General features: G+C 37.8%; 13 protein-coding genes and 1 long non-coding RNA gene across 19 annotated transcripts; 7 read left to right on the top strand and 7 right to left on the bottom strand.

Moving 5' to 3' along the window:
• Positions 1–22,619: 22,619 nt before the first annotated feature.
• LOC108047627 (probable serine/threonine-protein kinase irlF) lies at positions 22,620–24,305 on the bottom strand. The gene is made up of 3 exons (XM_044461213.1): positions 24,139–24,305; positions 23,533–23,668; positions 22,620–23,500 (listed from the first exon to the last, which is right to left on the bottom strand). Exons 2-3 carry the CDS (start codon positions 23,662–23,664, stop codon positions 22,952–22,954), a joined length of 681 nt encoding a protein of 226 aa, XP_044317148.1. The 5' UTR covers positions 23,665–23,668; positions 24,139–24,305; the 3' UTR covers positions 22,620–22,951.
• A 14,352-nt stretch (positions 24,306–38,657) lies between these two features.
• Positions 38,658–39,293, top strand: LOC108047630. The gene has a single exon (XM_017127894.1). The coding sequence runs from the start codon at positions 38,758–38,760 to the stop codon at positions 39,058–39,060; it is 303 nt and encodes a 100-aa protein (XP_016983383.1). The 5' UTR covers positions 38,658–38,757; the 3' UTR covers positions 39,061–39,293.
• Positions 39,294–46,935: 7,642 nt separating this feature from the next.
• LOC108047659 (sarcoplasmic calcium-binding protein) lies at positions 46,936–53,116 on the bottom strand. Its single transcript, XM_017127946.2, has 4 exons — positions 52,608–53,116; positions 49,524–49,745; positions 48,537–48,845; positions 46,936–48,116 (listed from the first exon to the last, which is right to left on the bottom strand). The coding sequence occupies exons 1-4, from the start codon at positions 52,746–52,748 to the stop codon at positions 47,883–47,885; spliced, it is 906 nt and encodes a 301-aa protein (XP_016983435.2). The 5' UTR covers positions 52,749–53,116; the 3' UTR covers positions 46,936–47,882.
• On the bottom strand, positions 47,106–47,705 carry LOC123037947. The gene has a single exon (XM_044460825.1). The coding sequence runs from the start codon at positions 47,703–47,705 to the stop codon at positions 47,106–47,108; it is 600 nt and encodes a 199-aa protein (XP_044316760.1).
• Positions 53,117–55,434: 2,318 nt separating the features above from the next.
• Positions 55,435–59,951, top strand: LOC108047628. The gene is made up of 3 exons (XR_001769444.1): positions 55,435–55,762; positions 58,654–59,000; positions 59,534–59,951. It is a non-coding gene; the product is annotated as an uncharacterized LOC108047628 (long non-coding RNA).
• A 1,024-nt stretch (positions 59,952–60,975) lies between these two features.
• Positions 60,976–62,155, top strand: LOC108047646 (antigen 5 like allergen Cul n 1). The gene is made up of 3 exons (XM_017127930.1): positions 60,976–61,109; positions 61,384–61,805; positions 61,860–62,155. Exons 1-3 carry the CDS (start codon positions 60,993–60,995, stop codon positions 62,074–62,076), a joined length of 756 nt encoding a protein of 251 aa, XP_016983419.1. The 5' UTR covers positions 60,976–60,992; the 3' UTR covers positions 62,077–62,155.
• Positions 62,156–62,280: 125 nt separating this feature from the next.
• LOC108047644 (malonate--CoA ligase ACSF3, mitochondrial) lies at positions 62,281–64,898 on the bottom strand. Its single transcript, XM_017127925.2, has 3 exons — positions 64,690–64,898; positions 64,439–64,628; positions 62,281–63,964 (listed from the first exon to the last, which is right to left on the bottom strand). The coding sequence occupies exons 1-3, from the start codon at positions 64,765–64,767 to the stop codon at positions 62,421–62,423; spliced, it is 1,812 nt and encodes a 603-aa protein (XP_016983414.1). The 5' UTR covers positions 64,768–64,898; the 3' UTR covers positions 62,281–62,420.
• Positions 64,899–64,981: 83 nt separating this feature from the next.
• On the bottom strand, positions 64,982–72,504 carry LOC108047642. 2 transcript variants are annotated; one of them, XM_017127923.2, is made up of 3 exons: positions 72,069–72,504; positions 70,352–70,669; positions 64,982–67,891 (listed from the first exon to the last, which is right to left on the bottom strand). In XM_017127923.2, exons 1-3 carry the CDS (start codon positions 72,150–72,152, stop codon positions 66,413–66,415), a joined length of 1,881 nt encoding a protein of 626 aa, XP_016983412.1. In that variant the 5' UTR covers positions 72,153–72,504; the 3' UTR covers positions 64,982–66,412. The 2 variants fall into 2 exon arrangements, with proteins under 2 accessions (XP_016983412.1, XP_016983413.1); XM_017127924.2 differs by having other exon boundaries at positions 64,982–67,888.
• LOC108047645 (actin-binding protein IPP-like) lies at positions 67,995–69,812 on the top strand. Of its 3 annotated transcripts, XM_017127927.2 has the most exons (4): positions 67,996–68,678; positions 68,733–69,185; positions 69,263–69,471; positions 69,535–69,812. In XM_017127927.2, the coding sequence occupies exons 1-4, from the start codon at positions 68,319–68,321 to the stop codon at positions 69,770–69,772; spliced, it is 1,260 nt and encodes a 419-aa protein (XP_016983416.1). In that variant the 5' UTR covers positions 67,996–68,318; the 3' UTR covers positions 69,773–69,812. The 3 variants fall into 3 exon arrangements, with proteins under 3 accessions (XP_016983417.1, XP_016983416.1, XP_016983415.1); XM_017127926.1 differs by having other exon boundaries at positions 67,996–69,185; XM_017127928.1 differs by lacking the exon at positions 69,535–69,812 and having other exon boundaries at positions 67,995–69,205; positions 69,263–69,373.
• Positions 72,505–73,173: 669 nt separating the features above from the next.
• On the top strand, positions 73,174–85,649 carry LOC108047663 (autophagy protein 5). The gene is made up of 6 exons (XM_017127950.2): positions 73,174–73,415; positions 73,480–73,579; positions 73,645–73,750; positions 74,725–74,950; positions 75,038–75,143; positions 84,955–85,649. The coding sequence occupies exons 1-6, from the start codon at positions 73,263–73,265 to the stop codon at positions 85,071–85,073; spliced, it is 810 nt and encodes a 269-aa protein (XP_016983439.1). The 5' UTR covers positions 73,174–73,262; the 3' UTR covers positions 85,074–85,649.
• Positions 85,650–90,525: 4,876 nt separating this feature from the next.
• LOC108047665 (probable basic-leucine zipper transcription factor R) lies at positions 90,526–93,754 on the bottom strand. The gene has a single exon (XM_017127953.2). It carries the CDS (start codon positions 93,300–93,302, stop codon positions 91,185–91,187), a length of 2,118 nt encoding a protein of 705 aa, XP_016983442.1. The 5' UTR covers positions 93,303–93,754; the 3' UTR covers positions 90,526–91,184.
• Positions 93,755–115,408: 21,654 nt separating this feature from the next.
• Positions 115,409–118,925, top strand: LOC108047661 (protein unc-119 homolog). Of its 2 annotated transcripts, XM_017127948.2 has the most exons (5): positions 115,409–115,882; positions 115,978–116,101; positions 116,589–117,224; positions 117,290–117,462; positions 118,074–118,925. In XM_017127948.2, exons 3-5 carry the CDS (start codon positions 116,713–116,715, stop codon positions 118,190–118,192), a joined length of 804 nt encoding a protein of 267 aa, XP_016983437.1. In that variant the 5' UTR covers positions 115,409–115,882; positions 115,978–116,101; positions 116,589–116,712; the 3' UTR covers positions 118,193–118,925. The 2 variants fall into 2 exon arrangements, with proteins under 2 accessions (XP_016983437.1, XP_016983438.1); XM_017127949.2 differs by lacking the exon at positions 115,978–116,101.
• Positions 118,926–119,085: 160 nt separating this feature from the next.
• On the bottom strand, positions 119,086–121,433 carry LOC108047660 (protein ABHD11). The gene is made up of 5 exons (XM_017127947.2): positions 120,999–121,433; positions 120,767–120,940; positions 119,965–120,194; positions 119,768–119,905; positions 119,086–119,698 (listed from the first exon to the last, which is right to left on the bottom strand). Exons 1-5 carry the CDS (start codon positions 121,254–121,256, stop codon positions 119,560–119,562), a joined length of 939 nt encoding a protein of 312 aa, XP_016983436.1. The 5' UTR covers positions 121,257–121,433; the 3' UTR covers positions 119,086–119,559.
• Positions 121,434–121,863: 430 nt separating this feature from the next.
• On the top strand, positions 121,864–127,737 carry LOC108047649 (zinc finger CCCH domain-containing protein 18). 2 transcript variants are annotated; one of them, XM_017127934.1, is made up of 6 exons: positions 121,864–122,177; positions 123,428–124,233; positions 124,585–126,157; positions 126,232–126,384; positions 126,451–126,588; positions 127,075–127,737. In XM_017127934.1, the coding sequence occupies exons 2-6, from the start codon at positions 123,472–123,474 to the stop codon at positions 127,383–127,385; spliced, it is 2,937 nt and encodes a 978-aa protein (XP_016983423.1). In that variant the 5' UTR covers positions 121,864–122,177; positions 123,428–123,471; the 3' UTR covers positions 127,386–127,737. The 2 variants fall into 2 exon arrangements, with proteins under 2 accessions (XP_016983423.1, XP_016983424.1); XM_017127935.1 differs by lacking the exon at positions 121,864–122,177 and adding an exon at positions 122,281–122,654.
• Positions 127,738–141,987: the final 14,250 nt, after the last annotated feature.

The raw sequence follows: 141,987 nt of genomic DNA, 5'->3' as shown, positions 1-141,987 counted from the left end.
TGGACACTTTTCAGCAAAGTCATTTTTCGGAAATTTGGAAATCGAAACCAAATTTCAAATCAAGATTTAAACGCAGATTTTTAGAAAATTAAACCACAATAATTTAAAAGATTGCCTCTTTGATATCGGATGTCTGTTTAAAAAGTTATTGGCTTAGTTTTCTTTTTTTTATTGAGTAATTCCTATATATCGAAGAAGAACCTTTTATAGTTCCTATTTTATTTTACTGAATATAAAAAAGTTAAAACTGTTCTCAAATTCTTAATTGGTGGATCTCTACCCAATTGTATGAAATTCCAACACTGCCGTCAATCGAAATCCCATTCCACTTCTTCAGCAACAATCAATCCTCTGGCTGCTCAACTTTTCCGTTGAAATTCTGGAAATATTTTATGCCAACTAATCTCTTAACACTCTATTGAGACATGTAAACTTTTAATAGCATTTGCTCCTCCACTCCGCCAAAGTCTGATGGGCAAAAGAGCCAAAAGGAATGGGAAATATCGGAGGTCTGGAGACCTTGTTTTATGGCCTGCAGCAGTTTTCGTGTTTGAACATCAAAAGTAATAAATTCATCGAACCATCACAGGCCAGAAATTCAGCGGCTAAGGATTTTGTTGTTTTAGGTCGTTGCTCAATAACTTTCCACAGGCTTTTGCCGCTTTTCCCTCGTTTTCCCAACTCCCGAAAATTCACCAGTCTTGCCGTTAATTTCCCGCGTTGTTTGCCGTTGTTTTTGCCGTGTTTTCCACCGATTTTCCTCCTTTTCCACTGCTGCTGCCAAGTTATTTAGGTAACTGTCTTGACTTGTTTCTTTTGGCCTGGCCCCCTGCATTGATTGCCCCGTGGTATTCCGAAGTTGGAGTGAAAGTTTCGTTGGGGTCACCATAAATATCCCAGTTCCCAAACAAGCCAGAAGTTAAGTGTCTCTGAAAGTTTGCTGCAAATAATTCAGGCTTATTTATTGGTTTCTAATCTAAAGGCAAGTTAGCCAGTAACTAGTTAGTCGCACTTTATGAGTAGTTAGTTGTAGAGCAAAACTACAATTATTTTGTTGGATCGTTAATTTGAAAATTGTATTTGATTTTTAGTTTAGCATATAAATTTGACTGCAATCAAACATTTTACACTTCTTTTGATTGTTATTGAGTAACTCCGAATATTTATTTAATTAAAGCAATGCGAGCAATAATTACACAATGACTGCTTCACAATTTTTGCTTAAATGAGAGTCACGTGACAAAATACACAGGACATCATTTCAATAAAAAAATACACACCGAGAAAATAAAAACAAAATACTCAAAGAATTTCCAGCGGCGTTGGGTTCATAAAGACAACCCGTTGTGTGTGGGAGAGAGATGGACTCAAGGAGTGAGGGAGATGGGAAGACAGAAGTGTGCTAAAAGAATTGCAGTGAAATTAAAATAAAATAAAATTTACGTTGAATTAAAAGGAAGCCAGCAACAACAACAATAGTAGAAGGAGAACTCTGAAGAATGTAAAGGGATTTTCTAAAAGCCTAACGAATAGTTAAGTTCCCATCGATTTGGCTTTGATTACTAGATTAATAACAAATAACAAATCAGGTGTATTAATATAATAGAAATAAGTAGTAATACAAATACTTGTTCAAAGGAATTTAAGTCAATCGATTCTTTGATTAATTAATTACAAATAAAAATATTTATTTAAGTTTAATACGAAACTAGGAATGTATTTTTAAGTTCTTTGAATTTGCTGGGCCTTTAGTACATACATTTTTGTAGATTAATTGCAAGCCTGCTCCTTTCCCTAATTAAAATCATACAGGGTATCTGATAAGCAAAAAAAGCGCAAAAACAAAGGCGAAATAACGAAACTGACTAAAGTGGGAGGACGAGTCGTGACTTCATTTGCTTGACACTTGGAAAAGGGCTTTGGAAAATGGGTGAAAATGGGGGAAAGCTGTGGCATCAAGTGTGTGCCATAAAGGATGGGGAAAAACAGAGAGGGTGCGAAAAGAAAAGGCTGCAAACGATTCCTAATTGAAAACTATTAAATTCTTTTTTTCCCTTTGCCCGCTGCTACTTAATTTCTCCTTGGCACCCAATCTTTCCCCATTTTCCGCGCTATTTTCCACACCCCCCCTGCCCCACCCCCCTTTTTTTCGCCTGGCGGGTCCAAATTGGAACTTGAATTTCATTTCGAATGACATTCGCTCCATCACGCGTCAACTGCAGCCAACTCATGGCACGTAGCTGGGATGGTTTAAAAAAAAAAGGAAAAGCGGAAAAACTCTGGACAGGGGAGAGCGAAAAAAAAAATAAGAAAGAAAAGCGGACATTTTCATTTGAGCATATTTAATTAGATGCAATTATTTATGGTATTAAATAGATGAGGCAGTAAATGTGCTGTACACTGCGTTGACTTCTCCAACTCCCCGAACCCAAGGAAAATTGAAATAAAATGCTAAAGAATTGCGTCGTTGTCTGTCGCCAAAGCAAAGAAGGCGAACAAAAAAATTGTATAGACCCGCCAGAGAAGTGGGAAAAATACTGGTGAGGAAAATAAAAAAAAAAAGGCGAAGAGGAATATTCAATTCTTGGCTCACTCAAAAAGGCACAATTCTGCAGCGAAATGCCACGATGCCCAGTCTTCAGCCCCCAACCCCCCTTGCGCATCATTTGCCAGCCAAACCATAACAATGGGGCCAGGAAAACCCCCTGGAAAATCCCTCGGACGAAGGAGTGCATTTAAATGGCAGGAAATTTGAAAAAAATTGAAATTTAAGTCTTTGATATATTGAAACCGATTTATTAGCCGCCCCTTTTCTTTTCTCCCTAGCCACACCCATTGTTAGTCATTTTCCTCTTTTAGAAAGAAAAAAAAAGAAAAACTTATCTTCGGTTTGCCCATCTTCTCCGCTTCTCCTTATTTATTGTCTGTATAAAACAGAGATGAGCTTTGAATGAGGACCTACTGAACAGAAATACTGACCAAAACTAATGGTCATCATTTCAATATTGATTACATCATATCCCTAACAACGCTATAAGCTCCCTAACAAAAATCCTATTCAAGTCGAAAGTTCAAGTTTTAGATAGAATACAATTTAAATTTCACATTGATTAATATATGTCTGACTTTTTATTCACAAAATACTACACCTTTTTAAGCATCTTCTGTAAATAATAAATGAGGGATGTCCAAATGAGTAAAACATTAAATTAAAACCCGATTAAAATTTAGAATAACAATGTTTTTATTAAAGAAATCAAATGTATGACCTATTATTCACTAATATTTTAAAATCCTTTAGGAATGTTCAGAATAATCTCTTTCATATCGTAAGCAACATTTAAAGGACATATATAAAATAATAAGATTGATAAATATCGCAGGTTGATGGGGCATTATCATCATCATGAGTAAAACATTACATTAAAAACCGATTAAAACTTTGAATAGCATGTGATTGGACAATATTTAAACAATATGTGTTTTTCTTCCAAAAATATTAAAAATTGACTAAGATACGGCAATCTCCGGCGGCGCCTCGAAGAAAAGACGTTTTGCGGTGTACACGATAACCGGTCACAGAATCATCCGAAATGAAAAAATCCAATTACATTAGTTAAGGAACAAGATTCCCCAGGTAACCCTGTCGAGTTTTTATTTTTTTTATTTTTTTTCGATTTTTTAAGGCACTTGAAAGTCAAAAACACCGATTTTCGCCTAAAACATCGAGATATTTGTTGCTCAAAATATAATACATTTTCAAAAAAAAAAAAAAACTGGACAGCGTTACCTGAGGAATTTAGTTGAGAACAACTGTGCAAAATTTCAAAACGATCCGTTTATTGATAAACATCGCAGATGAAAGGGGCATTATCATCATTCCACAACTCCACATCATTGAACACCGCCACAAATCCACACCTCGGACATCCAACCTCCCCCCTTTGACATTTATTGGAGTTAATAGCGCGTGACCATGGACAGTCAACCCCTTTCGCACCTTTGGCCTGGCGGACAAGACAAATCACACAAATTGACAAACGTTTAACATAATTTACACAGCAAAGTCGAAGCGACTTACACTTGACCACAACCCCCATTTCCATATCCATTCCCAGCCCCATCCCCATCGCCACCCAATATTGACCCTTTCGCCTTTCGTCCCTGGAAAACCCTTGTCAACATTGCGTAACCGAAACTATTAAAAAGATCAGCCGGACACTTGACTGCATACCGGGGGGGAAAAAAAAAAGAATAAAACAAGAAATGGCAAGAAAAAAAGGGGCCAAAAAATGGGGAAATAAAATTGAAGAGGATGACCCACCGTTTGCCCCGGAATTTTCGGTCATTTTTCACACGCTCCGGACTAAAGAGGACATATGTTCATGGTCAAATCGATTAAATAAATCATTAGCATCTTTTGTGGCCAATTCCCGTGTCCCTTGTGTCCTTTTTTTTCTGACGCGTGTCGCAAGTTTTCTCATGTGTTTTCTTTACTTTATTTTTTTTTGGAAGCAAATTGTTTTTTAATACAAGGCGAAGAAAAGGCGACAGCCCACTCCCCCTTCTTTCGTTGTGAAAGTGAGAATTTGTTCATTTTTTTTTTTTTATTTGTCCTGGACCCCTTGTCGTTTGACATTTAATTTGTTGAGGCAAAGGAGTTCCAAAGAATGAAGGCTAATTTATTGCAGTACACTTTGAGAAGAGCAGGAGCTCGAATTTAATGAACGTCCTGTGATAGAGGGTCTTTTAAGCGGGTTTTAATGCTTTACTTGGAAGTGACACAATTTCTTTTGCATATTACGATTAAAAGGTGATAATTTCGTTGTTAGATCATATAAAAAGAGAATTTTTAAATTAAATTTTAAAAAATGTTTTTCAAAGAACCTAATTGGCAATGAATATACGTTGTGAATTTAGCTGAATAAAGGGACATAAATTTGTATTATTTTTATCTTTAGTTATATTTATTAAACATATACAAAAAAACACCCAATTATTCAGGATGTGTTTCACGAAGCATATCATTTTCTTTCTTTTCAACTTCAGCATCCTTTTCAGACTTTCTCCAATTTGGTTCACCCCTCATCCATCTCTTTGGTTGCGTTTTTTTTTTTAGAAAGGATATGGCATTGCTTTTTGTGTTTATTTTCTATAAATATAAATTAAATGGGTGGCGTGCGACTGTCCAATAAATTTGGCTATTTTTATATATTTCTAGACACCTTTTTCGGCTTCGGTTTCGGTTTCTTACCATTCGTGTTTCTGATTTATTTTTTGCGCCTTGTTTGTCAGACGTGCCATTGTGGTGGTCCTTTTGTGCGGCATCTCATTCCGGCCAAAAACTCCGGCTCCACGGATCCAGAATCCAGAATCCTGGATCCTGGATCCTGCTCCGGTGTCGAACCCTTTTCATTGTGCACCGCCCGACGGGGCGTGGCAGGCTACAAAATATTGCCCGAGTCGGTCCAAATCATGTGACAATAGTTGCTTTATCCACGGTTATTCAGCGGACCTTTCTTTTTTCCCTCACATTTTTTTTGGCTAATAAAATGCAATTTGTTTTATGAAAGAAGCAACAGGGTTAAGGAATATTTTTATTTTGTGGGGAGGAGACTTATTTAACACAGTGTGTGCACACTTTTCGCTGTTCAATTCGCTAAGTTCATTGCCATTGCAAAAATATACACACGAATATCTTTGCTGGTAAATGGATATAAAAATAAACACACCATAAGAAAAAGGTTGATGGCAAGAAACCAATGCTAATTCATACTTGCATACTTGGAGTATTAAATAATAAAAATATATGTGTATTCATAACACAATAATTTGCCTTACTAAATCAGAACAAAAAAAAAACAACATTTTGTAGATATAACAATTTTTCATTTTATTTGTATTGTCTTCTTCGTTTCGAACAGTTCAATTAAATAGAAATTTTTGTAAATATTTTCACATTATCACATTTAAAATTTAATTTTGTTTTTGTATTTCATGGTAGATAAATTTCCAATCGTATGGTGTACCTGTGTCCTCTGTGTATATATAAAAATATAGGCGGGTATATATAAAAATCATAACGCGGTCTTTTGTTTTAGTCCAACTCTGCCCCCGAATCTTTGGTGAGGCGGGCAGAGGCGAAAAAAAAGCAAACAATTTCTTGTAATTAAAATCCATGGCCTTTTCAGTCCCCAGCCCACTTAGGGGGGAGGGGGTCGGTGGGTGGTTGGACGCGAGTGGGCGGGGCCGGGTGGTTCAGTCAGGTGCTCAGCTGCGCCAATCAGTCACAGACCAGTCAACCACCGAAGCTACCAGGTCCGGCTGTACTTGTCACTGCAGGTGGAAAAGGAAAGCGGCGGAAAATGGGAAGTGGGTAATGGGAAATGGGAAAACGGTGGGAGGTGGGAGGATGGTGATGGTGGGTGGCAGCCCAAAGGCAGACAGCGACCGACCTTTGCCAAGAGATCTCTCCCATCTTTCTCCATTTCTCCTTTTTTTTTGCCTTATTTTTTTTGTTCAAGAATTACTGATTATTAATTCATTTTGAACCGGTGAGGCATTCATATTTCTGCTGCAGCCCAGAGTGGGTCGTCCTTCGACACGCACACTGTGGTGCAGGCATTGCACGATAAAAAAATTTGGATTTTTTGATTCAAAAAATGTGAAGTCAAGGATAAAGTTTTCCGTTGTCAAATTGGACATTGTATAATTTTTTATTTCTCAAATTACAAAAAAAAATTTATCATTAAATTTATTTATCCTATTTTACACAAGTAGTTCCCGTACATTTTAATAACAGGTTAATTGCTAAACCTTTTTTTTATGCTTAAACTATTTACAAATTAAATGAAATCGTTTACTTAAGTTCCAACCAAAACTTTTGAGCTTAAAATAATGTTGTAAATTTTTTGAAAAACTGCATAAACTCATAAACAGTTGCCAAATTTCTTGGTTTAAAACATTTCCGTTTTTTTCTGAGTGCACAACTGACTGGCAGCATCATCCTTTCGGTCCTTCATGTTGTCTGTCAATGTTTTGCTTTCATTTTTTTATTCTTTGACTTGCATATATTTGTATAGCTTGCTGGCTTGCTTTTCCCGGCTGCTCCGATGTCCTGAAGCCCCGAAGCTCCGATGTACTGATGCTCTGATGCTCGGATGTTCTGGGTGCGTCTCGCGATGGCTGGCTGCATTCATTGTTAAATCATTGAGTTTTTACTGCAGTTTGGCGAACGGCATTCGACGCTGCCAACCTCATATCAACCTCAATTTTCCGTCTGCCTTCGCCGGGCGCCACAGCCTCAGTTTTCTGCATCTGCCTCTTGACTGTCCATGTAAATAAAGTCAGCGCGGTAAGAAAACAAAATGTGAACTGTGACCGGGCCTGCACCTGGACAACGGAAAAGAACGGATCACAGGGAGAAATATTTGGGGTCCGCAATAAATTGTGCAATTTTACTCATTTAATTATCAATGGAGCAACACTGGTAGGCTAACCAAGTTTAATTTACAGATTAATAAATTACAAAGACTCCACCACTGATTAATGGAAAATATGTTAATTAGACAAAAATGAAATGAGTAACACTGATTTCTAATGAAAGGTTAGTTTTTATATTATTCTCTAGGTAACACTGGCTTCTGCCATATAAACAATTAAACAATCAGTGTGATATTACTGCTTTCTAAGCATAAAGTTGCATTAAAAATATTAAATTAAAAGGTTAATACAAACACTATTATCATAAACAAATTTATTTTAAAACATTCTTCAGTGAAAAAAACATTTTTTTTTTAACCACTCAAATAAATTGGGAAAAACCGCATATCAGAGGTATATTTAAGAGAATTCGGAGGGTAACACTATTTTTATGAAAAGGGCCACACTTTCTGCACTAATTAATTTAATATTTTTAATAGAGTTCCCACTTTTTCTTTCTCTTATAACCCTTTATTTATTAATAGTTGCCCTTTTTTGTTCGCGGTGCAAGGACAGCACGGGACATCTGCTATGAAATGCAAGCCTGGGACTCAGAGTCGGGCTTGTTAGTCTGATTGGGTGGCTGATTGGTTGGAACGGCTCGCGCTGGATCTCTGAATCTCAGCTGAGAGCTGTGACAGTTGTCCGCCCCGGATCCCGAGATCCGGCACCCAAAAGCTGGGAACTGAAAACTGGGTGCTGAGAACTGGGCACTGAGAACCGAGTACCGAGACCCGGACCCGGGTTCCAACAATGAAGCGGAAACAATGTTTACAATTTTCTTTCTTCACCCCGCCAACTTCCCCATCCTCGTTCGGTTCCAAAACAGACAGCATATATATGTATGTATATGCCGACGATTTCTTTTTTCTTTACGAGTATTTCTGCTTCTTCGCTTGGTTCATATTTTGTGTTTGCCTTGTTATGCTTTGTGTGTTGTATACACATTGTACCTGACCACCTGTGCCCCAACTCTCCAGAATCTTCTAGCTGTGCCATGTTTGACTGTATTCAGCCAGCGGTCATAAAGTTAATTTGTACAAATGTTGCAAATAATTCAAACAGTTTTGCTACGCTTTCTCTCTCCCTTGTATCTGTTTTGATGAGTGTATTTCTTATATTGCACTGGCCGAATGGCAAAAGGAGGCTTTAATTAGACGTAGGGTAACACTGACAGTAAAATAGTAATCAATACAGCTCTATACTTTATGTTTTAATATGATATTTGAGTGGGTTAATAGGCCCAAGCTGAATAATAGGAAATATAATAGTGGGGCTGAAAAAACGAATTAGAAATCTACATAAATTTCATAACAAAAAAAGTAATAAAACTTTACAAAGCAGCAATTAAAAAACACTTTTCAACTCGCTATATATCTCGATAGGGCCACACTGTCCGCCGATTAGTGTGGCCACCTGCCACATGACACCAAATGGCGCCCAAAGCCATTAGCAGGTGCCACATAAAATTTCTAATTAACCAAAAAGCCTATTAGCAGCGACACAACGAACACTATTTTATTATTAGCCAAAAGCAGATGCAGCACCAACGGTAGTCGACAACAAAAAATACCCGAAAACATTCAACACCTTTTAAGGTGGGCCTAATGAAAGTCCCGCACATCCGAGGCGGGAAACATAATTTTACTTATTACAATTTTATATACATATATATATATATAAATGATGGGTAAAAGGGGCGGGGTGTGTCCCGCAGCAAAACATATTCCCAAAAATTACCAATTTTGTTGCTTACGATTATTACCTTGGCAATGGTTTGGTGATGTTGCTGATGTGCCGATGGTGTTGCACGTTCCACTTGCCACGTTAGGCTTTTGCGGCACTCTGGAGATGACTTAACACGTAGCACATCATTAAAAATTTTGTGCCATTAATGCATAACGCACACACAAACAGAGGGAGGAAGAGCAGGAGTGCGTCCGTCTACAATTGAGGTCAAAATAACAGTCATAAGTAAGCCCAAAGTGTTAAAGGAAACGATTGTTTTATATTTAATTATAATATTTATTTGTAAAATATTTTTATATCTGCCATTAAATATGCGCAAATTAATTGTATATATATTAAACAAAACATACTGTTTAATTCTTCCAAATTTTTTTTATAGGAATACAAAATATCTTCATTATTTAAAAAGTAAAGTGATTTGGAATCTATTAGGTAATTAAATAGTACCTATTAAAAACTCTAAGTAAAACCCGATTTTTTAATTGTAGTTTTATACAATGTGCATTTCTTAGCTCTGTTGCCATAATTGTGACCTCGACTGTGGCGGGCATGGCTTGATCAAATTGCCAATATGTCACAAGGCGCATCCTTTGGAAGGGTTGTGTGTGTGCGAAACTAATACCAAAGCGCACATCATCATCTTATTTACGTCTTTTTAACACCTTTGCACCACCCATTTTGGGAAGCACCACCGTATAGCGTTGAACAATTAACAAAAGGTAATGTAAAATTATAATTATCACACAAAAGCACATTTGTTAATTTAAGCTAAAACAAACACGGCCAAAGAGCTAAAGTGGGTGGTGCAGGGTGGTTGGGTGGTTGGGTGGTGCTGGGCCGTACATCTTCCAAGACATTGTCATCGGTGGGTGAGAGAAGGGGTGGGTGGTGTTTTTAGCTGGTTTTGTCGGTGTGTTGGCAAACGACCGATGCGTAACAATGAAAAGTCCCCAATGTAATAAATATAAAAACAGCCGAAAAATATGCTATAAAATTATTTCGCAGCCAAGACGCTCGAAGAAGAAACTGAAACTTCATTTTCGGGCAACACCTCCACCCCCTCCGCCCAAAAAACACAAACACATTGATACTCTCTTCGTCCTTGGCGCTCTCATCTGGTTTGGCTGTCGTTGATTTTTGGTCCTTTTTTTGCGGCCCATAAATTTAATGGCTCTTCCTAACCCAAACACACACACACACACACACTGAACCCTTTCTTGGGATGGATTCTATTTGTGTTTGAGCTCCAGCTCATTAATGCTCCGGCCTGATAATGTATTATCATTTCTGTTGAGGCGTGGGTGCGTTTTTAGAGGTCCAGGGTAGCACTTTCATTATTAGTCCCTAAATGGGTAAGTATTTTTTTGAAAGGTTTCCTCATTTCCTTCTATTAATCAGTCCTATACATTTTATTGAATATTTATTTCTTATAAAAATATATATTTATAAATTAATTTTTCAATGGTAGATATATGCAAAAATTTGATAAACCCTTTTAAGCACTTGTGAAAAGACTGTATGGTAGTCTTTAGTCCAGCTTTTTTATCCCTTCGCTTTAGAATTTCCTATTTATGCATGCCATCAACTCTTTCGCACACACTCTCCGTGTGTTATTAATTTTTTTTTTAAGGTTTTTCCCCGTTTATTTTGACTGTGCCCCTTAATTTATGGCCTGCTACATAGTAGCAAACACATTGGCATTTTAATGGACCTTTATGGGCTATAGAGGAAGGTAGTTGCGTTGGGCTTGGTGTCTAGATGGTTGGAGGCACGAATGTAGGAGGTCTGCAAAAAGACATTAAAATTATTGAAGCCGACAAAGGGCCATTAATTCGTTGCGCTTAGCTCGCAATAACGGGGCACATAATTGTTTATTAATGAAGTTTAAGTATTTTTATTGGCACATTTGCGTAGATTCTGGGACAACGAGTGCAAATGAAAGATATTTTTGGTAGGAAGTGGCTTTGGATAGGAGATGGGATTTGGTAACTATTTTTTATTCAAAAGTGCCTTATTCTTTGTTGAAATTTCGATTTAACTAAATAACTATTTAGTCTTTGTAAAGTGGATATTCGAAGGTTGAAACTGTCCTCTGCTATATTTGTAGCTCAAATATTATGGAAATTCCCTTGGAACTTGGTTAATCATATTAAGGCTTAAATTGGATATTTCCTGTCTGAAAAGGTTTTATTTTTAACCTGGTGCTATAAATAGTACAGAAATTGTTAAATCTAAAAGTACACAAAAATATATTTTGAGTCCGGAATATTTTCCATTGTTATATTACGAAAGTCGTTATTCTTTTTTGCATTGATTTCTTATAAACACCTTTAAAACCATAGTGATTTCTTAATATTTTTGCATTAATCGAAAATTTATGTCATATTGGAATTGTAATGCTTTGGATATAAAATGTGTCTAAAACTTCACAGCAATATATTTAGAGTCCGGAAGTCCCATCGATACATTACGTTAAGTGTTGCATACTTTTCAACACCTTTAAAATTGATTTCAAAACCATAATAATTTCTATAAATCGGAAACTATTGTCTTGAAATCCTATTTGAATTGTAATGATTCGGACCAAGGACGATTCCACTCAATATCCTTGTCCTTACCCTTCTATACGCATGCACTCAACGCCACCCACGCCAAAGGGTTGAAGTTGAATGAGTGCAGTTCTGATTTTCACCCCCCATATGTATTCGGATATGGGGATATGGATATAGAGACGCGTGCGCGAGTCTCCTCCGCATCGAAACCTATTGAATACGCATCAGATATCAATCGCCACACACACACGTATATGGGGAATGTGAGAGAGATGGCGAATGGGCGGAAGAAAGAGACGGGCTGTGAGGTCCTGTCTTCGATTTCGGATCCACGAGTGCGAGGACAGCCAATCGTGCGACTGCAGGCAGCTGATTGGACGCATTTTCCGTTTTTGGTAAAGAGGAAAATGGAAAATTCCCTCCCCCCCCCACACACACTCACAGAAGATGGAGGAAAAAAAACATAATGGAAAACCCAAGAAAAAAAGATGAAGGAACAGAATACAAAAAAAAAAAAAATGGTCAGTTGGGTCGGTGGAGAAATGTGAAAAATTACATAATATGCGCTGAAAAATGTGCGTACATTTTTCCTATCCGAAAAGCTGACCAAGTATAGTCATTTCAGTCGCCCCCACACTCTATCCATATATTTCTTGTTTTATGCAAAACTTTTGCGTTTTACAATTCATTGCATATTCAATTTGGTTGGGTTCGGGTTCGAGTTTTTCGGGTTCTTTGCAGGACATCAACGAGCGACGCCACAAAGGTCCAAGGCATATTAATAAGGATTTCATTAGTTTTATATGCTCCGCTCTCTACATTCCACTTCTTTTTTTTCATTTTCTATTTTGTATATGCCCTCTAATGGGTCGATACTTTTGTTTCCTTTTTTTTATTATCCTCAGGGGTCGGGGAAGCCCCTAATAAATGGCTAAACGTTTGGACAAATGTCTGTTATTTTGTATTATCGCTGTTGTTTGATATGAAAAGTTGTCCGGTCGAAAATCTGCTGGGAGCTTTCGCCACTCAAGCGGTCAGTTGGGTAATCTCGGACGTAATGCCGGGGGAATCCCCAGCTCGTTATGGATGGAAACTCGGGAGATCCGATTTTGAGCCCGTTGGAATATAAATTTGAGTTTTATTTATACTTTGAACCAGATTTTTGTTGCTGAAATCCAATAGTAATCGAATTGGAAAATATATATATATATAGGAATGGGATTTTCTTTAATTTTAACATACATAATTCAAGATGGAAATATAGTGTTTGATTTTTAAAACCTAAAAAAAAATCAATAACTTATACTCGTTGTATTAAAATTGTGCAATACTGAAAGAAACCAACAAAATGTAAATTTAAGTGATAAGCCTTAAAATTTTTTAAATTATTAATCCTTGTAAATTGGAAGTATGAATTCCCATTTGTCGACTGTGAGAGTCGCTTTTTCAGGCAACCTACAAAAATACTAGGCCTACAGGGCGAAGTATATATACATATGTCTCCGTCCACAAAATTTTTTTTTTTTCAATGCCCACCCCAAAAAACCCATTTTATTCGCTTACGTTTACCAACTCGAGGCTCGTTTGTGTGCGAAGGCTTTTTGTCTCTATTAAATTAATCGACGCTCATTTTTCCAACTTAACAAACGCAGAAATAAAAAGTATAAGCGATAAAACATTTGCTGGCCACTGCCACCCCACAAAAAAAAAAAAAAAAAATACAACAAAAAATACAAAATAAAATAAAACCCACCCCACAGCCACTTTTCATTTCTTCGTCGGATGTTTCTGTTTCACTTTTCACTTTTAAGTAGCACTATTTTTTAAGGATTCTGTTTTTGGGCGTCCATCAGTCCGGTCCATATCCCACCCCCTCCCCCTCTGAAACAATTTTGTGTTTTTTGTGCATTTTTTCATGCTTATCAAATACAAAACAAACGCACACGAGACGAGGATTTCAGTGTTTTCCTTTTTTCTCTTCCAGTTTTTACGGGTTGCGGTTCCCCTTTGCCTCCCCTTTTTCCACGCTCCTCAATCCTTGTGACATTTATGTTTCATTTGGCATTTTTGATGCGTTTTCCTTTCAATTTTTTTCTTCTTACTGTTTAAGCGACAGCGGCAGCGCATTTAGTGTGACATTTCAATCAATCAGCTGCTTCGGTCGGGCGATTTGATTAAACACCAGATTTATGGCCATGTCAGGACCTTTAGATGGCTGAAAAAATGCTAATGGGATGGCTGAATCTGCGGGGAGTGTGAGTTAAATTCAAGAAAAAAATTAAGAGAATTGTAAATGGGGGGAAGAAGCTAAGCATATTTTTGGAACGCGATTTTAAGGGTACAAATGTGGTTTATCAGTTAATTTCTTTAAACTATTTCAGTATATTTTAACTAAAGAAATGGAAAATTATACGCAGATTATGTATTATATAAAATATTAAAAGGAAAAGGTAAATATAGATATTTCTTTGCTAAGATTTTACATATATTTTACAGCCCAGGAATTAGATTTTTTCTTAAATTAAAAGACATAAGTTTTTCAGATTTTCAATACTCACACTATTGCCATGATTAACTTATTAATAATATACTTATTATCTTGAGAAAATCTTTTTAGCTCAGTCAAACTGAGTTCTATATATGCCATATAATTTGATTCCTTCACAATCCCTTTGAGGCCATAAAAAAGATATGCCCGCCTTCGTTGGCTACTAAAAAATCGTAAAAATTTTTCAAAACAATGGGATGTAAAGGAAAAGCTGAGAAAGCCAACGATTTCCGTGGTCGTGTGAAATGTTTCTGCAAATCAGTAATATCATGGGCAGCAAAGTCGGCATAAATAAACACATCAACACAAAAGGCAAAAGTTTTACAGCCTGCCGGCAACATCAACTCCCCCTTAACCCTCTAAAAACCCCACTTGCCAACCTTAACCCCTTCCGAAGAAGCTCACATGTGATATTTCTGGCGTCTTTGTTGTTGGGCGACTGACGATGTCGTCTCCAGTTAAAAACGGAAGTCAGAAACAAAAAAGCTCTCACAAAAAAAAAAAAGAAAAAAACATTTTTTTAATTGCCTCAGATAAGAAGTACACATAACTTGCTGCCACCCAACATTTAATCCTGCCACGCCCCCCCGCCCCTTGGCAGGAAGGCGGCAATTTTACAATTCAGCGCACATTTCTGATGAGCTTCATAATTTTTTGCTGCTCATTGATGTTCTCACTCATATCACATTGAATAGAATAATTGAGAGGAATTCACATTTTATTCGGAAGAATGTGGCCAAAAAATACACTAAATTGGTTAATGGATATAGAAATTAAAATAAATATGGGAAGATTAATTAATTAGGATACATTTAATTATTATAAAATAAATTAAATCAATTTTTAAACAAATTTACAGTTTTTATAAATTGTTAGACAGTTTACAACCAATTTATATCAGATTTTACAGAAATACAATTTTAATAATGCTCTTAAATGAAAGAAAATGGTTATATATATAAATATATGTTTTTAAAAAATACTGTCTCACACAAAAAAAAAAAATCCTTTGTAGAGTATTTAAAAACTCAAGACTGAAACAAGCTAACCGAGACTGACTTCTTAACTTATCCAACTCTTCGCTGCTGCTCTTTCCATTCATTTCACATATATGTCACACAATTATCAAAGCTGTATCTATGCATCACCGCCCACCAAAAAATAAAATAAAATAAAATAGAAGACAAAAAAGGAGCAGCCAACGTCGAGAGCGTTTTGTTTACACGAATTACTTGCATTTTACGCAACATAAACGAGATTAGTGCTCGCATTTTAGACGAAAAAGAAACGGCAAGCCAACTAGAGATGTGCTCGTGAAGAAATAATTCTAAGCATTAGTTTACTAAACTTAAAATATTTAATATATTACATTTTTTTTGAAATAAATGTAAGCGTTTTTTAATGTTTTTAATTGGTAAAGGTAATTTTTTAAATCTTCCTTTAATCTTTATAATCTTTTTAGCTTAGTCACTCAATTATATATTTAATTATATTTAAAGGCTTAACCCTTGAGCATATAATTTTGGTAAAAGTGCTTCAATATATAACTATAGAATGAGAAATTATTATCTATATATATATATAAATAGTGTGAAAAATGTATGATTACTCAACTGGCTAGAACGTTTTTTAGTTGCCAAAAGTAGATTTTAGCGAAAAAAATATTTGGGAAAACTTTTGTGGACGAAATAGAGATTTTATTTTGTGATTTTATTTTGTGATTTTTTTGTCGTGTCACGAATTTTTCCTAAGAAAATACACAGTTTTTTATCATCCACATCCACTCTCCTCAATCCAGTCTTTTTCGCAGCCCACCCCCAGTATTTTTACTATACAAGAAGACTTGACTAAGATACGACTGAAAAACATGGCAAAAGCGAAGGAGTTGGGCGTCAATTGCTTTTGTTTTTTACTTGCCTTGAACTTTTCCCAACCCACCACCTCCCACCACCCACATCCATTCCTCTGCCCGTGTGATGTGTAATTGTTGTGGGGGCAAGGTTATACTCATATATGTATGTGTATATGTTTGCATTGTTAACAAGCGCAGAAATTTTTCTCATCTTTCTGTTAGACACAAAAATTTCTATAGACAATGTCGACGTTTTTCAAGTGTCCTACGTTCCAGCTCCGAATATATAGGAATATATAGCATCTGTGTGCGCACATTCTTATATCTATATTTTTTATGACTTTCTGTTGATCTTCTCGAAAGGGTTAGTGGGTGTGGCCGGGCTATGTTTATGTTCCACAATCCCCATCAGTTGTTCCATAAGCGGATGCATCCTATTGTTTAAGACGGCGAAAAGTTGGCGGAACAACTTTTCGAGATTGGTGGATATATCTTATACTTGGCCATAAAAAGAATTTTCTTTATTGTGTGCTTAACTGCAATCGCGAATGTGTGATTTGGGGTATGGCTACCTATTTGTAGGATTTTACAAAATGTTAAATAACTTGTATTATAAATGACGTATTACAAAATTATTTCTTGTTTTTCAGAAATTTCTGCCAAAAATGGCCAAAATAAAAAGGGTTGTATTTAGACCAAAGTGGACCATTTGAGGGTTTTCAAAATTTTCGATTTCGGCAAAAGTTATTAAGTTATCAATTATTTTTTAAAATCTGCCATAAATGCAAAGCTAAATTTGTATTCTAATTAAACTGCAATGTGTGGTAAAATTAAAGATAAAAAGTATTCCTTTAAAATCCCCAGCTATGTACTTGCAAAATGTTTTATTTTTGCAAATTCTCCGAAATTCTGAGGTCTTCCACATGCAAAAATCGACAGCAGGAGGGAAAGGACGACAGCTGGAGCCAACTATGGAAAAAGAAAGGACGAAAAGTTTGGGGGGCAGGGGGGAAAGCTGGGGCCAAAGTGGAAAATCTCAAATCAAAATGCCATTAAAGCGTGTACCGCTTGACTATAACGGTGAAGTGGAAGTAAATATTGTCATTACTCAAGCTTAAAATTAAAATTACCCACCTGAATGGTTAGGGCAGTGGGGGAGGGGTGAGGGGGAGGGGGGGAGGGGAGGGGGATAATGGGGCGCGCTGCAAAAATGATAAACTGCATAAGGCAAAAACGGCAGCACAACAGCAGACGAACGAACCAACGAATTTCAAATGCAAAACTTTCTTTTTTCGCCCGTGTGTTAAGGCCCCGCCCCCCATTTTCCCAGCCGCCTCTTTTCCATAAATGCCGCAGCGGCAGCAAAGAGCAAAGTAATTTTCATAACGACAACAACAAAGTCGCCGAACTTGGCAAAAGGTGCGCACAGCAAAATCTCCTGATGAGCTGCAACCCAGTCCACAGAAAAGAAAAAAAAAAAAAAAAAAAACCCATCCCCCCACCCCCAAAAATAATTTCCTCCCACTTTTTCGGAATGTGCCACGTTAAGCACATCTGTTTTTTATTGCTTTTAATTTGCCATTAATAAACCATTCCAAGGCGACCGTCGGTCGTCCAAAAATGCTAATTTATATATAGATAGATGTACTCTCCCGTTTATATAGTAATAAGTAATACATATTTCTGTGTATATATGCTTTCGGGGAATCCAATTTGAATTTAGCCTAACTCTGCCAATTTATTTTGGGGGTACAGCCCAGCTAATGCCTCATAAGTCAATGAGTTTCTGGCATTTTTATGGCTTATGAACAGACACCGAAGTGGCAAAGTGGCGGGGGGATGGGGTCAGGTGGAGTTCCACAGCTGTTGGGCGGAAAAACTCTCCTTAACTTGGCGAAAAGTTTCCCAGACGGAGTAATTTCCATTTCCAAAACATTGCCTTGCGTTCAAATTGCTCAGAAATATTAAAAACAAAAACCATCGCTTAGATATTATATTTCATTTTTAATATTATTTAAATTATTTTGAAAGTATTGAGCAGGCTTATGTTTGCCTTTTGTTTTTCCAATAGATTTTAAAGGTACATTTTTCCATAAACAATATAAAATGTTATTCAAAACAAGTATATTAATATAAAATAGCTTTATTTTTGTCCAGAATATATTTTTTATCTTAAAAGCGTAGCCAAAAAATGTAACCAATAAAATTCCCAATGACTTCTTAGACAAGTCTGAAAGTGTAAATGATTTTGCTGCTACAAAAGAGCCTAGTCCAGAATTACCCACACTATTTCACCTGTATTTCAGTTGGGGTGGGTGCTTAATTCCCCCACTTTTTGTTGGAGACAAAGAATCGCTGCTTTTGAGACAGGACAGAGCAACATCAAAGATTCTGTCGAGCGGCCTAAACAAGAGAATTCTCAGTTCTCGAGGCTTTCCACCGGCCCTCGGGCATTGGCAAAAGCCATGCGAAATTAGCCAAAAGTAATCCTTTAAGTTTAGTGCCCAAAAATTGCACACAATTGTCAGAGTCTCGGTGTCCTTCTTGCGTTTCCCAGCCACATCCCAAAGAAGACCCCACATCCCCAGTCCACATCCAACATTGTCAGCCACCGTTGATGACATTGTGTAAAATTTTGTTGCTGCTGTCGTCGCTTCGTGTTGGCGTTGTCGTTGATGTTGCTGCTGCTGCTGCTGCACTTGGCAAAAATATCCTTACAGTTCTTAAATATATATTAAATAAATATTTAAATTTATAGGCAAAAGCCAGTCATTTATTTCACCCAAAAAGAACGATCAAAATGGTCCCTTAAACGATACAATAAGCATGTGCTGAAGAATTCGCGTTTTGCCATTTATTCCATTTAATTGTGACAATATTTTTTAATATTATTTAAAGTTAAGGCAATTTAAAAATAAATACATTATTTAACAATTTTGAAAGTTAATTATTATTATTTCTTTTAGTGTCTACTAGCCGCGACTGCCTCCACTGGCTGGCTATAAAACTTTTATAGTAAAAAGTAAATGCCACAAATGAGCAATCGAAAATTTCGCATTATAATGCAAACTGTGTGCATTTTTCGGGGTTATTGTAGTCGGCTTTCGGGCGAAAAGACAAACGCATACCGGCGGCAAGGAACATGGAACAGGGAGCCAAATACAAGGACCAAAAATCCAAAGCCAAGGCAGTCGTCATGGTCGCCTCGCTTTCGTCTCGCTCTCTCTCGCCTCTATTAATAATAATAGAATTTTTGGAAAATTTTCAGCACAGAGGAAAAAGGAAAAGGAAGCGCCGCCTTTCGGCTCGCGATTTTTGCATTTGACAACGAAAAGCGAAATGAACGAGTTGGGTTTTTGCCCACCATTCCATCGCGAAAATGAAAATGATAAACCCATTTCCCACCGGACTGCATTGCATAATTCAGCGAAGTCTGGGGCTCTCCATTCTCCGTCCTGCCTGACAATAATGCTAATAATGATAATGATTATAATGCATGAACAAAATATTCCCGGAGATGCCGTCCTTTGTCTATCGAACCATGGACTCCGTGGAGCTCCACTTCCCCGCTGTTTTGGCATCTAATGAACTTCTTTATGGCTGCATCATTCGCATAGCTAATGCGGAGTGTCTATGGCGCCCAGTTTTCCCGTTTTCCCGTTTTCCCATTTGCCCCGTTTCCACGAAAATTTAACAAGCTCGTTTCAAAAATGCCAACGCAATTGGACTAAATTCAATACAAGAATTTAAAAAGTTGCAGTTCTGAACATTAAAATAAAATCAAATAAAATAAATACAGATATAAGGTTGGTTTATTTAGTTTTATTTTGCATAAGCAGTTTTTAATTTTAAATACATTTTTTTAAGATCAAATTTTTTTTGATTCTACTCATTGCTCGTGTAATTTTTTATTTGAAATTTTAGCTCCCAATAAAATAAAACATTTAGATGATTTTTGAAGACTAGGAATTTATATTTAAAGTTACTAACTTTGGAGACTAGTTAGCCCATCTAATTTTTGTGTATTACGGATGTACTTGAGGAACTTTTTCAACGATTATGTAATTATATAGTCATTATTATTTATATTTTGATATTTCTGTGATACCGGGAATAAATGAAATTTGCTTTAGTTGTTGCTCGTTCAAAGTCTCAGTATAAAATGCCATATATCAGGATGTTATAGTTTCAATAAAATTAAATTTTAATATAACTGCCGTGATAATCCAATCTCTTAGTGCCCAAATGTATCCCGGCGATACATTATCGATAACGAAGTGGTGCTATGAGATGGCAAACACCTTCGCTACGCCCATTAATTTTTACTGCTTTTGGGTTTTCAATTTTCCCAAGCTCGCGGAAAAGCCACGTGGACCAGAATGCCATTTAACGCTGCATAGAAAATCAAACGCGAAAGGTCAAAGACAACGGCGGTGGGTGATGGGTGGTGGGGGGTGCTGTCTATGGGGTTATGGGTTTGGTGGGTGGGTTGCTTTTAGGTTATCACCTTGTGATATATGCCAAAAATAGAGAATCTCCCTGTGTGTCTGCAGCATCATCTTGTGCCATCCCCCGCCGCCCGAAAATCCGAATCCAGTGAACCACCGAAAATGGACAGAGGACCAGTAACCCTTCATCGAGTTGGTTGTTCGTTGGGGGGGGCGGGGGGTAGGGCGTTTTTTGGGGGGCAAAAACCGGCAGTGTTGATTTAGGGTTGCAAACAGAAATTATGATAATGCCTGTGAAAACAACGGGCACGGGAGATAGAAACAAGGAGTCGCCGAGTCGCCGAAAGCAAAGGAAAATATATTAAATGTTATTGAGAGGAACTAATTTTCATTAAAAGGATTAAAAAGCATTTGGCGAAAAGATGGAGTCTGCATAGGGCGGCGATGGGCGGGTGTGGTGGACTGGCAACCGCGACGTCGTCGCTGGTTATGAATTAACATAAAAATCATAAAAATATGACACTATGAAAAGGCAACGCCACCATGGCTATCAGCATTAACATTTTTCACAGGGGCTGCGGGGAAAAGGGGTAAGATTTGTGAAACTTCAAAAAAAATTAAAACAAAATTTTGGGTTACAAAAAAATTATAAAAATTTAAACAGCCAGCAATGTTTAAATTTTTATAATATTTTTTTGCATTTTTAGTCTAAGCCAAATATTTACTTTAACAACTTAATTTAATTTTTTTTTAATTTTTTTACAACATATTACGTTTTATTATCAATGTTTCACATGCATAAAACAACCAAATTGCTTTTCACTTAGTAAATTTAAAGTAATTTCTTCTATAATGTTTTGGAACACTACTTACTATTAATATTATAACTTTAGTTTCCAGTGCACTTTTCTAATAATAATTGTAGTATTACATACTAGTTTTAATTTAATAAAATAAATAAATATTAATATTAATATTTTCTTATCCATTTTTATTCAAACGTATGATTATTAAACTATATGGCATCTCGTTTATTCGGATTGAGATATATTTATCATTATTAAATGATGTAAATTATTTCGTTAGCACATATACTATTTTTGGAAATTTTAGTTTGCTTATATTTAATGATTTTACTTTTTCTCTTAGATGGAAAGAAATAATATCGTTTGTAAGGTTAAACTATTTTCGGTCCGTAAGAGTTCCTCTGAGGAACCCCTTTTCCTTTTGAGAGCCACTGACCATTATTATCATCGTCATCATGATGAACGCATGATGCTCATTAGAAGGGGGTACTACGAGAAGGGGCGAGGGGAATCCAGTGGAGGAGGCTGGAAGGGGTGGCCATTGATGGCAACGCGCGACAATCAACACGAGGCAGCGGTGGGTGGTTTGGTTGGATTCCGGGTGAATTCCGGGTGGTTCGGGTGCGAAGTTACTTGGATTTGGGTTCGGTTCCGTTGGGCTGGAGGATTAGTAATGGCCAGGACTGTGTGGGCTAAAGGTGGGCAGAGGAGCAGCGGAGCAGCGGAGCAGCTCGTGCTTGGCATCATTTTGATGATACCAAATGCTGATGACGATACCATCCCACCCACCATTCCACCTCAACCCAATCCAAATAGCATTTCCTTTTGGCATGGGACGTTGTTTGCTTTTTTGTGGGCGTCGCTGCTGCCACTTAGTAACTCACCCGCAGTTTATTATTTTCAAAATATTTAAATTTTTTGGTAATAAGCGAAAAATGGTTTTAATATAACCGAATGGGCGTACCGAAGCGGACGTGCCTGATGACGATGATGATGATGATTCTGATGATTCTGCTGATGTTTCGTAGGTAATCCACCTGGTGGAGCGTTTTTGGAATAGGATGAGTTTCGGGGACATTACGGGGATGATTGGCTTACCCAGCACAAACGGATTATCCCGGACATAAAGTCACCCAAATTGATACGGTATTTATCTGCAATGAAATAATTACAACCACAAGCTCCTGTTCTACATACATGATCTATGTGTATTTTATTATTAACTCCACTTGCCATTTCAAAAAAAAAAAAACCGTATTAATATCCCTAAAATTATTTGATTCGATTTACATGATTGATTTGCAAAAATAAAATTGTGACATGCGTTAAATCACATGTTTTGCATTTAACATCTGAACGAATTAAACAAATGTCAATTGTGACGGAATCGGAATCGGAATTCTGGGATCGCTTGAACTATTTCGACTCCGCTTGACTGGGGGATATATTTAAATAGAATTGATGGGTTTCTGGTTCGATTGGCATATTAGGTGGCTAATTTTGAGTTTGAATTGTTAATCCTTGGGATTATTGATTCTGCCCCAATAATTTTGCTGTTGCTGGTATTTCAATTGTTGCTGTTGCTGCTGTTGCTGTTGCTGCTGTTGGTTTTGCTGCTGCTGTTGCTGCTGCTGTTGCTGCTGTTTCTGTTGCTGCTGTTCCTGTTTCTGTTGCATGTGCATCAGATGCAAGTGTTGCTGGCGATTGCGAGCGGGATCAGCACCACCACCCTCCTGCCCCGTGGCCGTGACCCTACTGCGTTTGTAGCTCTTCACCGATTCCTCCCAATCGCGACCCATCATCTCGCGGGAAATCTCATCGGGACTGCGCATGAATTGCTTTCGCAGCGAAGTCGGCTCGGTTTGGCGGAAATTGGGGCGATAGGCCAGGGGATCGCGGGGATTCAGCCACTTTGTATCGATATAGCTGCGATCGCGCCACATATTATCCTCCCTATTGATGCGACGCTCCAGAGCCCCTCGATTGGCACCGCGCGAATAGGAGGCCGCATCGCTCATCACCGTCGATGTGGCACTTGCCCGCGGAGGTCCGCTCTTGGGCATCTTGTACCCGCCGCCGCCCTCGCCGCTGCCACGCCCCCTTCATCCTGGCCCCACGAACCGGAAGCATAGGTCCTTCGAGAACTGCGCCCACTGCCGTCAATCATCCCGATGAATCCCGGACGCACAATGTGCCAGGCAATTAGTGGGTAAGTCGAACGCTGCATATCTCTATAAACAAACCACAATGGGTATATTATTATTAAATATATAAATATAAATTAAAATTTGCAAAGTAACATAATTATATACTCTTGAACTAGAAATGTGAACTAATGTATATTATGTTATACCGATTGTTAGCAATATCAGGAAACTTGTTAAATTTTTAAATAAAAATATACTATTTAATAAAAAAACAAAATATATATTTTGAATAAACCGAACAGTATTTCCTGAAAAGTAGGCTTCGATTTCAGTGTTACCTAAATAATTTAAATATATATTTTTCACAAAAAAAACAGCAGACCCCTTTTTTATTAACACCCTGCGCGGAAAACTTTACCATCCTTCTGCATTTCTAAAAACAAATCCTGTAAGCACCGACAATTCGCTAATATTCAATGACTTCATTTCAAATTTGGACCACGTTTCAATATAAAATACACATTCACCGAAAAATCACACAAAAAAAAACGTACCTTTTAAAATAAACTTTTGATTTGCTTTACAAAATCTGCTGCGACAAGGTTTCACCATATGCTTGATAAATTTGGAATTTTTGGTAAAAATTTTACTATAAGATTTCGGCTCTGGTGTTGCCTGTTGAAATTTCTAAGGTTAAATGAGAAAAATCCAGAGCCCCAACCGAACGACGCAAAGGGCAAAGTTACACTAGCATCAAAGCCAGCTTGAGCCAACGAATTTAGAGTATTTAGAGTGAAAACAATCTCAAATCCTACTAGATTCACAATTTTTACTTTCGATTTGGCTTAGTCCATATTTTATAGTTAAATCAATTTTACGTTGAACCCAATTTTGCGTAATAAATGTATTTGTATAGTATAAGAAACTCTTAATATTTATCAACTGTCTTCGATTATAGAAAGTAGTTATTTGTAGATACAACTTTTACTTTTGAAAAAAGCTTCATAAACGATTTTAGATAAACATGGACTAAGGATATATAAATTTATCTTCAGGATACCTGGAATGTCATAAATTAACTTTTAGTACTTACAATTTACTCGTACTCACTATTTTATTCTTATGGCAATTCTTGTGCAAAACAATTTTATTAAATGTTCCTTGGTTTTTAAGGCCTTTCTATTTTCACAACAATGCAATGATTATTCCTATGCCTTTTGCCTTGTATGTGAGTATAATTATAGGGACCAGGTCTTGAAGAAATTGCAATTTTGTGGCGGTACATCCGCCTGGGGAAATCCAACTGAATCCGGGGCCCCACTGGCGACCATTAACTGCCTGAGTCGGTACTTTGGACTTCTTCGACTTAAACGTTGACACTTGAACTCTTTTTGATTTCGCATATGTGCGTGGGCGCTGAACAATGGCACAATTATGTTAAATATCGACAAGTGGCCATCCAACCGCAGCTTTTGTTGTGGGGAAATATTAAACACTCGTGGCGGCCACCAACAATCGAAATTCTCGGAGCAAAAAAAATGAAAAATTAAAAGAGCAAAATGTTCAGAAAAAAAGAGGTTGAGGACCTCGCATGTGCAAAGTTACAATTGTACAAGAAAAAGTTGTATTTCATTCAATTGAGAATGAAATGTTTTCATGGACTTTTCCCAGAGATATTAATGTAATGATAGAAAAGCTTGTCAAATGCGTTGAAAACGAAATAGACTCAAGATCTTTATACTGTATTTTTTGCATGTAATCAACATATTAAAATAAATTTTGCTTTAAAATTATTTAAACGTTATTTACCTAATAAATGACTGCATATTAGTAATCTTATATAACATAATTTTTGTACATACCAACCCTTTCTGGAACTTCCATTGATCTTCGACCTGGCATTTCAAAAGGGACCATTTTCTTGGTGAATATAACTTAATTATGCAATCTAAATGCATTGAATCACCTCAACCAAATGACAATAATCATAATGACAGTGGGCGGGGTGAGGAAAATTGTTATCCACCAAAAATGTTAACTCATTTGTTGTCCTTTTTCAGTTGGCTCGCTGACAACCAAGAAAACCACACAGAAGGGCAGGTGGAAATCGAGGGGGTTTTCCTTAGCGAAAATAAGAGAGAACGACAAATCTTTGCAATTTATTTACGTGCCATTTCGTAGCGAACATTTTCGTTAGATTTTCCCCATTCGCCTGGCGGAATTCCAAGACGACTTCAGTCAGGAGGTCCAAGTACCTCTGCCATTTCCCAATTTTTCAGTACCCCCTCCTTCCTTCTGCCTTCTTTGGTTTTTTGGCGACGACAAAAGTCATGACGCGCTGATGACGTTGCCAGTGGAAGGATTTAATGGCACATTAAGAATTTTATTACCGACCAACAACAACAACGTGGTAAGGTGCTAAAGAAGGGGTACGAAGGGGAATGGGGGGGAGGGTTTTAAGAAAGAAGCACCTTGGCAGAAAAATTTTTCGCGCGCGTACACACAAAATTTTTGACAACCATTTGCCATGAAAATCTTTCGGTGTCAACAGAAAATTTTCATTTTCATTTTGGTTCATTTTCATTGGTTTTAGCGCGTTTATTTTTTTTTTTCTTTTTGTGTTACTTCATTTTTGCGTGGAAATTTGGTCCTTGTCAGCGAAAGGGTGTGGCTTTTAAGGGGGTTAAGGGGGGCTTTGTAGAGCTCCATCTTCACCGCCTTATCCCGGAGTTTCCATCGTCTCGTTGGCTAAGACGATTGTCATTATTACAAGTTTTGCATAAATGAATGAATGACATTTATGTATTTCATTTAGCCAGAGCCGAGGACTCGAGTTAAGAAGCTGAAGTGGTGACTCTGGAGTGGATAAGGGAAACGTAGGGTGCTACGAAATGGTACCAGAGATGGCAAAAATGAACCTGTTCTAAAAAAAAGCATTTGCTTTAAGTACCTGATCCTAAAGAATTCACGGTTTTAAGCACTTAAAAGTTTCATTTTTTGGTTTGGCTTACCTTATAATTGTTTAAAATCATTAAAAAGAAGTTATCTCTTGAAGTAAATTCAACTGATCAGCTTAAAAATATAGTGTTGCATACTTTTAGTCACCTTCATTGGTGATTTAAAAATGTTAGTGATTTCTTTGGCAACGAAATAAAACTGAAATCATGTGGGATTTTCGAATACAGCAATAAATAGCTTAATATTAAATTTTCAATAGCTGAATGGGCTTGAAAGTGCCATCACTGGTTGGTAAGGAGGTGGTAAGGTCGCCAAAGGGGGCAGGTAAGGTGGTAATGAGGGGTTGGAGGCCATTTGGTGGCCTGAAATGATGCGCGAGTTTTTCAAATCTTTATGCCCTTTGTTTGATCAACTTTTGCCGGAGCTCCTCTGAGATTTTTGGACAAATGAGTGAGGATGAGCTACCGCCAAGGATGAGGTCAGGTGAATTCGTCGTGCCATTAACCCATTATGTGTCAGCGAAAATTTCAATCCAACCACAATTTCATCTTGACATTTGTGCATAATTGAATTAATTCCAAAATGGAATTCAGACATTTTTCGGTGGCGTGGCTGGGATTTGAAATGGCAGGAATGGGCTTTGAAAGGATTTCGGATAGACATAAAGATTTTTAATTATAAATGCTTTAAATTTAAGGTAGATAAAGGAAAGAACTGCTTAGTTTTAAAATTAACAAAAATAGGCCGTTAAATATGATAAATAGGTAAGCGATTTTCTATTCATTAAATAATTATTATAACTAAAGCAATATGGCAAATTTGAAGTGTATTGAACTGTCCCAAATATAAATGACAACACCACCCAACCAATTAGAAAGGTATGTGACCTTAAATAGCAGCTGCCATATTATCCCAGAACACAATCCCCAACCCAACAATTTAACGTCGATCCGTGGAACATCTGGAATGGAATGCGCAGGATAATAGAAGTTTTTTTTTCCCCTGTTATTTATATGCATTTTGGCCATCTTCTGCTCCCCTTTTTCTTAGGTTTTTGTTTGTGCAACCCTTTCGAGGGCTAACCTCCACTCTCTGCTTAATTTGAATGCATTTAAAAATGTTAAAATATGGGAATTGCCACGGCAAGGAATAAAAAAACCAGGCCGAATTTATCTGCAGAGACACGCACTTTGAACGTTAACTTAAGCGAGGGAGATGGCCATATAGTTCGGGCAGGCCTCGGTACACAAAAGATTTGTACGTGTTCCCACTTGATGAGGCCAAAACCCCCTCCCCCAAACCCAACTTTATCAAGCCCACACCCCTGACAAATACTACGCGCAAAAATTCAGTCAAAAAAAGAACTCACACAGCAAAGGAAAAAGAGTTAGCCAAGGATAAGGGCAATGGAAAGGAAATGGAGAAGGCGGTACACTGAAAAAATATCACCATTATTAATTTTTAATTAATTAATTTAAATTAATGTACCTTAAGGTAATAAAGATTTTAATAAAATTTTTTGGGTACTTAAAAATGTGCCATTACTAGATATTTTAAAACATTGCTTTGATGATAAATATTTCACGACATATTTAGAATTTCTACTCTTTACCATAGTTTTATACAGCTTATAAAGAATATGTTAAGAATTTTTAAGATTAATTTTTCTATAATACATCAATATGTTGATAAAGAAACATATGATTATGACTATTATGACTTCAACCGTATAGATATTGATTTTAGTTTTTTCCGGTGCAAACATAGGCATTATAATAAAAAAGAAATGAAGGGGCGGCGAGGGAAAGGAGTGGCGCATTACACGCCTCTCCACCCCCCCTTCCAACCCCCCTTGCCAGTGGCTCACGTTACGCCGAAAAAGAGATAATTTTATTTCATTAATCCTTTTTTGGGACAAATTCGCCGTCGTTTTTTTTTGTTTGTCGGACTCGCGTTTTGTTTGTTGCCATCCCATTCCTCTTCTGCTTTTTCAGGCTTCAGCTTCTGTTTTTTCTTGTATTCCGGCTCGGATATTCTGGGGCGTGGCTCGAACGTAATATTAGCTTAAAATTGTGTAAATAAAAATTACATTCGTAAGAAGGTTCCAGTGGCAGCAGCTGCTTAAGCCCCCATCCTCGGCCATTATGCGTATATCCTTTTTTTTTTGTTGGATCCCGGATCGGAATGGGGGTCACATGAATCAGTGACCGCAAGTTCTGGGTTCTTTTCGGGTGTGGGATAGTACTTTTGTTGTTTTTTTTACCCTGTCGTCGCCGTTTTAAGTACAGTGATGCTCGCCGTTAACTAGTTGGGATATAAACTTTAGAAGAAATTGGAAATTCTTATATCTCTACATTTTAAGATGTGTGTAAAGTATGTCTAGCAACTTAATATCTATAAAAATCATTGAGGGCGACACAAAAATAACTAGGGCTTTGAAATCGTTCATAAAGTTGTCTAATTTTGGATCTGGAAGATATATGTTTGATAGATTCATTCCAAAACGGGACGTTCTCTTTTTCCCCGCCTACTATTAGATTCCTTTTATATTTAATTTCAAGTTATTTAAGTCACTAATAATAATAAAACTATTATAATAATATCAAAAATTATATTATATTGCTTGAAATTTATTATTATTTTTTATTATTCAGAAATCACTAGACTTTTTGATATCACTTATAAAAGTGTCTAAAAGCTTTCAACAATATATTTTGAATAAGGAAGCCTGATGGATTCATTATAACTAATAACTACATGTTAAATATTATCTATATAACTAATTTTAAAAGCCGAGTGATTCTGTAGCACCCCCATATATTAAATTTCGGTTTCTCATAATATATATATATATATATATATACATTTTTTGGAAGGTAATTTGTGTGGTATTTTTTAAAGAATAACCAAAGTTTGTAAGTCTTCTAAGGCCAAACACTTATAAGGGGCTTGAAACGAACCTCAAGTCGTGATCAATATTAACACCTTGGCGAGTCATTTGTCTGGCAATTTACAGCACTTTTTCGGCCAATATAATTTGCGCTTAATGGCCTCTCAGCAGACTCTTTGGCTATAACTGGAAAACTGGCAAACTGGCAAACCCTTTGGCACGCATAATTCAAACGGCACAAAGTTCAGAAAACGTCGACCCAAACCCCTCGCTCGTTTGCAAATTAATGTTACATTTTATTTGAAGAAGAGAAAATATAAATATTTTCGCAGCGCTACAAATAAATTTTCGAGGCACAGGAGTGCGAGCCGCCGCCGTGTGCTTCCATTTCGTAAAAATTATAAACAGTCGGGTGTCCCCGGGTGTCCTTGCCGCCAGTTACGACTCCTGGTTCCTGGTTCCTGGTTGGGTATATAACTCCGCTCATTAGTTGCCCTACACGCAATTAAGCACAAATGGCTTTCGAGGCGGGCACACGTAGTCCTCTGGATCTGGAGACCCTCCACAACTCCATCTCCTGCCCGTTTGCCTATGGATGTGCTGCTGCGTCTCTATGACAACTCGGTTTTAGCCAGCTCCAGGTCCTTTCTCCCACTCGCCCAACTATAAATCCTTGGGCAAAAGTTATTCGCAGCGGAAACATTGTCATTGCTTGCTGGCGTTGTCGTTGCCAGCGCCGTGGAAACTTTGACTTTTCATATTTCTTTGGAAAAGCCAAAGACAAGGCAGCCAACTCAAAAACACCAAATGGGCGCAACTGTACCTGTGTTCCAAAGTGGTGATCTCTAGGTCCAAAAAGGCCTTAAATAGTCTATAGACTTATATTGTGAAGATAACAACATAGAAAATACAAAAATTTGGATACCTCAAATAATAATAAGATAAGAGCCTTCAAGTTGGGGTCACCATTCACCAAATTTTGTAAAAATCCGCATAAAGCTGTGTAATTATTATCTGAGCTTTTTAATATAAATGCATTCTAAAGATAGAGACAAGTTTTCTTAGTCTGGGATTTTTTAAGGTCACCATTAACCATTTCATAATTTTGAGGTGAGCCAAACTAATAATTATTATTAAGAGATCTCCTTCAAATTTTTAACCTATTAAAAGATTTCATACCAATCTTTATGATCTTTCGAGGTCACCATAGTAAATTGTTCAATAATGTTAAATCACGTAAAAATAAAAATATCATTAAATTTGTAAGCCTAAAATATTTGATGTTTGATTTGATATTTATTACTATTTAAGATGTTTTTGGATAAATTGAAATGCCTTTTTTCTCTAGGCTTTTTCAACAATTAAAAAGTATTAGATCGCTAAACTCCCCAATGGATTCGAACTCTAACTCTATTTAAGTTATTTTAAAGTTAATCAAAAACCTTGATTTTTTTTTGTCGAGGTCACCATTCGACATTTAATTTTGCCCCTCGAGCGGAGCCGCATTAAAAATTGTCGTTTGTAACTTTGGCGGACGTTCGCATCCGTTGTTACGTCTGGGACTATCCTTCCCCTATATCCTTTTCCCCCCGAAACGCCCGCCAATTTTCGTTGTAACATTCTGGGCAAAGCCAAAAAATTTATTACACGTAAAATTTCACCTGCGCAAGACTTTGCTTTGCCCATTTTAACGCTTAAATAAACTTTTGGCCTCCATTCCCCTCAGCTCCTATTTTTTATTTTGTGTATTGCTGGCATAAATATACATAAGCGCGAAGAGGATAAGAGAAGAGCAGGCAGACACACACAAAGGATTCATAAATTTGGTAATTGTGAAATGTGCATTTTAATGTGCTCGCAAATGAGTTGAAGACAAATTTTTAAATTATTTGCAAAATTTTGTTGATTTATTGAAATTACCCTACTCTGCCATCCAAAACTGTGGGCATTATCCTGTCTGGACTGCTTACTCAAGTAGCCAACTGTTTGTTGATCACTGGAAAACACTGAAGTTGGGGACTTAATACCAATTTTCAAACTGTTGCGCCGGAGAAGTCTAAAAATGTAACTAAAAGTAAAATGAAATGAATTTCAGAATTCAAAATCCTATTTTTCTTTGTCTTTTTTTGTTAATTAAATTCGGGTATATCTATTTAGAAGATGTTTTGATTTTCTTTTAATAAATACATACATTTTTCAATTAAATATAATATTAAAAGAACCAATATGTTTATTTCTTTTATCACCGAAAAATCACCCAAAGTTTCTAAATTGTATTTCTTATTTATTTAATTATTAATGTTTATTACTTAAATCACTCAATTCAGATGTTTTATTTTACAGTTCATAATTTGAATAAATATTAAATATTTTTATTTTTTATTGCTTTTGGGATAAATGAATTTTGATAGTTTTAAGGAGGAGTTTGAATTTATTTTGCTATGTCCAGGACATCCGAAGGTCGATCCGTAATATCCTTAGTCGGCTGTGGCGAAAATTCAGCCATGTGCATGATTCGTTTATGCCTTTGTCAGGTTCGTCAGTGAGCAGAAGTGAAAGCAGTTGGCGAAAGCGGGAGAAATGTGGTAGCGGCAGTTTGCTGCACCTGTCCGTCCGACCAAGTAGCCACCACCCATACCACCCATCCCACCCACTCGCACCACCCACCAGAAACCCCCACTCAGTCCGTCCGTCGAGTCAGTTGTTTGATTTTACAGTTGTAGTCCAATTACGATTTTGAGCGCATACCAACCGCACGGATTTCTGCCTTCAGCTATGTGTGTACCTTCGCAGTTGAGGCCAACATAATAGTATTCAAAATATTTAAAATTAAAAAACATAAATTATTAAATCTAATATATGCAGGAATATCTTTCGTATTGGTGTCAGTTTCAAATTAAAACAAATGAATTAATTATTAATATCCACGTCCGACGGTGCAGACGTGTAAAACTATTTGCCCTAAAGACGGTTGCCGAAGTGCAACCGAAATATATTGGAAAAAATAAAAAAATAAAATTTAAAAATTTTTGCTTAAAAAATGTTTTAATTGTTGACCTCGAGCCGGAAAAACTCAAAAATCAAATTAATTGTTTATAAGAGTATCACTTTCAAAATCCTTAACATTATCATTGGCTAAAATGGTACCCAAAGTCAAGAAATAAAAATAGTTTTAAAACAATATACAAGAAATATATACGCTATATACGCTATTTAGAGACTTGGCTAGTTTCATTCTAAAAACAAAAATAAAATGTAGAACTTTAAAAATCTCAAGATAAAAATTCTTTGTAATTGAAAATTAATGATTTAATTTGTATTTTCTCATAGAAAGAAATGTTTTAAACTAATAAAATTTCAAGGGTTATGCCTAATAGAACTATTAATCTGAGCACATGTGTTTCCGTATTTGAAACTGTCTGTCAGGGCTGCAACAACGTCCTTTTCGTCCTGGTTTCTCGTCCTCAGTCGGTCATGCTCCTTCCGAACGGTTTGCACGCGGTTTTCGGACAGCTCACCACCTGGATTCTAGATGGGTTCGTCCTGGCCTGCTGGTCCTGCTAAATTACATTTTAGCAAGTTAATTGAAATGGAAATTAGTTGAAATTGTAAAACGAATTGAATTGTATGTGATTAGCTGCAGCATTTTCGAATTGGTTAAACAGCAGAACGAGGAGGAAGGCTTGATTTCCACTTGACGGAATTTTGGCCAAGACATTCGTTAATATTCCCAGACACAACTATGAAACATTCCAGTCCCGGTTTATTGCAATTTTATGGTTATTTGATTTTAAATTAATTGCTGAGGTTTTTTTTTAAATAAATATGACCAAACTAACAACACATTCAAAGTATTTTTGTTTCATTATTAAACACTTAAACCAAAAATTTCTTAGGGCAAACCTTTTCAAATCCAAATACCTTCTCGTTATAAAAATAGTTATACCGTATTTTAAAGAAGTCTGTCATAATAAGTTAAATATCTGGTGGTGATAAAAAAAATAAGCCCTGAATTTTTCGGCTTGCCGAAAATTTGTAATTTTAATCTTAATGGATTTTTTGACCCATGTTCATTCTCAGTTATATTTAAGTTTCCTATGAATTGGGAAAAGGTGACCCAAAATCGGACTTCTAGAGTCTATGACTTTACCATATTTAAGCCGATTTCAAAGTGAAGAGTAGCCTTTTTGGAAGGGAATTACTATCTATTTGCATACTTCTTACCGACATTCCACTTATCTTCCTCTGAAAATGCTCATCCTGTTCCGCAAAAGACCGCAGACAGACGTCGCGTAGCGCTCGCGTATATTTAACCATAAGTAATATTAATACCCATTTTTGTTAACCGAAAAAAAAGTGAGGAGTATACTTTATGTGTGGGTTGGTCAGTGGGTGGTGTGTGTAAAATTATTATCCTTCACGCTTAATATGCACAAGCGGAAGCCGTCATTTGTACGCCACCGAGAGAGATGACGATGACCAAAACCCAGGGCCGCTGGCCATTTAGCATACGCAACTGGGTGTGAGTGTGTCCTGGTGCTCCTTTTTTTTTAGACCGGCTCTTTTTATGTCATCGTCCTAGTCGACGTCTACTTATGTGCCACATGCTTCGCTTTGCACTCGGAAAAAGTAAAGGGTATAAAATCTATGGTGTGCCTCAAAACTGCACCTTCTATAATCCAAAACCTTTTCTTAATAATCTGCGTTCAAGCTTTTGCCCTAGAAGTTCGATTATTTAATAAAATAAGACATCTACATCCCTTAATTTGACCAATTTTTTTTAGGTCCCAAAGTAGCATTTTACATTTTTCGTGGTTAAATAACCTTATAATCTGAAATAAAATCTTTATTGTTACTTACAGTTTACTTTTTGGTTATATAATTATTGACCAATAAATCAAATAATTGTTTATTTAGTTTTTAATGACAGTTTATAACATGTGATTATTCATCTAGTTTAAAGCAAGCTAAGATGTGCAGAAAAAACATGTTTAAGCTTAGTAGAAAGGTGTCCCAAAACTGCGTAAAATATTTTTTTCCCTACCATTTCATCCTTTAATTTTTCACAGTGCACCCTGCTTTCTCCGGCTTGCTACGTGAGTTGTCCGATGTCCGTCCAAGGGAGCGCGTGTCCTTACAAAATTAGTGCTCTTTTACATTCATATGCGACGAGCTATATATGCATGCACACATGCATCTATCCCAGATATATACGATTTTTTTCACAATACTCGTACATTATTTTCGGTTGTACATTTAGCATGGGCTAAAAGAAAAAATTTTAAATAAAATGAGAGGGTGAAGCGGACAACCGGACAGCAATCGCAACGCTGATATATAATATCATATTTTTTTTTGGCTACTGTTTGTGCCACTTTGGCGGAAGTATCGCAGCGACATCAGCACGAATAGACCCCCGCCTTAACCCCTGGTTGCCCCCAACTCCCGTTGCACAGGACACTCTTGAGCATTATGCGTTTTTTGTGTGTTTAGCAAAGCATAGAAAAGTGAGCGTATAAAAAATTGAAACCATTTTCTCATATTAAATGTGTGCCGACCGAAAAGAAGGCGGGTTGGTGGGCGTGGCACCGGCAGTTAATAATGAGTGTAGCGCCCCCCAACGGCCAGCGCTGGCATCTAGACGCAAGCAGTCAAGGACTCTAGTGCAAGCAGTACCAGGAAAACTATATAAAGCAGTTGATTAAAGAAACTATATAATTTTAAACAATGTTAATTAATCATTTATATACTTTTTAAGAATTGAGAATATATATTTTCTTATTGCTAAGAAAATTCAAAATAATATTATTTTGTTATTATTGTTATTGGTCATCTTATTGTAAGACTACAATATTGATTCCAAATAATAATAGTAAGCAGTGATATTTAGGTAATTTGTAGAGCTACGTTTATTTTCCATATATCCTTGAGTAATTATCTAAAGTAGGGGTTTATGAAAACCAGCCTGTGGCTTCTTGTATGTCGCATTCCTTCTTTATTTTTCCACCCCTTTATGCAAATTTTCGCTTCCTGTTTTGCAGTGAACGTAATGCTGATCTCTTCGTTTTATTCTTCTGGTACTCTGGTATTCTTTTCCCCCATTTACTCCCATTTTACACTATGTCCCCATGGTTGGCGGTACGTGTCGCCTTGTCACTGAGATATATATCCCATATATATCCGACTCTGAGACACTGGGACCCGACTGCTGATTATTATTCCGCTGACCGTTTCGTATTTATTTGAAAGGCATTTGCCGCCAGTCACCAACACACATGCAGGCGCGCAGGACCACATCTATGTGGTTTTGTTCTTTTTGTTTTTATTTGTTGTCCCGGAGGCGAGGAACAAAACGACATATTCGTCCTGCATAAATGATGTAATTACAGCGCAAGATTTTTGCTATGAGCCATTTTTATTTTAATTTCTTCCCCCGGTTTTTTTCTCCATTACCCCACTCATTTATTTCCCTCGTTTCTTTCTCTTTTCCTTTTTTTATTTTGTCCTATATGTACCATCTGATATGTAAGTACGTATGCCATATAGCACTTGGTGTCACACAAGACTGCCAGCTTGTGAAATATTTTGCATCCTTTTATCATCATTTTAATTAAATGCGCAAATTACTATAATATTTATATATTCATATATGCTTGGATGCGTTTTTTTATCCTTTGACTTGGATGTACTGAAACTTGATAAAGATTGATAATGGTGGTTGTGCAATTCTCCCTAATTTTCTTTAGATTTACCCGAATTTAACGCAGGTTCTACACAAAATGTATGGAGATTATATAAATATCTTTATATATCTTTAGAATGCAATATATTAAACAGTTCAAATCATTGTTTCCCATTTAACCATGTTTAAATAACTATCATTACAGCTTAGGTCTACATTTATTACCCCGCTTAAAATTTGACTTCCTGCCATTTATTTTAACCAGTCAAAGTCTCGAATAATATCAACAAACAAGCGCCTATTTTTCCAACCTCTTTTTTTTTTGGGGAAAACCCTTTTTTTAAATGGAACGCTGATGTTTTACGGTCCAAAAGAAAATCAACCCACCTGCCAAACAGACTCTAATGCATTTCTAACATGGGTTAAAGGTAAGATGGGGGCGGGGCCGAACAAGGGGGCGGTTGCGATTTGTTGACACAGCCAACGCCGCAAAAACATTGGCGGGCGTGTTAAATGAAATGAAAAGCCAAACGCGCGACCGCGAAAATCAAACAACAATAAAAAATAAAGGGGAAAACCGCAGAAAGGTAGCAACAACAACAACAACCAAACTGGACCAGGGAAATTGCGATGGCAGCAGAAAAAAAAACAACAACAACACACTCGCACATACACAAACAAAAACGAGAGAAAAAATAGTAGTTAAACCCAATTTGTAATTTGTTTGGCAAATCGCGCAAATGGCGGTAACAGAACAGAAACACGAAGAAAAAAGAATTTTGTATTTTATAAAAATTGTATATTTGTTAAACAAAGCGAAAACATCATTTTGTCTATTATTTAATATAAATAATAGTATATAGCTAAAAAATCTAAAGATCCTTTAGAAATTATTGATAAGTAACTCTCAATTTCGAAATATTATTAACAAGCTTTTCTCTAATAATAATATAGTGTATAAAAACAAATATATTTTTGCATTAATATTTCATCGGTTGTGATATACAATAATCAATTTAAATAATTAAATATTTGGATAGTATCTTCATAACATGAATAAAGTGATTGAAAGTAATCTCTTCAAAATGTTTCAACTTTCTTTAGGATAAATATAAATATAAATATTCAATTTTCTCTCAGTGCCCCGATACAGCAACAGCAACAAGAAAAGCCACAAAGCTAAAAACAGCTAACGGGTAAACGGTAAACCAGCGAGCGCCTGAATCCTGAATCCTTTCCCCCTGCTTTTTGGGTGTGTGAGTGTGTATCTGTGTGTGTTGTCGCGATGAGAAACGTGCCGATGCATAATCATTGAGGCCATTATCATTTATTTCACTCAAAGGTGTCGTTGCTGTTTCGCTTCCGTTTTGCCGTTTGCCGTGAACCACCTGCAAAAATCAAAAACACACGCACCGCCAACAAAATGGAACTAAAAGAAACTCAACCTTAGCTAATGCCAGCAGACTTTTGGCCCAAAATGCACGATCCAACTTGAAAAATATTGGAATATGCAACAGTTTTTCGAATAAAAATACAAAGTGTTGTGATAATAAATAAAAGGATTTATTTAAGTATGTTTACAACTGCCAAAAGGTGTTTAAAACTATGCTATAATATTTTTTTAAACACAAAGTCAACAAAAAACATCCGTAAAACGCCGTTTAGTATTTTACAACTTAGTTTTAGACACCTTTTTTCAAATTCAATTAATTTAAAATCTCTAGAGTAGTTGGACTTTAAATATTCTTAGGACCATATTTAAATTAATGGAACATCTAAGGAAATGTTTAAAACATAATATATTTTAAGTTGTTTTTTGGAAAACAATACAAATTATTTCCTTACTTAGCTTGAATATTTTTCAAAATTTTCAAAGTAAAATCGTCAACCGAAATCTTTTCCCATTTAACCATTCAAATCGTTTAGTGCAAAGCGACCACAAAATCCGCCAACGATTAGCAAATAACCCAACAACAACGGCGCTGCGATTTTATTACCGCATCCACAGCAAACAGCGGACAAACAACGTCCTGTGCTGACAATTTATGAACCCGAAAGCCATGCTAACCCACTCAACCAAACCCGCAGCCCACCGTCCTTTTGTTTGTATGATTTTCACGCTGTTGGCCTATTTGTTTAGGTCAAAACTATAAAAATCTAACAAACTATAGCGTAATGAAATCAAAATAAAACAGGACCCACATTTTGCATGCATAAGTCAACACGAAAATAGGCAAAAATGGCAGGAACCATACAATAATCTAGCATTGTATTGTTTTGATGAGGACAATGGATGAATTTTATTCCAGACAATAAAAAGTTGTTTAGATACAGAAAGCATCAGGAAAAAAAACAAGGTCCTTTCTATGCGATTCTCAAACTTTCTAAGACCCTAATCTATCCGATTCTTAATCTTTCGTTTAAAAGTTTTAAGTATTCGGAATAAACATAGAACCCATAGCGATTGACGTAAGTTAACTGTCAAATAGACGTTCGTGATAGACTTTCGAATAAAGTTCAGTTACACCTGGCTCGGCAAATGATAAGCAACCAACGAAAAATTTCTTTATATATATTTTCTTCAATCAAATTTTCAAATAACGCCGTCCATAGAAATTACGGAGAGTCCTTATAAAAGATATCATGGCGTTGAAGATGAACCACAACCAGAACCAGATCAATACAAACTTCGCCCAGAAGTACGTGGGCAGGATGGTCGAACCCATTTCCCCGGTGCCGCACATGTCGTCGGCAACTCTACGAGTTCGTCGGGCTGTCGTCGAATCCTATCGAGGTCCTCAAATCGCTCCCGATGATGCCATGCTGCCGATGCCGCCGCACAACAAGGATCAGAACATGGGTGAGATTCTGCAGGATCTTCGAAAAAGACTGACGGTTCCGAAGTTCTGGCAACGAGCCTTGCGCCTGCTGAAGAAACGGGTCTAGTTTAGTTATATATTTAATCGTATATATATCAACTATGCTAGACTGGTAGATCCAAGTCATATCTATACTCCGCCTTATCCTCTCGCTCAATCGCTAAATCCCTATACATAAGTTTTAATTGTATTCGATTTTAGGTTCCACAAATGATTGTAATTGCAAAAAAATCGATCACAAATGTACGTACTCTTTGCTCCTAAGTTATTTTAAATATAAACTCTGAAATGGCTCATTAATTTAATTTCATTTTAAATATAAGAAATAAAATATGGATTGGAAAATCTCGATTTTCATGTTCTGGTTATAACCACTCCATTTTGTTACATAACATCCAACACTGAGGCGTTACATTTACCAAGGCTTTGGACACCACACGGCGAGCAATTTAAATGTATTAAGAGTGGAGTAGGGACATCTGGCCAGGCCCAAATCGCAAAAGGCCGACGCTGCAAACTGGAACAACAACAATGGCGAAAAGCGCAACAAAAAAATTAAATTCCAACATTAAAATAAGTTTTTAAAACTAAGCAGCGCGGCTTATGTCACAGAGAGAGGGACAAAACAAAGGGGCTAAAAAGCCCGGCAGAACCACAGGACAGACGGCATTTAGAATATAAATTTAGTTAAACAAATCTCGGACGAGGCGACCTCCCCAAGGTACGAATGCAGCCAGAGTTGTCACCGTCATGTATGAGTTTTCTGGCTGGGTATACTGCGCTGCACCAAAATAGAGCAGCTGTTGCAATTTACCAATGTTTACAGAGATAACTTGAACCAAAAGTTAAAAGTTTTAATTCAAAATCAATAGCTGCTCACGAATTTTGAGTTTATAAATATCTAAATGCGCATTTTTTTAAGGTTGTCGAAACGAAGATACATTATTAGTTTTCAAAATATTACAACTTCTGACGGTCTTGTTAAAATTTTTTTCTTTTTTGTATAATTTTTTAAATATATATATTTTTTATTTAATGAATATGTAACGTATATTTTCATATTTCACAATTTATCGATTTGAACAAAGTTGTTTTAATGTTCCTTGCTAAACTGAAAGTCTCACGAATTCCCGCCTGTAGGGCATTTCGCACAGCTTTCGACCCCCAGACCCCCAAAGTGCATTTCGTTCGTTTTAGGGTTAGGGTTAACCCACCACTGCCCTTGTGACCCCAAACCCCTTCTCCTGCTGCATTTTCTTGTTCTGCTTCTTTATCTTTTTGCCATGTAGGCTTCTCTGGCTCGCATTTCCCCACCGCCAACCGCTGACAAACGTCAAAATATAATTTTTGCGTGGATTTGCGTTGGCCCAACAACAGTAATAAATGTCAGGGGGCCTGAAACCCCCCACCAAAAAAAAAAGAGAAGAAAAAAGCGAAACAATTTTTGCAACTGCTGCCTGCTCCTTATCTCAGGCACGTTAATGTGGCCTATGTGGCTATATGGCTATATGGCTATGTGGCTATATGGCGATGTGGGGAAGGGTTGCCAGCATTGCATGTCCTACTGTGAGACATAATTTTTAATAATCTACAACACAGCCGGGCCACAAAAAAAGGGAGGGGGGGCGCCCAAAAATACGCGCATGCAAATGGCTTAATTTAATATATAATTATACCCTGACAACGCAGGAAGGCACCCACAGAATATAGGGCTATATGAGGGGCTGTAATTCAAATAAATAATAAAGTTTATTTTAAATTGTATGCAAAGATCTTGACTAAATGCATATGCATCTTGCAAAGTTTTTTATATTTTTTGTAGTATTTAAGGAAACGGGTTTCCTTAAGTGTATTTTAAAGGCAATTTTCTATTTTACAATAAGTACTCATTTTTACAGGTTTCTTCTAAGCGATTTTAAAACAGTTTAACAGTTTAAATGGTTCGTTTTTTATGTATATATTTTATTTTTTACCAAATTTTTTTGAGCTTATTAAGAACTTCCCCGACGAATTCCATTTAATTCTTTGTAGGCTAAGGTGGTCCCAATTTGTATTAAATATTTTAGGGGTCTATTATTACCTGCACATACTATGCTCTTGGTACAAATACCGCACACCATAAAGAATTTGTTGGAAAAAAAATCGTTTTAGGCATGTGCTATGACTTTAAAGTATATCACTCATACGTACTGTTGTCCTTCAATCAATTCTTCCTTCAATAATTCTGTCATACGTGTCGTATGAGTAATTTCTTTAAAGTAAAAGCTTTCAATAATTAAGGAAGTCATAGGACTTAAAATAACCTTTTTTTTAGTTTTCTTGTACATTTCATCTATCATTTTGAACTGTGAGATTTTTTTTACATATATACCATCTCTAGATATCTATCCTAAACTAGAGCATTCCTTAGTCATCCAATGTTAATTCCTTGACGCCCACTTCGGGAGTGATTTCCTCGGTTTCGGTTGTACACCTTGCCGCTGTTCCGCTTTTATCTTACTCCAAAGGTTGGCCAAAAGGTGTTAAGACGAAGATGCCACATATACACATGTGGAAGATTGTGTTGTCTAAGCTCCAGATTGATGCCGCCTTTGCCGCAAAACCCAATCCCAGGGCTGTAATTAAATTATCATGCCAACAGCATAACGCAGCCTTAACCCCTCGCTGGTGTGTGGGGGTGTTGTAATTCAAACAGGAGCCAACGCAACGGGTTAACATTAGCGCACTTTTATGGCCTTCGCCGGATAAGTATATGTCCCCTTAGCTCCCCCTTCCCCTTGAGTCTCTTTTTTCTATGATTAGCTGCGAAATTTATGCCAGCCGCAAAGGAATTTTGCGGCAAGCACTTAAAACAGCTATAACTGCAATGCCTATTTATCTGCCAAATAGAATTATGCCAGGATTAACTTTGTTGGTTAAACGTTACCTGTATTAAAAAGCATACACAGATAAATCAGATTTACAGATGATCAAATATAGATTAATATTCTATAAATTTTTATTTCTTTCAGTTTACTTTAGTTACCCAACCTTATGACCTTATTTCTAAGTTTTCAATGAGTTGCCCAAAGGTGACCCACAATTGGACTTCTAGATTCCATAACTTTACCAAATGTAATCCGATTCCAAAGTGGCATACCTCTAAAGACTTGTGGTTCGATTCTCTGAAAATCTGCATTCAAAATTTTCATTTTAGCGTTGACCGATTTTTTGACCCATCTTCATGTTGGTTTTTTCTAAGTTTCCAATGAGTTTCCCAAAGGTGACCCACAATTGAACTTCTACATTCCATAACTTTTCCAAATGTAATCCGATTTCAAAGTGGCATACCTCTAAAGACTTGTGGTAGAATTCTCAAAAAATCTGCATTCAAAATTTTCATTTTAGCGTTCACCGATTTTTTGACCCATCTTCATGTTGGTTTTTTCTAAGTTTCCAATGAGTTGCCCAAAGGTGACCCACAATTGGACTTCTAGATTCCACAACTTTTCCAAATGTAATCCGATTCCAAAGTAGCATACCTCTAAAGACTTGTGGTTCGATTCTCTGAAAATCTGCATTCAAAATTTTCGTTTTAGCGTTGACCGATTTTTTGACCCATTTTCATGTTGGTTTTTTCTAAGTTTTCGATGAGTTACCCAAAGGTGACCCACAATTGGACTTCTAGATTCCATAACTTTTCCAAATGTAATCCGATTCCAAAGTGGCATACCTCTAAAGACTTGTGGTAGAATTTTCAAAAAATCTGCATTCAAAATTTTCATTTTAGCGTTCACCGATTTTTTGACCCATCTTCATGTTGGTTTTTTCTAAGTTTCCAATGAGTTGCCCAAAGGTGACCCACAATTGGACTTATAGATTCCATAACTTTTCCAAATGTAATCCGATTTCAAAGTGGCATACCTCTAAAGACTTGTGGTAGAATTCTCAAAAAATCTGCATTCAAAATTTTCATTTTAGCGTTGACCGATTTTTTGACCCATCTTCATGTTGGTTTTTTCTAAGTTTCCAATAAGTTGCCCAAAGGTGACCCACAATTGGACTTCTAGATTCCATAACTTTACCAAATATAATCCGATTTCAAAGTGGCATACCTCTAAAGACTTGTGGTTCGATTCTCTGAAAATCTGCATTCAAAATTTTCATTTTAGCGTTGACCGATTTTTTGACCCATCCTCATGTTGGTTTTTTCTAAGTTTCCAATGAGTTGCCCAAAGGTGACCCACAATTGGACTTATAGATTCCATAACTTTTCCAAATGTAATCCGATTTCAAAGTGGCATACCTCTAAAGACTTGTGGTAGAATTCTCAAAAAATCTGCATTCAAAATTTTCATTTTAGCGTTGACCGATTTTTTGACCCATCTTCATGTTGGTTTTTTCTAAGTTTCCAATGAGTTGCCCAAAGGTGACCCACAATTGGACTTCTAGATTCCATAACTTTTCCAAATGTAATCCGATTCCAAAGTGGCATACCTCTAAAGACTTGTGGTTCGATTCTCTAAAAATCTGCATTCAAAATTTTCATTTTAGCGTTGACCGAATTTTTGACCCATCCTCATGTTGGTTTTTTCTAAGTTTCCAATGAGTTGCCCAAAGGTGACCCACAATTGGACTTCTAGATTCCATAACTTTTCCAAATGTAATCCGATTCCAAAGTGCCATACCTCTAAAGACTTGTGGTTCGATTCTCTAAAAATTTGCATTCAAAATTTTCATTTTAGCGTTGACCGATTTTTTTACCCATCCTCATGTTGGTTTTTTCTAAGTTTCCAATGAGTTGCCCAAAGGTGACCCACAATTGGACTTCTAGATTCCATAACTTTTCCAAGTGTAATCCGATTTCAAAGTGGCATACCTCTAAAGACTTGTGGTAGAATTCTCAAAAAATCTGCATTCAAAATTTTCATTTTAACGTTGATTAAATTGATGACCCATTTTCATGTTAGTTATTTCAACGATTATGACAACTTGTAAAAAGGTCACCCACATCTGGACTTCCAGAGTCCATAACTTTACCAAACTTAAGTCGATTTTAAAGTGGCATACCTCTTAAGGCTTATGGTTCAATTCTCTGAAAATCTGCTATCAAATTATTATACCCATGCAGAGGGTATTATAATTTTGGTCAAAAGTGTGCAACGCAGTGAAGGAGACATCTCTGACCCTATAAAGCATATAAATTCTTGATGAGGATCGCGTCCTGAGTTGATATAACCTTGTCCGTCTGTCTGTCCGTCTGTCTGTTTCTACGCGAACTAATCTCTTAGTTTTAAAGATATCAAATTTAAACTTTGCATCCTATAGCCGCCATATAACTGATTGATAGGAAATGCCATAACTGTGATGTTCGCTAAGTTAGGAAGTTGGGATTTTCTATGGGTTTTATTTATGGCCAATCAATCCGACCTTTCATAAGGATCGGCCGACTATATCCTATAGCTGCCATATAACTGAACGATTGGAAATGCTGTAACTTTGGTGTTTTTATACCCTTGCAGAGGGTATTATAATTTTGTTCAAAATTTTGCAAAGCAGTGAAAGAGACATCTCCGACCCTATAAAGTATATATATTCTTTATCAGTATCACCAGCAGAGTCGATCAAGCCATGTCCGTCTGTCGATCTTCATAATTCCAAAATATATACGAGTATAGATAAAATCCAGCTTCAGTGCAGTGTTATTCAAATGGAAATCCAGTGGAAAAAAGAGAGAGACACTGAGGAAGGGAAAGCGTGGATGGCTTTTCCATCTTGAACAGCAGCTGTTGACCAAATGTGGACTTAGGACGTGCTTTTAATTTTTAAAAACTGCTCTTAAAACGCGATAAAACACGTTGAAATGGCAAAAAGTGGACTGAGTGGGTGGCACCATAAAAAAATCAAGCGAAGAAGAGTAAAAGATGAAAATTAGTGGAGGAGACGAGGCGAAGGCGAGTTACATATGTACTTAACCAGTTTCATGTGTGTGTGGGGGATATATATTTTATTCATATAGACACACAAACCCACACACTGGCAAATCCCAAGTTGGCAAATAAAAAATATGCTAAAAAAATGGGGTTTGGGGGTGGGGGGTTGCCAGAGTGGACAGTGCATAGGAAAAAATTGTGTAAAGCGTGCATTTACATAATGAAAGATGTAGCAGAGCAAGTGTGTGTGATTTTTTTTAGAGTATATGTGAGGCAAAAGGATTAGCGATGGTCGTCATGTGCGTGGCACAACCAAAAAAAAATATTAAAAAAATGGGGGGAAGGAAAAAAATTTAAATTATAAAATATTGAAGCGAGTAAGAAATGCGCAAAAGGGACAGAAAGACGACGGCTCTGCTTGCACACACAGACTTACCCGCAAATGCACTGCGAAAAATACTTAACTTCAGTAACATTTTGAAACCGTTTTAGTTACTTGAAGTATTGTAAACAAAAATGTAATTTTATCAGGGTCTAATACAACCTATTAATTTGGAAGGGAAAAATATTATTTTAATTATAAATATAGAAAATTAATATTTATTTATCTGTAAAAACTCTCTATACAATTCTCTAGAATAAGTTTTGTTTGCCAAATGACTTAAATTAAAAAAAAACTTTAAAGAAATACTAACATTTTTGGGTTAACACATTTTTTTTTTGTTGTGCAACCAAAATTAATGTCCTTTTAGATACAAATGCAATTTATAAGCGCCGAGCTCGTGTGTGTGAGGGGTCCCGAAAAATGCTTTCACATGGCTTCCATCACCCACTCAACCCACTCCCCCATTTTTCTACCGCTTCTTTTTTTTGCAACATAATTTTGAATAGCATTAAAATTATTAGCTACAAATGAATAAAAAACGAGCAGAGGAGCGGGGAAAATGAGGCTGCGGGGCTGGAAAAAAATGTTTGAGAAGGACTAGAAGTAGAGGAAAGAAATGGGCGTAGCATCCTTAGCCCCCTATTTTTTTTTCCAGCCCAGCAACAAATGCGCATAATGAGCTCTGGTCAGCCAGCCTAGACGACCGTGGGAGGTTGCCATCACAGAGATTTACGCGCGACAAGTTTTTCTTGCCCTTTTCCACAACGTAATTCTTTTTCATGCCCTATCCATGGAGTTTCGGAGCTTGGTAACCTGCAAAATACACATTGCTATCTAAATTAAACGGTTCCTCTAGCGAAAATTAATTTTGGATAATATATAATTATCATAAATTATTTTTCTTAACCCTTTCGAATATAAAACTTTAATTTTATTGTCAAGTTTGGTTTATATCATCTAAACAAATATATTTTCCCTTATTATCATGTGTGTATATTGCAAGATTTAATTAATTACTTCCCAGATATCTTGCCTCATTTATGTCTCCCTTCATTTACAAATTTTTTAAATAATAAAAATCATTTTTCAAATAGTATTTTTTAATATTTAAAAAAAGTATTTGTAAGTTAATTGTTTGGTAAAAATGTAATAATATTTAAGAGCATTAGAAACTTTGCTTGACCCATCTCCCATTTTAGGTACCATTTTTTTGTAGGGTCGTAACATCCAGCTAAACACTTTTCAGTTGATATCGCAAATCCTTTTCGCTGGCGCTTACATAATGATATGTGGCCGCAGATGCCAAGTGAGGGAAAAAATTAAGAAAAAAGAACTCTAAAAAAAATGGGAGGAAGTACCGTCTGCTTGCCTTTTTGCATTTGCATGCAATTTGCGAAAAATGTGGAGACGGGTTTCCTGCGATCGGGGAAAATGAAAACGGGGGCTGTGTAATTCTATTACATTTGCAGTACACAATCATGTCCTTCGGAAATTATTGGAAACAATAATGTCAATAACTGAATATTACAAATATATAGTTAAATCACATCAAAGAACAATTAAAGAATTCAATTCATATACAAGATATATAATGATATAATTTCAAAGACCTCTTACTCCCAAAGAATTAAAAACTCTGTTCGTATTATTAATCGTACATTTTAAAATCAGTTTTATTCCGTTATATCATGCTTGCTGTATTGTGTAATATATCAGTTAAACGTAACTCTTAACTAGGCAAAAAAATAATCGATTATGTATATGGTAAATAGGGTTGCGCATGTGTAGTATGTAGTAGCTCCGCTTTCCGAGTGTTTAGAGGTGCATTTGATTCTCGGTCAGCTGTTGTTGTTTGGGCCTTCGCTTCCGGCGCTTTCTGGCCTTTCGCCGTAAACGATCGAATTTCCGGATCCGGTCGCAAATAAAGTGCTTGAGGTCATCGCCCTCGGCGGCCGACTGACGACTGCACGACATGGTGAATAAAATTAGCGAATTAAGGTAGAAAAAGAATCTTATATCGTAGTCATCCATCGATGGTCTGCCCCTGGATCGGTGATCTTTATGTTTATGCTGTTTTTCCCTCTCCCTTTCACGTTCCCTCTCCCGTTCCTTTTGGTAATTGCTAAAGTTGTGCTTTCGCAATTTGGAGGCGGGACAATTGGACGATGGATGGGGTTCAAAGGTCGAGCGCTGGCGCTTCGATCCGCACAAATGTTGGCGTAAATAGTCGTAAATGCTCATGTTCCTTATAACGATCGTGGTGGTGGTGTTGGTCATCATGGTTCTCATTGGTCCCGATTTATGCGGCGCCACATGCTGTAGATTTAGCCAACTGCCGCCTGCCGCCTGCACGCGAGTTGGCAACGAATGGGCCATTATCTTTATATCGTTATCATCATTGTTATTATTGGCCATCTTCGTTGTCGATTTTAATGTATTTAGCATTGGCTTTATGGTGTTATTGCTGCCGATGTTGTGGCATCGGACGTTTTCTTGGTTATGCAATCGTTGATTTGGATAGTCTAGATTGTAGAACGGATTTTCTGGTATTATTGTGATTGTATTGTGATCTACAGCAGTGACTGCAACCCGTCAATGATCGGCCACCAGCGGTCCCCAGAACATTTTCGATATCTTTGAGTCGTCCTCGGTTAAAAAGAACTGGCGGCCCAAATGCACAAACTCCTTGAGCGACAATTGGCCATCGCCGTTCTTGTCTATCACAGCGAATGAAACGGCAGCGTCGTCTTCGGTCAGTCCCAGACAGCGGAAGAAGAGCTTGTATTGTTCGAGATCCAAATGGCCAGTGTGATCAAAGTCCACAGCCTGCAAACGAGCGAAAAAGCAATGAAAATTAGCTACTAATTGCTTGAAACACGGTGTTTTACGAATGAGATTTGAATATACAATGATGAAGAATTCGCGTTTAGACACAAAACATTTATATTTATAATAATGAAATCAAAGGTGTGAGACACATTAATTAATCCATTAATTTGAAATAATAATTGTAAATAATTCGCATTTAAAACTGATTGGTTTGTGGTATTCATAAAAGAATTCTTCTATATGAAAAATAGATAGGGTTCTAGTTAAACTTTAATCGTTACATAAATCAATTGATATGGAATTTTTCAGGTTAAATGTTTCAGATATGTCTTAAAAGTCAAATGATATCGCCAATTTTCCAAAAAAAAAAGCATTTAATGGTTTAATTAAGCTCTTTGGGTATGAGAGCATACCAACCTTAAACAAATAGGGCAGGAAGCGACCAATGCGCTTGGCCATCTTCTTGTCGTTGAGACGATGGTGCAGATCGGTGAGAAACTGCTCGGCAGTCACCAGATTGTAGGGGGTAATCTCCCCGAACTGCTCCTCCCACGTATGTTTGATCACATCGTTGAATTCGGCGGCGACCTCTGGGGTCAAATGGCCCAGATCGTTGAAGCGTTTGGCCAGCAAACTAAAGTCGTCAAAGGATACGACGCCGTCGTGGTTGACGTCCAAAATGCGGTGCAGAGTACGCATCTTGCGGCGCCAGAAGGCAGAGTCGCCCTAAAAATATGAAACAGAAATCGAAATTAATTTATTTTACTATTTTTAACTGTAAGTATGTAGAATATGATTGATTTAAAATAGACCAATATCCTTAAAAGCTTTTTTATTAAAACTTAAAACTGCTTTCTTTATTTTTGTAAACTGCTTAAAAAGGACTAAGGACTTAGAGCTTTAAAGCTTGTTGTTTCCTTGAACTGCTTTTATGAAATGCTTTTTAAGCCGCAGGACACGGTTATACTGCTTGTGTTATTTTCCAAAAAGCTCCTTCAAAGAACACAACAATATACTGCTTTACTTGTCGTGAACTGCTTAAGGTCCTAAAATACTGCTTGTTTACGTGTAGAATTTTGAAAAAAAATAATTTTGAGATTTAAGCTTGTATATAAATAAAGTCTAATTTTTGTAACCTAAAGCTGTAACTTGGTGTGCATGAGTCTAAATTGGTGCTTTGATCTTAAAGTAGGCCGTACTTCAAGACCGGTTACCTCTGTTAACTGGCCACTGTTAACCAGGTTACAATGTTAGAGATATTTTTAAATACCACAGAGCAGGTTCAAAAAACGGCATTGAGCGCGATAACCAAATTTCGAAACACGTTTCTTGGCTTGTCTCTTTTATGGATTATATATCCGACATATAATATATATTTATGCGTTTTTCAAGCAGTTCACTCACCCGTTCGCTGCGCTTGGAATCCATTTTCTGGCGACGACGCTCGAACTCATCGTCCGAATCGGAATCGCTATCACTTTCCACCTCACGTCGCAATTTGGCCGCTCCGGCGGATTTCTTTGAATATTGACGGACGGCCTGGACCACGGCAGTTGGCATTTGATGCCACAGCAGTGAGTGTGCTCCATGTCCACAGATATTGCCACCGGTTGCCAGGAAAAGGCGCTGAAATAGGTAGAAAGTAAAGAGAAATAAGTCAATTAAATATGAAAAATAAGAGGCCTCAATTATGTAAGAATAACAGGTATTTACTTAATATTAGGGAACCAATTAAATCCCTACTTGTTTTTTGTATACTATTATCCATGACAAAAATAACTTGCTGTGTTATTTAACTTCAAGTAAGCCGCTTTCTACTTTTTGGAGCTTTAACTAATTATAATTTCTACAAGTAGGCAATATCCTTTTAAAGTTTAAGATAGTTATTATAATTAATTGTTGCCATTAATGTTTATAATAGAATAGGCTGGTACCCTAACAATAGAATATTACCCAATCTCCATGTTAAAGTTTATTTATTTTTCTGAATGCTCTTTTTGTTGCTGCTTGATATGGCTGTATGCCCTTCGGCCTATAAGCAATCATTATGTTTTAATTACAACTCAGCGCACTGCTGTTTTTCTCTCGTATTTTTGTTTTGGTTGTTATTTTCCCATTGTTAAGGTCAGTTCTGTTTACTCACCAAACAATTCTAAACCCTATTCGTTATCGGTTTTTACGAGTTTTTCATGTTTTGTTTGCCCCAAAAAAGTGCCGAGAGTGACTGTCACATTTATGCATTGAATTTATTTTACAGTTTGAGAGGCTCTCAGGGGGGAAAAAACCACGTGGGAATCATGTAACACTATTAATACAATAAATAAGAAACCAGTTTCGGAATATTTGAAAAAAACAGTTGAATTATAAAAGGCCAGAAAAAGACAAAAACAAAAATGATAAAACATTTTAAAAGTAACCATATATTAACAACATTGTTAAAACCGAACTTTTAATCATAAGAAAAAAATCGTACTTTCTTAATACACAGAACTTAAAATATGTTTAAGTAAGATACAAATGCCTCACAACATTGCAACACTGAAAATTTAGAAAGATAATAATAGATGCCAAATACCAGTTCGAAGAAATGTTTTTTCCATCATCTGTTCGACAGCTTCTGTCAATGCCATTAGAAAACGATAAAGAGTTTGCTCTTTTTTAATTACAAGAGACCGAAAACTCTTGTAAACGTTTTGAATTTCAATGGCTCGATAAGAAAGAATCCAAATACAGATGTTGGCAGCCGCCGACGACGATGATATCATATACCACATACACCATTATCATACAGACCCGCACACTTATTGTTGTGGTGTTTTGGGAACCTTTTTCGGTTCCAGTTGCTTCGTTTGGTTAAACGAACTTTGGATTGTTTTTTGTTTTTTCTCGTAAACAAGTTTCTCCAAAATACGAATTAATGAATGCGAAAAACGGGCCTCCTTTCATTTAAACGTCTGCGCGTCTCGATAACAAAAAAAACACGTTTAGATCATAAGAAAATAAAACAAAAAACAATGCCAATGATTTATGAAGAAGATGCAGAGAGGCGGCAAATAAAAATCAAAGTCGAGCAACAGGTCAATGTTAATCAGCAGCAAAAAGAAAAATCGCGAAAAAAAAAGCAAGCAGAATTCATCACTAAAATCATTTCCTGTGACTCTAAAACTTCTTTTCCGGGGGGAGAGAGAGAAAAAGGGGAGGAAGTCCCTTTATTTGTTATTCCCATCCAATGCTTTTGCGCAAGATTTCCCTGCCACAGAATTTGCGCAGTTTGCAGACTTTGAAAGTTAGGGTGTTGTTAGTGGGGAAAACTAGCTTTCACCTGAACACACAGGGAAAATACTAATAAATATGATGTTGGCATAGCTGGTGTCGTTTTACATTGAGTGAATAACATAACACATTTGTTTTGAAACCAAAAAATGTATGCAAATATATGTAGCTCACAAACATAGAGAAATGAGAAACATAGAAATGAGAAATGGTGGCTTACCCTAGCAAAAAAAAGTTGTACAAATTACATTGCCTGGTAAAATGTATATAAAATTGCAATAAAATGTTAAGATTATTTTTTGAATAATTTAAGCAATAAATAATATAATTAATTTTCAACTTGATTGAAACATTTCTGGTAAATTTTTTTGTGTATAATTTTCTTTTGTTTGCATTACTGTGTCTTTTTGTATTAGTTTTATTAAGGGAAATGCGTCTTTCGGCACCTTTTTTCTAATTTATTATTGATTGATTAAATTGCTGCGCCTTTTATTGATTGATCGTTGAGGCATTTTGCCATTTTCCTCAATCATCAACACACCTCAAATATGAATTGTAGCATGTCGGCGTTATAAGATCTAAATATCGGAATATACTAAGGAGAACATACATATATTAGGGATCTAAATGTAGAGATTTATTAACTTTCATTTGGTAAAAAAAGTGGTCAATATTAATTGGCATTAAAAATTGAAATTTCCTGTAAGAGCTCTTACAGTTTGAGAGATACCTTTACAGTTTATTTACCACTGGCCTCAATTCGTAAACTTCTCTCTCCCAATTTTCATTCTTCATTTCCACTCCTCTCTATTTTCCCTCTTCCTCTTTATCTATATTTCCACTCCCCTTTTGCTGTTTTCCGAATTGCGATTCTACTTCTCAGTTTTGTTTTGAGTTTACTTTTGTAAAGCTGTTCTTAAGGAATTTGTTTATAGATCCTGTCACTTATTTATTTTCGAAAAACTGTTTGAAAAATATATATTTTAAGAAAATTTAATGTAATTTTTTGCATTTAAGCCCCTGCTTAAAAAACATTTGCTTAAACATACATGTTAACTCTTTTTCGGCCATATATTTTAAAATCTTTGTTTTGAAACCCCATCATTTTAAATGAGTTATTTTGTGACCTGTTTTTTTTTTTTTTGGAGCTCTTCTGGTAATTGAATTATCGTCACTTAAAACTCGCATACACCGGGAAAAAAAAGATGCACTTACATGACAGTCACTGTGCGAAATAGGCGTGTTCGGGGGCGGGGTGGTAGTCTGTTGAAGAGCGCCGACAGTTGCGGCCATGTTGCGTTCCAGAATTTCTCTCGAAGTGCGCAAAATACCGCGGCTCACAATCGAGAATGCCATCTTGTTTTTCTTTCAGATTTTTTTTCTAATGTTCTTTAATTTTCTTAAATTTTTGCTTCTTTTTTTACAGTTTTATCAGCAGTCCAGAAAATGTGCAACGTTGCTTCTTTTATGGTTTTTGTTGTTTATTTCTTGTTGTTTTTATTGCAGCGCGCATTTAACAACCGGTTTTTTGGGATGCACCACAAAAAAATGTTTTCTTTTATTTTTGTCCGCTTTAATTTATTACACTATTTCGTTCGTTAACAACTTTTTTCGATTTCTCTGGGTTTTTAATTTTTTGTTTTTGAAATATTGTTTTTTTCTTTGCTTGGGAGGAAACACAACCGTTCGCTTAAGCGTTCGAATTCGTTTTGAAAACCATCAATGCGCAAAGAAAAGAAGTCGACGTCGACGTCTGTAAAAGCAGAGCGGTATTTCATAGTGTGTGTGAGCGGGTGTGCGACTGTGTATGTGTGATGAAGAGGGTAGCATAAGAAGGGTGCGGGGCACTACACAAGCTGCTACTTGGAAATTGTTACCAGAAGCAGACAATATGCATACGATTGTGACCAAAATAATAGTAAATGGTTACATTTCTGAAAATAAAATCATTAAAAACCATATTCGAACATTTTCAAAGATGTTTTAATTGTTACATTTATTGGAAAACAAAACAAATCATTTTGAAGAGCTTCTACACCAAATTCAAACTTTTATGTAAAAAGTGTGTACTGAATAGAAACAAATAAAGAAATGTATTGCATTGGAATGGGACTTTAACTAAATATCCTTTACAACTGAAGGTTAAGATCTACTTTACTTTTTTGTTAATATCAAACTATAATTCAACTTGGAACACCAACAAACCATTAAAGTAAAAAAAATTGACTTTTTATTATAATTACATTATGTTGAAAAAAATGTGTTATAAGTCAGTACTGTTATTGCGACCATTGCTGTATGTAATCACACATACACTCGCAAGCAGACCGTGTAAGCCGGTTGAAAAAGTGAAGAAGAAAAGGAGAGGAAGAAGGAGCATAAGCAGAAGCAAAAATAAACAAAAACAAAACACAATGACTGTCAAACCTCGCTTAAATAAAGAATTTCTATTAATTGTTATATGGAAAATGCATTATATAAATAAATTGACACTAACGCATAGGCACAGCAAATATCCATTTATAATGTAAGCGAATGAAGGCGAAAACAAAAATTAAAAAACAAAATATCACAAAAAGTGCGTAATTAGGTCGATGCGTGTGACAAACTGTCGGTCCAATACAGTATGCCCCAAGTCACCCTTCAGTCCTCTTCACCCTCCAAAAAGAGACCCCTCACCCCCTATGCACACACACCCATACACACGCACAAATAGTGAGCGAGTTTTGGGTCTCGGTTTTTCTGTTTTTCCGTTTCTGTTCTACTTACTTCATTGCCCCACCGAAAACGCATGTTTACAGACACATTTGAGGTAGAAATAATAGTTTTATTACAAGGCTTTTTAAAACATGAAACATAGCTACAGACTTGTTAATTTGTAAATATTTTTTCAGTATTTGAGAAACATACATATGTATGTACGCGTATAATATCAAAAATAAATTCAAAAATATTTTTCAATTTGTAAATAGGACCTTAGGTACTGAAAATAAATATTAAGAAAAAAAATGTTTTTACATAATCTAAATATTCTAAAACAATAGCTTAGTTGTCCAAATGTATCCATCAAATAACTTTACCAATGCATTTCTCAATAAACCTTAAGACTCCTATTATTGGTACCTCCGCTGTAGACACCCATACCACTTATTACATATGTATGTGTGTACATATGTACATAGGTGTAAGTGTGAGATTGTATAATAGTCTTGATCAAATAGAGCGCCAGTGGACTTGGACCCAAAAACATTGCATCGAAAACAAAACGAACAAAAAAAATAATGAGAAGACGCGATTGGAATGGATATCAGTGGCCGGTGAAAATTAAAGGGAATTATCAAGATCGCTGTACACTAATGCCCAATCATCATGGAAGTTTTAATCGCATTTCACATGCCACCAAGATCAATGCTTTCCATAAAACCGTAGGCCCACCAAACAGTTTGAAAAGCACTGGTCCCGCCAAGAAGTGCAACATTTTATGTACAAAATAAAAATCGAAGGCCCCCCACTTTACCGTTTTGAATGCGGCAGAGAGTGCACTGCACTCTGCGGAGGCAAAAACTTGGAAATACAGACAGAAAACCGAAACATGTGAGCTGGCCGGGAAGTTTCCAAAGCGGTTTATGCGTATGCGAAATCGTGATATCTTCAACCAAGCAAGGTTACAAGAACTGTGAAAACCTTTGATTTTAAAATCAGTTTAGACCTACAAAAACTTTCTAAACAAGAAAACCTGGGTTGTTGTAAATTTTAATTTTTGTTTGACTTATTTGAAATTATTTTCAACAACAACATTCAATTCGAATTAAATTTATAATAACGCTTAGGAATTGAGATGAATAATATCAATTAGTTACTGATAATAGAAAATGTCTTTTCATTAAAGAAGTTGTAAAATCAAGACTGTTCTATTTTAGCAGATAATTATATGTAATAAATATTATTATATTAATATTAATATAATAACTACTGATCATGATATCCCTTGACCCCGCATAAACGTCACTTCTCCTGGGGTGGACGTGTGCGAGAACAACCGGCGCATCGGCCGTCTGCTGACTTTCCGACCGTCACGTAACGCCAGGTCCAGGGACATCAAAAGCAACACAAAACAACTGCAAACATATGACCACCAAAACAGGGTCCCAGTCGAATGTGATATACCATATAGTATATAGAGTGTGTGCAGTTTAGCATGCGCCCGCTACAAATACATAAATTATATTCTGTTTGCTGCTGCACCTGCATATGCAAACATAGGGTGAAAATTGGAAAAAATAAACAGCAAATTGGAGCCACACGACCTGTCTAATGACGTCACAAAGAGTTTTTACTATTACACCCACGATCCACCTAACATCTACCAAGTAAGTAGCCCCAAAAATTTCAATTGCCCAAAATTAAAATGCGTAATAAAAAAGCGCGCGCGAAAAAAGGTGCAAAAGTACAGTGAATATTCGCAAAGCTGCTATATGAATATATTTAGATCTTTTCTAAGACATTAATAGAAAAATATTAATGTTACATTTGTACCTAAAAGTTTAATTTGCTAGTTTTTCTTATACGCTGATTACAAAAATTATTTAAAGTAACATTGTAAATTGTTGGTTCTGATCTATCAAGCATGTAAATAATAGATAATTATTAGTTCAAATAGTCGGTATCATACAATGTAGTTCTTAATAATAAATCCCTTTTTTAATAATACGTTAATAACATAGTTGATCATTAATCTTCTAGAAAATGGATCTATCTGACTTATTTAATTCATATCATATTAATGGAGCGTTTCAAAACATTAATTTAAGGTATGGGGTCAAATTATAAGCCCCATTAAGAATGGGTTGCCTGAAAGCATTTTACTTTTTAAAAAATGACTAGTTTTTGACTTCTACCGTAGGCGGGGCCCACTGTATTGTAATTGTAAGTCCACTCCCAAGTTTCCCCTGCTGTTTTATACATGTTTTTTTGGGCGTGTGCCGGGGGATCTAATCGGAATGGGGGGCCCATTGTTGACACACACACGTGTGCGATGCGTAGTGCCCGAGAATATTGGACAAGATCGTCTCGTCTCGAAAGGGAAGCCTTGTGCTCCATGCTCTTCGATTTTTTTTTTGTTTTTTTTCTTTCGTGAATTAAGCTTCTACGTTTCTAGTATTTCTTGTCGCGCTTTTCAAGGTCCCCAGTTCCACAGTTTTAATGCCATTTCAGATTTCCGCAACGCCATTTAAATCGATGTGCGTGTGTGCGAGAGATTCTGCTGTTGTTGTTTTCCCTGCTTTTCAGTTTTTGGCGTACGTGTTGCGCCCCAACGCCGGCTCAAAAAAAAAAAGTTATAAAAAAAATAAAGAAAAAAGAAAAGAGAAGAACTACAGCGCAGCAGCAACATGTGAGAAATTATATTTTTGTTGATGTTGGAAGCTGTTTTAACTCTCTTAAATGTTTACTACCGTAACATGGTTCGATTTAAATGCAAATTCTTAATTGTTAATTATCAGAAAATTATATAGCACATTAAATTTAAAATAAATGTTTCTAATTTCATAAATAAACAGAAAAAAATATTTAAGAAAATGAAAACTAAGAAAAACTTCTTAACATATTTTATTTATTTTTAACCACCATGTTTTCTTTATTTATTTTTTTATTTTAACAAAAATTTATAATAGTTTGAGGTATTTGCTTTAATAATTAAGTGCTAAGTGTTAATTTATTTATTTTTGATTTTCAGATGAAGTATTACGCAGGGATTTTAAAGCACTATACAAAAATTGTTGGTTGAAAATTAATAATGAGTTTTAGTAATCGACAATTTGAGTTATGCCAACTTGAATTTGTATATATTTTTATACCCTTGCAGAGGTTATTATAATTTTGGTCAAAAGTGTGCAACGCAGTGACCCTATAAAGTATATATATTCTGGATCAGGATCACCTCCTGAGTTTATATAAGCATGTCCTTCTGTCCGTCTGTTTGTTTCTACGCAAACTAGTCTCTCAGTTTTAAAGATATCGAATTGAAACTTTGCACACACCCTTCTTTCCTTTGCACGCAGTATATAAGTCGGAACGGACGGGATCGGCCGACTATATCCTATAGCTGCCATATAACTGATTGATCGGAAATGCCATAACTTTGGTGTTTGTAAAGTTAGAAAGTTGGGTTTTATTTTTGGCCAATCAATCCGACCTATCAAATTTCGGCCGACTATATCCTATAGCTGCCATATAACTGAACGATTGGAAATGCCGTGTGTTTTTAAAGTTAGGAAGTTGGGATTTTTTATGAGTATTAAGAATGCATCATATGAATAATTTTGGAGAATATAATGTACATAATATTTTGCAAGGGTATATCAACTTCGGCTCCGCCCGAAGTTTTTCTTTCTTGTTTAAATTCTAACGATAAATACTCCTAAAAATGTATGAAAACTATTTTCATATTCATATTTTTGGCGCTTCCGAAGACTGATTTAATTGCGTATTTAGAGGGTTAAGTATGGTACTTTCTAGTGCCAAATCCCATGAAGAAGAAGGGTTGTTTTTATTTGGGTTGACTAGTTTTTTTTTTCAGTATGCGGATTTTGGCACGTCGACACACCGGCGACAGAGGCAGCGACGTTGGCAGAGATGTCGTGCTGCGTCTTTACATAAAATGACATAAAATTTAATTGCGACGCGTGCATTGGTGTGTGTGCGTGTGTGTTTTCCAGTTGCCTGCACCACCAGAAAAACAAAAAAAAACAGAAAAAAACTGCGACTACGTGCCACTTGCAACGCATCCTTTTTCTCGTTGTTGTCGTAGGTTATTCCCTGGTTTTTCAATTTCCCTAATTTTAAATTTAAATTTTTAAGTGGAAACACTTTGGGACTCTAGAACTCTCTTGAAAAGATTAATACACGGAAGAAAATATTTATACCAAAACAACATATTTAAGTTGAGGTTATTTTACTTCACTAAACATTGAACACTTTCTAGGAAAATTGATTATTTACATTCCAATGAATGTGATATAATATGTATATCCAGTTTACAGTTTAAATCAGAAATCGTATTGTACTACCCACTTTTTACAAATAATTGTGGGCACTGAAAATAAAAATGATCTCATCTATTATTGTACATCGTACAAAATCATAAACATAAGTCGTTTCAATATGAATAAATTAATACCTTATAAATTAATACTTAAAAAAATATATATAAATTATTTTCGTTATTTTAATGGTACCAGTAAAATTCTTTTTCTTTTTTCAGTGTACTCAATTAAATTACAGCTGACGGGCGCCTTATCAGCGACCTGCTTATAATGGCTGATAAAACCCCCAAAAACAATAGCAACATCGAAAAATAAAAATAACAACACATGACTTTCTGACCATCGCGGGTTACAAAACCCAAAAGCGAGAGATAAAAGCCAACCCAACTTTAAAGTAAAGATTAGGCCAGAAAGCAAATACGAAATGAAAATGAAAAAGGCAAACACCAAATAGATTTGGAAATTTGGAATTGCTTTTTGAAAATGTTTGGTAAATATTGGGACCCGAAAATTCAGCGGGTAAACAAAGCCATGAAATCTGGTTACAGTTTGAGAAGCACTTAAGGTAAAGGGTTTTGCTTAGAGCCTCTATTGAATAAATAAATATTTATACTTTTGGCAACCAATTTTTTTTATTGGTTGGTAAATAAGCTAGTAATCGTTTATATTGTTTTTCTAATTTTATTAAAGATTTTAATGCATGCAAACTGAAGATTTTTAGAATATTAAATTGTAATAGATTATTGTATACATAGTAGCTCAAATGTGTTCCTTTAATTTTTGTAACGTTTTAATAATTTATTAATCTCCAATAAATTTTAGTTTAGGCAACTCAAATTTAATTAAAGAGCTATCTTTGATAAGACCCAATAAAATAAGAACAAATAATATAGAAACTATTTATAAAAGAAAGATAGTTTGTCTTTAAGATATAACTGAAAAATTGCCATTTTCTTTATAATCTTAATTACAGTAAGGTCAATAATTTGTTTTTGAATTATAAAATTGAAAGATTTATGCCGCTCGCATTCGCCTTCGCCGGTAATGATAAATTAATTAAATTAATCTTTTATTTATGACCAATAAACACACTTTTAGGGCTTGTGCAATTGACCTTCGACCACAAACAGCATTCTAAAAAAGGGAAAGAAAACAAAAAACAACAACGTGGCCCAGAAAAACAAAAAAAAAAGAAGAAACCAAAACAAAAACATGTGAAAAATCTAAACAAACACAAGAGGCATGTGAGTTTTTTTGGTGTAATCCACACCGGCGTGTAACCCTGACGTCGGGCGATTGAAAGCTCCTTAAGTGCCAAGTAGAGATCCATCGCACGGAAAAAATGATCATATGGGGCTTATATAAGTTAAATACATGTAAAAATATTCAACATATCATTTGATTTAATTTTCTCGCCTAATAATTTGAGCTTTATATTAAAGCAATTCAAGTTTTTTCGTATCGGTCTAATGTGTATTATACATTTCTAAATAAAGTTATTCAATTTGGAATCTGATATTTTATGATAAAACCGTATTGATAAATTTTGCACTTATAAAATTGAAAAAGAATCTAAAATAATTTGATCCTTGTTTAATATTCGATATATGTATGTATTTTTATTTTTGTCTTTCTGTTGCTTTATTTTTATTTTATTTAATAAGTAATACACATTTTTTTTTGGTGCAGAAAAAGCAGCAACAACTCCCATTCAGCATAATTGTAAATGGTTTTTTGTTTTGCGGCCGCCTGCTATTTTTAGCTGCCAATTATTTTTTTTTTTGCTTTATCTAGCTCCCAAGAAGAAGAGTGGAAAAAGGGTAATTTTGTAACGTCGACGTTGCCACCGGCACGTTAACACAAAAAATTGTGCGTAAACAAAATTGTAAAAAAAAAAATAGTAAACAACAACAAGCCTTCAACATTCACAAAACTTATCGCTAACTTAACAAAAAAAATTATAGACATTGATAGAGGGATAAGAGGTATTCTGATAGCTATTCTTGTATTTCCATTTTGTTATAAAGCTAACCGTTTACGTAATGATTAATTTGTCCCAAATTAGGTTAGCCTTTTATTATTTAATTTTTGAATGCGCGCCTTTAGTGTTGTAAAGAAGTTATCTATCAGAACTGCGAGCTATCGATATATTTTTCTGAAGATCCTTAAAATTAAAGTTTACTATATATTATAATTATGTACTTTATAATTCTTATATATTTTATAAATGTCAAATGTTAAAACACTTTTATGTTGAAAAATAAAAAAAATATTTCCATAATAATAACTTTTTATTATTTTGTTTAACGTTTTACCATCTTTTTGAATGAGTTAAAATAAATAATAAATGTTACGATTTTTAATAGGATTGTTTTATGTATTGGTACTTAAATTTATTACTTTTCCTTGTTTTGTCGCCCTTGAAAACGTATATTTTAAATTGAAAATGGGTCGTAACTTATTAATTGCAACTATTGTCGTGCAAATTATCCAGAGATAAACACTCCGCTGCATATAAAAAGGTTTGCACTTGTTGAATTTCTAGAAAAGTTGCAAGATGTTAGGCTGCTCCTTTAAGTTTTTAATATTAGTTATAAGCCTTGTGATCCTTTGTCAGGGTGAGAATTACTGTAGGAAGGACCTCTGTCCTGAAGGAACCACTCATATTGCGTGTGTAAGTGACTTTTAATATTTAAAAATATGTATCGAACATTTAATTTTTTGATAAGTGGTTATTTTTACTATCTCTTTAATCAAAAAGCTTACAAAAATTAAAATGTATATACAAAATGACAAGTGAAATTTTTGATAAGCTACATTTTGTATAGATAATTAGAAAATTGTATTATCATTTGGGTCAATTTTATTCTATAATTAGTAGTAATTCAATAACACTACAATTTTAATGTATACAATTTTGTTGATATATTTGAATGTCCCATAAGCAGCCTTTGAACGAATCCTTTGGCCCCGCCTGTTCCAAAAATGCCTCCGTGGTTAAAATCAATCAAAATGATATTAATGCACTCATCAACGCCCAAAATTTGGTAAGACAGAAATGGGCCAGTGGCAAGGCGAAGATACCAAGAATCGCCTGCAAAATGGCCACAGTTGAATGGAACGAGGACTTGGCAAAGTTGGCAGAACTCAATGCCAAAGGATGTGTTATGAAGCATGATAATTGCCGCAATACCGAAAAGTTTCGGCTATCCGGACAGAATCTAATGAATGTGGGATTCTGGCAATCTAATGGGGCTCAAATGCAGATAACAGCAAAGGAACTCTTCGAATTAGCAGTTCACAATTGGGCAGCCGAGGAAAAACACATCACAGCCGCTGACCTGAATATATTTCCCAAAAACAATCCGCTGTAAGTTATTTAGTTTTAATAAAATCGCATAAAGTTACCAACGTTTTTAAACAGAACGATTGGACATCTGACCGCTTTGATTAACGAACAAAGTTATGCTGTGGGTTGTGCCATAGTTACCTATAACCTGAATGCGTTCCTCAGATTCAATTTGGCCTGTAATTACGCTTATACCAATGTCATAAATCACAGTACCTACAGCGAATGCCCCAAAGCAGGCAGTCAGTGTCCCAAGGGATTGAGCTCGCAGTATCCACCACTATGTGCTTAAATTAAATGTTTTTGGAGGATTTGTACACGAATCGATGTCATGAAGTTCCATCAAATAAATGGTTTTGTTAAGACGTCAAGATTGTAGATATTATTTACAAATTTAAAAATATTTCTGGCATACCAATTTCTCAAAAGCTGATTTACAAATAATGTAACAATACCTTTTGTATTTCGGTTAAAAATAAAGAAAAACTTTCATCGATTGAATTGAAAATATTGAAAATTATTATTATTATTATGACAAAGAAAGATCTTTTGGATAACAGCGCGAAAAATCACATGAATTTGTAGCTTAGGACGCGAGAACGAGGACGGGACTTAAGACTAGTTTTGGTAATAGGTTTATTTGGACACGAGGGTCTTGAAGACGGTGGGGCACTTGTGGGCCGGCAAGTGGCGATAGCAGTACGTCTTGATCGCATCCAAATCAATATCCGCATCCGGCGATACAATGCATATAACGCCGAGACGATGGCCCCACAATTTATTTGGTATACCCAAAACAGCCACATCGTTGATATTTGGATGCGATATCAATACCTTTTTGATCTCCGATCCGTAAACCTTGTAACCGCCGACGGTGAAGACATCGCTGGTCTTGCTGAGGAAATAAAAGTGGCCATTCTGATAGGCGCAAATGTCGCCGGTTTTGAAGAAACCATCTTGGGCATTCTCCGGTTCCGTTTGCTGATTATTGCTGGCCAAGGAGCTGGACACCAGATGCGAACCAGCTATCTGAAGTTCACCAATTACGGTTTGGGCCAACGACGTATTGCCGCCGATGTCCTCCGCCTGAATGAGACCATGATCCACAGTTCCGCCGAGTTCGTTCTTGCAGGTTATCAGTTCGTCACCCTTATTGCTAATCAATCGGGCTGTAACTCCCTTGAGGGGAGCACCCAAAGTACCCGGTCGATAATCATTGAGGGCACTGGCATTACTTGGACTTGCTGATCCCGCTGCTGAAGACGCAGTTGTTCCATCGCGATGGGGCTCATCCAGGGGATGACCCAGGACCAAGCCCGTTTCCATCATTCCATAGTATTCGTAGATGTTCTGCCCCGTAATCTCGCGCCATCTGAAGAACACCGAATCCGGTAGCAGGGCAAAAGCGGTGGCCATCAGTCGGATCTTTTGCCGGCAATGGTTCACAATATACTCGACCATTCGCGAATCCTTCGCAAACATCTTCTCATATTCAGCAATCAGTCTCTTGTAAACAATGGGCATGGCCAAAAAGAGGGTGACCCGCTGTTTTGATGGACTATTGATGCCCAACAGAGCACTCCAGGCATTATGACCATCAAACTTTTGCTGCAGCACGACATTACCGCCCACATTTAAGACTGCCCCCAAGGCGGCATGCATCCGATTCATGGATAGTATCGGTAGCATACAGTCCGTGGGTCCCAAACGCCAACTGCCGATCAAGCATCGCACCTGGGCATCGATATTGCGGTGGGTCAATAGCACCGGCTTGGGATTGTTCACCGCATTGGGCGTATAGATCAGCATGGCCGGTGCCTTGGCATAGAAGTCACTCGGCAGGGTGCTCTCCGTGAGGATCACTCCCTGGGTGCCCACCAGTTGCTTGGCATACATCGAGGTGGAAGACACACTCTCCGCCGTCGGCACAAACGTGTGATCCAGCACGATAGTGGCCGATTTCAGTCCCTGCGACAACTCCTGGGCGAGGTTCTCGAACTCGGGAGTGGCTATTAGCAGCTTGGTCTTGCAGCTGGAAGCCTGGCGCTGCAGTTGATCCATCGCCTGGCCAGCTTCCAGGGGCACCGCTACCTGGCCAGAGATCCAACAGCTCCACTGGATCGCGACCCACAAGGCATTGTTCGAGCACAAGTAAGTCACGTTCGAAAGCGAGGCACTGCCTGCAAAGCGGGGAAATTATAATGTTAATAAACCAAATGATATGAATTCTGGGATATAGTTAGGTTTAGGCCTAATAATCGATCATACCATATTTGAGGATAAAATGTGGAATAGCAATTATAATAATTACGATTGAGTAAAAATATTCAAACTAGGAAATTGTATTACTGTCAAATTAATAAATATTGGAATAAAGATAGTCATAAGCCTTACAAAATACCCCATTATAATAGGAATTTGGAATTTAATTTAATTCATGATTGAGTAAACATGTTGAAATTACACATTTTTGGACAAGTTATTATCAACAAATTTTTTAATCGATGGTTATAAATATTGGTATATATATTGATAGGGGCTACTAAATAAGAAAACGATATCAGGTATGGTACTTTAGGTATTCATTTAGAAATAAGTGAACAATTAGGGTGATAGTCAAGTTCAATATTCAGCGTTTAATGGAGATAACTTACCACAAATGTTTGAGATCTGAATTGCAAGGCGTTTGGCGGCCAGATACAACTGGAAATAGGTGTACTCCCCGGTGATGTCCTTAATGGCGATCTCATCCGGATAAAGCATGGCCTTCTTGAATGTGGGCACCACCAAATTGCTGCGCTCATCCTCGTCGAAGCTGTGGCGCAACTTCTCTATGAAGCCATCCTGGAATAGGGAAATTAAAAAATTAAACATCTTAACTTTAGGGAGTATTGGAAATTATCACCTTATGTATCAGTTCAGCGGAGCAAAGACGAACCCATGGACGCAGATTTAATTTAGGACAACGTCGCAGTAGCAGCATCTTCTTTTTGGTTTTTTTTTTATTTTATTAAGTAGTGTAGTCGCGAAATCACTTATTTAGAGTAAATAGTACGGAGAGCAGAAATTAGCTCCGATTTTCAGTTATCGTTTGAAAAGCCAAAACGATTCTGAGGCTTTTATCCAGGCATACTTGAGAACAAAATTATATTTAAAATTTGTTTTTCTATTTTCCTCGAGAACTCAAAATCATATAATTAGATTGGTTTGATTTTGTTGGTCTTTATTTACACAATAATAGTTTGCAGACACAAAAAATAATAATTACAATAGTCATAATCGTTAACGTAAAGTAAGTAAAAAAAATGATGTTCTTTAAGTAAAATGTACGTCACAATTTTTCTTTTGGTATTTTTTTGTGTTCGCTTTCGATTCCTTTTGTTTAATTTTTTTTTGTTGTGACCTTTGCATAATACTCAAAAATTTCGTTTACAACGATCCTGGCTTGAGAACTCGAATGTGCATGGGGTGGTTTATGGGTTTTTTTTTTTTGGGGTATAAGTAGAAGTGCAATTAAAACAACACTTAAGAAATCTATATTTACAGTCTAGGATTGAATAAAAAAGAGCCAACTAGTGTGGGAGATTTCGGGGATTATGGCATTACACCGTTTGTTCCTATGGCAGCTATATGATGTATCATACAAAAACGAATAGGAATAACAATTCGAGGGATTTCTATAACCGATTATGGCAGCAAAACCTTGAGAGTCGGACGGATAAACGGAAACATTTACAACTGCAGTGTATTTTAAATCTATATTCTTAAAATATACAAAAACACATATATTTAGCACAAATTGCATACACATTTTGTAAATTTTCGTTGCGTCCAGGATTCGATTTAGTGTTTAATTTTAGATTTTAAGTGAGGGCAGGGGAATTCTTCGAGTGCGATCAAGTGGCGGGCAGTGCTTGCTAAAATTTAACAGTTTCACAATTAACAATACAATCACAGATTACGAATTTAACATAATTAACGAAAAACAAGTACAAAAAGATGAACGATTCGAATGGTTTTTGGCAGGGCGAAGGGAAGGGCATATTCTGGGACTCGGAGATTCGGAGGAAACCCTTCCCTCGATCTCAAGCCTGTTTTTGTTTTTTTGTTTCTTTTTTGTAGAACTGTAAGGCACTCGGCAGTCTCTTCTTTTTCACTTATACTCAAAATGCAAATAATGAAAATATACAAAAAAAAATATGGGCCTGTTACTGTTTCCAATGCTCAGACAATTTGGATTTGATTTTGTTATTTGTTTCACTTTCTAACAAGATATGTCTTACTAATAAGTAAGGTTATAGTAGGATTTAAACTAAAACATTACATAAGTTACCATGGCGACGAGAAAAGGATCGGTTTTACATTGAATCTTAATATAGCAAATATGTAAATGGTGAACAAGGTTCGTTTATATATTTAAGTTACCCCATCTTATTCTATCACGTATAGTTTGTGAATTACCGGCTTAATTAGAGGTCTCGTGTTCAAATTGTATATATCTTTACAACGGCAACTAGTGTGCTGAATTAAATTGGAAACAGTAACAGTTTTGGGAAATTTAAAAACCTTGATTATCTCTTTCTGATCCACCCCAACCCCACTGCACCCGGTTCGATCTCCAGATCCTTTCACACTCGCTTCGGTTTGCTGACGATCGTGTAGTTGAGGCCATTGTAACTGCGATGATCGATGGCAGAAGTCTCGAGGTTTCCCTTGTTGGCCGTCGAGCTATTGATGTTGCTGTTACCGCTGATGTTGCTGTTTGAGATTCCCAGATTATTGTTGTTCGTAATGGTGCTGGCCTTTCGCAGCACCCCATATCCCAGATGACTATCGTCGGCCTTGCGGAAACTCTCTGTATCGGGACTAGCGATCAATTCGTATTCATTGGGTGGCGGCGGACTGCAACGGATGCGATTGCCGGGCAGTGTGACATTCACAATGGTCTTGTAGCCACTCGATGTCTTGTTGTTCGGCGATAGAAAGTCCAGGCGATCGTAATTGGATTCGCTAATAGATGTGACACTACCAGTACAACCACCCTCGCCAATGTCGATGTCGATGATCTTGGGCGTACTCTGACCTCCCGAGGACTTCGTAACGGATCGCTGGCGTACAAATTCCGAGGTATCGCAGAGTATGGGCATACGTTCGCAGTGCCTCACATCGCCGACGCCCCTCGTGCGCCACGCCTCCGTGATGTTCTCGATGCACTCGTAATCCCGCTCCGGTGGAGGGGCCTTCGAGGCGCTCTCATTTCGCAGCGGCAAGTCGGGCGGCAAATCGGGTGATATTTCCGGCAGGGATATCGATTCACCACCCTGGCTCTCCAGGGGCTTCAGTATCACCGAACTGTTCGCATCGGAGGTGGCGGATGGCGAGGATATCGTCGTTATGGCCACAGGCTCATATTTAACAATGTTCCTGTATTTATCACAATGGGTTGTTGGGCTGACTCCACCCAGTTTGCGTGGCGGTTTGTTGGGAATGTGTTTGCTGTTGCTGTTTGCGGGTACGGATAAGGTGATACCTCCTCCGGTGCATGGATTTCCACCACCTCCTCCGCCCGCCGTTGCTCCACTTCCACCACTGGCCGCCGAAAAGTTGTTTAGCGAATCGTTGGAGCTAATGAAGCCCCTTAGGGAAACGCAACTTTGCGTCGAATTGATCTCGAACTCGCCGCCATGGGGATTACTCGATGGAGATGGGGGCAGGGGACTCCTCGAACCGGGTTCCATGCCCGCAGCCGCACTAAATTGATTCTCGCCGCACTCCAAAGTGCTTAGACTGTCGCCGCTAATTAGTTTCTTCATCGACTTCATCTTGGCGGACATGCAGCGGAATACCTCCTGCGGATTGGTGTGATCCAGGGTGAAAACACCTTCGCCAGTGGTGCACTTTCTGCCCGCCTCGAAGGTGAACTTCCCGTCGCGATAGCCATACTTTCTAATGAAGCGATATGGCCACATGGCGATTGTGGCGCCGAAATCCTCCGATTTCAGCTGCAGTTCTGTGGGCGTCATCTGCAGCATGTACGTCTTGGGTTCGATGCAGCAGCGAATGGAGGCCTCCGAAGGAATCAGCGTAATGATAAATAGGCCATCCTGCTATGGAAAAAAGGAAATATTTATTGTTTAATTTCATTTATTTGATTTGATTTTAAATCAAGTGATCCTTAAACGTACCAAATTTTTAAGTTAGACTGATATTTTAGGGGATAAATTATTTTGCAAACCACTTATAACACGTCTTCTACAATTTGTTTGTTTTTGCCACGAAATAAAATTAACACTTTGAATAGTTTCCATTGTAATTAAACCAATTAGCAAATAATAATTAATAAAAATATGATGTTACTATTTTAGTTTTTACGACTTTTTGTAGCAAATATTCGTAGCTAGTTTTACCAAAAAAAGTTGGCTTTGTTTTACAAATTACATAGACAATTTTTTTTTATTTATCTATTTTGTAATAAATAAAACCTACACAAATTATAGAAATTCAACGTGAAACCAAAGAATTTACAGAATAACCATGTCTGAGTCTGAAGAAGAAAAACAGAAAGAGGATGAAATCTCTGATGAGAAGCTGGAGAAAAAAGACTTTGGGAAAATGACAATCGAAGATAAGAGCACTGAAAGCAACGAATTCTCAGAAAGCAGCGATCTTTTTATCTACCAAACGCAAAAACAACTTTTCGAAATCCCTTTTCAACTAGAAAACCCCTTAACTTTCAATGAATCAAAGACCGATCGAAACGGGCGACGTTCGCCGAAAATTTCAATCAACCAACTCGTAATGAATTTGGATCCGGAGAAAAGTGTTGGTCGGGCATTTGATAAACTCTGGATGGAGTCGTCGGGTCCGCCGCGCATTTCATTCGCCGAACTATTGGTAAATATGTTTCGGAAAAACGCACGACCCAATCTGATTGTAATGGTCGAGCAGAATCAATTCCATTGCTATGCGATGGTGCTTCAAGTGCTCTCGTCCTTTTTCCGGCGTCCGAAATTGTCCCATTCGCATATCTTTCACCTGCCCAGTTCGATGATCAGCGCTCGAGCCTTTGTGGCCATGTATCGTTGGTCTCTGGAGCCGTCCAACACATTGTCTCTGAATCAACTGATGGAGGTATTTAGGGCTGCACGGTTCTTTGGTTGCCAGGAACTCATCGACAACTGTTGGCGGGGAATCGATGCGGCTTCCTGTGTGCCGGATCAGGCAGTATGCATATATATGTGCAGCAAGGCGATTGGATTGCATCTGGAGGAGGGTTTGCTAACGCGTTTGAGCAGTATCTTTCTGCAGTTTGTCGCCAGCCAGGAGTTTTTGCTTGTGGGAGCGGATACCGTACGAAGATTACTGGGATTGTCTTCACTGGCTGTGAATACGGAAATGGAGGTTGGGTTTTGTTTTAGCTGGTCGTAAATCATTTGGATACTATTGCGGGCGCTGTATCGCTACATCCTTCTTTTTAGGTTTTCTTAGCCGGCATCCTTTGGCTGGATTACCAGTGGCCCCAGCGGAAAAACCATGCATTGGATATCATGGAAGCCGTGCGCTTCCACCTGTTGCCCTTTGTGTCCCTGTTGTCTGTGATCAAACAATTGGATGGTCCGCCAGTTCTCCATTTGGTGACCGGTGCTCCGATAATCCGCCAGCGGGCACTCCAAGCTATAAAAGACATGTAAGTTCGGGGTCTATGAAGATCAATTATTGAACACCGAGTGCAATTTATCCCGAACTTTAGCCACAAATCGCCAGAAAAGTTCCACAGACGGGGCGAAAAAAATGGACGCACATGGATCTACGATAGCCGGGCGCCCTATCATCATGGATTTAGTTGCCGACAGATACAGTGCCTCGACTTTGACTCCTTTGTGCATTATCTACAATGGCTTCAGACCGCCGGATCCAAGCACTGGCTCTCCTTACGCACCATCGACGATCCCGAAGTAAAATGCTGCCCATTCCAGCATCGCAGCTAATCATCGCTTAATCTCGCAAATAAAATTTTAGTAACTAGCAGCCCCGTCTAACCAAATTTAATAGTTAGCAGTGTGGGATAAAGTAATCAGGGGGCAGATAAACCTTTATCAACTTAATCAGAGCATTTATGTGTTCCATAAAAGCTAAACTCTTTAGCAATCTCCAGAAGTCGAAGAGTCGTTGAAAGTTTATAAAATTTTTATGTATGCAAGTGGTCTATAGAAAAACAGCTAAAAATTGTTTTTGTGGAATTGGGTTAAAACTAAACGATATTGGGAACGAAATAAACCGCGTTAGTTATTATAATTTTGATATAAATAACTCCTTTAACATAAAAAAGGCAATTTCCAAACGGTTTCGAAAAAACTAAGAGAAATTTAAATCGATTGATATCTGAAACAATATTTAAAATAATAAATGAAATAGAATCAAATCTGAGCAATTATATAATCAAAAAATAATCAAAGAAACCTAGGTTTTATGTCAAGAAATGATATCCCTCTTCGAGTTAGTGTGCCTTAAATAAAATCGACACACCCCTTTAAGTTTGTGGTACGCATAAAGAGGTGATCACTCACAAAGGAGCTGCAGTAGAGGTCGTTGTCCTCCTCGATGGCCCCGATTCCGCCCGATGGCGAGGTGTCGCAAAAGGCCACCGTTTGGAGGGCGGTGATCCAGTCCTTGAGCTCCTCCTCGCTACTCGTGCTCAATGTGAGTGTTCCGTGCCGCTTGACAATGTGGATGAGGCGTTCGGGCGGCGGTTCCTGCGTGATCTTCACACAATTCTCGAGCGTGAACATTTTCGGGTTGCGGTCCTCCTTGCTCTCGCACATCTCCAATCGGGCGATCCCATGGCGACTGGCCTTGAATAGCAAACAGTAGCGACTGCATGCCTTCTGCAAAGGATTTCGGGATACGATTAGCTCAGTTTTGGTATATAAAAATGACTTTATGATAGTAACGTTTTAAAAATATGTTTCTGTTTTATATTCGTGAATATAATGAAAAGAAATTAGGCTATAGTAATGTTGCCGAGATAAGAAGTACTTTGTGCAACAGATTTGGTTTCCAGTATTCGTTTCAAGTATTATTTTTAAATTCATGCATAAAGATTGTGGGCCTTTTTGAAAAATAATTAGTTTTTATCTAATATATATAAAGGAAGAGAGACTGACTCTATCATATATTTTTTTTATTTATTTCCTGGTACTATATAAAAAAAAATTTTTTTTATATTTGGAAAGAATCTCTCATTGCGGATTTTTAAAAGTTATAGAGGTTTTTCTGTGGATTTTTTCCAAACTAAGTATTTTCAAATGGTGCTTTGGTAAACCCTTGATGATTTAATGGCTATACTGAAAGCAGAGATTCTGGCTTACATAATGGAGTAAGGCCTGGAACACTCCTCGGACCCCACTCCCCCTCCTTTGCGCCACCCTTTTTCCCCCTCTTTTTCTCGGTTTTCTGCTGGCTCAAGAATTTCCTGTCGCACATAAACACAAATACCATGAAATCGTATGAATCGCCCAGCTGTGTGTGCCATCTGAAACTCCAAACATTGGCGGTCAGACTATTAGCTTTCTATCAAGTTATATTATCATATGAAATATGATATCTCCAGAAAATATATTGTTTTATTTATCCTTAGATTTCAACTATTTCCTTAGTAATTAATTCAGTAAAAAGTCAGGACTGCAAGTATTAAGAATGTGATGTTTATGAATTAATATAAAAAAAATGTATTATCTAAATTAAGAAAATAACAAAAATAAATTTTGTTTTTTACTTTAATACTTTAGGTTTTTTATGTGCTTCAAACTGATTTTGTCGTAAAATTAAGACATGATTCATTCAAAAATAAGTAGAGAAAGATGTTCCTTTTGGAGGAATGTTTTAATTGTAGGAATTCATAGTTGAAGGATACCAAATATTATAATAAAGATCGAAAATAGCTTATACTATTTTTATCAAAAATTATAATCAAAATCATGGAAAAATCATCGTTATGGCCATTATTTTGACCATAACTGTATGTTGTCAGCCCCTCGCTCGCTCTCTCCCGCACTGCCGCATTCGCTCTCTCACTCCCACTCGCACAGTGGGGCTCATTTGTATGCAACAAGTATGCAGACACACGCACACATTGGCACACATAAGTCCTGTTTGGTTTATTGAAAAAACTACGCACTTGTAAAAATTCGAAAAAAGCTTGGATTTCGAGATCTTGGTAATTCTTGGTAGATATATAAAAGTCGGAGAAGCTCTATAGAAGGGGAATACGGCGATTTTCCATACCTTTTTCGAGATGCGATTTAGCGAAAATCCAGTTTGGGTCGGCACATTAAGATATCCAGCCAAAACAGGTATTTCAACATCCATTCTGTGCACCACTCCTCCTCCTCTCCTCTCCTTCTTCCCACTCTCCTTCGTCTCCTTCTCTCTTGCCCTCTCTCTCACTCTCACTCTCCTTAGTCGCTTCGATTCCGAATTGTTGTTGGAGTTGGCTATGCTATGCGATTGGTGGAGTTTTCCCGTATTTCATCCGATTTTTAGGGATATTCGATCGTTTCACGTTCGGGATTTGTCACTTCATATTTAACATCACATTGCACGGCAATCCGAAGATTCAAAAAGCGCAGCCGCAACACAAAAAAAGATCACCAAAAAACGCGAGCAGAGGCAAGTCGACTTTATTTATTTATGCGCTGAACTAGAGCTGTCAAACTATCGATGGCACTATCGATAGCATCGATGGTTAGGAGCTAGTTTGCACGATCGATGCTTTGGAAACTATCGCTATAATATCGCCACCATATCGACATCGATCGAAGTTCCGGCGATCGATAGGCTTGGGTACCTTAGAAACTTAAATATGGTCACAGGTTTTAGAGCAAAAATTAATTTTAAACTTTGCCTCTTGATAATTTATTTCTTTTTGAATTTTTTGCTCAACCTTTTTTCTAAAGTGTTCATAATTTTGTTTTCAAAACTCAAAACACCCACACATTAAATCCTAATAAAACCGCTATATTTGAGTTTTAAACTTGGTAAAACTTTTTTCAGAATAAAAGTTATTGTCATTCGTTACAACAATATAAAAAAATGATTTTTTAGTTTAATAAATATTTAAGAATGTTATTACCTTAATTTTTTTTTTAATATGCAAACCAAAATAAAAGTAATACCTGTAAAAAATCCCGAATGCTTCATAAGTTTATTCTTCTTAAGCATATTCTGCACTATAAAAAATAAACAAACTAGCTATATTTATTTTAAAAACAAATCGAATAAAAAAATATGATTAAAAACTAGCTATTAAATTTAGTCTAGCTATTATTCAGACAAAATCAGTCAGTCTGGCAGCGCTGCCCTGCCCGCCTATCGATAGTCCAGCGTTGCCAGCTCGTCAGCGCAAGTGCTATTATCAAGTCGTATTGTGCAAAAAATAGGAAATACAATTTTAGGCAAAACAAAAGCCAAAATAGGAGCATGGCCCACGACCGCGAGGTGCTGCGAATGATCTGGGAGGGCCAGATAGGCATATGCTTCCAGGCGGACCGCGACGAGATCGTGGGGATTAAGCCAGAGCCCTTCTATCTGATGATATCGCGACTGAGTTACTTGCCCCTGGTCACCGAAAAGGTAAACAATGGCTAATATTTGGGCTAAATAGTACAATCCCGATAATTCCCATATTCGTTCACAGGTGCGCAAGTACTTTTCCCGCTACATAGCCGCTGAACACCAGGACGGAGCCGTGTGGTTCGACTTCAATGGAACGCCCCTGCGACTTCACTATCCAATTGGTGGGATTAACATGGTGATATCACCGGATTCTTATTGCTTACTAATGCCCGCTACTCCCGATTAGGTGTGCTATACGATCTGCTGCATCCGGAGGAGGACAGCACACCCTGGTGCCTCACCATCCACTTCTCCAAGTTCCCCGAGGACACGCTCGTCAAGCTCAACTCCAAGTATGTAACCGAAAAATCGAAAACGAATACAGCATAATCAAACTGACAAGTCGGGTCACCAAAACCCATCTTCCTCAAAACATAACTTGACCAAAAAGACTAGGAAAACAATCATTTTTATATTACATGGAATGAAATTTGTTGGGTAAACATAAGCTTTATTTCTTATTATTTTAAACAGTTCGCTGGATGTCATAACTGAATTTATTTTCAAATTAAAACCAGTCAAGATTAAAAACCATTTACTCCATCGATATATTATACTAAAACAAATTCGTTTTATAACTTTTTGAAATCCGGTTTATTTGACTAAATGATCTGAAGGTCAAAATGTTAAAAGCCTATCTCAGAAAAGATTTAACCGATCGATTTTGTTTGAAAATAGGTTTTAGACATTTTAAACTAATTTATAAAAAAAATCATTTTTTTGCGAAACCCATTTAGCCCCTTAAGGATAATTAAATACCAATCTTTTAGAGGTGTTCCACTTTAAAATAATATATGCTGTAGAAGTGAATTTTTGAGTTAACTTCCTGAACTGAAACTTAGAAAAAAGTGCCTTACATAACAAATTTACAAACCTTAAAACCAAAAAGCTTAATGCAAATTATTAGAGAGTCAAACCATTAACTTTTTTAGGTGTGCCATGTTAAAAACAGAACCGTATTGAAAAATAAGGAAATTTTTGAAGATCAGATTGAAATAGTTAAAGTTTTAAGGAGGAATTACAAAGTTGCATAACTATCTTTTAAATTAGAATAATGTAATGTCTATATAATATCGCCTGGTGATGCTCGTTGAAAGTATGCCAATATACTTTAAGGAATCGGTTGTTGCTTACATCTAAACAAAATTTTAAGAAACTGTTCCTGGGCTTAAAAATAGTCGACCTATATCAAAAAATTGAAATAACTTTTGATAGTTGTTTTATTCCAAGTTCTTGATATTTGTTACTGATATTTCCATTTTTTCAGGGAGCTGCTGGAATCGCATTACATGTCCTGCCTGAAGGAGGCGGATGTCCTGAAGCACCGCGGCCTGGTGATATCCGCGATGCAAAAAAAGGATCACAATCAACTGTGGCTGGGATTGGTCAACGACAAGTTCGATCAGTTTTGGGCGGTCAACCGGAGGCTAATGGAGCCGTACAGCGATCAAGAGTCCTTCAAAAACATTCCCCTGCGAATCTATATGGACGATGTGAGTGAAAAACCAGGACCAGATCAGATCAGTTCAGCTCAAATTGATGGATATTCGCCTCGTTTTTTTTATCTTCATTGTTGATAGGACTTTACGTACACCCAGAAACTGATTTCGCCGATCAGCGAGGGCGGACAAAAGAAGAGTCTGGCCGACCTGATGGCCGAATTATCGACACCTGTGCGCAAAGCGGGTGAGTTTGGCTCCGGGGATTTTCGATTTTAGGCTTTAGCCTTTAGCTCCGGCTATCAATTACCACAGGCACTCTAAAAATAGAAAAAAAAAAAACGAATCGAACCCTGTAGGGGCAAATGAAAACGAGAAAAACCCATTGTCTGCGCAGACGCAGCGTCTCTTGGAAATTAGGGAAAAGGTGCCAGTCAGTCTGGCATGGCCAAGTGCATGTCTATCTCCCTCCTGACCCGTCTGACTTATTTATTTTTCTATTGAATAACACAAACGAGCCGAGCCGATCCGATCCGAAAAATCCGCCCTGAGCGTCGGCACTCTCCGGCAATCATTCTTCAATTCATCAATGTCCCATCTGAACAAAAACCTGAAAAAGAAAACAAAAAAAAGATAGGAGATGGAAAAGGAGATTCTCCGATTCTCTCGGGATGAAAACAATGCCCCCGGGGTGGAAAAGCGACCCGAAGCGGATCGGATCGGAACGGATCGCAGGTCTTTTTTGGCCATCTCGCTTGCCCCCTTTGAAAAACATGGCCAAAAATCAGAAATGTGACCTGTTTTCCTCTCGCTCGCCAGAATTTTACTTGGCCATTCAAACCGAGAGTGTGGAACAAAAACGAATGAAAAATTCTTTGTCTGCCGGCTGGAAATTTGTTGACAATGAAAAGTGCGTGTGGATTTTCGGTGCAACAACAACAACTACTTCTGTTTGCTGCAACAACAGCTAGGAATGAAGCAAATGAGCCAAAAACAGCAACAGTTGAAAAAGAAATAACATCCGAAAAACCATAAGCGACTTAACAAAAACAGCATTAGCAACATAACTACAGCTTCAAAATATAGTAGCAAATTAGGGAGAAATTTAAGCTAAAATAACCACAAGAACTTCAGATATATTGGAAATAATATCAACAATAAGAAATGTAATAAGAGCAATATCTTCAAGCAGTCGCAATAATTAATTAGCAATAGTATTTAAATTAATGGAGATAGTAAAAGCAATAATAAACTCAACAGAAATGGCATTCAAAAATTAAAAAAAAAAATTCTAAAGATATTTTAATAACTCAAATGTGCATGTCTGTATTTATAAATAGTTCAACGCAACAATCAATTAACCAAATCTTTATTAGAAACAGTAACTGCATTAACATTAAAAACTACTACTTAAACAATAATATATGTAAAAGAAGCCACATAACTAGAAACTATTCAATGAGGTACACAACAATCAATAGCCACTGCTGAATGGGCTTTTGCCCATGCAACATCAGCTAAAGAACCTGCAACATCAATGGAAACTTCAGCAACAGTTGCATAAATAGTCATAACTTGCAACAGCAACAATAATATTTGCTGAAAGGGCAAAAGAAGGTGCAACATCAGCAAAAGCACCTGCAACACCAACGGAAACTCACACGCAACAAAGCTACAAAACTATCAATAACAGACTTGTAACTTGCAGCAGCAACATAACCAAAAGGCACAGAACCTGCAACAAAAATACACCAGCAACGGCCACAGAACCTGCAACGTGCAACAATTGTTAGAGGCAGCAATAGAGGGTGCCACACATTGCTGTTGACCTGCGGCGCCGGCGACAAGAATAGCACGAACCAGAGCGAGACAGCATTCAAAGAGAGAGAGAGACAAAGATTGAAAGACAGCGAAAGAGTGAGACGGGGCGAGGTGTTGCTGGCCGGCAGCAACTTGCAACCTCCCACTCCAGTGGCTTAGGTGCAATAATAGCATTGGGAATTCCAAAGACGGACAAAAGGCGGAACTAAATACCTGCGGCTGGGATTTACGAATTATATTGTGAGGGTTTTTTCGGGAACCACTTGGACAGCTAGTGCTGCAGAGCTCTCCGGCTCTCCTTCCCATTCAGAGAGATCCCATCCATCCCATGCGATGCCATCCCATACCTCCTGTGCGTCCATATGTTTCGGGCAGGTTGGGTATTTCCCAGGTGTCCTCCCGATCGCTCTGCGTTTCGCGTCCTTTGCTTCCTTTGGCCGCACAGTGCACCCTAGTGTGCTGGCCGAGGTGTGAAATCTTTATTTGCATGCTTATGGACGGCCTTCTCTCGTTTGCACACTCGATATGATCCCAAGGAATTTCCCATTCGAAAGGTGAGAGATTTCCGACGATCCTAAACAATTGCCAATGGACGTCGATCAACACACGTATTTTCCCAAAGGTCATTCGGCACTCGCTGTTGTCCTTGGCGGAGGATTCGGATTTGGATTTGGATTCGAATTCGGCAGGGATTCATCGTCTCCTTTTTGCCGCACGCCTGGCTTAAGTGGGCCATCCGAGGCAATCCGCTGATACTTTACTATACTCCATATAGGGATCTCTAAGGATCGAGGCAGAATGTTGCGTGTTTTGGCGGGATTAAACTGTTTACGCTTCATCAAATACCAAAGAATACTAACCATGAAAGACTCCCCTCCCATAATTAGGATAATAACTTACTCTATTAACTCCAAATTTTTTCATTTTCTATACTTGTTTATAATCATTTTTTTTGTTAATTCCTAAGCATATCTTTTTATTAAATGCAAGTTTCCCATCATGTTTATTGTAATACATATGTTTTATACCTTTCATAAAATCGAATCCTAATTTAAATTAAATATTATTGTAACTAAAACAAGTGTGTAAAGTTGTCCCACAAAAATTCAAATTGGGTGATCTTTCAAAATTAGTATTTGGTTATTTATTTTATAGTGTTTGGTGGAATGTATGTGTTCTTTTCGTACCATTAATTTCTGTTTTTCAATACCAATGTTGTAGTTTGTATTTAAAAAACATCCAATAATTCGTGTTTAAAAAAATTTTTTTATTTGTGTATTTTATTTGGTGAAACCGAAATGAAATATCTAGGTAGATTAAATTGAAATAACATACATTATTGGCTATACCAGTCATGAAGCTATATTGTATTAGATAGATACATTACTCGTAAAGGCATAGTTAACTTGGATCCCCTTTATACCACATAATTTTCCCCCTCTCCATTTAACTCCCTCTTCCGCTCTTTTTCCCCCCATCCCCCACCAAGAATCTTTCGCATTTTTGGAGTACACAAATCTGAATTGAAATCAAACAGAAATGCATTCAAAACATGATCAATTTGTTTCCCCGGTTTTTTTTTCATGAAACTTGGATGGTATTATATGGGATGTGCCGTTGTGGGGAGGGGGGAAGAAAAACGAAGGACGGCGGACGGAGGAGGGAAAGAAGAGTGTGATAAAGGGGAGGAGGGAGCGATGGTTTGGATAACGATTGCACGTATTTGTGGTGCGTGCATTTTCATAGAAAATCGTATTTAAATTGAAATGAAATTCAAATATACAATGCAGTCGGGTCTCTGAGTTTTCAGTCGGAACGTGGAAGGTTCAAAGTAGATGCGATTCCGAGAAATCAAAAAAGAAAAAACACAAAAAATACAAAAAAGCAAAGCGACGGCAGAGGAAGAATCTAAGACGCGTCAAAAATAAAAGAAACGCATTTCTTTTGGCTTTGCCTTTGGCTCCTGCTCCCTCCATCTCTTTCGCTCCTTCTGCCGCCTGTCTCTTTCGCTCTTATTCCGCTCCTGCTGCATTGGCATTCGCTTCATTTGTTGTTGCTGCTTTCATGATTTGCCGCCGGCAGCGACGCCGACTGCGACGCAAACTGCGCTGCCGCCGCCAATAAATGCAAGTGGCTTTCAGTGTTGCTAGGCTTTTAAAAGTTCCAAAAAAGTTTATTCGCTGAACAAACATAATATATATTTTCCTAAAGGTATCAGTATACTTTTTTAAAAAAGTATTTTATTCCGTGTAATATATATATAATTATCTGCAACAACTAAACATTTTTTTCATAAATTTGGGTCATGGGCTTGAAAAGATTTTCAATAAATAAATAATTTTAAGTTTAGACATTTGCTAATTATGACGACAAATTTCATAACTCTTATTAAACTTTTTACATAAACCCTAAGGTATTTAACTGATTTTAAAATGCCGACATGATATTTACATAATAGGCTTATGATAGGCTTTAGCTACGATTCGCTGATAATGTTCTCTTACGTGAACAATAATGTAAAAAAAATGTATATTGATTCAATACTAATCGCACAACAGAATATTGTGAAAAGTATAAATATCCATTATATATCCATTTTTTCAGTGTATTTTAGGCGATGCAAATATAAATAGGCGTATTTAGCTTGAAAAAAGCTGGGACTGCCTGCACTGCTGACTGTGTTTGTATTTGTATTTGTGTAGGGTGCTCTCGAATGTGTGAAAAGGAAGTTCTGAGATATCACCTCCGCTTATTTGTATTTACACCTTCGCCGGCACCTCGTCCCCCTGCCCCTCCTCTTTTTTCTCCTCCTCTGTTTCTCCCCCACCCCCCTCCTTAATTTTGTCTTCTTTTTTTTCGCTGCACTCCAACAAAACTCCGGTGAAAACGGCGGCGCACGGAAATCGCACCTCAATGTTTATCACTTTTGCCTCTCTCTTTTACTCCTTAGCCTCCTCATCCCCCCCATCACCTTTTTTTTTTGCTCTCCCTCTCCCTCGCTCTTTCATCGGCGCATTTGCTTAGTCCCATTTCGACACATTTTCGTTTGCATTTCGTCAATCAGACAAACAATACAGATACAAATACAAATGCCAACCTGCAAAATGCAACCTGGACATTGCCCATGTATGGGTGTGGTGTATCTGTGTGTGAGCAGGTGTGTTGCATGTATCTGTGTTTGTGTGACAATTGGCGGTGCCACGCCCCGCTTTTTGGGTGGGCTGATCATTATTTTAATTTACCTTTTTTAACACCAGGTGGTCATCGATCACACTTTATTTAAATAGTTCCAAACCTGAACAAAAATGGCTTGGCTTCTTAGAAAATCTCATAGATCATGTTAAACGTAATATTGTATCTCTATGACCATTCAACACTTTTTTTTTTACCACCGTACTTCATTTAAATGATCCCCAATTAAAGAAAGATCAAAGAAAGAAAATGATCGACAATATAAAGATCAAATATAGTTTATACTAAAAGATGTGAATAAGAAACTACACAAAAATTAGTCCTTAACGATGTTACCTACTTAACTACAACTACTTTAAAATTTTTAGATAAATACAATTAGGGACCTAAAACATTTCGAAATAATCGATATTAATTATCGATACGATACTGATTATCGAAAGGATACTGATATATTGCGTTGTCATTCCCAATTAGAAACCACTTAAAAAGCCTTCGATTCCTTCACTTCCTGCCACGCCCCCACCCCTGTGCACCCACTTAATTTCCCACTTTCTTGTTTGTTTGTTTTTTTGTCTGGCTGATCGGCCATAATCGGGTGCAATCTTCAATTCACAATTCAACTGCACCGTCAACGAAATTCGTTTTTATTTCTTTCGCTAAACATCCGCAACCCCTGCTCCGCCCCCTTTTTGGATCGTAATTCCGCCACTTTGTAGCTGGATGAAAATAAACCGAAATTAAAATTGAAATTATGGGGCCCCGAAAGAAAAAAAAAATAAAAAGGGGGGGAGAAGACAAACAAAAGCAGCAACAAAACAATTGATTAGCACTTTTCGACTTCGCACTCTTTTTTAATGGCGTCACTGAACTGCAAAATTTGAGTTTAGTTTTCCAAGTGCAAGTGCTGGTTGTTGGTGTTGGGAACGTTTGGGACTATGAAACAGAGATATGGGCTTTTTTCATACTCTTATTTAATGGCTTTATGGAACACAATCTATTAAGTGATTATAATGATTGGGGCGCCTTATCAGATCGATGGGACGTTGTTATTTTTAGCCATGAGCTATGCGATGTCGTTCGTTTTTTCCCACTTTTTCCACCGCTCCCTCGTTCTTTCCACGTTGACGATAATAAAAATGGGATCAATAAATTTTCAGACTGTTTGGCGCCACTCTCGCTCTCGCTTCCTCTCTTTCTAGCGGCTGTCGCCGTCCCTTTCTTTTGTGGGGGGCCACACACATCACACACATATCACCGAGATCAGAAGTGTATATATATTGCTTGTCTGCGGGTTTGTCCCCCATTTAATAGTTTATATCGTTCGGTTCGGTTTCCTATCCAAGATTTATGATCTCTTTGGCGCTTTGTAGGTGTCTTTGGTTTTATGGTTTTCTCACAAATTGCTGGATATATATCGCCGATTGAACACCTTGGGGGATATTAAGTTTAATTGCTTTACGGCTTTTTCTTCGGTACTATAAAACTACATCGAAAGATTTGAGTAATGCAATGCTTAGGTGGATCTAGATGAATTTCTGGATTTATAAATATAGTTAGCATAAAAACTGTACAATTAATGGATGCTACTATTGAATTAGGTCTACATTGATTACTCAAAATTTCTTTAGCTCCTTCCACTCGCCAAACATCGTTTTAATTTTAATTTTATTTCTTACAAAAGCTGTAAACCCTAATTACTGTATTTTTTATTTCGTGTTATTAGTTATTTCAAAAGCTATTAAACATTTTTTTAATAACAAGCGAAACTTTTAACAATCGAAAAGATTTACTTCCCTTTAAGGTGTTGTTATTTACCAAAAGTAGTAAATAAGCTGTACCTGGCGTTAAAGTTTTATTCGTTTTTAGTCTATAATTACATTTAGAGATCTGTACATTATAAGTTTGAAACTAAAAATACAGACCTAGTAAAAAAATTGATTGGATTTGCTTAGTGATTTATATTATATTATTTGGGTGTATATTTGATTATATTTTAATGTATTATAATTGGTGTATAATCAAAGAATTCGTTGTATGTTCTATTTCCGATGGTATCCCCCGAAATCACCTGTATCGCTAGCAATCGATTCGCTTCCCATATTTCCACTCGAGGCAATTGGATTCCGTTCATTTATTATTTTTGGGGTAGCGCCATTAGCTTGGTCATTAAACTCGTGACTCGCCCAACCGAAACGGATCGAAATGGAATGGAACGGTGTGTACGGTGTGTGGTATAATATCGCGTGGTCTATAGAGATCTATGGTTTCTATAGAGCTATGCGTATGCGCCCTACTTGAACTCGCGCCCGTTGCACAAATCTTATCGCCACCACCACCACCACCGTTACCACCATCATCATTCGCCACCTCCCACCGCCTGCAATCAGTCGTTATCAGACCATCCACTCGCACCCATTCCCCATCTGTGTATAGTACCTTATATACATATATACCATTTGCGGGACTGACTGGCGGTATAAAGCCCCGATCGGGACGCTCGCCATAACCACCGGGCGATTGGCAATCGCACGGCATCGAAAATTGGCGATCGGCAATCTATAATTACAATTCATATGCTAAAATTAAAAATGACGAAATGGTTCACGATTGGTAACCCGAATGAAAAAAAAAAAGGAAAAAACATAGGAATAGAGAAAACACACTCGTAGATAAGGCGCTAAACTCTGATTTTGAAGCGAGTCCAATTTTTATAGAGCCCTCTTCCTCCTTTTTTTCGGGTCCCACAATCTTTATGGCTCGCCAATTTGATCATGATCAGATCCGGTGCTTTATAAGGCATGGCTTCCATGGAGATAGAGGCTTATCAGTCTGAAGTAATCGCTAGCTGATCTCATTCATTATAATATAGGTATAGGTATAGGTATAGGTACTCGTGTATACGGACTTCACTTCATAGAGAGCTGTCGCTCATTAATGAAATATTGATAGGCGATCTTTTATATAATGGCTTAGTAAGCTTTTAATGGGTACTTAAAATTTCCTAGTTTTTATACCCTTGCAGAGGGTATTATAATTTTGGTCAAAAGTGTGCAACGCAGTGAAGGAGACATCTCCGACCCTATAAAGTATATATATTCTTGATCAGGATCACCTCCTGAGTTGATATAGCCATGTCCGTCTGTCCGTCTGTCCGTCTGTCCGTCTGTCCGTCTGTCCGTCTGTCCGTCTGTCTGTTTCTACGCAAACTAGTCTCTCAGTTTTAAAGCTATCGGATTGAAACTTTGCACACACCCTTCTTTCCTTTGCACGCAGTATATAAGTCGGAACGGCCGGGATCGGCCGACTATATCCTATAGCTGCCATATAACTGATTGATCGGAAATGCCATAACTTTCGTGTTTGTAAAGTTAGGAAGTTGGGATTTTCTATGGGTTTTATATTTGGCCAATCAATCCGACCTACCAAATTTCATAAGGATCGGCCGACTATATCCTATAGCTGCCATATAACTGATTGATCGGAAATGCCATAACTTTGGTGTTTGTAAAGTTAGAAAGTTGGGATTTTCTATGGGTTTTATATTTGGCCAATCAATCCGACCTACCAAATTTCATAAGGATCGGCCGACTATATCCTATAGCTGCCATATAACTGATTGATCGGAAATGCCATAACTTTGGTGTTTGTAAAGTTAGAAAGTTGGGATTTTCTATGGGTTTTATATTTGGCCAATCAATCCGACCCACCAAATTTCATAAGGATCGGCCGACTATATCCTATAGCTGCCATATAACTGATTGATCGGAAATGCCATAACTTTGGTGTTTGTAAAGTTAGAAAGTTGGGATTTTCTATGGGTTTTATATTTGGCCAATCAATCCGACCTACCAAATTTCATAAGGATCGGCCGACTATATCCTATAGCTGCCATATAACTGATTGATCGGAAATGCCATAACTTTGGTGTTTGTAAAGTTAGAAAGTTGGGATTTTCTATGGGTTTTATATTTGGCCAATCAATCCGACCCACCAAATTTCATAAGGATCGGCCGACTATATCCTATAGCTGCCATATAACTGATTGATCGGAAATGCCATAACTTTGGTGTTTGTAAAGTTAGAAAGTTGGGATTTTCTATGGGTTTTATATTTGGCCAATCAATCCGACCCACCAAATTTCATAAGGATCGGCCGACTATATCCTATAGCTGCCATATAACTGATTGATCGGAAATGCCATAACTTTGGTGTTTGTTAAGTTGGGAAGTTGGGATTTTCTATGGATTTTATTTTTGGCCAATCAATCCGACCTATCAAATTTCATAAGGATCGGCCGACTATATCCTATAGCTGCCATATAACTGAACGATTGGAAATGCCATAACTTTGTTGTTGTTAAAGTTAGGAAGTTCGGATTTTTTATGAGTATTAAGAATGCATCATATGAATAATTTTGGAGAATATAATTTACAGAGTATTCTGCAAGGGTATATCAACTTCGGCTCCGCCCGAAGTTAGCTTTCCTTTCTTGTTTTTATTTCATGTACTAGAGTTTCCTAGAAGATATCTTTTTAAAAATAGCAGATTAAATAATCTTTATATGATTTCCGGGTTTTAAATACTAGTTAGCGGCTTATATTATAAGAATCAGTCGGTAATACCGAAAGTAATCGTTAATTGCAAAATAATTTTTGTACATATGTATAAATAGCGGCATAATTCCTTTGAACTTTAAATTATCTCATAATGTTTAATGAATATCGATTATGTCTGTTTATTCATTTTGCTGGCTTAGAAATGATCGATAATTGGATTAAGTAAAGGTAGCGACTGTTTTGGAACTACAACCGAAAATAGAAATACTAAGGCAATTTATATATTAAAAGCCTTGCATTAGTTTAAAATGAACAAATAGTGCTTTGATCCAAAGAGAAATAATTAAATATAAAGGTTTTACTTTAGGCTTTGAATTGCGGAAGGTTGGCAGTAAACATTGTGGGGACTGTCTTTTTTAGAGATCCAAGTTTTGATGTACCCCATGGACTTGTTATAGTATCACTAATCGACATTGTTATTTCCAGTTGGATGTCGCACCCACGGAATCGATCTTCACGAGGAGACCCAACTGCAATGGATGTCCGAACACCTGAGCTATCCCGACAACTTTCTGCATTTATCGGTGGACTACAAGGATGTTTAGCCGTATACCTTAGTGTATATGTATATATAACTATATATATGTACTCGATGTTTTGCCCAGTCCGCCTGTGTGTGTGTGCTTGTTTGTGTGCGTCCATGTGTGTTTGTGCGAGTGTGTGATGTTCTATTTTTCGATTCCAGCAAATCCCAGGGCGATCCTCAGCGATCGATTTACAGTCATATATGCACCTACATGTATATATAGAAATATACGTCTAGTTAAGCTAATCTGTATGTAATATTTATGATATATGCCAGCATTTAAAAGAAGCGAGCAGCTCAAACCAAACGATTACTGCAACCACCATCTAACACTAGCAATTGATACAAACATATATAACTTTACACAGTCGAACTTATTTAGTTCAAAGCACTATCTGACAGTTTACGCTGCAGAAAATTTAGTTGAAAATAAACCACGGGTTTTTTAGTTTTACGTTCAAATTATTATTTTCCTTTTTATATGTGTTAGTCGTATTATTTTTAAGCACACTGAAATAACATCACGCCACATTATTGATTAATAAAAGCTATTTTGTATTGACCTAATCAAAAATATATATACGAAAGTTAAAAATGTTTTTGGTGTTTTTATTCAGGGGTTTTTTTTGTTTTTACATTTATAAAATCAATAAAAATGTCATAGGTTTTTTTTTGGTTTTTCAAAACATCGACATCAAAGTTACAACAATTGGATTTTTCACTGGGCAAACAAATTTTTGAATGTGTTTTTTTTTTAAACCTTTTTATAACGTTCTTTATAACTTTAAAAACAAAACTATACCTAATTATTTATTGTCAGTGCTAAAAATAAACAGAAAAGTATTATTTTTTATCGCTGACATTAATGACATATTTATTTCCGTATTATTTTAATATTTTTGGGGACATATTCGTGGTATATTATTGTTAAATCTTTTGCTGACTCCGAAAAATATAACTTTCCCAAACCAAATTCGCTGATATGAAATTAGTGTAGAATTTTGGATTGAAAAGTTGTAGAAGCTCGACTTTATGTGGTCGCGGATGGATCGGTAGAGTTCATCGATCAACCTCAAGTATATATTCTTAAGCCGCCGGAAACTGGTCAAGCCCTGCACTAACAAATCAAATGGAATAAAAAAAACAACAAACCGGGGGCGAGGTTATCAATTATCGGTCGCGATTTATCCGCCTGTCAAGATATCGCCTGAAATTGGAAATTGGGTCTGGACTGGTGCTATATCTATTTTATTATTTGTTAGCAACCAGGCGGACCTTACACAATATGTTTTTGGCCAACCCCGAAATCAGCGATCGGCGATCTACACTGAGTTTCCCTTATTTGAAGAGCATCGATTTGCAACTGTCAGCGGAACATATAGTCATAGTGTAACAACAACATTGTCCTGATCTATAATTAGTTACCGCTTTTGCCCACTCGAGAATGATTTATTCGATTGTTATTTGTATCGTTTGTCTGGGCACGTTTGCCCCAGCGGTTCCTAAAAATAAACTGCAAATCTGATAAAAAATAAAAAAAACGCCAAGCCAAGCCAAATTAAAATCAATTTTCATATGAATTATTAGCTCAAATCGAATCACATTATCGGCAATCTGATGGATCCGCCGAATTGCTCCCACAACATTGATGGATCCCTTGGCCAGTTGCTCTGTCAGCGATTCTAATTGATCAGGGATCTTAAGTTTCTTGGGGAAATTTTGAATAATACTTACCAAAAAACCCTAACATATTTGTTTGAGCATTTATGTGATCAGTGATGACTAACTAGTGAGCTTTTATTTGATAAATTTCTGTTTTCTGTTTGGTATCTTGGTAGATTAAGGATCTTTCTTCTATACTTTAATAATGTTTAATATTATTCAATAGACTGTTGTTTTATAAGAAAACTTCTTTAGAGTGACATTTTTGAAAAATTTGTTGATATAAATATCATTTCTTTTGATCAATGATCACTAACTAGTGAGCTTTCATTTGATAAATTTATGTTTTCTGTTTGGTATCTTGGTATATAGATTTAGGAGTCTTTCTTCTATACTTTAATAATATTCTTATTATTCAATAGACTGTTGTTTCATTAGAAAAGACTTCTTCAGAGTGACATTTTTTAAAAAATAGTTTATATAAATGATTTTTAAGTTAAGCCGTCGGTACTTTCCCACAAACAAGTTGTAGATTCCCATTTCGCAAGTTATAATTTATACCAAAAGCATTTAAGTTATGTCATGCGGTTAGCCAAAGCCCAAAAGATATGCCCAACCGATCGGTACAGTTCAGAAGCAAAAGAATTCATATAAGAGATTATGTCACGAGTGTCGATCGGATCGCGCGAGATCCGTTCCTTTGATTACAGCATTCAGAGTGCGCAAAACCCGCTTGATCAATAACAAACTATATAAGCGTATATATAGATATATAGCGACGATCGCCATCTGCAAAAAGTACTCGAGACTCGAGTCTCGGGACTCAGGTGTATTTCTATTCCCCTATTTACTTTGTAAAATTTTGGCTGGCTGCAAATCAAAATATATATTTTATTTTTTTGTTACGTCCGAGCGATCGAAATTTGTCACGTGGCATGAAAGGCAGCAACAAAAACCACACACACATTGCTAGGTTGAGGTGGCACAACAAAAAGGCGAGCAAAAGTTTACACGGCAACGCGGTTCGACGAAAACAGCACGAAAATAAATCGAAATTTAGCAATCATCTGCGGTCGCGCTCCTCCCACAGTTTCCCGGTACCTGTGGGTCCCCACCTCTAAATATATGCTCCTCTGTCACGGGGCCCCAGATCTTCACTCACCCTCCCCCCCCATTTTCGATTACTTTTTATGGTAAATGGTTCTATGGTCCCTTTACCTCCACCCCTGTCTATAAAGTCCTCTAACTTCGATTTTCTCCATTGTTCCTAAACCTCATTCTAAAAAAGCTCTTCTTTTTATTTTCCTTAAATACGTTTTTGCTTGAACTAACTAATTTTTATCATTTCATAATCATTCTGTATCCCTAAAAGAATTTCCAGTAACAGTTCCTGCATTAATGAATTCTGTTCAATTCAATTCAGATTGTTACTTCTAGAGCTTTTTAAAGGCTTTCTTTATCTTTAGTTCTTAAAAAGTCCCCTGATTTAGTTTTTAATTTTCATCCGTTTCTTGACATTTCTCTTTTAGATCCTCAAAAGTATTAATGGTTGTATTCCTCCTTAAACACCTCGTCCTTCCAATCTCCCCTAGTTTAACTTAAATACGTGGAAACGATCACCTGAACGATCCAATCACAGGGATGTTGGCACATTTCCGATCTCCGCACCCTTTTTCCACACAGAAAAAAAATAGTAAAATAAGTTAATCTTAAAAAGTACATTTTAATTGAATTAGAGCTATAAAATATATTTGATTTTAAATATTTGTACAATACACGTTAATAAGGCACTTCTCTCAATGCCCTTTTCTATCATTATGGGTATTCCAATCCCTAAAGAAGTAAGATCACATCGTAACAGAACCCCCAATTAGAAATTTCTTGATTACCTATATGATTGGCATTATGTTTTTCAATGTTACAACATGACCTGATACTAATCCCTTGTTAGTGTAATTTTTCCCTCTGTGTATGACTAGGGTATCCCATGGGGTCTGCGATCGCTCTGTCCGTCTGTTTTGTCCGCAAATGTCGCAAAAATTCTTTGGCAGCGATCGTTTGGATTTGCTTTTCGCTCTGCAGAAGGGAAAGCGCAACGCGTCAAGTGAAAAACAATGAGTATGCCGCTCTGTCTCGAGAACCGATCCCCAAACCGATCTGATCCGATCCGATACTATACGATACGATGCGATGGCGGTGGTGCTGATGTGGATGTGACTATGGATCGCAGTGGTGCTGAATGCTGAATGCTGCGGCTCGGGGCTCGTGATTGGCGCACACATTGGCAAACGAGAGCACTTTATTTTTAAACGTTTTAAAAATACGATCATTATAGAATTTGCGGCTTAGTCATACCCCGCCGCCGAAATGTGCCAAGCGAATTTGACCAGAAACCGAGGAGTACCAAGTTAAGGGGCGGCGGGTGGTCCAAATGTAGGAGGTGGCAGTGGAGGAGTATGAGGGGGGCGTGGCACTGCCACTGGCACTGTCGAAATGGAAAGCCCCAAAGCCTTAAGCTATGCCCTGACTGACAACCCATGAGTTGTCACAATGAGGCACGCAAATAATACCACACGCACGGCACACACAAATCCATTTGAATGGCACATTCGTATGATCGCCAGAGATCAAACGGCGATCGGTTCTATAAATGGGGCCTTAACCTCACACAGTCACTCACTCAGCCAGCCAAGAATCGCTAAGAGTTGAAAAGCAGGGCGATCTTTCTAGATTATGTCCATTTATTAGGGGTACTTGGAAAATATAAGCAAAAGCTTAGTCAGAAAGATCGTCATATCATAATATCAAAATATTATAGAACATCAAAATATCATATAATATTCAAATATCATATAATATCAAAATATCATAGAATATCAAAATATCATAGAATATAAAAAAAAATATCATAAATATAAAAACATCAAAACAACATATAATATAAAAACATCATATAATATAAAAACATCATATAATATCATTAATAAAGATAATATAGAGACCGTTCTCTTTTGAATTCAGAATATACCACTCTTTCTTTGCCATTTTATGTTCTTCTTTTGTTGATTTTTAAAGATTCTGTTTTTATGTTTAGAGTTAATGATTTGAATTACTTACTTTAAATATTTAAAGAGCCAGATGATAATATAAATATTATACATCCCAAAAATCCCATAATTTGTTTTTTTAAACTGATCTTTAAAATACGACTTTTACTGATCTTTTAAGTAAGAACTTAAAAAATTCCTTTGAATACTTATTAGTCAGCCGGAAAACCAAATAATATTTTTGATTTAACGTGAAAAAACTATTAAAATCAACTGTTGATCCAAAAGATGGGAAAAGCAATCCACAGGTTCCTGAAAAATTTATTTTAGTTTTATGTCCCAGCCTTCTGAAAATCAATGTCTCCATTTGAAACCCCACCCAAAACCAATGATAAAACCAGTTCAATTTAAAGTTTTTTAGTTTTCCGTTGTTAATTTAATCAATTCGTTTTGTTGTTGATTTTTTTGTTGTTTGTTGGTTTTATGGTCACAAAATTATTGTTGCTGCTGTCAAATGTTATATATAAAAATACTGATTTTTATATATATACATATATATCTCTCTATGCATATGCGATTTTCAAATAGGTTCATTAAATATTTCCCTTGGCAATGAAAAAAAAACGTTATCCTCTTGTTTGTATATAAATATATTGTATATATGTATATTGTATATAATTATAATTAACTTTTAGATGTAACTCCTTAAATTTACATTTTATTTCTTGCTCTCATTTGTGTTTGTAAATATATATATATTTATATATAGCTATATTCATTAAGCTTCAGTTTTCAACAATTTTATTAAAATTTTGTTTTGTTGTTTGTTCATATCACAAGAATTTTCAATTTTCAATTTCCAAATAAAAAAAGTGTGTATTGTAAAGGTGTGTGTTTGTTTCGTTTTTAAAGCTTTACTCTTAACAATTTTCTCAGTTTTTCCAGTTGCATTTTCACATTTTTTCTCTCTTACATTAAATATGTATATATATACTCTCTCCCCGTGTGTTTTACAAATTAAATTTAGCGTTGAAATTCTCAAGCAAATTCAAATGTTTCGCTTTGTTTTAGTTTTTGTACACAATTATTTACACATGCTAATAAAAAAAAAAAAGAAAAAACTGAACTTAAGCTTAATTTGTTCTTAGTAGGTAACCAAAAAAAAAAATTGTCTAATCCTAGGGTTGTGGTTTTTTTTTGCTGATATGCTTGGAAGATATATGTTTTCGCTCGACTCTCGACTCTCGCTCTCTCTTTCTCTTAGATATAACATTTTTAAGGTAAAACTTATGCGGTAGAGCTAAAAAAAAACGTTTTTTAATCTTAAATATGGCTTAGGGAACTAAAAGGCCAGGCCCAGTGACTGCCATTGTAACATCCGATTGGTGGGATTGCTGCTTGCTTAGTTTCTACTGTGTTTCTTAGGCCACCAGGGTCAGGTTTGTGGGCGCAGGATCCGCCACAAGGATCAGGGGCTGGCTTGTGGTTGTCCTTGTGCTGGCCAAAGACTCCTGATCCAGCCAGCGTTGCAGGTGTTGCTGATGTTGCAGGTGATGTTGCTGTTGTTGCTGCTGCTGCTGTTGCTGCTGCTGCTGTTGCATGTACATCAGATTGTCGTTGTAGACGGCATGCAGCTGGAGATTGAGGCTGTAGCTGCTGCCGCTGTCGCTGTAGGTGGATGAGCTGCTCTCGTAGCCGGAAACGGGCGATCCTTTGGGGCAGCAGAAGCCGGTGGGCGAGAGGGCGGGCGCCGAGAAGGGGCTGAGTGGGGTGGTGGGCGTGGCTTTGCTATCCTGAAATTGCTGGCTAGGACTCCCGACGGGAAATGTCTGTTGCTGGTGCTGGTGCTGCTGTTGCTGTTGGATGGTCGAGCCGCATTGAAAGCTGGTGGTGGAACTGCCCGGGGATAGACATCCCGGGTACGGATGATTACTCCAGATGATGGGCTCCCGCTGCTCATTGATCACCGCTGGCTTCTTCTTCAGGCGACGTTGCTTCTTGTCTGCCGCCTCTTTGGCGTCCACCTCGTCATCATCGGCATCGCGGTATTCCTCCACCTCGTCGTGCTCCTCCTCGCCAGCGCCCTCATCCAAGTCCTGCTGGTGGTCCTGCTCCTCATCGTCCAGCAGATAGGGCTTGAAAAGCTTCACCTGCTTGGAGGGCAGCTTGTGCTCCTCCGGCTGCTCCGTCTCCACATCCACATCCACCTCCACATCCTCGTTCTCCGTTTCCGTTTCGGGCTCCTTCTTGATAACCTCCTCCAGCTTACTGATCTTGTCCGGCTGCATGGGATTGGTGATGACCTTGCGTTTGCGGAAGGTGAGATCCACACCCGAGGGATCCTTGTCGTTCAATTGCATTTGGCGGCGGGCAGAGGATCCGAGGGACAAGTCCATGGGTGCAGGAGTAACTACCGCCTCCAAACGGCTCTCCAGATAGCCATGGTTATGGTGGGGATGTGGGTGAGGATGGTGGTGGTGGTGGTAGGTGTAGGGCATGTGTGGAATGTGACTGGAAGATCCGCCGGGGGATCCGCTCAGGATTGGCACTTGTATTGGCACTTGGTTGTTGGTTTTGCTGTTGCAGTTGTTGTTGCTGTTGCTGGTGTTGTTGCAACTACTGTTGCTGCTTGGCAATGTGTTGCAGTTGCTGCTGCTGGCGGGGATTGCTGTTGCTGTGGAATTGCCATTACTGGTGGCCATGGCGGCGGCAACAACAGCGGCTATTTTGGCTGCCGAAAGGACACTTGAGGATCCCTGATTGCTGCCATTTGTGGGAACAGTTGCTGGTGGTTCCTGCTGCAGTTGCTGCTGCTTCTCCTGTTGCAGCTGCTGCTGTTGCTCCTGTTGCAACTGCTGCTGCTGCTCCTTTTGATGTTGCAGTTGAGGATGGATGGCCACCGGGACATGGAGATGTGGATGGGCGGCCAGTGGGTGTGGCACAATGCCATTGGCGGCCAACAAGTGATGGGCGGCATGATGATGGGCCGCTGCTGCCGCTGCTGCTGCCGCCGCTGCTGCTGCTGCTGCCGCAGCATGATGGTGATGGTGATGATGATGGGCGGCAGCGGCAGCATGGTGTCCATGATGATGATGCACTGCAGCGGCATGATGGTGATGCAACTGATGCACCAACGGATGGCTCAGCTGATGGAACACCTTGACTGCAGGTGTGGGCGACACCGATTGCTGCGGGAGATGTTGCTGTTGCTGCTGCTGCTGCTGTTGTTGCTGCTGCTGCTGTTGCTGATTGTTGGCCACTGACGAACGCAAATTGGACTCGCACTGCAACCACTTTTGGATTTGCCGGCGGTGAATATTGTATTTCCTAGCCGTGGCCCTTTGATTGCCCTTGCAATCATTATCGTTTCTGTACGATTCCAAAACTTGCAGCTTAAAATGGGGCGTGAAAATCCGACGACTGCCCATTTTTGGACTGCCCGAAGAGGCATTATTATTGTTATTATTTGTAGAATTCTCCGAGGAATCCTTGGGTCGCTTGAAGTTCAAAGCTCCAGAATCGCTGCTGCTGCTATCCATGGTTTTTATTTTGAATTATTTTGTATAACTTGATTTCTGGTAAAGTATCTAAGTTCTCTTTTCTATAGCAAAAATATGTATTTGTGTGCCTGCTGCTGTGTGTTTTTAGTTTTTAGGTGTTTTTTTTATTTGTAGCTGTTGTTGCTACTTGCGTGCGACGCTTGCGCTTTCATAACTCGCGATCTGGCAGCTCTGTCACTCACACACGCACACAACACTCGCACACATAGATACTTCTGGAGTTGTTGTATAAAAACACTTTAAAATCCGTTTCAAATATGTGTATATTGTATATCGGAAAACACAGTTAAAAAAATGTAAAAGCACTAACGTTTGTGTGTTTTTTCTACTTTTTGCTCTTTCGTACGTGGTTAGCTACGCTCTTCCCATTAACTCGCGTTTGCGATCCGCACGGCAAGGAATCCAAAACACAATTGTTCTGCCTTTTTTCGTTCTAGTTCGAAGATACGTTCTAGACTGCCGCTCTCTGCCGGCGTCGCTGCGGGCCGCGCTGTCGACGGCGCTGCTTGGGTTCACTCACAGATACAAACACTCACGCACACTGGTGTAAAATGCCTGCCTGTCTGCTGACGCCACTGTTGTTGTTTTTGCTGCCGCTGCTGCCCTCGTGTGGGTGTAAGTGTGCGTGGAGAAGAGAGTGAAAAAGAGAGAGACGACGGACAAACGAGAGAGAGCCGCAGCAACAACAAGCATGGCACTGAGCACTGCAGACAAACTGACGACATTCGTGTCGCGAGGTGTCTGCCTTTGCACGTGTGCGTGTGTGTGCTAGGGCGAGTACGAGTGCGAAAGGGATGCCACATACGGGTTGTGGCGATGTTGTTGCTGCAGTTGCGGCGCTTTTGTGTTGTTGGTTTTCCTATGTGTATGCACGGTGGGACCGAATGGACAACAGGGGACGGAACAACCCATTCCCCCTCCCCCTACCTTTTTCCAATGCGAAGCCACTGCCACAGTCACCCGACGACTGACTAACTGACAAAAACACCACAAATGGGCATACAGTGGGGCAAATTGGGCAAGGAATTAGATTATATTCAATGATCGCATTACTTAATAATATCCTTCGGGGAGAAATGACAATCTGGAAAGTTTGCTTGGAAGTTACAGTCGATCTTCAATGACCATGATCCAGGGCCTCTTCCACCGAACAAGTTCAAGTATGGCTATATCCAGAATCCAGCTTTTAAGGCTTAAGAGTATCGCAAATCCAAATAAACTACAAAAGCGAAATAAGCTTTAATACAACAACTAGAAAATCTACAAATTAAAGTGTTTACGCCGCTAGTAATTGCAGTAATGCTTAATAAAATGTTATTCTTAATAAATATGTAGTGTTTTTATTGATTGACATTATTATTTATTTAAAAGAATATTTAACTTTTTCAAAACTTTTACCCAAACTTGACAAAAAATAAATTGGTGGACGAAATAAACACAAAAATTATTCAAATCCGTAGTTTATTAGGGCAAAAAGCATAAGGTAGTGAATACCAAATACAAATCAAATACAAATATTTATTTGGGCAGCAACCAGCTCTCAGCTTTTGACCCACTGTGCTGCGACTTTTGTTAGTGGCTGCGGTTGCTCACACACATACAACAGAGACCCATTGGAATGGTGTGTGTGTGCGCCAGAGTCGTGTGTTGCCAGACATTCTGGCACTGCCACTCCACACGCCCCCTCCCCGTCCCCAACCACCTTTACCTACCCCTACCCCTTTTGACCCACACCCCTGTGCCCCCGCCCCCATTCATCCGCTCTTTTTCATACATACACACGACGCAACAGATCGTGGAACGAACTTGTTGAGCGCGCTCTCGCATTCTCTCTCACTAGCCGCTCTCTCTCTCTTTTGAAATCAACTGTTGAATGCGTTGCTGCATTTTTTATATTTTTACAAACACACAAAGAGAGGTTTCCAACTATCTTGGTTTTTTTTATTTTTTACTCGTTGTTTTGGCCGTGGGTGCATATATACTATACAAACATATATGTAGCTAAAGCTTATTTTTGTCGACGTTGCCGCCGTTCTGTCTAAGCTCAAAGTATAAAAAATGGAAAAAACACACAAAAAGGGCATGCAATAGGTGCAACAAGAAAATCAAGTGAGTCTGTCCGCACTTGTTGCAAATAAAACTGACAAACGAAAATGCTGACTCTTCTTCTTCCTCCTCGGCAAAATCTGGAATTCATGAATGAACAACACACACACACACGCACCTCGCTCTCTTTTGCGATTTACATGAGTATATGTGTGTGTGCGACAGTGGGCTGCTTTGCTTGCGTGTGTATGCAAATTTATAAAAAAAAAATTTTAAAAACAAATCAAAAATATATGGTGTTGTTGTTGAGCATCAATTTGCGCGTGTGATTTGCGGAGTTAAGGTGGGAAAGAGAAGGGGCGCGATATCTTTGAGTCACCTAGCTCTCCGAATTATACAAAAATCATGATAGATTTAAGGGGTCCAGATTCCCACGTCGCTGCTGCCCCGCCCCCTGTATCCGAAATCCCTTATCCCCCATCCCCACGCCTCCCACTGTACCCAAATCTCAAGCCCCTCACCCTTCCCCCTGTACCACAAATAAAAAAGCGACGACGGACTGTCTGGAAAGATCAAGGAGGCGGGAAAGGGACGGCAAGACAAGATGGAGCCTGCGAAGCGCCTGCACACAAAAAAAAAGCGAGAAGAGTAACGATAAATAATCTTGATGCACTGAAACAAGATTTGGTTAACATTTTAACATTTATTAGCAAAAAACTTTCTTTTCAGCATTTAAGGAAATAATGTCACAAAAAAATTACAAATATTGGTCAAATAAAGGGTTTTGAAATAAAAACCATTGACTTACTTTGGTTCAAAAATATAACAAATTAAAAAAGAAAAAATAAACCCAATAAACAGAAGCTCTAAATTTGAAAATAAAACCTAAAGGCTACTTTTTTAAAAATTATAACAAACATAAAAAACAGATTTATAAAACAATCAAAAATTAACCATAAGGCAACTTTTTTTTACATTGACAGAAATTGAAAACAATCTGAACAAAAATGTAAAAAAAAACTCTTTAAAAAAGGCGAGAGAAATACATTTTTGAATTGCATTTCCAAGTAAAGCGGCCACAAACAACCCAAAAATATGCCGAAAAACGCACACAAACTCGCAACCAAAAATTCAACCGACAAAAAAGTTCAAAAGCAACACACACTCACACACTGGCACATAAAAATCAAAAGAATTCCACTTTTTTTTTATTTAGACCCCGTCGGCTTCTAAATCGATTTATCAAAAACAAAACAAAAAAAAAGCGGAAAAGACTAAGGCAAAGAGATAAAAATTGAATATAAAAAGGTAACGTAAAAATCGAAGAAACCTATACACACATACACCCATATGCCCATGAATTGATTTAAAAGTTGAGAAAAAAACCAAGTATAAAAAATTGGGAAAGGGAAAGGGCGCGGCAACCGACAAAAAAAAAAGGGAGGGGAAGGAGGAGAACGACGTGCTGGGGCACTTATGATCTCCAATCTTATGGTGAAGGGAGAGGGGGAGAAGAAGGAGGAGGAGGAGGTTGAAGAGTGGGAGGAGGAGAGGAGAAGGCGGAGAGCCTCAGGTTGCTTTTTTTCCACCGACTCAGCCGCCGCGCTGTCTGCGTTTGAATAAGCCCACACAAACAACTCACACTAAGCGGGACAGAAGGAGAGAAGAAAGAGAAGACTCAAGAATCGCAAGATGGAGCCCCAAGTAGAAATACAAGTCCCAGGACTCAAAGCCTTAAAAAAGAATTATATCCAAAAAGAGATCCTAACTAAAATCCCTAAAGCATAAAAAATTTACTTATGAACTAACATATATATTATCCTTTAAGATATAGTCCTTCCATTGCAATAAAGTAGAAAATATAAAGTTAAAGTATTTTGAGAGGACATTTCAAAGGAAATAATACAAAGTAATTGAAATCATTTAAAAAACACATAGCCGTTCCTTGAATTAAAGAAGAAGTTGCAGGATATATACATAACATAACGTTTCCGAAAAAATATAGGACCCAAAAAAATTTATGTTTTAAATAACACCTAAGTCAAACCTATATTGAACAATTAGCAAAATAACATCCATATTATAGGGCAAAATATTTCCTAACTGCATATAGCAACAATCCAAACCGAAACTATTTTATTCTTTACAAACCCATAACAAAACTTAAAAAAAAAAACAGGAAATTCCTCAACTATGAAGGCATACACGCTCATATAGCCTATGACTAAACCCCAAGAGAACAAAAATATAGGTATATATGAGCCTTATCAGGCGATAAGATCAAACAAAGGCGATTCAAGTGCCAAGTTCTATTTGTCGGCCAATAAAAGTCGATTCTTTAAACAATTTTCGACGAAACACGGGGTTCGAGCAATTACAAAGTGCACTATATAGTGGCATCCATAATCGAAATCGTGAAATATACATATTCATATGTATACGTATACAGCACACTCATATCGGCACTATCTATCTGAACACGTAGTGCCCCCGGGTTATCGGTTGGGGGCCCCTGCTGCAATCTCTTCGCCACTGACCACTCTGGTATCTGGTATTATGGGGTACGTCACCCCTCGAATAAGCCCTATTTGTTGTTATTCTTGTACCCCCCACCGATCCACGTGGGTCGATCACGTTTTTGGATCCAGGAAAACATTGTATGAGTGCTAAATTATATCAGTTGGAGGCCTGAATGATATAGTACGTACGAATAGTTATTACAAATTGCATGTTCCACTCTTGTTTTAGCAACGATATGCCAAGTGATCTTGACTATATCACGTCTCTTGTATAATTTAGATTAATCCATATCAACTGTTATATTCGTAAATATCAAATCGAAAACAAAGCTCATCTTAAGGTTAGAAGATTAATTCTTATCAATGTGTGTTTAAGTAGATTGCAAAATGATCTGATTAATGCTATTTTATTTATTTTTAAATATTATGAAAATGATTCATATATATATGTATATATGTATTATTGATTGACTGGTTTGTTTTCTCTGTGAAGCTTAGCTTTTACGCAGCCTTTTTTTTTCTTTATCGCCAGGCTTCACGGCTACTAACAAAAGCTTTAAATAAATCGGAAATATATTATTTTCATTAATTAGATTAGCCCTTCCCAAAGAGTTAGAGGAATATCTAAGATATTAATATAGTTACTATATTTAATATATTTTCTGACTATATAAATAAATAAGATCAAGATTGTAAGCCGTTGTATATTAAGAATTGCAAAACCTTGAAAACCCGTATCTTTTAAATAAATAAGAAAACAAGTACTGGATAATAAGATAATTTTAGAACTCATTTGTTATCTTGTATGACTAGTGTAATTTTTTAATTTTCTTTGTTACTTGTTTAATTAGAATATTTGCAGGTTTTATAAATTACGACTTTCAATATCGCATACTTTTATGATTTCCTTCGAATGAGGCCTGCATTTTCCGATTTTCTGGCTCATTATTTCGAGGGCTACTGGGAATGTGTGAAATATCCATTTTGAGTACTCCTCGAACTCGATCCCTTTCCTGCCCCCTTTTGAAGTTCTGGTGTTTGCCCAATCTTAACGACTTCCAATGGAAGCATTAAGGATAGTTGGCTGCACGATCGTTTCTACTTGGTATACCCCTTTCCCCCATCCATCCATTCCCCATCCTCCTCTTCCGATTCCCAATTCCCGATTCTCGAAGAATCGACTGGCGAGTCCGATTCCAGGTAACTACGAACCGAAGCGAACTCAGGCGCCTAATGGATAGTTCTTCTCGGAAAAGAAAGCGGCCTGCCAAAGCTGCGAGCCAAAAAGCCAGCGTCATGGTAAAGTAACGTTGTCGTCGTCCCATCCCCAGTATTCCCATCCCCCTTGGACCCCCCTTAACCCACCTCGGATCCCAAGACCCCCACCATTTCTTGTGGCCCCTATGGGCCAGACATTGGGCCGCCTTGGCGGTTGGAAGGCGCATAAAAATGCACGCTGACCATATACAAAGGAAAAAACCGCGCCACATAAATATATATATTTGTAGAAGGAGGGCTACACTGTGACTTAAAACATTCCTCTAATATCCTTAGTTGCCAAACTAATAAAAATATTTTAAGTAACTATGGTTTCGACGGACTTAATCATATTATTGAATTTAAAAATCCATTTACATTACAAGGTTTTTTAACATTATTCAAAATTTTTGTATCTTTTAGAAAACGCTTTAATTCAAAAAATTGTTTTAATTAAAAATTATAATATATTAAAAAAATTTAGTTAACAAATATACTTTTACTTTTTTTTATATAATATAAGTAAGTTGTTCTTTTTTATACCTTAGTATATATGTATATGCATATGTATATTTATCTAAAGACTTGCAAATACCTTACATTTTGATGAAATAAGATCCCTATTTAAAGTATTAAAGATATTTTCTACTTCAAAATTTGATGTACGTAAATACTTAAGATACACACACTTGTCTTTTCACCTACCATATGTTTTTTAAAGATGATACTTTTTTCTTCATATCCTTAAGGATGTATATTTATTTCCCCACTATGTATGTATCTTTTAGATTCACAATATTTTTAAGAGTGCACACATGAGAAAGGCAATGCGCGAAGGCAAAACTTTTATTAACTTTTCCGAGAATTGGAATTTCTTGGATCCTTGTATTGCCTGTTTTCGCCTCGCTTCGCCTGACGTTTAATGCGCTGCCTCCATCTTCTCCTCTTCCTTGGCTCCTTTCCTTTCGCACTCTCCTTCGCACTCACACACATGTAAAGCTCAGCCTTTGAGCTTCAGGTGTTCTTCTTCCTTTTCGCACCTCTTCTCTCTTTGCCACTCTCTTCTCATCCTTTTTTTTTTGGTATTTTCTTTGGCTAGTTAGCAAACGCTGAAGTCGACTGCGCTGCCGGTGTCGCTGTTTTGCGGTTGCACTTTTGTGAACAGGGGAGGTGTTAAAAGGGGGTTCTTAAAACAGGGGGGTCAAAGGGGATACACCGTCGATTTGAGTCAATTTTTGTTTTGCAGTCGAACGTGAACGAAGCGCATAAAAACGTGAAACAACAACAAAAAATAGCCCGAAGAAGAGGACAGAAGAAACGGCGGAAGAAGAAGCAGCAAAAGAAGGCGCTGCCTGGGGCCTGTGCCTCAAAAATATTGGGGGCCCTCCAACGCCAACACACACACACATGCACATTCAAATAGAAGCACAGAACGCAGCCAACTCACAGTCCAGGCTATAATCATACAATCATTTCTACTAAAAGCTTACCAAATCAACATAATGTACTCAATTATTTATCTACAACTCTAACAAAATTTATATTACCTTAAATATGTGTATCTTATCTTATCTATGCAAGATTTACTCATGTTTCAAAAACTAATTTGGGCAGATGATTTTACTTTTACTGGTTGTTGTGCCATTGTTTGTACCCACATATGAATGAGCAAAATTGCTAAATAGTTGATCGTAGTATCTGATCAAGTACATTTTTCAAACGTAAGAATGAAATTCTTGGGTGCTATTTTTGTGACTGCGGTTGTGACCACAGCGACAGACGAGCGGACGCCTACGTGCTCAGCCAGCAGCCGCAACAACAACGAACGAATGCAGCTGTGTGCACAGCGGCGGTGGGGGAGGAGGTTATGCGATAAAGGGGGGCAAGGGAGAGAGGGACAGCGACTGTGTGGCGCACTCTGGCAGACAAACTGGCAGGCGTTTCTTCCTCTTCCCCCTCTCTCTATCACTCTCTCTCTCTCTTTCCCACTCTTTGCATTCTGCCGCTGCTTTGGCTCCTCTTCTTCTTGCAGCGCAGCATAAAGCGCCACACCATATGTATGTGCATGTGTGAGTGTGTGTGCGATTACGAGTTCACTCTCGCACTCGTGCTCGTTGGTTCTCCCTTTCTTTCCCCTTCCTCTCTCTCCACCTATGCTCCCTCCCCCCTGCTTCCACTGCTCCCCACTCTACTTCTTCTTCTTCCACTTGACAGCTTTTGTGTGTGTATCTGTGTGTATTTTTAGTACAAAATTGTTGTTTAAACAAACAGGTTTTATTTTACACCGCCAGCGAGACATAACTCGTCTGTCGAGCTGCCCCCTACCCCACCCCCGTCATTTTTCACCCCCTCTCTTTTGCAGCGCCACACTTTGTTGTTGTTCTTGTTGTTGCGCCGTTGTCGATTTTCAATTGGAAAGACAGACAGAGCGGCAGCAAAAAAAGTGAGTGGGAGAGAGCGAGAGAAAAAAGAGGGGAGCTTGGCTAATTTAATATGCCAGCCCTGGCGCCATGTTCGTTTTGCCTCCAGCCCTGGTTGCTGCACACAGGAAATATCATTTTTCTCGCTCTGCCCCACGGTCATTCCAGAAGCAGATAGCTTTCCAGGATCTTGGCTTTTGCCACGTTACAGCAAAGCAACAACAACAAAAAAGGCGCCTCAATGTCTGCGTTGGCGTCAGAAAGAGAGAGAAAAATATAGGGAGAGCAATAGAGAGCCGCACAGTGGCAATCGCAAGGTGTACCAAGCTAATGTTATTTAATTTATTTTTATTTTCGTATTCACACATTGCGCTTGGAACTACAGGGTGTTAGAGTGAGATGGTAAATGGAGAAGCGGACGTGGGCAGCTAGCGCCAAAGTGTGTAAGTATGAGTGTGGATGAACGGCAAAGAGAGAATGAATAAAAGAAGGAGCAACTCGTTGGAAGGGAAAGAGAGGGAGAGAGCGACAGAGAGTGTGAGAGGAACGGGAAGAATGGATGGTGGGGGGAAATGGAAGAGGGGTCTGGATCTGCCACACATTCATTCCTGTCTGCTCCAAAATGAGAAAAAGAGAGAGAGTGTGCCCAAACAGGTACTCAAAGAGAGAGAAAGAGGGAGAGCGAAGACTGAAAACTGGCAACGGTGCGGCGATCGTTGCCAGACAGAATGTCGCCAGTTCTTGCTACGCCGCCAGACACTCTGTCGTCGCTGCCGCCGCCGCTGCCTCTGCCAACGTCGACGCTTCGGTACAGGCGAAATTCCAAAAGTGACTCTTTTTTTGGGATCCCCACTACAAATTATAATTAATTACGCCAACCCATTAATGTTCCCCATCTATTTTTCAAATACCACACAAATCTTGAATTATTTAATTCACTTCATTACTAATCGATTACCGATTTCCCATATAATTTATATTTCCATTTATATTCCAAATATTATAAAGGTTATTTAGTTCGATCTACTATTCTATATTAATTTGTTGTTTATCATTCTCGATTTTAAATTTGAACAATTTCAATTAATGTTTAGGTTGCAAAGCGTGTCTTAAATATTTAAAGTAATCTTAACATTTTGATTTCACTTCTCGGGATTTTATCTATTAACTGGTCTAAATTGTTTATTTAACGTTGTTGATAAAGACTTATTAAAATCTCAATTGACTTTAAAAATCTGTAACCTCAAAGAAAATTTTGAAATTAGTATTTTGGAATTAGTCCTTCATAATTTTTTTTTTTTTAATTTGAAATGCATATGCATTTGGAAACTTATTTTGAATTTAAATTTATCAGGCTGTAGGTTGGTGGATACTTTCAGAGGTTCGACTGTATTTTGGGTCCCCTTAAGCTTTGTTTTTGCGCACATAAACATGCCACCCTATATACCCCCATCTATTTATATATATATTTTTTAATATATATTTATATATATATGTATGTGTATCCTCTTTGTGGCGCGACCTCGACTTTGGCAAACTGATCGATCGATCGATAGCTGCACCACCACGTAACCACCAACTAAACTGAGCTCGGAATGTGGCCCAGTACTTTTCCATCCAAGGGGTATGACTATTTCGATGACTATACTAAAGCATACTATATAGTATAGGGCTTATACTATAGAGCTTATACACACTCTGGGATAAGAGGGTACTCATTGTAAGCCTAAGACCCAATCGATAAATAGCAGTTAGTACTAGTTTAAGCTACAAAATTGCATTTTTATTTGTGAAAAATTGCACAATACAAAGTTTAAGAGAACTTATTCAGCGATAAGAAATCCTGTTGAACATTCTTTTCGAATGGTTCATCATAGGGAAATAATTTTTAATCGTATTGTTTCTCATTGTTAGTTCTAAAGAAATTAAAAAATTTGCTTTACCCCAAGTAAACTTAAAAGGAAAGATTGGTTTGAAATCACATCATAAGTAACCAAATATGTATGTTCTTTAAGTACATTCTATATTTGAAGTGCCAAGTTATAAACTGCAATTCGTACATAAGAACATACTTTGTTGCCAAATGGGTGGAAATAAAGAACAACCATATAAGGTCTTTTGCTATGCAGTTTCTTTTGGGGCCTCGCAGATACACACATATGTACATATGTATACTCCAAAACTGGCACATAAACACACTTGGATATATATTCAACATATTTTCCTATATGTACCCGCACGTTCTGAATGAATTTGTGTATTCGAGACGGCCATAATTGCAATTTCTGCCCAGTCAACATAAAATTAGCTAAATATGTTTGTATGTATATTGGTATTGGTACGCCCCCCAGAAGTTCTTTCACTTTCACTCGACTTTTCCCCCCAGTTCACTTCCCACTTTGATCAGCAATATTTTCTGATATTTTCAGCGTTTTCGGTCATTTTTTTTCCTTTTTTGCCAGCTCGTGTGGGTGGCCTATTCAACAATAATTTTTTTGGTAGTGCCCTGATCAATTCTACTTGGTTGAAAATTACAAATATGTGTGTATATGTTTCTTTTTGCATAGGTTTGTGATTTGATTGTTACCACGTGGATACTCTATTTGTTTTGAAGAAGTGCAACCACTTTTCTATATAATCTAAGAAATTATATTAGATTACATTAATATTGTAATTTTTTGACCACGAAAAAGAGCAAATCTGCTTTTTAGACATACAAGTTTAAAGCTTATTAAAATAAATTTTAACCTTCAGATGTCATAAGCTCCATTCTTATAGTTTCCTTCCTTGAATGTATGATAATCCGTATAACTAAGTCGATTTTTATAAAGATACCTTAGAAATTATAAATTTCTTTATTGGTTTTAAGTATTATAAATAGTTATAATGAAAATTAAAAAAAGTTTGTATTGTTTTTAGTGGAAGGGTTGTAACCACAAAAGCAAGATGTTGATGTTATTGCTTAACAAGATGACCAACTAAAAGCCAACAAACTACACCCAAATGATCAATAAAATAAATAAAAAATAGGTGTGGAGAGTATGGTCAATCTTCGGTGTCTTCATTTCGAGCTTCTCCCTTTTTCATAGTACTGCACTTTCGTGATCAGTCTGAAAAGTAACTGGCGACGCGTGATCTGGCTGTATGGAGGTTAATTTACATAGTTACGAAACTTGTTTTCACACAGCCATCGATCGTCGATCGTTGATCGCCGATTGTCGATCAAATTGAAGTGAGTGAAGATCGAAGTGCATAGAGGAAAAGAGAGATAGGAATCCGAATTCGAATTCAAAAGACAAAACCCCCATCCATCTTTTGTGCAATCCATAGTGAGATTACGGAGTCGGAAGATCAGTTGGTGATCATGTATGTGTAGGAAATCGATCTGCACTAACCAAAAACTGTGACTCATAGACCTCTTTTTGGTGTGGGTTAGTCTGTAATCCTTGGATGTTTGTGGGGTGTTCAAGAAGTCGGTCTTTCACTGATCCTAACTTTTTGATCGCTTGAGGGGCTTTTAAACTGTAACTGGGTGTTAACTCTTTAGTTTCTGTACTCTAAAGGAGGATATACAGTCGTAAAGATGATCTCAGTTTTCAACTAAGATTTAATTTGATAAGATTTTATAGATTCCCATATAGATACAAAATAATCTTAATTTCATAAATATTAAACCGATTTTTACAATAAACATTCTCAATATAATTATTTGTGATTAATGCACATTTAAGATTTGGAACTATAGAAAAATGTCAACATCCCAGTATTCCAGAATCTTTACTGCACATTTTTTAAGGTTTTTTATTATTTCACTAGGATTTTTATTTTATTTATTTTGATATCGAATATTCTTAGCTAGATTAAAGACTCTACCCTCTAGGGAAATTTCAAGATTTTAATATTCTATTAAACTTGAACTAAATGAGAGATCTTTTACCATAAAAATCTTCTTTTAATTTTTATGATAAATGCAAATTATGGATTGTCTTATCATATATTGCTTGCTTTAGATTAAATGTTTCGATATCCATTGAAACATGAATATTTTATGGCATATATTTTATTGTGTGGCGTTAGGATGAAACGCAGTGATCGAGGTTCGTTAAACGCCACTTGATAGTATCGTTGGATTTTCTCGGGACAAGTGGCTCCCTTCGACGGACAGGAGGACATGACCTGCTCGTGGGTTGTGGGAATCTCCCAGAGGGCCATCCTGCCCATCCTTCCCGGGAATGTGAACCTGTCCGGAGTGGCAGGCAAAGGTGATGGCGAAGGTTCTAACATGTGGTGGCTGGACCAAGACCAACCAGCTTTAAAATGGGGCTTTCCCGGCCAAACCAAACACACATGTGTGCCTGTGCGCCTCTAACTTTGGCTTAAATCGCAATTCGAAGGAGAGGACCGGTTGAGGGTTATGTTTTGGATTTCCCGTCGGATTAAGCAACTTAGTGCACAATCCGTCGCGCTGACCTGCCTCGTTTCCTTCAGTTCAGTTCCGACTGCCGAGTCTTTTCTTCGGGTCAGCTCAGGTCAGTTCGCAGGTCGGTCAGTCCGTCCGCCAGTCCGACTAATTGTAATCGTGGGAAAAACCAATCAGACGCAACATTCGGCCCTGGACCAGCTCGCTTTATTAGGGGGCAATATTAGCGTAATCCGCATTTAGGGTTTGTGTCGGAGAAGCCGTAAAGAACTTGGCTTGCGTTTACGGCCGCACCATAAACTGCTCGGATTTTGCCATTCGAAAACCTACCTGTCCGATATTTCATTGGGTCCACGGATTCGGGAATTAATTCGGTCCTTAGTTCGATTCAATGAGGTTGATCAATGGTTCCTTTATCATGACTTTGCCGTTACTCTTCAAAATTTGTGTATAGGTATAGGATCGAACCTACACCTTTAAGCCCATAACTTTTCTTACAGACATTATATTTCAAAGTGGCATAATTATAAATAATTGTGGTTGAATGTCTAAAAAATCGGTATTCCAAACTTATTTTTTAATTATCTGTAGATTTTTTGTAATTTTTTATGATGTAACCACATTTGAAATTTAAAAAAAAATAGGTCTGCAGAAAAGTGTCCAAAAACTGCACTTCTACTCTTATAACTTTTCTCGCAGACATCCGATTACAAAATGGCATACTTCTAAATGATCGTGGCCTAATTCTCTAAAAATCTGTGTTTTCAGTTTGGTTTGTATTTTTGGGTCGATTTTTCGTCATTTTAATGATGTTACCCCTTTTGAAATTTTCAAAAAATGGCTTTTCAGAAAAGTGACCTAAAACCTGCACATCTAGACCATAACTTTTCCAATTTAAGTCCTATTTTAAAGTGCCATAACTTTAAAGACTTGTGGTTTGATCCTCGAAAAATCTGCATTCCAAATTTTTATTTTAGCGTTGATCAAATTTTTGACCCATTTTCATGTTATATATTTTTAAGTTTCTGATGAGTTGTTCAAAGGTGACCCAAAATCGGACTTCCACATTCCATAACTTTACCAAATATAATCCGATTTCAAAGTGGCATACCTCTAAAGACTTGTGGTTGGATTCTCTAAAAATCTGCATTCAAAATTTTCATTTTAGCGTTGATCAAATTTTTGACCCTTTTCATGTTACTTATTTCTAAGTTTCTGATGGGTTGCAAAAAGGTGACCCACACTTGGACTTCTAGATTCCATAACTTTACCAAATATAATCCGATTTCAAAGTGGCATACCTCTAAAGACTTGTGGTTGGATTCTCTAAAAATCTGCATTCAAAATTTTCATTTTAGCGTTGGCCGACTTTTTGACCCATTTTCATGTTAGTTATTTTTAAGTTTCCGATGAGTTGTCCAAAGGTGACCCAAAATTGGACTTCCACAGTCCATAACTTTACCAAATTTAATCCGATTTCAAAGTGACATACCTCTAAAGACTTGTGGTTGGATTCTCTAAAAATCTGCATGCAAAATTTTCATTTTAGCGTTGATCAAATTTTTCACCCTTTTCATGTTTCTTATTTCTAAGTTTCTGATGGGTTGCAAAAAGGTGACCCACACTTGGACTTCTAGATTCCATAACTTTACCAAATATAATCCGATTTCAAAGTGGCATACCTCTAAAGACTTGTGGTTGGATTCTCTAAAAATCTGCATTCAAAATTTTCATTTTAGCGTTGGCCGACTTTTTGACCCATTTTCATGTTAGTTATTTTTAAGTTTCCGATGAGTTCTCCAAAGGTGACCCAAAATTGGACTTCCACAGTCCATAACTTTACCAAATTTAATCCGATTTCAAAGTGGCATACCTCTAAAGACTTGTGGTTGGATTCTCTAAAAATCTGCATTTAAAATTTTTATTTTAGCGTTGATAAAATTTTTGACCCTTTTCATGTTACTTATTTCTAAGTTTCTGATGGGTTGCAAAAAGGTGACCCACACTTGGACTTCTAGATTCCATAACTTTACCAAATATAATCCGATTTCAAAGTGGCATACCTCTAAAGACTTGTGGTTGTTTTTTAATTTTGTATTTTTTTTTTGTTTTATTGCTTTTAAGGATCGAAATCGAAATATAGAACATTTAATTTTTAAAGAGATGTAAGGTATATAAACTTAGGCTTGCCGAAATTCGCCTCCTTTCTTGTTATATAAAAAATATTTTTATATTTTTGTACGAAAGGCACGAGTTTTAAACCCTCATAATCTTTGATTTTTCAACAATCCAGTTTAAACTTTTTTAATTCTATGCATGTAGTTTTATATTATTTATATGTTTTCATATAACCACTTGTAGTGTCAGTTTTGGATGTCCTCCCGACAGCCCCGGTCGTTTATCATCGTCGTCTAATGATGACGGCTCTACGGATCGCCCTACGGTCGGAGAAACTCAGATGATGAATGGATCCATATCCGGTAGCTGCAAGATTATCGGATACGTGGTCATGTTTATGCATATATCGGACCGCCATCGATATTTGGTGATTCAGCTGGGGACGTCGCAGGTGGCCATAATTTAGGCGGCGGTATCTCTCGTTTAAAAGTTAAATGAGCCGCCGGAGACCTCATTAGATACGCACCCCCCGTTGTCTATCTATCAATCCATCCATCTAACTATCTATCTGTCTGCTATATGCCTCCATATTATATATTCAATAGTCTATATCTGCGTATGTACGCGCGTGGCATGAGCAATCGGAAATCGGGTGAACAGTAGCCAGCCGACATCGCCACCTGTCCATAAATCGCTCAGACCCAAAGACCCATGGCATTATACATACGATATGAGCAGTGTGTCAGGAGGGAAACGCACCCGAAATACTAATTATGGGAACGAAATCTATGGGGCGTCATAAATCAAATTCGAATTCCGTTCGCAGGCGTTACATCGGAACCATAGACGTAGCACGATGATATTGTAGGTGTTTCGGATCTATAACCGAAGTACCATTTTCGGGGACCCGAGAGAAAGGCAGAGATTGGAGATAAGAATCACAGGGGATCGATGGCTTGCATACCAAATCATACCGAGAATGATTTGTGCCCAAGTGTCCCATGCCAACGGGTCTTCGCATTAGTGAAACCCTAAAATCAGGATGGTTTTCGAGAACCCCCAGATCTTCGGTTTGATTTGCGGCCCTCGATAGGAAGTACTTGTCCTTTTGCTATTCGAAGATTGGAATTTTAACCATTTTTTGATCTTCAGATAATATTGATTCATTTTCCAAATCCTGTTGAAAATGAATCTTGAGTGGTTTATCAAATTCTCTGCTGGATGCTTGACTTTTTGATCGATCAATCGAAGATCATACCAAAAAGATACCTTACAATCATTCGACCAACTTGTTTATACGATTGTTATGATGTATGATGTTTTGACTAATCCTAATCCTTAAAATATCTAAACAATTTTGATTACAGAAAATATTTACGAAAGTTCAAGTTTATAGAAACAAAATAAAGCTAGAATGATTTGATTTGATTATCGGAGAAGAATCTATAGATTCATAAAATTCTTATTTGGTTTTTGAATAGAGATTTGTATTTTCCGTTGAATTGATCAAATATCAAAATCAAAGGTCTGGGATTTCTGTGGAATATAGATCGTTTTCTGGATCTGCTTGGTATTTCCATACTTCACACCCCCTGCTGTTTTTTCGCCCCCACCCCCTTTAGCACACTTTTCCAGTGCCTACTGTACGTGGGACATCCAACTGAGCTGTGGAATGGGGTTTGTTTATAGGGCTGAGGTCAACTATCTATGTAAATCCAATATTTGGAGTTTGATAACGCATGTACAATCCACATATGGAGCATAAAGCATGCAGTTAGTGGGTGGAAAGGGGGTGGTTCGGTTGTTGGGAGGTGGAAAAGTAAAAAAAAAGTTTATTCCTTGGGAGGGAATACAAATAAACTTTTGGCCCTACGCGCGGACAGACATTATGTGCGCATTATTTTGAATATATGTACATAAATTATTTCGGAATATTTATGTACGTCTTTGTTTGTATGTCTTTTGGTTTGAAATTATACGTGTAAAAAAACCACACGATTTCAAATGCAGTTGCAGCTTTTCGGGCCTTTTATTGAAAGTAAATATTTATGTATGTTAATGTGGGTATATCTTTTGAAATATTGTTTTCTGGAAGTCAACCTTGTATTATAAGATAGTTCAGATACAATTTCTATTATGAATAAATGTTTAATAATAATTTTAAAAACTAGTACATTTTTCTAGGGACTTAAGTAATTTTTTTTTTAATTTGCATTTCCAGTTTTCAAAGTCAGAAATATTTTCATGTCTTTTTATACCATTCCTAGTCGGCTAAGGTATACTGTACAGTAAAATCTAGCCGCTGCAATGAGTTCTAGTGGTAGTATCTCAAAAATCGGGCAATTAAAGCACTCCGGGACTTGAACACCGGGTTTCCTTTTCCTCCTGAAGGTCAGAATCAGAAATACAAAAGGGAGCAAGAGCAACCCTTTGAAAGGTAAAGTTCAAGCTCTTCGTGTGAGTGTTTGGGTTTTGGTTTGGGTTTCGGTTTCGGTTTTGGGATACCTACAATCCAACAGTCCTACAATAATGCACTCACCAACACCAACACCATCGGGAATCCATATCAGCACGGAGGAACAATAACAAAACGCCGCAATAACAAAACATTCGTGCCCCGGACAATCGGACAAACGGACAAACGGAACGGACGGAAAGTTCAGACATACCATACACACAGGCACACCTACGTTTCTAGAGCCACAGGCACACACAGTGGTGGGCAAGAGACTAGCGATAAATTATTCTATATGTTAATGATAAATTCATTCTAATAACAGTGTGTTACAAAATTTGTATTTATTATTTTTACATTAATACTTGCACTTGGCCTTGAAAGAAAATTAAAAAATAAATTGAATTTTAAGATTTATAAAATCGTGCTATCCATTTTGTAAAAACGGTGAAGTGGTGGACAATTTTCCTGACAATATTATTTTCCGTAAACCATAATATAGCTAGAGAGTTTTTTTACTCTTTAATATCAACACTTTTTTATAAATACATTTTAAGGCATATATTTTTATAAATGGTAGTTATTTCGTATTTTTTGAACGGTTACCAGAGCTAACAAGCTTTCCCCAGCTGGATATTTAAACCTGATCCCTTGGGTGCTATTTTCATGGGCTGTGGTGTACTCACACACACACACTCGCAGTAACCTTATAAAGGCAGGCCAACCAAATGGAGACGAAGGCGGCAGAGGCGTCGGCAGAGGGGCGACGCTGGCAGCGACCCGGGCAGAGGCGTCAGCAGAGTCAGGCCAGACAGTCTGTCGCCAGAAAATCCGCACTCACACCAGCAGCATTGCACTGACACGCACACTGGGAGAAATGAGGGACGTCGAAGGGGCAGGGGGGAAGGAATGACGGAGGGAGAGGGGGCGTCGCTGCCCACTGTGTTTTTGTATCTTGGTTGAGAAATCGCTCGAAAAAGCGAAGCGCAAGGCAAAGCAAAATTCCATTTAGATTATGCTCTGTGTTCTTATGCTTCTTCTTCTCGTTGCACTGAGAAAAAAAGTTAAGTGCTAACGACATCTTGTTGAGAATACACATATATGTAGGTTACAAAAACAGTTTTAAAGTTTAAAATCTTGCACTAAATTTGTGGCAGCTAAATCTAAAAACTTAAATTTGACGAATTTTTCGTAAAACTTGGTTATTGAAATGTAAAGCAAATCTATTTTAAAACTTTATTAAATGCATTTTTTATGGAAACTACAAATTTAAAAAAATTGGCTTAAGGATTGTCCACACACATAAATGTTTTTAAATTAAACGTGTACAAATCTTTTTGCTAAAATTCCAGTTTTTCTTCGCTTAAGAACATTTAATAAATTCAGTTTATAACCATACATGAATGGAACCTAATTTCGTAACCATATTGTACAGCGCTTATTTTTGCTTCTATGTTTTTTTTTGGTAAATATTGCAACAAAAATTCTTACCGACTAAATATAAAACTCAACAAATATATAACGCTCTTTTAAAGCTCTTGGTCCGGAATTTGTTGTCATGTTTTTGATTTTCAGTGTACCTCTCCTGTTGTTGTTGGCGCTTTTGACGAGCTGAACGCGCTGCTTGGGAGGTGTTGCTCTACACGCACACAAACGCAATGAACCCCAGAAGCACACACACATTTAAATGAGCACTCGATGTGGAGAGGATGTGTGTGTTAGAGTGAGTGTGAGTGTGATTGCAGTGTGCATTGCATTGCCAGACCGTCCGGCGCGCATAACGTCATCGTCATCGGCCCAGTGGCGTCACTTTCCAAGGGGGTTTCCATCAAAAACACAATGAAGGGGGGCTAAAGTTCAATACTTAAAAATGATACTTAAACTTCCATTTTCTGGCCCAAAACAGGCACTTTTTTGTCCTATTAATTAAAACGGTTTAGAGTGATCTTGTTACTTTGGGATCGCCAGAAAGTATGCAATATTTTCAACAAACTGTATGTCCTTTTTGAAAAATAAAATTGCAATATTTTAAAGCCAATTATTTGGGACTGCCTAATTAAATATTCGTAAAGACGAATAACCTTCTTTCTCAGATGTATTTCCTAGAATATTCTAACCTCCGATCGATCCCCTTCCAATAACGACCATGTTTCCCCCACTCGAGTATGAATTTTATCGCCCACGATTTCGGTATTTGTTGTTGCCTCTACTGTTTGTTTTCGATACCCAAGCACACACACACACGCACATTCAAATACACAGGGGGTACTTGAGTTCTATGGTTCAAAAACCCCTCCCCGCAACCCGCCCCTAAAAAAAAATACTCAAACAAATTCTTCCAACTAACAATGCTAAGTTTCGTTTGCCATGTCAATGCAAATCGATGTTGATAAGTCTCAAGTAGCCATAATTTGGGAAAGTTTACTTACCAAGTTTGAAAGATTAGATATTCCTATACCTTATTCTATAAAGTTAACTTAATAAGCTACTGATGAAACAATATTTGTAGAACTTTTTTTTAGGGCCTGCTTAAAAATAAAAACTTTATTTCCTGTTACTAAACAAAAACATCTAAAAAGGTTTTTAAAGGGCGAAACATTAATCTGGATATGATCTATAAGATATATGTACATAAATGATCTTCAAAGAGAGCAAGTTTGCTAAAAAATTATATTATATCTTGCGGTTATTAAAATATTTTTACATAAATTCAAAAAATAACAACAGGAATGTATTAAACATTAAAAAAAAACCATGAAAAAGACATTGATACTTGATGATAAAAATCTAAAAATATCTAAATAACTGGACGATTATCCAGTTAGTTAAGTCCGTATGTTTTGACAGGATTTTTAATATATATTTTGTAAATTTCTTTAAATATTCTTAAGACCACCTGTTGTAATCATTAAAACGACTCGCATGCAAAAATTCTTAATCCCAATGAGCAGAACATTTTTTAACCGAAATGAAACCGAATCCTGCTTATGGCATTTCCACAGATCCAAAAGATGGATTATCCCGCGAATTCCTTGGATCTCTTGGATCTCAAGTTAACCCTTTCGGCCTGTCAGATGGCATACTCCTCAGGTGCCCGGCTGTCTGTAGTTTTTATGTGAGTTTTGGGGATAAATCAAGTGCGGGGCGTGTGTTCATAAGGGGGGTCAGTTTGGAGAACTCCAGTCAAACTGTACTAAAGATAGAGGCGAACACGTTCCCAGTGCCACCACACAGATGCACACACACACACACCAGCACACCAAGCAATGTAAAAAAAAACAAAAAAAATACAGGAAACGCGGACGCCAATGGAGAGAACACATGGGCGGGGGTAGAGGACAGCGGACGGGGGATAAGTGCATATGTGGCCCCTGAAACTTAACACTTCTTTGGCTCCGGCTGCGAATATTAAAATACCCACTTAAGGCCAACAATAACAGCGGCAAGAAGCAGAGAAAATGAGAAAAAGAGGAGCTAGAATTGAACTCAAGTAGTTTCCTCTCACACTGGCAAAAACAAATAGACTTTAAATACAAATACAAAAAATAGAACACCTTTATCAAAAAGTTTAACAGTCATTAATTTACATTATCTTTAAGGACAAACATTCAATAACAATAGGTTCAAGGAATAGAGTTCGACACTAACAATATAACTCATACTCATTGTTATCAAATTTGTAAGTATTTAATATAAATTTAAAAAGAAAAACATTTTTGGTTTCAAACTTGTAAAAATATAACACTGTCATATTGAAATTAAAAAGCAATAAAATTGGAAATTAATAAGACCAATTAGTATTAATTAGTATTATTGATATTTAAAAAACAATTTTAATATTTTTTTTCATTACTACAAAAATTTTAAATAATGGTTTTTCGGTCATAACAATAATATTTAAAATATGAAGTTAGTTTTTCCCAGTGCCCGAACATGATCTGGCATTGGCGCCCGTGCGTCTGAATATGGAAATCGAAATGGGTACGGTATGGTGTGCTATACGGAATGGGATATGGGATAGGGATAGGACACTTGAGTTTTGGACCGGGCTTATCTTCGGGCTAGAGGAATCCACTCGAAAGGGCGCTCGTCAGCACTTGAGAAAAGGAGAAGCAGGCGGACTGCATGGATATTAACTAATTGTCGGCCACAAAAACGCAGGGAAGCGATCGACACGCCATTTAACACATTTGCACGCTCCAAAAGTATTTCCTTTTCGAGTTTATTCTGTACCCAATGATATTCTTTTTTTTAGCTTAAAACGTGATTTACTATATTGTTTTGTCAAATCGAATATATATATATGATATAGTGTAAGATATAGTGTATATAAAAAAAATGTAAATACTTAAATTTTATTTGTTTTTTATTTAGAGTTTTTCTTCTTTAAAAACGTTGGGTCCTTAAAGGATTGATATTTTAGTGAACTGTTAAATATTCAAATGAAACAAATATGTATGTATGTTATACGATAAAAATTTAAAAATTGCAGCCCAAAACTTTTTTTTATTTATATATTAAATTCTTGGCAAAATAAATCATTTTCTAGTCTTGAACTTTAAATTTTGTTAGCAACGCGCCAAAAGTGTCTCCATACTTTATTTTACCAAATGGTAACATTAAATGAGGCTAACCTTTAGGAGAGAATCAAATGAAATATAAAAAACAAATTTCCGTTTTTTTTTTTACTATGTTGTAAACAATTTAGTTTTTCAACCCATTTTTCTGCAAGATATTTTTAAAATTTTTTTAAATCCGATAACTGCGCGCCAACTGTGTGACCCCGCCCAATGACAAGTAAAAATGTTATTTCCCTGGTCTTGCAACTCTTGGCAGTCGATAGACAGCACCGCCTGCCTATCGGCGATAACCTTAATCGGACGTGTTTTGCAAAGTAGATGCAAAAAAGTGGGCAGAAAAGTGCAATGTTTAACGTTTAAGTGCGTTAATTGGAGTTGCAAACAACAACAACAACAGCATTGTTATGCCGGTCAAATTAATTTAATTGATTTTCGGGAAGCGCAGCAACAACAAAACCACAAAACGCTCACAAATACACACACATACATGCATATATACTAATACAAAGGACGCCAACGGTAAAAGGAAAAACAAACACAAAGAAAATCAAAAAGGAAAAAGGAAAGGAGAGCGCAGCTTTTCCAGGAATTGGGTCATTTGTTGTTGTTGCTGGTGATTTTCCTTTGAATTTTCATATTTTGTTGTTGTGTTGTGTGTGCATTTGTTGTTGTTGCTGCTGCTGGTTGTTGTTGTTGCTGACAGCTTAAATGTTATGGCAACACTGGCAAATTGCATTTGCGTGGGTGAGTATTGTTTTTTTTAATGCATTTATTTATTATTTTTTTCTTTTAAATGTTTTATTCTAAAAAAATGGTGATTCTCTTTATGTTTTCTAAAGAGTGAGGAGGGAAAATCAAAAGGATAATACCAAATCCAATTGGGAAATCGGAAGGAAGCCTTATATATCCACCAGAAAATCCTGGCACAATTTATGGCAACTCTACGCGTATGTGTTTGTGTGGGTTAGTGTAATTCTTTATTATTGTTTAAATTTATTTTTGTTTTTTTGGTTACTTTGCAGATGCAATTTAATATGTATATTATTATTATTATTTTTTGAATTTTTTTTAGTAAACCAAAATGGTACATTTCGTATGGTATATATACCCATTGTACTTAAAATCAAATTTTTTTGATTTACTTTATTTTTATATTTCAAATATAGTTAAGAACTATAATCAATTTTGTATACCTTGTAATTATGAAAGCATATTAAAAAGGATGTAAAGTATACATAACTCTCTTTGTAATTCGCCTACGATTTTTTCTTAAATATCCATAATGGATAATATAATATGATAATTAAAATATCCATTATAATTTTAATGATAACAAAAATGTATCCGAAAAAGGTAACCTTATAATTTCTCCTTTTTTTTTGGTTGAAAAACTACTACCTTATTTATTATCTTCCCCTACTAAACAACCTTTTCGTTATTTTTCTTGCAGAGTGAGCCAGCAAAGTAGCTTGAAAGCGAAGGATACCACTGCTACAGCCAGTCAGGAGCCTTAATCTCCACCAGAAACTGTTCAGCTTCAGAATCCGATCCCCAGACCATAATTCCCCTAGAAAATGAGTGTGGTTGGCAAGCAACTGAATCCCGTGCAATCCTCCAATGCCGCTGCCGTGGCCACATCTTCCTCTTCAGCCGGCGGAGGATCCTCTTCATCCAGCAGTGGGGTGGAGGCCAACGGTGGCAGTGGAGGATCCGCGGGGGCTGCCGCCTCGGGAGGCGGAGGTGCCTCCAACGACTCCAAACGAGCGGCGGAGCCCTCCAGCGTGAGTCCCGACGAGGTGCTCCACCTGACCAAGATCACGGACGACTATCTCTGCTCCGCCAATGCAAATGTGTTCGAGATTGACTTTACGCGGTTCAAGATCCGCGACCTGGAGAGCGGAGCCGTGCTCTTCGAGATCGCCAAGCCGCCGAGCGAGCAATATCCGGACGGACTGTCCGTGGAGGAGACCATGTTGGCGGCAGCCGAGGAACTGTCGCTGGAGGACACTGCCGATCCAAATGCCGGACGCTATGTGCGCTATCAGTTTACACCGGCATTTCTCAACCTTAAAACTGTGGGAGCCACGTAGGTTATCCTGTATTTTATAATGCCTACATCTTAACTTATATTGGCTTTATCAACTCTTTTAGTGTAGAGTTCACTGTGGGCAGCCAGCCTGTCAATAATTTCCGTATGATCGAACGCCACTTCTTCCGCGATCGCCTGCTAAAGACTTTCGACTTTGAGTTTGGCTACTGCATTCCATATTCGAAGAATACGTGCGAGCACATCTACGAGTTTCCTAACCTTCCACCCGACCTAGGTGAGCAGTCCAGCCCAGTTAAGCGGGCATTTACATAATCCCAGCCAAGCAGTCAAGAGGCTGCCAAAAAGTTAAAGGTGTTTGTGGGTCAAGGCCGCTTTGCACTTCTGTTTGTGAGAAAGAGGGTTGTTTGTGGCACATTAATAGGCTTTTATTTGTCAGATTTCGTTGATAAGTTTATGACCATATACCATTATTATTATTTTACAATTTTGGTGCCAGATGACAATTACAAATCTGTTATCTTATGCTTTTATAATTTTAATTTTATATTAATGGGGTCTTATTTATTTATTTAGATTATTTGTATTAACATTTATCATTATTCCATTATAAGCTTTGACAATATTAAGTATTTATTAATGTTTACTTATTTCCAAATTTAACTCGAACACGAAAATTATATTTATGCTAATGAGAAGTTATTTCATTTCGTTATTTTATATCGTTTAGATTTAATTTAAAGTTTGAGCAAGTATATTCTTAACTGTATCCTAGCGTGAAGCTCACTTCGATATTTTATTACAACCAATGTTTTCTTACCATTTAAATTAATTTGGTCCAAAATGAGTTATGTATCTATAATTTATTGACTTATTTTATCTTTTCAGTGGCTGAGATGATATCGAGCCCCTTTGAGACGCGCTCGGACAGCTTTTACTTTGTGGAAAACCGACTCGTCATGCACAACAAAGCCGACTACGCCTACGATGGCGGCATTATAGTCTAGAAACCCAACTAAGCAGTGTATGGATGGAAGTGAAATGGAACTACAACTAGAGCAAAACTAATAACTAAAGAACTAAAACTACAAAAGCTGTGAGACAAAATCAATGACTTGTCACACACACAAAACACTGAAACACCCACTCACAATCCACAATCACTACACATCGAATCGAGGAATATTATCACAGCCATTTTAGCCTTAGCACAAGAGTTTTACCCACCATTCCTGTTTGATGTATTTAGCAAGGATAATGACTCCCGTACACTCCAAACACAAACACAAAAACAAACAAACAAACACACACTGAAGCACGCGGAATGTGTTCATTTATCAATGATTTAAACTTCGACTATATAATTTTAAGTGCAATGTGATTTCCCCTGATTTATATCTGTATTTATACACATTTATTTATTCCTAATAAGTAAGTACACTCACACACGCCCAACAAGGAACATACATACGTATACACACACGAAACCAAAGAAAAACGAATTGAAACATTTCGAAAATTAGAAAAACCAAAAAAAAAAAAACAATTGCTGTCAATTTTTGTATGCAGCATACGATCATACGAGATCTATCAGCTTCTTCATGGCATTTTTTTCGTGTCTGTGTATGTATATTTTTTAACAAAACCCAGATGAAAAAAATGAAACGAAAATGAAAATCTAAAGAATCTAACGATCACACGCCGAACAAGAATGATAAATTAAATTACATTTTAAATGTACATACACCACTATAAATTGAAGTTGGGTCAACATTTTTGAGAAATCGAAACTGACGTCATTTGGAGTGCATTTCGTGACTAAAAGTACTTGAAAATGTAGCTACAGTAAGTATTTGTTGGGGAAAACCTTGAAAAATCAGTTCAAAAATAGTCAGTATAATCAGGTTTAATGTTGCTTATTTAAAAGCTGAATTAATTTTTATTTGGTTATAATACCAACCGATAACCGGTAATACAAACCGTGGTTCACTTAACTAATCAAATAATTATTGGCTTATATTTGATTTTAGTTTTCTATATCAGGCGTTAAATTTTAGCTACTGTACCCGCAAGAAAATGACTAATTTATTCAAAATAATGTTATTTGATTATTTAAGCCTTATCAAAATGTTGCTATCCTGCTCTTTTTTGTGAAGGTTTACTATCTTGATCTGTACAGATCTTAAATTGAAAGTATGCAACAACTTTTTTGTTTTATAAACAGGAAATTAAACCTTATATTTCATATACGTTTTCCATTTATAATGTTACATGTAGAAAACCTATCCAAAAAAAGAGTTTTTAAGTTTATTTAGCTAAAGCCTATATATTATTGACTCCTTTGTACAATTGGCTAACATAACAATTTGGTGGTTCAGTCAGATCTGTTTAGGAACTCGCTGACTAATGTTAAAAATTCTTGCGGCTGTTCAAAGTGCACCAGATGACCGGCTTCCAGCCAGTGAATCTCGGAATTCGGGAACATCTCCTGAATTTGCGGCCATTGCTCGCGTCTGAAATCGAAAAAACATTGCGTTAATTTGGATTTTTAGAGTTGGTAATCTGTAGCAACCAAAGCTAACCTCATGTAGGGTGAACGCGATCCGCAGATAAAAGTGGTGGGTCCCGTATACGGAGGCAGTTCTTCCAGATTACTTTGGTAGTTATCGAAGCGGGTGAGGAAATCTCTAAGAACCTGGGCATTGCAGGCCCACGAGAATCTGTAGGGGATTACTCCTTTGAATCAATCCAAATTTAGTCCCCAAAGAGCCTAACTTACGCCCCCGAATCGGGATCTTTCCGCAGATTCAGCATGATGAAGTCCACGGTCTCGTCTTCGGTGGCTTCTAGTAGTTTTTCCCTGGCTAATTTCCTGCCCTCCGACATGGACAAAGACGGTGAGAGATCCAGGGAGACCATCGCGTCGAAGATTTCCGTCATCTCGCCAGTGGAACGCGGCACGCTTATGGGTGATATGTCCACTACTATCAATCGGTCCACCATCTCGGGCTAAAATGGCACAAATCATGATTTAATGTGGATTCAAAATACATAGATTTGTGTAAGATTATACTTTATACTTTTGTAATAGAATACTTTATAAAATTCTTTGGCAATTTTTAGAATCACATCCTGCCATCTTCTTTGAACCTTACTAGGTATTGTTTCCTTTATTTATACAGTCGTAACATACCTAACTTGAAGTCTCTATGGATCAATAACAAAAATGGAACCCTTACTAATAGGAATATGAATTACATATTTAATTTTAAATAAAATAATACTAGTTATACCTATATTGTAAAACATATTCTGCACTGATCCTGAACCATATTAGGTATTGTTTATTTTTTTAAGGAGTGCTTTAACTAATCCTAGATATATTTATGTCAACATATCCTGCTCCTAGCTAAACAACAATGGACTTTTAAGCCTAAAGGTTCATATACTCGAGTAATATCAAATATTCCACTTGAAATTTCACAGAACCTAGTTGTTTTACTTGGGATCTATTCTGTACTGATGATCAATATTACGTATTGTATTTCAATCTTCTTGGTGAATTACAGTGCACCACTCACGTATTTGCGGGCGAAGTACATCATGGAGCGACCTCCCATGCTGTGTCCCATGCAGGCGGCTTTCGGATGGTTGCGCTGCTCCATAAAGAGACGCAAATCCTCGCTCATTGCCCCCGAATTGTGGACACTCGAATGGGGACTCTCGCCATGATTCCGGACATCTATAGCATACACCTGGGGGTAAAAAACTTCTTATTATTCAGGGTAATCCATAAAGTACCCAATGACCCACCTTTCTGGGCACTTTCCGCACCAGAGCCTTGCTAATTCCCCGCCAATTCTGCTTGGAACCGAATAGTCCGTGGTAGGTCAACAAAGGTGGCCTCGTTTCGTCGGTTCCTTCGCCCGTGTACAAATCGAAGCTCAGTTCCACGGGCTCCGAGGAGTACCCCTTCTTCAGGACCCAAAAAGGACATGACCCTGGAGGAAGGACTCTCTTTCCCGCGGGAAAATACGTTAGTAAACGTAACGATTTCGTCAGGTGCTGCATTTGGTGGCCAGTGTGTACACACGCCACCGGCGGGAAAAACTAAGCGGACAGTGGTGTGTGCGTGGGTGAAAAGGGGGCTATGTTCTTCCAGTTGCGTAATTAAAATCTCAGTCAAATGTTGTTAATTTCGAACATTGTGCCAATTGTATTGTGGAGTCAAGTTTTTGAGCTATTTACATATGCCAGGCAATCGACAGGGACGTAGTTCAAAACATTCATTAAAGGGTGTTTGGAAAAAAAATCTGGTGTTTTAAAAGGTTATTTAATACTGATTTTTAAATACAATATTCCGATATGGAACCAATTGATAGTTTAATTTACTATTTTTTCGAAATAACTTTCAATATTCTTTTATTTATTTCATAGATATATTCTGGCAAACTAACATTTTTTTAGAACAAAAGTTTTACATCTTCGCTCTGCAGTTTTTTCCCTAAACTATTAAGAGACTTTTTCGATTTTTTTTCCAACACGCAATGGAGTTTTTTTTTTAAAGGGGCATGTTAGCCCCGCTTAACCCTTATGCGACGACCTTACCGGCCAAGTGGCATCACTGTCGGGTACCCTTAACCTTTTTTAGGGTATTTTTAAAAAGAGGAATTTCCCGTCACGCTGCGCACGGTCACTCTGGAGGGGCAGCCGCCATATTTTCTATTTTTCGTGACAGAGGTTATTGTTTTAACTCAAAAAAAAACGAATCGAACGCAATTTCCGCTGCCAAAACTTTTCCAGCTGGCCAATTAGCCAGCGCTTACAGGTAATCCAGCTGCAGGCCGGGAAAACAGACAACAGGCACTCTATCCCAGTCCTACGGCAAAAGTCCGGCGAAGAGAAAAAAGAGGGGGAAAGCGCAGCGCTGACGTCGGCAGAGGCAGCGCAGCGGCGTTCTCGCTCGCACCCACACACACAACTGAAGCATAGGTAAGCAGCAACAATAAATCGAGCATATTGCTTAAACCAGACCAACAAATTGATATATTTTCAAGTATTCTATTTTTCCCCTCCAAAAAAAAAACCGAAAAAGTAAAAGTTCAAAATGTAAAAGTATTACAGTAAAAGTCGAAAGTCAGTAAGTGAAAAAGTGGTTAAAGTTGTTAAGTAAATCTAATTTCGGTCGCGAAAAGTGCGCAAAAGTCCGCAAAAATTCAAGAATATCAAAAAATTAACTTTCTGATGTGTGTGCGTCTGTGTGTGTGCGTGTCCTTAACTGTTTGTGTGTGAGAGGGAGGGAGCGCGTTTATAAATTTTTCCAATTGCTCACTCTCTCTCGCTCTCTGTTGTCTCTCTCGTTCGCGTCACAAAAATTGATCAAAAATAAAATACAATAAAAAAAGGCAGTAGCACACACACAATATAATCAATAAATTAAAAAGATAAATGCTAATAAAAGAAATGAAGGTAAGAACCCTACAAAAAGTTAACAGCAACAAAAAAAAATTTATCAATCAAAACTTTTCTTCTCCCTCATTGCAAAAAAAAGAAATAAAACGATACCCATATCGATTAAAATGCCCCATCGCGCTATCGGAGCAATCGAAAAGCTATCGGCATTTGTTGGGGGCTTTTGACCGTGACCTTGGTTTTGTTTCCCTTTGTTGACCCCAACTTTGTCTCCCTTTATCGCTAATGGGTTATCGAAGTTGCTATTCTGGCGATTTTTTTTGTTGATTAAAACGATTACATAAGAGTACATCCAATGCGGGATCGTTCTATCGATCTTAAACAAAAAATTACATTTTTTTAAAACTTATATAGAAAGGTCAAGACTTATGCATTTTCTTAAGAACTTTCAATTTTCAAGAGGATTACCAATAAAAAACCACGTGTTATGATTTTGTGATATATGATTATTAATTAAAATCGAAAATGGTTAAGCTAAATATATTATCACTGGTTTACAAAAAATCCATGACTTCTAACCAGGTCTTAATATTCTGAATATACTGATTAAAAATATATATATCGATCAAAATCAAAATAGTATATAAACTGTAATAGCTTAGAAGAAGCCTCCAACAAATGATCGACTTGCTCCACTAGTTTTGCCTCGGTTATATTCCCCCACCCACTGAAATGTGGTGGTTTACTATCGTCTAAGATTTGTCCAGGGAGTTGTGTAGGAATAGCCAAGATAGTCCAACTAATACCCGTTCCCTTCGAATCTCCTGCAGAAACGCCTGGGAACGAGTTGCCCGCACCGGCATAAGGCGAACCCATGGTCCTCGATATGGAATCGGACGATTCTCGTGCCAGTTCCCCGTCCAACTCTTCGGAGTCGCGTTCGAGTTCGCCCACCAACGACAAGGAGGAGGAGATTGCTCCCGATCCGGTTGAGGATCAGGCAGACGAATCGGCTGGCGGTGGTGGAGGAGCCACTCTGGAACGATCTGTTCGGGCCGCGTCCACCAGCAGCTCATCGTCGAACTCCAGCTCCAGTTCGAGTCGCAGTGAGCTGTCCAAGAAGCAAAAGAAGAGCTCGAGCAGCAGCAGCGGCAGTGGCAGTGGCAGCAGCTCCTCCAGCGGGTCCTCCAGCGAGGATGAGGTCGACCAGGAGCCGGAACTGGAGCAGGAGCCACTTTCCGAGCAACAGAGGCAGCGACATGCTGTGCCTGAACCGGAACCTGAATCCTTAGCGGCGGCGACTGCGGAAGAAGTGCAGCAGCCTGGCTCTCCAAGCGCGAAATCGCAGCCCAGTTCGTTCCTTTCCTCCGTTCGCAGCAGGAGCAACAGTCCCCAGCTGTACAACCAGGCTGCCGTGGATCTGAATATCAGCCACGAGGATCTGAGCGATGTTAGCGACATCGAGGCGGACGAGAAGCGAGCACCGTCCAAGAATTCGCTGCATCCGGCGGACGAGGACGAGGATGGCGCCATCTCCAACGACTCACTGCCCGCTATGGGCGAGGAGGACGCAGTGCAGCAGAATGGCAAGGCGGCCAGCGGGGATGAGGAGAAGGCATCCGCCAAAGAGACCAAAGTGAGCTCCTGTCTTTACGAATCTAGGACAAACGTATTTCTATACCCTTTAAAAGGCTTGCTGGTTTCAAAAGCATTTAATAAATTCTTAGTAGTTATACTAACTTAACTTAGTTATTTTAAACGTCTTAATATTGGGGTTGGTTTCCCTATATCTTTTATAGCTGCTATACAATAATATAATAATTGGTTGAAAATAGATTTGATCTTAAAATTTAAAAGTTAACCCGTAACGTTTGTGTTATATTGAAACCGTATGTTGTCTTTTCAACTTTGGCATTATCAAAATATAATAATAATATAATAAATAATAAAAATATATTAATTAAATCAAATTTTGTATTTATTCCAGCCCGACGAAGCCTCCAATGGGCGAGCGCCTGCGTCCGCTTTGGAGGAGGACCTGGTTAAGACGCACGACGACGACGCCTTGGACTTTGAGGCGGAGGAGGGCGAGTGTCCGGAGCCGGTAAAGGAGCCACCGTCGGAGAGCAAAGCCAACGAAACAAACCAGGCCAAGGGCCCCACCAAGGGACCGGAGGACAACGATGACGATGATGACGGCGAGGTAGACGGCGATGAGGACGACACCGATGACAAGGACAAGCGCAAGGATACCGCAGGCAATGGCAGCCTGGAAGAGGGCGAAGACGACAAGGAGAAGGAGGCGGCGGCGTTGGCCACGCTCAAGCGCAAGAAGGAGGAGGAGGAGCTGGAGGAGGGCGAAGTGTCCGACGAGGACGAAAAGCGGCCGGAGGAGACTGAACCAAAGCCGGTATGTCGCTTCTACACGCGCGGCCAGTGCACCTGGGGCATGAGCTGTCGCTTCCTGCATCCCGGCGTCACGGACAAAGGCAACTACACCATGTTCGAGAGCCTAGTGCGATCGGTTCCGATGCAGGGCGGTTCGGCCGCAGCCGGAGCGGCCAGCGCTGGATCCTCGGCCGCTGCCGCTCGCGCCGGATCGGCTGCTTATGGAGCGCACTCCTCGTCGACGGCCGACTTTCACGACTATCGGAACGAGCGGCCACCGCTTCACCATCGGCCGGCGCTCCTCCATGCGCCCAGTATTTACGGTGCCCATGTGCACGACAGCCGCACCCTGCTGCCCGAAGCGCCGGTGGTGGTGGAGAATGCCTGGGAACGCGGCCTGCGGACTGCCAAGGAGATGATGCGAAAGGCCAACAAGCGGAAGGAGCAGGACATGGACTTTGAGGACAAGAAGATGAACCTAACACTGTCGCCCGATGAAATGGAGAAGGATTCGTACTACCTCAAGGACCGTGGCGGCAGCAGCGCCCGGTCACCGCCCCCGCAATCGGGCTCGGTGCGCGAGCAGCCACTCAATCCGCTCATGCCACTCTCAATGCATCCGCATGCCGTTGCCCACAGCAATCCACGTGCCCTCCTGCCCCTGCAGTACTCCGTTTACGGTCCGCCACCGGATCGCTACGCTCGCGGGCAGTATATGCCGCCGCAGTACGAGGATGTCGACGCGTACGGCCGGATGGCAAGATATCGTGAGCTGCCGCCCCATCGGATGCCGCACTACGAGGACGACCGGCGATTGAGGCCGGCGCGTGAGGTCATTGTGCAGCGGGTGGAGGCCGCCGGACGGGGCGATGAGTGGAGCGATCCCTGGATGAGATCCAAGTCGATGGGTCGCGGCGGATCCTACGATCGCGAAGATCGCCGCCGGCGGGACAGACGCAGCTACAGCAGCAACTCGTCGTACTCCACCTCGAACAGCTCGCAAAGTGACTCCAGTTCGGATTCGTCGCGATCAAGCAGTCCGTCGGACCATAAGCGACGGTACGGCGGCAGTTCCCACAAGTTGGCCGGAGCCTCCGCCTCCGCGCGTCGGCATGGCGGTCGGGCAGCTCGCTCGCCCAGCCAGATCCCGCGTCGCCCCAGGCACTCTTCCAGTAAGTTCTTGGCTTGTTCATTCAATTGCTCAAAGAGTCTCATCTCAATCATTGCTTTAATCTGGCTTTTACAGAAGGTAGCCTTTCACCTTCGTACAAGCGACCCGCTTTGGACAAGCGCGGTGCTGGCCACAGTCCCGCCTCCAAGCGAAAGAAGCTCTCGTCGCCGGCACCCAAAAAGTTCGACAAGCTGAGGCGCCGGCGCAGCTCCAGCACATCTGACTCAGGTGAGGCATTATTTCATTAGCTATTACAAACACTTACTTTAATGTTTATGTTTAATTCGTTTACAGACTCATCGGATACCTCGTACTCCGAATCGGAATCAGGCTCCTCGTCGTCGGACAGCTCATCGGGATCCAGGGACACGCCACAGAAGCGAGTCAGAGCCACTGACAAGGCGCTCAACGAGCGAAAGCTTATCAAGAAGCGTAAGGATCACTCATTATGTACATATAGTTTAAGGGAGAAGTTCGAAGACATTTTTAGGGTATTTTTAATAATAATATAAATATCAGTTTTAGCAATTTAAAGTTTGTTGGTTTATAATCACTCAAGAAACCTTTTTAGATTAAAGTGTATTACAAATAAAAATATGTGCCCCTTGACCAATAAAATAAAATACGATTTTCGAAAATAAGAACATTTTCTAAATTGTTAAGATGCGGCTTTATTTGTCTGTAAGTAATGTTCTTTAAAGAGTCTTTTGTAGTTCAAGTGTAAAACAGCTTTCCCTGTAACTATTTTTGATGATGAATATATAGTTTTAGATTTGGTTGTGCAATTGATTCAAAGATACTAGATTACCGCATATAATACTAGCATATATGATTTGTTTTAAATGTTTTGTAAACTTAATTCTTACAATACTCCGTAATTCATTAAAAACTAATAAATTGCAATGTCTATCTCCACAGCCGCTGAACAAGCAACCAAGAAGCGTTCGCCCATTTCCATTGAGATTAAGAAAACGTCGAACATGGTGGGAGTTTCGGCGCTGGCCTCACCCAACAACTCAGCCGACTCCGACAAGGAGAAGGAACACGGCAACGGCAAGGATAAGGAGAAGGAACACAGCAAGGATAAAGACAAGGAGGGCAAGGATAAGGACAAGGACAAAGACGGTGGCAAGGATAAGGATGGCAAGAAGTCGCGTCGCGAGGAACTGCTGAAGCAACTGCGCGCCGTCGAGGATGCGATCGCCAAGAAGCGCTCCAAGCTTAACTGATCCGGCTGGCTCCTGTCCCTCCTTGTCATCATCCTCCTCATCCACAGTCTCGTATCCCTTCCACCCAAAAGCATCCGCAAGCTATACCCACCCAAACTCGCATCCCCTTCCTACAGCCGGCGGATATTCGATCGGCATCAATCAATACTTAGTGGTTACGCAACATTCGCATCGTATTCGATATTGCCCTGGCCTGTCGCGACCGACCCGATTGCAATATACAATTCAGTGCATTTAGGTTTAACAATCATTATGTCCTTCTTTTTCCTCCTTGACTACCGCCAACGATGGAGCATTAAATACTATGTTTATAATAGATTATAAATAAAAGCCAACACTTATGATGAAGAAATGTTCTGTAGGATTGCAAATGTTAAGGGGTACTTTATATCACTTTCAAATTGGGTTTAAGTGTCTGAATTAATGCCACTTTTAAACAACAAGTTTGTTGTTAATTAAAATGGAAAAAAAATCTAGCAAATATGTGAGCTCTTAATTTTAATATCAGAGGATTAACTCACAAATTTTGTAGATGTGTCACTCTTTGAAATCTGAATCTGATTAGTCAAGCAATGGGCCCTATAAATTTATTTTGGGTGAAAGCTGACATTCATCGGAGACTTCAAAATTTGAACCCGAAAGGGGTCAACAAATTGGTCATCGCTGAAATTAAAACTTACAAATCAGATTATTAGATATCCAACATTTAGAGTCGTTAATTTTAATAGGGCAAGTTGTGAATCAAGAAGAGCAGAAGTTGGTTAATGTTTCTTGTAAATCATTTTTATTAATATTACAAAATAAAATCGAAATATGCAACCAAAATTAAATTGATGCGAATAAATGATTTATTTAGTGAGTAACAGACTGAACAAAATATGAAATAATTTTCTGCAATTTCTTTAAATTTTCTGTGTATTAAAAGTAACCAACAAGTTTAAATAATGCAAATTTCGACCGGCGGTAAATCCTTTTCACAAAAGGAAACCTGCCCAGCTGCGGAGCATTTTTTCCATAGATTGGACAATTTTCCCCGGAGAGTGCGTGCGTGTGTGTAATGCGTGGCAATTCCGCGCAGTGTGTGTGGGCTGGGAAAACCTATTTAGATGACGAATCACAGAAATTTGGCCTCATCAATGTCTGCGGCTCAGGGATCGGAGTGCGTGTGAGTGTATTACATTTCAGGGTTTCATTTTTTATACATGCACATATATATTATGGTTTATTTTTTGTTTTGCTTGGCAATCTCTCGTCCCCGTCATCGTGTCGCATTTTTGGCAATCACAGGCGGCAGCAGAAGCTGTCAGAAGACATTGTCATCATCCAGCGACCAAGTCAAGAGCCACACCCCCAAAAAGGACCCACCCACCCAGGAGGGGAGGCATCCACCCACCTGGTCACGTCCTCATGTGCGTGAAACGACCATACATGTGTCCGTAATCGACTGAGTTCGTAAGCTCATGATACACTCGCAAAAATATGCTACAAATTAGAAAAATATTCTAAGAACTTGAAATGATGTCAACGAAATTAATTCAAAAATAAATAATTGAAAGTCAAAAAATTTGTATTAAATAAATTAATATTAAGTTCCTTTAAATATTATTTGTCCGACTTGATAAAACTTTTAATTTTTTTTATATAAAAAAGAATTCAATCAAAACTAAAAAAAATCGATGAAATTAATCCGTACTGGAAACCCTTGGTAATTTATTAGGCCCATGTTTATTAAATATTTTAGCGGACCAAAATCCAAATCCAGGTCCAATACAAATGGGGAAATACTATTCCAGTATAGGTAATTTTTCTTAGTGTATGCTTTTGCCTTTTCCTTGAGCCTAGCGGACTGCTTAGGAAATAGTGTAATAAAGGCCAGCTGAAGCTCCCGTCGAAACCGCAGATTCAGATTCAGATTTACGTTCGGCTGAAAATGAAACTGAATCTGCCACCGAGAGTCTGAACTCCGCCTCTTATTTTTTCCCGGGATTAGCAAATACCTCTGCCATTTTTTTGTTGGACACCTCCGCACCACCCACACAACACACACATGTGTGTGTGCGCCAAAAAAAAAAAAACAATCACGAACAGATTTATCGCATTCATATTCAGCCTGATGCGAAATGTGACCAAGAGGGTGAAAAGCGGGAAGGGAGGCAGCAAAAAAATGGGACCAACTCCCCCACTCCACCCACCACCCACCGCCCATTCCCTTGCCCCACCCCCTACCGCGCAAACCGCAAAATGGGATTACATTACTCAAAGAAATTTATTTTGACAGAACTAATATTTTGTCGCAGAGATCAGCTTTGGTCCTCATGTGCTGGCCTGCCCATGGAAATCTGGACTCTGATTGCCTGCTTAGTGGGGGAGGGGGTTGAGAAGGGGGCTGGGGAGGGGGTGGTGGTGGTGGGGTGGAGTGCGGTGGGGTTGTTGCTTCGGATTGGAGTAGGAGTGGGGCTTTTTTCGGGGGGTCCTATGCGATCTATGAACCGAATTCTGGTTACGAAACTTCTAAGAAATATTTATTTTTTAGATTCTTACTTATATTTTGAGTTCGTTAATTGAATTAAATTTAATTGTTTCATTTTATTATAAATAATGTGTTTTTAAAAACCCAAACAAGAATGTCAATATGATACAAACACAGTTAAACACAATTTTTATCAAACACAAGGTGCTAAATAAATTAATGTTTAGTACAACTAATATACATTGGCAAAATAATAAAAATAAGAAAGAGTGAGTACTTAATTATAAATTGGCTTGTAAATTATTTTATTATCTAAGGATTAATTGTCTTAAAACTTAAGGTCAATGTAAAGTCACTTTTAATAAAAATTTCGCTATTGTGGAGAGTTTGTTTAAGTCTTTAAAGATATGCAAAGGTGTTTGTGATTGTGAGTTTGTTAAAATTTTTATTGTGGTTTCCTTTGGCCAGTGTCAATTTCCGCGCCTTGACTTGATAAACGTCAACAAAGATGGGCGTAAAAATAAAATGGGGGCGTGGTTAGGGCCTGTTTTGTTTGCTTGGAAGCCCCAGCAACATATACATTTGTATATATGTATACAAGCATGTACGATGTACATATGAGGATTTGCACACACGTATTTGGCCATGTCCTTTGGCGTTGTCCCCTGTCCGTTTGTTGCCATAGCCGTTTTCTTTTTCCCTGCCGCCTTTTCCCCCCACTTTTCCCCCATTTTCCCCATTTCCATTGCGACTGCGTGTGGTATGCTTTATTTTTACCCAGGCAAAAGTTTTCTTTGATGCAATATGTACAAACGACCCGACCAGCTAACGGCCACCAGAAAGGACCAAATGCGAATGGCTGATGTCCTGTGAGCAGGCACCCCCAACCCCCCTTCTCCCCCCTTTTCCATACCCCCTCTATTTGCAACTCGACCCTCACGTACGAACTTTGGCCATAACAACAACTGTGGCCATTACGAAGCCAAGGCATGTGACGCGAAATCACACACACACATGTGCACAGGGAGAAAAAAGGGGGTTCTTTGCCAGTTAAATTATATCAAATTTCAAAAATTATTTGTTAATATTTGGATATTGATATAACATGTATTATATTCTATTATATGCATTACTGTTTGCCACTGAACTATATTGTTCTATTAAAATCTTTCATACTATCAGGCTTTTTCAGAGACTTTGCATCTGTAACATATAATTTGATGTCACTTAATATATTTTATATATAAGACCTAAGATTTGTGAGTGATTGATTTTTGATATACTTTTAAATACTGTTTGTATCTGTTTAAACATAATCAAAATCAAAGTATTCTTTGTATTGTAAATATGTTAACTTATAATTCACATTATAATACGATGCTAATTGTATTTGTTTGCAATCTAATATATTTGGTAACATTTATAATTTACAATTTCTTAAACCAAAAATGCATAACATTTTTTTTCAGTGCGGCGGGTCCCTTGGTCCTTTTGGACATTCCGTGCAGAGGCGCGTTGGCAACCGCCTGCTACCTTGCCAGGACCTTCCACCACCAACGCAGCGGCAGCGGCAGCATCCAGAGCAGCCATCAAAACGGGCTTTCAATGGTAGACGAGGTCCTGCCACCATTCAACCCAACCACCCACTTGCCACCTCCTCCCCCTCGAAATCGCCCGCCTGCAAAGTCTACATTCAGGTCCTGTTGTCCGTTTTTCCGTTGCCATGTTGGACGGCAATGGCGATATTTGCTTTCCTTTCCGCCATGAAACGGAGTGAAATGTGAGGAGGCGGAAAAGTGGGTGGCAAGGGGGTGAAAAACGCCGGACTGGCCTTTCAAATGTGGGTGGGCCGCGCACATGGGGTGGATTTTTCGCCATTATTGTAGCAATTTTGATCAATGGCCCTATATTTCGGGGGACGCTGTTCGCCCACCCAAAAAGGACGAAAGGTCCTGGGACCTGGGAAAAGGAACCCGCCGCACAGGACCCATCTTCCTTTGTAAGTATAGTCACCTATGTCTTTGAGGCACCGCGTTCGCTTCGGTTTGTCCTTAAACTGGTTTTTAAAGGCATATTTATGTAGAATTCGATTACAAAAAAGAAAAAATTGTTAACCTTTTATTAAGATCAGCAAATTAGAAAATCACATCTATCTTTAATTAGTATAAATTCCAATTATAAGATCTTAGAGCCTTTTTCCTTTTAATGTTTTTTATAATTTAGAATTCATAATTACATTTTCTTTATAATAAAAAGAACATAAATTCTAGCGAATAAAGAAAAGAGGAGCTGTCTCATTCCCATCTATTAAACAATTATTTATAATTTAATAATAACTATCAAATTCATAATTTTTCCAATTAATATTTTTATATTTCTATAGCGACAAAAATAATTAATAATATGTAAAAACATGCTGAGCATTTTGTCGTCGACATTTTGTAAACGGCCAACTTCCTTTCTCGTCCTTGTCTTTTTTATTATTTATTTTTGCCGCGTCTGTGGAAATTCGATGGGGAAATCAGGGGGTGGTGGTGGTGGGTGGTTATTATTTGTGCCTTGGCCCCATGACCACACATACACCCCCCAGTAAATACACATTCCTCCTTGCGAAACCGAAGGACGGCACATATGTGCGACCACAGGCCATGACAACATTTCGGGCTAATCGAAGTTAACCCCTGGCTGCCAGCCCCTTAACCCCACGCGCGCCCGTTGGCTTTGGCAATTTTTTATCCATGGCTCCCAGTTTGCCATTCAATTCGTTTCGATTCCTTTTCGATTCTGCCACTGCGACTGGCCATTAAATTTACGACACAAAACGCAGTCGGGCAAACAAACAAACAACCACACACACCCGCACACACTCACGCACTCGCATGCACTGCGAAAAATGAGGTAAACAAATAGTATGTCATATCAAAACTGAAGCCCACGGATACAAGACTGTTCTTTAAAAAAAATTATATAAAAATTAATCCAATAATTAAGGAAATTCCATGATTTTTTCATAATTATCTTAATAACTTAATATTTCCAAAGGTATTATGTACCTTATAATTGAAATAGGATGCATTCAATTAAAATTCAATTAAAATCTTTTAAGTTTTTATGAAATAATAAAAATAAAATAGGCCCCAAAGCAAATTTAGATTAAGGCAGTTATGTTTGAGTCCTTTAAATTTGATTTAGCAAAAACTGACAGAATCCAAACTAATATTGAGTTTTAGACTAGTTATTATATGGAAATCTATGTAGATGTTAACTTATTATAGAGCAATATTTACTATTTTTCTCAGTGCTCGGACAGACAAACAAATCGAGGCATAGACAAACAAACAAACCGAAGGGCAAACATTTTTATAAAGTCGCCGACGACGCCAATGAGCAGCCAGGAAAAAATAAGAAAAGAAGGAAAATAAAAGAGTTGCTTATGATTGGAGATGGGGGGGTGGTATTGGGGGCTGAGGGTTTGGGATTTCGGTAGGGGGATTTCCCCAAAAATGAAGGCAACTGTGACTGGGCCACATGTTTGTGGACATTTATGCAAACTTTTCGCATTTTGCTTGCGCATTTGGTTTCGGGTGGTTGGGGTCAGTAGGGGGTTAAGGATATGGGTCCAGCTTGGGAATGTGTGTGGGGGGTGGGGGTTAAGGTCTGTGTGTTTGTCTATTTGGTGGCTTTTACGCAAATTTGATTTGGATTCGATTTGGGCTTTATGTATTTTTTGAAGCTATGAGTAAGGCAATCAAGCAAAAATCGCAAAAAATATTTATCTAAGTAGCTAGATTTTTACGTAGTTATTTTTTAACATAAAATACACACTAAGCCAAAGAGCCTAATAAAAAGTGTAATATATTATTTTATGCTTCTTAATTATGTGTTCCAAGTTTTGAATATACAAGTATTTTGCCCTCAGTCCTAAGCACCTTAATATTCTTCACCGATCCTACCAGCATATTTACCCAAGTCCTTTTCCCTCTTTCCCTTATCGATAAGAACAGATGTCGCTAGCCAGCAGAATATATAAAATTACCGACAAAAAAAAAAGATAACAAAACAAATAATAAATAAAAATTGCCCAACAAGGTGCAAATTAAATGAATTCAAATTTCGACTGCGGTCGCCACTACTTTTAAAAGGGGGGTTGGGCGAACAAGGGAGATGCACCCATATGGGACAGATGTCTTTAAAAGCGACTTTTTTATATTACACGCACACACACTCGAGCGAGTCCTGTTCCTATCTGTCCATTTGGCTGGAGGTGATATATATAAGGACACAGGGTATGTGGCCTGCGGGATGACTGTGATTCTGAATAGTATTTGTTATATAGAATATATAGATAACCTGCCAATATGTAGAATATAAATATTAATATCAAAACGATAAAAAGGCAAAAAATGTTATTTATTGATACAATTTAAAATTAATGTATTTAGAGAAATAAATATTAATATTTCAAATGCAAATTACACTTTAAGATAGTAAAATCAGTATATTAAAATTCTTAATCTATTGTTTTAAATAATGTATATATTTTTTAAACTTAAATATGTTAGCTTTAATAAAATATATAAATGTTTATCCAAAATGATATAAACGGTATAGCTCAGTACCGCTGATTAATATAAATATTTTTAATTGTAAATTAAAAGCGCTACTGAAACAGCTATCAAACTAACTTAGCCATATTATTCAAGTCATTTAATTTACCATTTTTAAAATATATAGTAAGCAATTAAAAAAGAAAGAGTATTCCCAGGCCGTTCTTATTAAAATACACTGGTGTACCTTTCTTGTTTTTGAATAAAATGAAAAATTTGTAAACGTTCGCGATCTCATATGACGAAACGGGACATGCAAACTACAAAGGACGAGCAATAACAACAACGCGGCAACATGAGGGCCATTTGTGTGTGTGTGTGTGTGTGCGTGTGTTAGCGAGAGTGTGTGTGTGTGTGTGTGCCGCCAGATTGCCGCAAGGTAAAAAAAAAGTGCACACAAAATCAACGCGACGAGTATCTCACATGTCCTGTACTCCCGAGTCCTGTGTGCGTATTTTGCTCTTTCTGCTTTTTTATTTCTACCTATTTGGTTTTTCTTTCTTTTTTTTTTTTTTTTTGCATATCACAGGGGGTTGGAATCATCATTTGAATAATTCGACATTTGCGGCGTCCCTTTCAGCGTCCTTCCACCTTTGATTTCCACCTTTCCACGCGCCACAGCCGCGCATCGAATGACGAAAATTTCGTAATAAATAAATAATCCTTTTCCCCCTTTCCCTGCAGTGTATGAAATGGAAAAACTGAACTGAAAAACTATGCCACGGCAGCGGGGAAAATTCGCTCGCAATTTGAAATTATGGATGAAAAGAAATGAGGCCATGCAAATGTGCGCGTATGTAGATACAATGTGGGTATTAAGGGTTGGGCTCTGGGGGGAAGGAGAAGGGTAAGGGGAAAGGGTAGGTGCTGGTGCCAATATCCGGAACTCGGAATTCGGAATCCGGACCTTATAAGCCGCATCCCAGTTTTCCCAACACACACACACACACACACACACACACACGCACAACACCTGGCCAACATCGGCAATCGATATCCGCGGACAGTTGCTAGCCGAAATTCGAAATTCAATCGGATGAGGATGAGGATGCGGGAACTTGAATTATATATCCCCGGGTTGGGGGCAAGGAATTCGATTGATCTGAATTGATTAATCCGCCAGAAGGCGGACTTATTTGATATACTTGGTGGGCAAATATGGTGGAAAAAGTAAATCATCAAAAAGGTCTTATTAATATAACGATTACATTCAAAATTTAGTATCACTGGTTAACTTCGCTTTATGTCGTTTGATAAATTCAACCAAAATGTAGATTGAAATAGCAAAATATTGATCGTTTTTAAATTTCGTTATAAGCACTATCAAATATATTATTTCACTTTCTGACTAGTATTTTAATTGAAATTGTTTGAATTTCCTGAGACATATTATTTAACATAGATAGCATTATTATCTAGATATGCATTATTATATGCATTTTAAATGGAATATTTTAATATTTGAAATGGAACCTAAAATTCTATAGTTTCTTTTTTGGGTGATTTAGTAAAGGAAAATATTTATTTTAAAAGGAATTTAAATATTAAAAATTAATTTATAAATGTTTGTTTTTTACTTATAAAGATCATAAAAGTACTAGCACTATAGCACTATGTGATTACCATAAATCATGGAAAGTTTTTTTTAATTTTATTAAGAATTTAAATTCCATTAAAGCAAAAGCACTATTAAATTCTTTCAGTGCAGTGCAGTGGGCATTAGCATCGTTAAATTTGTGTATTTGAAAACTGTTTTTCAAAATGCATTATTTCCGCTGCTGTCGCTTTGCAACCCTAAAAAAATCGCCAAAAATTTGCCTGTTGTGCCATTTTTAATTTTTCGCCTTTTGTCATTGTCCGTTGTAACCCTCTAAAGCCCTTAACCCTTTTTTACCCACCCATCCTGGGAGACACAGACCCTCGACCCAGACCAATTGCAATTGCAGTTTCGCCAATGTGCCGGAAAATGCACAAAATCGCGCATCAAAAAAAAAAAAAAAAAAGGAAAGGGGGAAAATTCGGGAAACCGAAATCCCAAATCCATCACGAGGTGTACAGTTGTGCGACCTTATCCGATCCGATTTTGCGATTTCGCTCAACTCATTAACCACTTGACTAATTGCTGCTGCTCAAAGGATAACTCGAATGGAATTTCCCCTAGTTTTTCGTCAGTTTTTTTGTTGTGTTATTTCAACCCAAAATCGAGAGACAGAGAGATCACAATGGGATTGGCGCCTTATCGCATTACACGGGCTCCTGTTTTGGCTTTTGTGGCCCTAATCGCTGCCTTCACACCTTTAACAATACCGCAGCATCCGCACAGCCTCAAGTTCACACGCACTTTGAACCCGAAGAGCAGAAAAAACGGAAAACAGGATTCCCATTGAGGTCCTTCGGATCTCTGGTCCAGGTTCAGCATCCCCTAACCACTTCCTCACTCGCTCACTCGCATCATTTTTGGGGTAAAAAACAAAGTTTTTGACATTAAACTGCAAACATGATGTTATATAATACACATAATTGCTCGGCTCATGGGACGAACAGCATCATTCATTGGCTCATTGGCTCATTGGCCGGGCAGGAAGTCAAGGACCCTTGAAATGATCTGAAAAATCCCTTTTCCCCTCTCTGTTTTCATTTATTATTTTTCCACCAATTTTTTGTCCTTTTTTTTTGGGTGTTTTGTTGCTCATAAATTGCCGCTAAATGGCGCAGGGGTAGCCTGTCATTGGTTTGTTTAGGGTTTGATGTGTCAATATTTGACAGATCAAATTGATATTTATACGTTTATGGTATAATAAGGACTCCCCCTCCTTTCGATGTTTGTGACTGTGTGTGCGTGTGTTTTGGCATCGGCTACTTAAAGCCGACTAATTGCTTGATTAATGAATTGGTCGGTTGGTGAGGTCACTCGGCGGACCAGGGGTCAGTTCACGCCAAAGGCACCATTGGTGGGTTAATCACTTGGTGGGGGAGTTTAGGGAACTTATTGATTGGAATCAATGGGTATGGGTTTAGCAACACACAGCTGGTGACCTCGATTTTGGTTAGTTTTTTATCAAATAATTGTCTTCTATTCTTTTATATATATCTAATTATATATATTTCATTTATTATATTTAAATACAAGTTTTGTTATTAATTTGCATAATATTTCTTGTAAACAGTATTTTAATTTTATTGTCATGAAATTTCAAGAATTTATTTTATTTATTTATTTATTTATCTAAAGCTAACAGTTAGTGTTAAACTAAGAGCTAACGTTTTCGCCATAGCAGCTTAGGCCTTCAGCTCGGGGCTTAAATATGTTTATGGAACTAATATAAAGTTGTTGACAAAGTTTTCATATTTACAAAGTTTACATATTTACAAAAGTAATACAATTGTATTTACATATTTACATATTGTATTTACATGTGTTCTTATTTCATATATTGTAAGTTATTTTAGAACTGTTCAGGAATTTTAAGATGAGTTGGGAATTACATTCTTGTTTTTAGCCAATTAAATACAAAAAATGTGCTAATTATTTTAAAGTTTGGTCATTTTCATTACTCAAAATACATAAATACATATTTAAATATTTGGATCTCTTGAGATATTTAGAGTATCCTTTAACTTTTAAAGCAGTCACAACGGAACAGCCTTCGTATTTCAAGTTACAAATTTTAAATTATGATTGATGATAAATCGTGGTGAACCCTTTTTAATTGTTATGCTTTCAGCAATATGTAGTTGTTTTTTTAGTACAATAACATTTTTTGGTAGTAGATAACATTATATTTTCAGATGACACATTTCTTTTAAGATATCCTGAGATAACTAAATATTTTCGCTAAGCACTTAGTGCTAAAAGATATCCTGGATATTCTTATAATAATCCTCACCTCAAGCTCTTCACTTACCACCCTAAGAGAAACTCCTTGAGGCAACCCCGAACCGAACCGATTGTGGATCAATCATCTCGTTAGGGAATGTGTGCCGCAGGCCATTGTTGTCTGCTCCAGGACTCTGGTTATCCTGCGATCCGTAGAACCTGCGAAATTAAGGATCACAGCTGGCCAAGGACCTCTGAGTCTGAGTCTGAGTCTGGGACTGAGGCACCCCGGGTCCTTTCTGGCCGAAGACCCCTTGCCGAGGGATGACGCCTCTGTCGCGGTCGGCAGCCTCCGTTATCCTTCGAACGATCAACCCCCTCCCCCCCTTCCCCCCCAACAATTTAAGGATCCGGCCGTCTTTTCGCTGCAGAAACTGTTACCTTTTCCATAACTCGAACGGTACCTAATCATTATAAATTATAGATGTGGCCTCAAAGGGGTTAACAACTTTCTCACGATCTATAAAAAATAGAAGAAGAAAAAAGGAGAGGAGAAGCTGGCGATGCTAACAAATGGAAATCCATTAAAGAATCGAAGGAAAACTGCGAGTGTCTTGTGCAATAAGTCTTTGTTATAGAATGTAACGGGTTTTCAGTCCCTTGACATCAAAGAAATTGGGAACCCATTGACTGAAGTTCGACAAATGGGCAAAAGTGTTTGCCCAGGTCTGTCACTTGGATTTATGATCGGATTCAGGAAATCCAAAAGGATCGGGGGAATATTTTCGATTGTTTCCAATATTTTGGAATAATATATATGTGTTCTTAGATAACTTTTATTCCAATTTTATGATTAGCAATTTCATTTAAGAATTCCAAGCTTATAACTATTTTTTCCTGTTTAAACATCTGAATGCCTGGCAAAGTTCGATATTCAAATGAAATTACCCCAAAAGATGCGGAATGTTTTTCGGCTTGATTTCCCATTCCGCCGCGAATCCTGTTTGTTCAGCAACTTTTCCTATTTCCAGTTTGTTTGTTTATCGTATTTATTCTCGTTATTATTATTATTATTGTTATTACTATTATTATTGGCATATGGGTTGTCTGTCTGTGTGACTGAGTGCAGCCACGGAAAAGTGTATAATTTCATTTATGTCCTGCCCCACCACCAGTCGTGTCCTTGTGTCCTTGCAGAATTTAGCCGACAAATGTAACAAACGCAACGCGGTAAAAAGCATTGCGAAAAAGCAGAGAGAAAAGTTCCAAATGAAGCAGGACCATGTAAACTGGATAACATTTCAGCGGCATCGGGTCCAAGGATCCAAGGATCAGGAAAAGGAGCGGAGGGTGGAGGGGCAAGGAACAGGAGCAGGACTCGGCGATGAAGTTGCTACGGAAATTCGTTATTGTGTTACCACAGGCGATGTGTCTGTGTCCCAATGTTGCCCCATCCACAAGCCACCACCCACATCAACATCCACAGTTCCTAATAACAACAGCTTACAGTGGGCTAAAAATCAGGTAATTCTCAATATAAAAAATTATAAATTATTATACATCATATAGTAATTATAAATAAACTATATATATTGCCAGTTAAATCCTGCAGTAACTTAATATGAAAATGTAATATATAATATACATTTACATGTGTTATATTATTATCTTAAGTTTACTAGATAAAGTTATTGTTTTGTATACAACTTTATAACTGATACACTTCGGTATTTTAATATGTGTTATTTTTGTTTCGATTTTTAAATGATGTTATTATAAAATCCCATAACTTGATCCACAGTTCGCTAAAGAAACAAGCAGCGACGCACGGCGCCGGGCACCTTTTTCCTTTTTCCGTATTCCTTTTTCCTTCGAAGGAGCGACCTTTGCATGCACGACAATATTTTAATATGCAAAATTTCAAATACAACACACACACACACACACTCTGGCGACTGATGCCGTTTGGTCAGGACGACCGACGACAGAGGTCCGTTGAAAGGGATGGAAAATGGGGGGAGTGGCAGTGGGGGGGCGGAGGAGGAGGCGGACGGTAGCCCAAGTATCCAATTCAAAAATTTTGCAAACCAACCGGGCGGAATCGGCAAGGACGACAGAACGCCACACGGACTGTTCGTCCTGTTTCTCTATTTTTTTTCATTTCCTCTTCCGCTGGGCGGCGTCCACCGAAGCGCATCATCAACAAGGAGCACACACCCACACAAACACACATGTGAGCGGTCCAAAAAGGACCCCAGGAGAAAGGACTTACTGGGCGAAACTAGCATTTAACATACTGCATTAATATTACTTTCTCAAATGCAGATATATATATTTTTTAAATATTAATTTTATTTGTTCATGTTTTGCCCAAAGTGTTTAATGTTTTATTTTTTGAAGTCCTCACAAAAATTTATAAATATTTCTTTTTATATTTGGTGTTATTTATTTATTTTTTTTAACGATTTTTTAAGATTACACTTTCTTAAATAAGGGGAAACATTTTTTTTTGACACTGTCAAATTCTCGAATTTTGAGAGCCTTGAGCAAAAGTATAGGCTTTCAAATTCAGAAAAAAGGTGCGTTTCTTTATATTTTAGATTATAGTGTTTTATTTTATGGGTGATAGAATTTCTTGCAGTGCAAATGCTTACCACCCATTGCGGGTGGACCCGACTCGATTCGTTGGCTTAGTGGCATATTGCGCTGACACAGGAGCTTCTCTATTTGCCTGCTGGGTCGCCTTGCCTCTTGACCAGTTATCCTTCCAAGGACCTCCCCCAGAAGACCCGCCCCCTCGCCACACCCCCCCTTCCCACCCACCCATGTGTCAGGCAGTCAATCAGAGGTCCTGTAGATCCTGATTTACGCAGGTGGGCTGCCAAGGGCATTGTTGTTCCTGTGGCCAGGACATTTGATGTGGGACCCATATGTATCACGTATGTAGTTGCGTGTGTGTGACTGTGTGTGTGTGTGTGCTCGTTATGTAACCACCTTTATTTACATAGGCACTGGGCCGTGGTGGATGGAAATCTGATTTTTTCTGCGTGCCAGCCATAATGTGTTTGCCTGGACAAATATTTTGCGCAGTCTGTGGCTTAAGTTGGTCAATGGAGTGGAGTTGAGCAACTCCGAATGCGATGAGCTGACAGGACACATCTGCAATGTGGATTTTTCAGGGCGTTCGGATTTACAACATGCGAATTTAATTGAATGGAAGATAAAAAGTTTGATTGACTATACAATCTAACTTTAATTGTTCAATTCTTAACTAGTAGTTGTGGTGAAAAATATGAATTGATAATAAATACAGTAATACATATATTATTAAATGTATCCTTTTTGAGGATAACTACGCATCAAACATAGCCCAAAGACTATTATAAAATAAGTTTTAAAAGAAAAACGGGAAAGGAGGAATAGAAATAAATCTAAGATTTAAAATTGAACTTGCCTTCTTAAATGTTGCTCAATATTAACTGCTTTACATTTTATCAATTTAGAGAAAAAAATCAAACTTGGAAATAGTTATACAAAAACAAGAAAAGAAAGATTACTTCGGGCGGAGCCGATGTTGATATACCCTTGCAGAAGATTCTGTAAATAATATTCTCCAAAATTATTCATATGATGCATTCTTAATACTCATAAAAAATCACAACTTCCTAACTTTAAAAACACCAAAGTTATGGCATTTCCGATCGTTCA

Source organism: Drosophila rhopaloa, unplaced genomic scaffold, assembly GCF_018152115.1.
Source record: "Drosophila rhopaloa isolate 14029-0021.01 unplaced genomic scaffold, ASM1815211v1 contig_3, whole genome shotgun sequence".
Taxonomy (NCBI): Eukaryota; Metazoa; Arthropoda; class Insecta; order Diptera; family Drosophilidae; genus Drosophila; species Drosophila rhopaloa.
This window is presented reverse-complemented; position numbering and strand designations above follow the sequence as displayed.

Excerpts from the sequence above, each read along its gene's own strand:
- LOC108047649 (XM_017127934.1), top strand. The coding sequence starts at position 123,472 with ATGGTCCTCGATATGGAATCGGACGATTCTCGTGCCAGTTCCCCGTCC. Across the intron at positions 124,234-124,584 it reads CATCCGCCAAAGAGACCAAA|CCCGACGAAGCCTCCAATGG; the intron begins GTGAGCTCCTGT and ends TATTTATTCCAG. Across the intron at positions 126,589-127,074 it reads GCGAAAGCTTATCAAGAAGC|CCGCTGAACAAGCAACCAAG; the intron begins GTAAGGATCACT and ends CTATCTCCACAG.
- LOC108047665 (XM_017127953.2), bottom strand. The coding sequence starts at position 93,302 with ATGGATAGCAGCAGCAGCGATTCTGGAGCTTTGAACTTCAAGCGACCC.
- LOC123037947 (XM_044460825.1), bottom strand. The coding sequence starts at position 47,705 with ATGGCCAATAATAACAATGATGATAACGATATAAAGATAATGGCCCAT.
- LOC108047659 (XM_017127946.2), bottom strand. The coding sequence starts at position 52,748 with ATGGCATTCTCGATTGTGAGCCGCGGTATTTTGCGCACTTCGAGAGAA. Across the intron at positions 48,846-49,523 it reads ATTCCAAGCGCAGCGAACGG|GGCGACTCTGCCTTCTGGCG; the intron begins GTGAGTGAACTG and ends TCATATTTTTAG. Across the intron at positions 48,117-48,536 it reads TCCTGCCCTATTTGTTTAAG|GCTGTGGACTTTGATCACAC; the intron begins GTTGGTATGCTC and ends GCTCGTTTGCAG.
- LOC108047660 (XM_017127947.2), bottom strand. The coding sequence starts at position 121,256 with ATGCAGCACCTGACGAAATCGTTACGTTTACTAACGTATTTTCCCGCG. Across the intron at positions 120,941-120,998 it reads TGCGGAAAGTGCCCAGAAAG|GTGTATGCTATAGATGTCCG; the intron begins GTGGGTCATTGG and ends TTTTACCCCCAG. Across the intron at positions 119,699-119,767 it reads TCGCGTTCACCCTACATGAG|ACGCGAGCAATGGCCGCAAA; the intron begins GTTAGCTTTGGT and ends TTTCGATTTCAG.
- LOC108047645 (XM_017127926.1), top strand. The coding sequence starts at position 68,319 with ATGTCTGAGTCTGAAGAAGAAAAACAGAAAGAGGATGAAATCTCTGAT. Across the intron at positions 69,186-69,262 it reads CTGTGAATACGGAAATGGAG|GTTTTCTTAGCCGGCATCCT; the intron begins GTTGGGTTTTGT and ends CCTTCTTTTTAG. Across the intron at positions 69,472-69,534 it reads CTCCAAGCTATAAAAGACAT|CCACAAATCGCCAGAAAAGT; the intron begins GTAAGTTCGGGG and ends CCCGAACTTTAG.
- LOC108047642 (XM_017127923.2), bottom strand. The coding sequence starts at position 72,152 with ATGGATGTTGAAATACCTGTTTTGGCTGGATATCTTAATGTGCCGACC. Across the intron at positions 70,670-72,068 it reads TAAATCGCATCTCGAAAAAG|AAGGCATGCAGTCGCTACTG; the intron begins GTATGGAAAATC and ends AATCCTTTGCAG. Across the intron at positions 67,892-70,351 it reads ACCTCTACTGCAGCTCCTTT|CAGGATGGCCTATTTATCAT; the intron begins GTGAGTGATCAC and ends TTTTTTCCATAG.
- LOC108047644 (XM_017127925.2), bottom strand. The coding sequence starts at position 64,767 with ATGCTGCTACTGCGACGTTGTCCTAAATTAAATCTGCGTCCATGGGTT. Across the intron at positions 64,629-64,689 it reads CCGCTGAACTGATACATAAG|GATGGCTTCATAGAGAAGTT; the intron begins GTGATAATTTCC and ends TCCCTATTCCAG. Across the intron at positions 63,965-64,438 it reads TCAGATCTCAAACATTTGTG|GCAGTGCCTCGCTTTCGAAC; the intron begins GTAAGTTATCTC and ends CCCGCTTTGCAG.
- LOC108047663 (XM_017127950.2), top strand. The coding sequence starts at position 73,263 with ATGGCCCACGACCGCGAGGTGCTGCGAATGATCTGGGAGGGCCAGATA. Across the intron at positions 73,416-73,479 it reads TGCCCCTGGTCACCGAAAAG|GTGCGCAAGTACTTTTCCCG; the intron begins GTAAACAATGGC and ends ATTCGTTCACAG. Across the intron at positions 73,580-73,644 it reads GCGACTTCACTATCCAATTG|GTGTGCTATACGATCTGCTG; the intron begins GTGGGATTAACA and ends ACTCCCGATTAG.
- LOC108047630 (XM_017127894.1), top strand. The coding sequence starts at position 38,758 with ATGGCGTTGAAGATGAACCACAACCAGAACCAGATCAATACAAACTTC.
- LOC108047646 (XM_017127930.1), top strand. The coding sequence starts at position 60,993 with ATGTTAGGCTGCTCCTTTAAGTTTTTAATATTAGTTATAAGCCTTGTG. Across the intron at positions 61,110-61,383 it reads GAACCACTCATATTGCGTGT|CCTTTGAACGAATCCTTTGG; the intron begins GTAAGTGACTTT and ends TCCCATAAGCAG. Across the intron at positions 61,806-61,859 it reads TTTCCCAAAAACAATCCGCT|AACGATTGGACATCTGACCG; the intron begins GTAAGTTATTTA and ends GTTTTTAAACAG.
- LOC108047627 (XM_044461213.1), bottom strand. The coding sequence starts at position 23,664 with ATGCAGCGTTCGACTTACCCACTAATTGCCTGGCACATTGTGCGTCCG. Across the intron at positions 23,501-23,532 it reads GGGGCCAGGATGAAGGGGGC|ATGCCCAAGAGCGGACCTCC; the intron begins GTGGCAGCGGCG and ends GGCGGGTACAAG.
- LOC108047661 (XM_017127949.2), top strand. The coding sequence starts at position 116,713 with ATGAGTGTGGTTGGCAAGCAACTGAATCCCGTGCAATCCTCCAATGCC. Across the intron at positions 117,225-117,289 it reads CTTAAAACTGTGGGAGCCAC|TGTAGAGTTCACTGTGGGCA; the intron begins GTAGGTTATCCT and ends CAACTCTTTTAG. Across the intron at positions 117,463-118,073 it reads TAACCTTCCACCCGACCTAG|TGGCTGAGATGATATCGAGC; the intron begins GTGAGCAGTCCA and ends TTATCTTTTCAG.